General features: G+C 38.9%; 4 protein-coding genes across 6 annotated transcripts; 3 read left to right on the top strand and 1 right to left on the bottom strand.

Moving 5' to 3' along the window:
- Positions 1–50,152: 50,152 nt before the first annotated feature.
- On the top strand, positions 50,153–62,431 carry LOC114289019 (vesicle-associated membrane protein 711). Its single transcript, XM_028232659.2, has 5 exons — positions 50,153–50,676; positions 53,342–53,532; positions 53,987–54,150; positions 56,392–56,530; positions 61,851–62,431. Exons 1-4 carry the CDS (start codon positions 50,460–50,462, stop codon positions 56,480–56,482), a joined length of 663 nt encoding a protein of 220 aa, XP_028088460.2. The 5' UTR covers positions 50,153–50,459; the 3' UTR covers positions 56,483–56,530; positions 61,851–62,431.
- Positions 62,432–69,698: 7,267 nt separating this feature from the next.
- LOC114289018 (uncharacterized) lies at positions 69,699–94,265 on the top strand. 3 transcript variants are annotated; one of them, XM_082894604.1, is made up of 11 exons: positions 69,699–71,351; positions 71,903–72,370; positions 72,478–72,779; positions 84,663–85,385; positions 85,467–85,745; positions 85,951–86,112; positions 86,218–87,156; positions 87,239–87,454; positions 90,837–91,097; positions 92,261–92,658; positions 93,741–94,265. In XM_082894604.1, exons 1-10 carry the CDS (start codon positions 69,977–69,979, stop codon positions 92,621–92,623), a joined length of 5,088 nt encoding a protein of 1,695 aa, XP_082750730.1. In that variant the 5' UTR covers positions 69,699–69,976; the 3' UTR covers positions 92,624–92,658; positions 93,741–94,265. The 3 variants fall into 3 exon arrangements, with proteins under 3 accessions (XP_082750730.1, XP_082750731.1, XP_028088458.2); XM_082894605.1 differs by lacking the exon at positions 93,741–94,265 and adding an exon at positions 92,799–92,953; XM_028232657.2 differs by lacking the exon at positions 93,741–94,265 and having other exon boundaries at positions 92,261–92,829.
- A 28,625-nt stretch (positions 94,266–122,890) lies between these two features.
- LOC114289035 (ACT-like superfamily protein) lies at positions 122,891–127,235 on the top strand. Its single transcript, XM_028232668.2, has 7 exons — positions 122,891–122,961; positions 123,261–123,312; positions 123,396–123,510; positions 123,636–123,703; positions 124,443–125,096; positions 125,692–125,796; positions 126,706–127,235. The coding sequence occupies exons 1-7, from the start codon at positions 122,891–122,893 to the stop codon at positions 127,048–127,050; spliced, it is 1,410 nt and encodes a 469-aa protein (XP_028088469.1). The 3' UTR covers positions 127,051–127,235.
- Positions 127,236–129,118: 1,883 nt separating this feature from the next.
- LOC114289017 (putative glycosyltransferase At5g25310) lies at positions 129,119–137,307 on the bottom strand. Its single transcript, XM_028232656.2, has 4 exons — positions 136,988–137,307; positions 136,380–136,537; positions 131,425–131,776; positions 129,119–129,866 (listed from the first exon to the last, which is right to left on the bottom strand). Exons 1-4 carry the CDS (start codon positions 137,219–137,221, stop codon positions 129,201–129,203), a joined length of 1,410 nt encoding a protein of 469 aa, XP_028088457.2. The 5' UTR covers positions 137,222–137,307; the 3' UTR covers positions 129,119–129,200.
- Positions 137,308–144,179: the final 6,872 nt, after the last annotated feature.

Raw genomic sequence — 144,179 nt, 5'->3', positions numbered from 1 at the left:
AATTATTGCTTCCGCGCTTGTGAGCCCCATATATTTATACTCTGATTGTGTGCGAATTTTGAAAGTTGGCCTCGGCAATCTCGGATTACTGGCCATCACGGCACCATTCTACTAGGGGCGGAATGGGGTCGCGACAGACGCACACAAGCAAGTATAGACTAGTCGCAAGACTTAGAACTATTCAACTCACGTTTGTTTGCGAAAATGGTTTGAATTTGCCACCTCAAGTGGGCTTAAAAATGTGGATTTGCCACCAAACATAATGGGCTTAAAACATGATTTGCCACAACAAAGTGGGCTTAAAACACACATTTGTTGAATTGTTCCAATTCAAACAACAAGCCTTTATCCACAGGCATTCAAGCAGTTTAGCATTTAAGCATATAGCCTCATGACAAGCATGTGAAACATGGCAACATGGCAATCACACTCATGCAAGTATGCTAAAGCACAAAAACTCACCGAGTACTCCAAGCCAAAACAGAAACTAGTTAGAAAGATGCATGATCCTAACTATACAAGATGCCTAATGCAACACGTGCAATAATGCAATTAATAGGCTCAGCTACTAATATGGCATATGGATCAATTTGAACAACATGCGATTTAAACACGTATTCAAAGATGTATTGAAATGACAATGCAGTTTGAATGATGCGCCGAGCCTCGGTGCATGCAAGACAAATGAATGGATGCAAACATGCAAGCATAAGGTATGCTAATTGAAAAATGTTCCTAATCTAACCATCAAAAGCGATTAAATAAAAGGGAGAAAGACGTGGAGTTCGAAGACATGCACATACGCACGCACACTTATTACAACATTATGCCTTCGCGAAGGAGGGTCTGAATGAATAAGCTACCAACTAGCTATGCTAATTATGCTAAGCTAATTATTACAACACAATATGAATTAACTAACTATTATAAGCTAATTAAATATTACAAACCAAATTAATTAACTAAACACTTAACTAACTAATTACAAAGCAATTAATCTAATTAATTACAACATGAATTAACTAGCTAATCTACTTGAATAATTACAACATTTGCATGAATTAGCTAGCACTAGCTAACTAAGCAAAGCAACTAAAAGGCCTCGGGAAGTGAGGGATGAATACATGTTCGATATTCCACCCGAATGGCCACTGTTTTGCTGCTGCAAGCCTCTGTTGCACAGAAGCACTTACACTTTCCTCTTCTCCAGATCACATATGTTTTGCCTCAGGAACAATCTATGAATTTCATTGGTGGCCGATAGGCCACTGCTGATGGTCGGTCGGCCAACAAAGATGGCCAGTAGGCTACTGATGGTGGCTGGTCGGCCACTGGTAGTGACTGTCGGCCACCACTGGTTTGGACTTCCCTGCTGTAATAGAGAGCACAATAGAGCAAAATAGTGTACTTTTGCAGGTTTGTTTGTACTATTTACACTCCTTATCATCACACGAGCTCAAATGAGAGAAACTCTTAGCTCTCAAACCATCAACCAAGCAATTTCCATGCATGATGGTCAAAGAACCAAGTTTGTACAAGTTCAATGAGTGCAAAACATGACTCAAAAAGACCACCACTTTATCATGTATGATCAAAGGTGATGGTGACTAAGGAAAGTGGCACATTTCATCACTTTTGAGTATGAAATGTCCCATTTTCCTTAGTGTTCGAATTAACGTTCGATTCGAACACATGCAATGCAACACAAAAGATGCTTATCTTGCTTCTTTTACTTGTTCATTTTGTTTACTCATTTTACATTACCGATTCATTCTTTAATCGATTAAGTCCAAAAGTAAGTGTCCTCTAATGGAAAGATGACTCAAACCACAAGTTACTTTGGGCATGAAAGAGGCATTATACTATTGGTAATGAACCCCCTAAGGGATTAAACCATTAGGTGCAACACCTCAATTTCACATTTAGGCAAACAAGTGGTTTGAAACCACTTTCAAAGCAAACAAAAGAGTAAAGAATTAAGGGAGATTGCAGAGATTAGAGTGATGAAATGGAGTGCAAAATAACACTGAAACATGCTTTCAACTCAAACCAATGGGGGCAAATGCCTTAAAACACTAAGCTAGTGAAGGTATTTACACTACAACTATGCAATACAATGCTCAAATGACCTAGATAGCCAAAAACAGAACTGAAACAGGTCAAAATAGAAGCAAAAACATGCTGGACTAAAGTTAAATTAAGTTAGAAAAACATGCTAACACATGAAGCTAACTAGGCATGCAAACAAGACACAAGGAGGGAAGGCTAACCCCTCTAATTTTGGACTTCAAAAGTTGATTTTTACCAATGAAAAACCTCTGAGATTTAGTGGTTAAAAAGCCCAAAAAAAGTTGGTTTGAAAGTGATGAAAAATGATACAAGAACTTAGCAAACAAAGGAGCAAGAAGGGTGGACCACCCCCTAACTCAAAAAGACCTCAAACCAACACTTTTAAGTCACAAAAACAGAGTTTTTGACAGTTCAAAATTAGCCCAAAAATAGTTTGAAAAGAGGACAAAACAAGTATTGAAAACAAGCTTGAATAATAAGTGTTACACCTCTTGAAGCTAAGGCAAAAAATAGGCAACAAACCAATTTCAAACCTCCTTCTAGAGCTCAAACAAGGCTCCAAGTAATCTCAGCTCAACGGTGAGAGTGTTTGGTTAAGGGTTGATATGCAAAAGCTAAGATAAACTAAACAAATGTGTGCAAAATAACAAGAGAGAAGGAGAATTCTAGAGAGAGATTTTTTGTTCAAAAATGCTAACCCTGAAAAATGGGGGAGGACACCCCCTATATATAGAAAAACAAGTCTTGAGCTTGTGAACATCTCACCATACACGTGTATGAAGATGCATCTCAGTGAGTAACAGTTGGCACAACTGTCAACAAATATTTGGAAAAAGAGACCAAAGGCCGCCGACCACCACTGGTAGCCGACAAGAACAAGCCCTCGCCGGCAGCCTAGGGGGTTGGCCGACAAGTCACCCACTCCTCCAAACTAGAGGCAACAAGCTCTTGGTCCAAAAACATGCACAAAACAGATAAGGTTTAGAGGTTCAAAGACAAGACGTTCCGCCGAGGACCTCGGGCGCTCAAAACGAACACAAACAAGGACAATTATTGAGTGCACAAATGATAACGTTCAAGTCTTGAGAACGGTCAAAAATGGTACGTCTACAGGGAGGATGTCTTGTCCTGGTGTGTGTGGACGCGCCTTGAACGCCCCGAGAGAATCCCGTTTCGTTCATGTGGGCTTACCACAGTTCGGACTCAAATGTCACGGTTCTGAATCTAATCTCACAATGTGCGATGTGAGACTGATAAATCACCAAAGAGTCTAAATCCGGCAAATTATTTTGGAAAATTGATTTTTATAAAGAAGTGCCAATCATGGACTACTTTGCCAGATACAGAGTCGCCACCTAAATATTTTATTTTGGGGAAATTTTGAAAACCCTGACTCGTGCCTAAGGCCACGTGTCCGTCATCACCAAAGTTACCTCGGCTCGGGAACTTAGGTAGGATTGGGGAAGGTCATTTAATGAGCACCCCCACTCGCCCGATCAAAGATCGGCCTGTACTAAGCATGATATCTTGTTTTTAAAAACACATGCGCTCTTATTCCGATTAATTAGCTAGTCTTACTACGTGATGCGCACAGCAAACAAGTATAGACTAGATCACCTAATTTGGAATGAAGCATCGCATATCCGTTTGTTTGGAAAATGGTCTGAAGTTTGCTACACGTAAGTAGGCTAAAATGCAGATTTCAATGAACTGCTCCAATTCAAATAATCAAACCTTCACCTACAGGCATTCAGGCAGTTAATCACATAAGCAATTAGCCTCATGGTAAGCATGCTTTCATGGCAACATTAGCACACATGCAGTATGCTAAAGCGTAAACACTCACAGTGTACTCTAAGCCAAAACAAAGAACTAGTTAGAAATCATGCATGATCCTAGTTCATGTTAAGATGGCTAATGCAACACATGCGAGAATGCAATTAAAATAGGCTCGGCTATTCTAATCATGTCATGTGAAATGCAACTCGGTACATGTATTCAAATTGGAATTGAAATACAATGCAGTTAGCATGATGCGCCGAGCCCGGTGCATGCAATACAGATGAATGGATGCAAACATGCAAGCATAAGGTATGCTAAATAAAACGTGCCCTAAAACTAACCATCGTAAGTGGTTAAGTAAAAGGGAGAAAGAAATGGGGATTGGAAGACATGCATCACACGCACGCACGCTTATTACAACAATTGGCTCTCTCGAGGGAGAGACCTAATAAAGAGCTAACTAGCTAACCTAAGCTAATTAAACTAATTATTATACAACAAATTAATTAACTAATCCTAGTTAACTAATTATTACAAAACGAGTTGAATAGCTAACGCATTAACTAATTAAAGTACAAACCAAAGCATAAACTAGCTATCTAAGCATGGCAGCTAAGGAAAGCAGTAAATCAGGAGGTTCTCGGAGGGAGAAGACTGGATGCATGCTCGATCGCCTCGTTCGGAAATCCAATGCGAAGCCCCGATTTGTCTCTGTTTTCATTTGTTCTCAGAAACTTGCACCAAGCTCCAGAAAGCTGAAACTTCACCTTGGGAGTCTTGTGAGAGGGTGGCCGACCACTTTTGGTCTCTCTAGACACCTACCGACCACTTTTGGTTGTTAAAAAACCAGAAAAGTGGTCGGCCTGCTAGTTTTTCTGGCTGGCCGGCCAGTTTTTGCTGCTGAACTGCAATTTGCTGTAACAGAGAGCAAGAAAGGGCATGGCAATGTATTTGCAAAATATGTGTGCACAACCACCCTCCCTATCATGTCATGAGCTCAAGGAGGTGTGGTTCTCAACCCTCGGGCCACCAATCGTGCATTTTTATGCATGATGGCCGAGGGGCGAAGTTGCACAATTCAATATGAAAATGAATGCACAAGTAAACACAAAAAGCCTAAAATTCTATCATGGAAGATCAAGAGCGTCGGCGACCGGGAATTAAGGTACGTTTCATCACTTTAAGTATGAAACGTCCCTCGTTTCCCGTGTTTGGACTACACCTATTCCAAACACAATGCTAGCAAGCATGGCATACACAATGCGAATGAACTGCATGGCATACTCAATGCAACTAGCAACCTAGCATACACAATGCAAGGTATAACATGGCATATACAATGCTAAATGCTAAGAACTAGATGGCATACTCAATGCAAGACAATCATGAGGGTTCTTAACACAATGTAATGCGTGCATGCACAATGCAATGCAACAAGGGCAACAATGTGTAATGCACCAAACATGCAACAACATGCAAACCACATACTCAATGGACTTAAACTGAAATGGACAGACCTCAATCATGCCAAGATAGTGGCCATAATGCTAAAATGAAGGCACCGAAGACACATACAAACATGCATGCCAATTGGCTCACCAACTAAGGCACTAAGGTGAAACTCTCAAGAACACTTAAAGTGTGAAAAGCATGGAAGTGTAGCAACACTAAGTGTACTGAAATTAGACAAGGAATGATGCCAAATCATTCAAACAACACAAGTATGGCATGCAATGGTCCCTAAAGCTTAAGACAAGCAAAGAGGACTACAAAGGGAGCATGCAATACATGGCAAATATGCATGAACCAACCATGGACAGAGCTCAAGGAGGTCAAAACAAAGACCTAAACATGCTGAGATGGGGACTCAAAGACCTAGGCATGCAAGCAAACAAGCTAAGCCATAAACTAGGCAACAATGCACAACACTCAAAGACACTTAAAGAGTGAATGAAGTGGGAACATAAGCATGCTATAAGCTCTGAAATGTCATGTTAGATGATGCCAAATCATGTACACAATACAAATGAAGCATGCAATGGTGCTCAAAGCTTGAAGCAAGCAAGAGCACTTGTACTACAAGTATACAAAACATGAAGCATATGACCAAGGCAACCCAAAATAGTCCTAGTACATGTTAGAATGAGTCTAAAACATGCATGGAAGGAAGCCAAAACATGCTAGTATGAAGGGCATAAGGCACGATTCATACAAGGCAAATAAGGCGGATTACACTACGCCTATTAGGACCAAGCATGAGATGACTTAAGCAATAAAAATCAGAGTTATATCATGGCAAAATAACCCCAAATGAACACCAAAATGGTAGCTCGCAATCAAAGGCATGAAGGCATACGCAATGGTTCATGTTAAGACAAAAATAGGGAAACCCTCCAATGCATTGAATGAGTGATAAATGCAAGTGCATGGCCATGAAACATGGACTGAAATCACATAACAAGTGATGCCAAATCATCCAAATAAGCCAAGTAGAGCATGCTAGTGGACTTGGTGTACAAAGCTAACAAGCTAGATTGAACTATAGCTATACAAAGCAAGTCATGCATGGCCAAAACAACCAAAATCAGAGCTAAAGCATGTTAAAACATGGACAAAAGCTTCATGAAGTTAAGCCAAAAGCATGCTAGAATGACATGTCACAACATGATGCATGTTAGGCCATTTCACGGAAATGCACTACAAGTGCATGGAGCATGCAAAGGCTAACCAAACCAAACCTGAGCAGAGGTATGACATGATAAAACAAGCCCAAAAACATGCTGAAATGGAAAGAAAGCAAGCTAGAATGACATGCTATTTCATGAAGCACAAAAAGCTAGTTTGTGTGATTTACACTACAAGTGTATTGACCATGCATGGAGTGACCAAAGCAAGTAAAAATAGTGTTATGCCTCCGCAAAATAACCACAAATACAAGCTAAGACATGGTCAACATACACTTAACAAAGATGCTCAAACATGAGGCATATTAAGGCATGTAAAGAAGACACAAGGAGAGGGGATGGCCCTCCCCTTTTTAGGACCTTAAAACACCATCCCCACCACTATTTCAGTGGTGAGAAGGCCAATATAAGGTGGTCCCGAAGCTCACAAAAGAGACTCAAAAATAAGGCCAAACAAGGCCTGAGAGGGGGTAAACAACCCCAAACACAAAAGTGGTCTTAAACAAAGATCAAAAGCATGCAAAAACAGAACTTTTATCAGTTATAAGTTAAGCTTAAAACAGCATGCAAGATAGGCTAAAAGCTTAAGCAAGAAAGGGGGATTTAAAGGTCAAAAGCTCACCCTTGTAGACCTTCTTTATAACTGCAACTCCAGCAGGTTTTTCAAGCTCAAGGCAACCCAAGAACACCAAAATCAACCCCTAAGCACCTCAATAGCAAAAGGATGGTGTTTGAGTGTGTGTTTTTGTGTTAAAGTAAGACAAATCTACACTTGAAGGCACAAAAATGAAGCAAACAAGGCAATATAGATACAACACTATTTCATGAAGCACAAAAAGCTAGTTTGTGTGATTTACACTACAAGTGTATTGACCATGCATGGAGTGACCAAAGCAAGTAAAAATAGTGTTATGCCTCCGCAAAATAACCACAAATACAAGCTAAGACATGGTCAACATACACTTAACAAAGATGCTCAAACATGAGGCATATTAAGGCATGTAAAGAAGACACAAGGAGAGGGGATGGCCCTCCCCTTTTTAGGACCTTAAAACACCATCCCCACCACTATTTCAGTGGTGAGAAGGCCAATATAAGGTGGTCCTGAAGCTCACAAAAGAGACTCAAAAATAAGGCCAAACAAGGCCTGAGAGGGGGTAAACAACCCCAAACACAAAAGTGGTCTTAAACAAAGATCAAAAGCATGCAAAAACAGAACTTTTATCAGTTATAAGTTAAGCTTAAAACAGCATGCAAGATAGGCTAAAAGCTTAAGCAAGAAAGGGGGATTTAAAGGTCAAAAGCTCACCCTTGTAGACCTTCTTTATAACTGCAACTCCAGCAGGTTTTTCAAGCTCAAGGCAACCCAAGAACACCAAAATCAACCCCTAAGCACCTCAATAGCAAAAGGATAGTGTTTGAGTGTGTGTTTTTGTGTTAAAGTAAGACAAATCTACACTTGAAGGCACAAAAATGAAGCAAACAAGGCAATATAGATACAACACTATTTCATGAAGCACAAAAAGCTAGTTTGTGTGATTTACACTACAAGTGTATTGACCATGCATGGAGTGACCAAAGCAAGTAAAAATAGTGTTATGCCTCCGCAAAATAACCACAAATACAAGCTAAGACATGGTCAACATACACTTAACAAAGATGCTCAAACATGAGGCATATTAAGGCATGTAAAGAAGACACAAGGAGAGGGGATGGCCCTCCCCTTTTTAGGACCTTAAAACACCATCCCCACCACTATTTCAGTGGTGAGAAGGCCAATATAAGGTGGTCCCGAAGCTCACAAAAGAGACTCAAAAATAAGGCCAAACAAGGCCTGAGAGGGGGTAAACAACCCCAAACACAAAAGTGGTCTTAAACAAAGATCAAAAGCATGCAAAAACAGAACTTTTATCAGTTATAAGTTAAGCTTAAAACAGCATGCAAGATAGGCTAAAAGCTTAAGCAAGAAAGGGGGATTTAAAGGTCAAAAGCTCACCCTTGTAGACCTTCTTTATAACTGCAACTCCAGCAGGTTTTTCAAGCTCAAGGCAACCCAAGAACACCAAAATCAACCCCTAAGCACCTCAATAGCAAAAGGATGGTGTTTGAGTGTGTGTTTTTGTGTTAAAGTAAGACAAATCTACACTTGAAGGCACAAAAATGAAGCAAACAAGGCAATATAGATACAACACTATTTCATGAAGCACAAAAAGCTAGTTTGTGTGATTTACACTACAAGTGTATTGACCATGCATGGAGTGACCAAAGCAAGTAAAAATAGTGTTATGCCTCCGCAAAATAACCACAAATACAAGCTAAGACATGGTCAACATACACTTAACAAAGATGCTCAAACATGAGGCATATTAAGGCATGTAAAGAAGACACAAGGAGAGGGGATGGCCCTCCCCTTTTTAGGACCTTAAAACACCATCCCCACCACTATTTCAGTGGTGAGAAGGCCAATATAAGGTGGTCCCGAAGCTCACAAAAGAGACTCAAAAATAAGGCCAAACAAGGCCTGAGAGGGGGTAAACAACCCCAAACACAAAAGTGGTCTTAAACAAAGATCAAAAGCATGCAAAAACAGAACTTTTATCAGTTATAAGTTAAGCTTAAAACAGCATGCAAGATAGGCTAAAAGCTTAAGCAAGAAAGGGGGATTTAAAGGTCAAAAGCTCACCCTTGTAGACCTTCTTTATAACTGCAACTCCAGCAGGTTTTTCAAGCTCAAGGCAACCCAAGAACACCAAAATCAACCCCTAAGCACCTCAATAGCAAAAGGATGGTGTTTGAGTGTGTGTTTTTGTGTTAAAGTAAGACAAATCTACACTTGAAGGCACAAAAATGAAGCAAACAAGGCAATATAGATACAACACTATTTCATGAAGCACAAAAAGCTAGTTTGTGTGATTTACACTACAAGTGTATTGACCATGCATGGAGTGACCAAAGCAAGTAAAAATAGTGTTATGCCTCCGCAAAATAACCACAAATACAAGCTAAGACATGGTCAACATACACTTAACAAAGATGCTCAAACATGAGGCATATTAAGGCATGTAAAGAAGACACAAGGAGAGGGGATGGCCCTCCCCTTTTTAGGACCTTAAAACACCATCCCCACCACTATTTCAGTGGTGAGAAGGCCAATATAAGGTGGTCCCGAAGCTCACAAAAGAGACTCAAAAATAAGGCCAAACAAGGCCTGAGAGGGGGTAAACAACCCCAAACACAAAAGTGGTCTTAAACAAAGATCAAAAGCATGCAAAAACAGAACTTTTATCAGTTATAAGTTAAGCTTAAAACAGCATGCAAGATAGGCTAAAAGCTTAAGCAAGAAAGGGGGATTTAAAGGTCAAAAGCTCACCCTTGTAGACCTTCTTTATAACTGCAACTCCAGCAGGTTTTTCAAGCTCAAGGCAACCCAAGAACACCAAAATCAACCCCTAAGCACCTCAATAGCAAAAGGATGGTGTTTGAGTGTGTGTTTTTGTGTTAAAGTAAGACAAATCTACACTTGAAGGCACAAAAATGAAGCAAACAAGGCAATATAGATACAACACTATATTTATCCTCTTCCCTCAGATTTTCTGAACCTAGAGGAGGGAAGAGGAGCTTCCCTCTTATAGAAGAGGAAAGGCAAAGCTTCTAGGAGAAGCTAAGCACCAAAGCAATCCCTCCATACACGTGTATGGAGGATGGCCCTAATGTCCTCCAACTATATCAGCTAGAGGAAAATATCTCCAAAAAAGTGCCAAAAAGCAGCCAACCACTCGAAGTGGTCGGCCTTCTAGTTTAAGTGGTCAGCCGACTGCTTTAGGTGGTCAACCAGGGCAGAAACTGGTCGGCCATAGGTGAGAGAGGTAAACACACTAAATGCAAGGTGGTGGTGTGGTGACCGACCAGAAAAGATGGTCCAAAGACCAAGAAAGCCAGTTATCTAACAAGAAAACTAGCTAGAAAAAGGAAAAGTGGTCTCTAAGGAGAAATATTGGTCTCCCACCCTTGTACCACCTTCCAAACAAGGAAAACATGGTTTGTACCAAAAACAAACCAAAGCAGATACAAGACGAGAAATCGGGAGGCAAAACACGCGGCCAAAAGCCCCGAAAACTAGCTGACGAGCATCAAAAGTGGCATGCAACCACAAAAGTGGTCTCCCAAACCACAGTGTTCCTCTAGGCAAAGGCAACAAGGTGTGGTTCGAAAACGACGCCAAACGGAGAATGTTAAGCGATCCCGAGACAAGGCACGCGACCAAAGGCTCCAAAAACCAGAAACTAGTCTCCAAACGGGAAAAGTGGCCTACGACCACAAAAAGTAGTCTACGACCACAGAGAGATGGTCTACAAGACCACTCCCTCCCTCCGGAGAAGAGAAACAAAGTTCGGTCCACAAACCGAGCTGAAACACAAAAAAGTTCAGAGGCCCGGAGGCAAGGCTCTCAGCCAAAACTCCGAAACCTCTAAATGAGCACAACATGGACCATCACCAAGAACTCAATCGATGACGTCTAAGTCTTAAGGTCGGTCAAAAATGGAGTGTCTACAGTTGCCCCTCTTTGACAGAACTCAAAAGTCATAAGTGACGGGAGTGAGTGTCAAAGCCCAGAGACGACCCATTTTTGACAAGGCCGAAGTTTTAGACAAACAGGCAAGATAACAAAGAAATGTGCCCGCAGGCAGGGGCAAAACGCAAGTGACATGCACAAAGCCGAACATAACTTATGATCATGCAAAGGGAGCAGTAACGAAGCATATTATGCAAAATAAATGCAACAATTTTAAGCAGGGGAATACAAAACAAACTATATTACATGCAGAAAGGATGTAAGAGAATTATATAATTCTCATTATGTCTCACGCGAAGTACATACAATGCCTGTCTGGTTCGTCTAGTCGCGCCAGCTTCAAATGAACCGTACATACAATATCGTGCCTACAAAAGAGAGAAACTCAACAGGAACAATATTGTTAGAAACATACATAGCAATACAAGTAAAAAGTGCGTAATAACGCAAGTCGAGGGATGCATGACAATGCAACCTAAGTGTGACGCATAACGCAATGCACTAACAAGTGCAGATAAGGTGTGCGCAAGATAGCACGAATGATGCTATGTAATGCACAAAACAGTGCGATGCGCAAGACAGCGCGATACGCAAAATAGCGCGAATGATATGCAATGCACAAGACAGTGCGATGCGCAAAATAGCACGAATGATATGTAATGCACAAGACAGTGCGATGCGCAAAATAGCGCGAATGATATGTAATGCAGAAGACAGCGCGATGCGCAAGATAGCGCGAATGATATGTAATGCACAAGACAGTGCGATTGAAGTGAGCAAGATAGCGCGAAAGATGCAATGCACAATGCAAGTAACAGACACGGCACAAAATAGCGCGATGCGCAAAATAGCGCGATAAAATGCATGCACAATGCAAGTAATGGACACAGCGCAAAATAGCGCGATGTGCAAAATAGTGCGATAAAATGCATGCACAATGCAAGTATAGGTGCACAAAATAGTGCGATGTAAAGGATGACATATTCCAACCATGCTGGAATGATGAGAGAAGAAAAGCAAAACAACCACCCAGGTGTGTTCAAAACACAACCTGAGATAAAACACGCCCAGGCCCGCTGTAGACACCCCATTTTTGACTGTCCTCAAGACTTGGACGTCATCGTTTGAACACTCGGTGATCATCCATGTTCGTGTTCGTCTTGAGTTCTCGGAGGTCTCGGCCACGCGCCTTGCCTCAAGACCTCTCGACTTGCCTGTTTTGTGTTTGCGTTTGCACCAAACACTTGTGTTTTGCTTTTGAGGAGCAGGGAATGGCTTGTTGGCCATCCCCACATCTCACCGGCCATGGCTTGATGCCACCGACCATTATTTTGTTTCCATCGACCAAATGTTTGGTCGGTCGGCACTCTGTTTGGTCGGTCGACCATTTATTTGGTCAATTTGGCATTTTTGGCTGGCCGACCACTGTGCATCTGCTTTTGGAAGATATTTTGTGCCAGCTGTGCTAGCTGGCACCCACTTTGCACCCCCTCCATACACGTGTATGGAGGGATTTTACTCTTGCTTAGTTTGTTTTGTAAGCTTTGTAAGAGTGATCCTCTATAAAGGGAGGCCTTCTCCTCCCTCCTTGGGGGTTACAAAAAAGAGTTCCAGAGGTCTGAATTAGGGTTAGGTCTTGTGTATCTATCTATCTCTATATCTCCCTCTCTTTTGCTCTTTGTATGTATTAAGGTGTTTTGTTCATAGTTTTGCACACAAACACCTAGAGTTACACTTTCCTTTAGCTACTGAGGTATTAAGGAGTGATTTTCAGAGTTCTTGAGTTGATCTAAGCTTGGAGAAGGGGCTGGAGTGGTCCTTGTGAAGAAGGTCTTCAAGGGTAAGAACTTTACCCCTTTATTCCCCATTTTTGCATAGGCTTTTAGCCATCCTTGCATCTGTTTTTAAGCTTAACTTATAACATATAAAAGTTCTGATTTTAAGTGCTTAAAATAGTTGTTTAAGGTTGTTTTGGTATTTAGGGTTTTTTGACCCCTCTTAGGCCTTCTTTGGCCCCCATTTTGTGCTATTTTGGTGAGCTCCGGGACCACCTTGTTTGGGCCTCCTCACCACTAAAATCCAGAGGGATTTCAGTGGTGGGAATGGTTCTTTGAGGTCCTAAGAAGGGGAGGGCCATCCCCTCTCCTTGTTGCCTTCAAAAGTTATCATTTTAGCCTCATGTGTGAGCACCATTGTTGAGTCCATGTTGGCCATGTCTTAGCTAGTATTTGTGCTTATTTTACCATGATATAGCACTGCTTTAAGTTAGTTTAGACACACCATGCTTGCTTTGCATACTTGTCTTGTAATGCCATGAATTGCCTTAACATGCTTTGTGCTTTGAGCCTTGTTTCTAGCATGTTTTTGGCCTAGTTTTGTGAAGCTTTTATGCACGTCTTAGTATGCTTAAGGTCTGTTTGGAGTTGTTTTGGCCATCCATGACATGCTTTGCATAGCCACCTTGCATTTTGGCTTGTTAGCCTTGGGTGTGTGAGCGTTGAGCATGCATTACTTGGCTTGTTTCAGTGGTTTGGCACCATTTATATCATCATTTCAGTCCTTGTGGTATGCTTGTATGCTTGTATTTGATGCTCCTTTAATGCTTCAAGAGGTTGGTATCTTATGCTTCATGCCTGAACCCTTTTGCATGCCTTTAGACTTAGGCCATTTAGATGCCATCTAGGTGTGCCTTTGACCTTGTTTTGATCTGCCTTGGGGTGGTTTTGAGTCCCCATAGCCCTTTGGGACTTACTTCATATAGCTATGGTTTAAGCCCCTTGGCTTACCTTGAGTTTTGGACATAGTTGCATGCCTTGCTTGCATTGATAGGTTGATTTGGCATCATTCCTCGTGTATTTTCAGAGCCTGCTATGCTTGCCATTAGTCCATGTTTATCCTCTTTTAAGTACGCTTAAAAGTTACTTCTTTATGCTTAAGAGTTGGGGCATGTGTGCATGCATGTTTGTATGTGTTTTGGCCTTCATTTCCTTAGCATTCGGCCACTGTTTTAGGCCTAGTAGATAGCTGTCCATCTTGGTGTAAGTCCATCATTCGCATGTTGTTGCATGCTCGCCTTGTGTGTTGTTGCATACTTGGCCTATCGCATGTGTTGCATGCTTGAATCACATTGCATTTAGTATGTTTTCTTCATTTTGTCTTGGTTGCTTAACATGTTACATGTTTGCATGTTCGCATTGCATATTGCATGCTTGTTAGCTTGCACATGTTGTTACATGCCTTGCATGTTTGTTTGTTTAGGTTGTGTGCTTAGTACACATTACTTGCTTTCATGCTCATAATTGCATACTTAGCTCACATGTCTAGGTTGTATTGCATTGAGCATGCATGCCTTGTCTCTTGATAAAGTGATAGAGGTTAGGCCTTATGTGTTTATTTGGTTTGCATTTCATTTGACATCAAAATGCATAACTTGGCCTCTTTGGCCATCACGCATTGAAATGCGCGATTGGTGGCCCGAGGGTCGAGGACCATCCTCATTTGAGTCATGAACATGATAAGGAGGGTGTTTGTGCAAACATTTGCTTAAAATGCATTGCCATGCCATGTTTGCCCTCTGTTACTGTCAAAACAGGATTCTGCAGATAAATATGGCTGGTCGACTGCATAAAGTGCCGATCGACCAATGATGGATGGCCGAGAGCTGAATATTTGGTCGATGACCCTTCTACCATGGTCGGTGATGTTTTCCCTTGGTCGGTGATGCTCCACAGTGTTCAGGGAGTGTTCCTTGGGACTTGTGCAATTTTCAGAAGAGCAGATCAGGGTAAACAGGAGCAGCCTGTGTATGGTGACGGATTTCCGAGCAAACCCGAGCACGCATGCATTGGACCCTCTTCCCGAGGCTGTTTTATTGCTTTCTTAGCTTAGTTAATTTGCTTAACTAGTTAAGTGGTCTGTAATAATTAATTTGCTTGTAGGTTAATTAATTATATTATTCTTTTAGTCCCTCCGAGCGAGGGCGAATGTGTAATAAGTGTGGGTGTGTGTGTGCATGTCTTCCAACCCCCATTTCTTTCTCCCTTTTACTTACCTGCTTTTGATGGTTAGTACTAGGGCATATTTAACTTAGCATATCTTATGCTATGCATGCGTGCATTCATTCATCAGTATTGCATGCACCGGGCTTGGCGTATCATGCTAACTGCATAATATTTCAAATCTAACTTGAATACATGTTACTTGTTACATTTCACATGCCATCCTAGGATTAGCCGAGCCTATTCTAGATTGCATTTTGCCTATGATGCATTAGCCCTTTAACATGGACTTGGATCATACGTTTGATTGCCAACATGTTCTTTGTTTTGGCTCAGAGTACGCTGTAAGTATTTATGCTTTAGCATCTCGCATGAGTGTGAATGTTAACATGGCAGCATGCTTATCATATGGCTATGTGCTTATGTGATATTACTGCCTGAATGCCTGTTGGTGAAGGTTGGATTGCTTGAGTTGGAACAACTCGTTGAAATCCGTATTTTACCCTACTTGCGAGTAGCAAATTTCAAACCATTTTCCGAACAAACGGATATGCAATGCTTTGTTCCAAATTAGGCGATCTAGTCTATACTTTTGTGTTGTGCGCATCACATAGTAAGATTAGCTAATTAATCGAAATAAGAACACATGACGTTTTCAAAACTAGATATCATGGTTGGTAGAGGCCGATCTTCGGATCGGGTGAGCGGGGGTGCTCATAGCTGACCTTCCCCAATTGTACCCAAGTTCCCGAGCCGAGGCAACTTTGGTGATGACGGACACATGGCCTTAGGCAAACGAGTCAGGGTTTCCTAAATTCCCCCATAAAAAATATTTAGGTAGCGACTCTATATCTAGCAAAGCAGCCCATGTTTGGCACTACTTTCTAAAAATCTGTTTTCTCAAAATGATTTGCTGGATTTGGACTCTTTGGTGATTTATCAATCTCACATTGCACATTGTGAGATCAGATTAAGAACCGTGACAATTTGAGTCCGAACTGTAGTAAACCTACAAACGAACAGAAACGGGATTCATTCCTCCCGGGACATTCGGGGACATCTACACCCAGGCATCACGCGTCCTAAGATAAATTCCAAGCACGCTGAAATTGTGTGAGGAACGGGACACTCAACCCACGCTAAAATCGTGAAAGGAGGTCCGAAAACAACCCGCCCAGGTGTGTTCAAAACACAACCTGAGATAAAACATGCCCAGGCCCGCGCACACGCGTCCTGAGACAAATTCCAAACATGATGAAATCGTGTGAGGAACGGGACACTCAAACCACGCTGAAATCATGAGAGGAGGTCCGAAAACAACCCGCCCAGGTGTGTTCAAAACACAACCTGAGGTAAAACACGCCTAGGCCCGCTCACACGCGTCCTAAGACAAATTCCAAACACGCTGAAATCGCGTAAGGAATGGGACACTTAAACCACGCTAAAATCGTGAGAGAAGATCCAGAACAACCCGCCCAGGTGTTTTCAAAACACAACCTGAGATAAAACACGCCCAGGCCCGCGCACACGCGTCCTTAGATAAATTCCAAACACGCTGAAATCGCGTAAGGAACGGGACACTCAAACCATGCTGAAATCGTGAGAGGAGGTCCAGAACAACCCGCCCAGGTGTGTTCAAAACATAACCTGAGATAAAACACACCCAGGCCCGCGCACACGCGTCCTTAGATAAATTCCAAACACGCTGAAATCGTGTGAGGAACGGGACACTCAAACCACGCTGAAATCATGAGAGGAGGTCGAGAACAACCCGCCCAAGTGTGTTCAAAACACAACCTGAGATAAAACACGCCCAGGCCTGTGCACACGCGTCCTGAGATAAATTTCAAACACGCTGAAATCGTGTAAGGAAAGGGGACAGGGAGAAACATAGGGAGACATATCCTCGTTGTTTCGGAAAAAGAAGGAAAGATAGGGACATCCCCGTGTTTAGAAAATGGTACGAGCATTGGAACGTATTCCAAATGCTCTAAACCAAAGAGGGAGAAACATAGGGACGTATCCCCGTGTTTCAAAATGGCACGAGCATTGGAACGTATTCCAAATGCTCTAAACCAAAGAAGGAGAAACATAGGGACGTATCCCCGTGTTTCGAAATGGTACGAGCATTGGAACGTATTCCAAATGCTCTAAACCAAAGAGGGAGAAACATAGGGACGTATCCTCGTGTTTCAAAATGGTACGAGCATTGGAACGTATTCCAAATAATCTAAACCAAAGAAGGAGAAACATAGGGACGTATCCCCGTGTTTCGAAATGGTACGAGCATTGGAACGTATTCCAAATGCTCTAAACCAAAGAAGGAGAAACACAAGGATATATCCCCGTGTTTCGAAATGGTACGAGCATTGGAACATATTCCAAATGCTCTTTCCAATGCTCTAAACCAAAGAAGAAGAAATATAGGGGCGTATCCCCGTGTTTCGAAATGGTACGAGCATTGGAACGTATTCCAAATGCTTTAAACCAAAGAAGGAGAAACATAAGGACGTATCCCTGTGTTTCGAAATGGTACGAGCATTGGAACGTATTCCAAATGCTCTAAACCAAAGAAGGAGAAACATAGGGACGTATCCCCGTGTTTCGAAAGAAGGAAAGTGTGCATAATAATGCAACAAGAGGAAAGGCACACCTCTCAGCGTATCACACGCAAGAGGAGAAAGGAAAAATCTCTCAGCGTAGCACATACAAGAGAGGAAAGGGAAAACCTCTTAGCGTAGCACACGCTAGAGAGGAAAGAGAAACTTCTCAACGTATCACACGCAAGAGAGGAAAAGAAAATCTCTCAGCGTATCACATGCAAGAGAGGAAAGAATATCCAAACGCGCGCCAAACGCGAAAGGAGAAAGGTATCAGTCAAACTGAACCGGAATTCCTTTGAATGAAAAGTACATACAATACTGTGCATGATTGAGAAAGGATCTAGATAGGCAAAATGAAAAACAATGCATGATGTTTAAGGAATGCAATAAACAAACAAAGCGGCGCTTTACAAAGCACCTCATGAGGTGAGTGGCGGTGAACCGCTCTACTCCGATGGGGATCCCCTCCTGTGTTCCTCGAACACTAACCTTCAACTCGCAGTACAAGGGTTCTGAAATGCTAATAAGGAGCAACATCTGCTGGGGAAACCACGGATGCCGCTTTTCTTCCTGATCATACTCACAACTTTCTCTATTCTTCAACGGGGTGACAGACTAGGTTGGATCAGTATCCAGAATTGAAGTGCATACATGTCGCTTCAACCTATGGGGCTTCCATACAGATTTCAAGCCGGGGATACACCCCTGGGTATTCAAACCAGACTTTAGTCTCAAAAATTCCAAACCTTTGTGTTCTAGGCGACAACCATTCGAACTCTAGTTTCCACCATCGTAATTGATCTCCTAGGAGCTCATCACAAACACAACCAAGACGCTTCTGGTAGGGATTGGTACTCCGGGAGAGCACTTATGATTGCCATTCTGACACAAAAATAGTCGACATAGTATTCTATTGACCTTGAACACACAGTTCGTATTGCGCACTGCTTATTCTGAACACACAGCTCATAACACAGCACTCTGTTTCTCTAAACACACAGCCCATTCTGAACACTGCTCACTCTGAACACACAGCCCATAACACGGTACTCGATTTATTCTGCTCACAGATTATTCTGAACATACAGCCCATTCTGAACACTGCTCACTCTGAACACACAGCTCATAACACAGTATTCTGTTCATTTTGAACACACGGGATGTAAAGAGGGAACTTGCAGAAGTCGAAACACACTCAGATGCTCTGAATTTTCCTTATTTTCCTTTGCTTCGCAATCCGGAACCCATAGCTTCAGATAGGTCCTAGTTTCACTGTTCTAACATGACCTGGGTTGGACCCTGCGGTTTATGAAAGAATGAATTCTTGTTTTGCACAAATGTGGAGAATGGCACAACACTCTGAGCACAAAACGATTTATTTTTGATATTGAAATAAGAAAGGGGTTCTCAACCGGGTATGAGCCTACAATTGACCGCAATCAAAATGACTCAACAAAGAAAAACAAAAGGTAAACAACCTAAACACATCGAGTAACACTCGAAACGACTCAAAACAAGAATCGAGAAAAACAACACAACCAACACGACACTCAGACGTATTACAAAGACGAGAGACCTCTCAGATCATGAGGAGCCAGTTTCTCTAGGTATTGTTTCCCACCCTTTCTTATTTGCGATTCTCATATCACTTGACCCGCAGGCTTAGTTTTTCTCTCAAAACCCTTTTCTCACTTCTTCTCTCAACGCATATCTCTCTATTCTTCAATCTCTCTGATTTGTTTATCCCTCCTCTGGGTGGTTGATGGATAAACAGGAAGGTTGTGGGTTCATGCCCAGCATATTCAGCTCGCGACTATTTCCTTCGGTGACGTCTAGTCGATGCCTCGGACGAAGGAGTGGAGTAGCTTGATCCATTCTGGTTCGTGCTTCGCACTTGGCTTGATACCTCGTTGCTCGGAGGATGAAAGAGCTTTTAGCCCTTCGTTGTTATCCTCAGCTGTCCCTTTTTCTGGCAGGTAGAGTGCCCTTCTGGCAAGTATGTTGGCAATGGGAAAAAGATAGAACACCTAACTCAACTGTGCCCCCAGTTCATCATTTTGACCATTTTTTGTTTTTGTTGTCTACTAAAACAATTTTGACCAATATGAGAGTTAGATTAACACACTTGTTCGATTTTCTGATTTAAAATCATTCAAGTTAGGTTATGAGCACTGAAAATTTTCCTTTTTGGGTCCAAGATATGGTCCAGTTTTGGAAAAAGTAGAATAGTTTTCGGGAAAATTAGTCAACCTCAATAAAAATTCTCAAAAACTGTTTTTACAAATGGCCACTGCTCAACGAGCATGGAACCTACCCTTGAGATGCACGACCTCAAATCCATAACAATGGAAAATTGCCCCTTGTCTGAACGGCACTCTATGGCAATGGAAAATTGCCCCTTGTTTGAATAGCACCGCAGCACACTGTATGGCAACGGAAAGTTACCCCTTGTTTGGATAGCGCCACAGCAGACTGTAACCAGTCCTCAAAGTGACGATCACAACCGAATTCTCGGATACAGCGAAGACAAAGATGACCAAAACCATCACATAGACACAATCGATTTGGAAGTGTTTGTGGCTGGACTTCAGAATAAAGTTGCCTACGTATCCCAAACATGGGAATCAAGCGTTACGTAGTTCAGGTTAAGGTACACTCGGGTATTAACCTCTTCTTTTACGCTCTAACTTTTGCCAAGGCTGCCCTTCCGGGTTTTCAACCTTGCGAACTTTGTTCTTCTTTTCTTTTCATTTCTTTTGATGTCTTTTCTTCTTTTTTCATCCTTTTTTCTTTTTTTTTTTCTTTTTCATTTTCTTCATTTTTTATTTTTGTTCTTTTCTTTGCTCTAACTTTTGTCTGGGTCGCCCTTCCGGGTTTTCAGCCCAACGAGCCTCTCAAGGGTAAAAGTGTAGCTTGGTCCATGCCAAATGGTTTTAGGATCTTGAAGCCATCTGAATCTAGGAGAATGGCTGTTGTTTGCTGATGATGTAGAAGTCCATCCAATGGGGGGCTGAATTTGCCCCTAGTGGTGTAGATAGGAACTCAATTGTTCTTTAGCAATACTTTCTTCTTTCCTCCCTTCTGGGATTTGGCATTCTTGCTGATCTTCATTAGCTTTGAGAAGCATCCTAATTTTTGGCTCTTCGAGCGCATCTGGCATTTTTGGTTCCCCTAATTCGAGGGGTGCTACTGGTCTAGCTTCGCAAGCTTCCTTTGATCACATCTGATCTTCTTAATCTGACTTTCTTTGCCGCTGATTCACGGGCTACTTCAAATCTGGCCACGCAAGTCTCACATTGTGGTTGACCATTAAACATTCTGAATTAAGGTTCAAGGTTTGAGAGCAAAGGGGAGCGAGTCTCAAGGCTGAAAGCGATCCTAAGCTGCACAATCTCAAGAGCGATCCCACACAGGTCTTCGCAGGACTGCGCAAAACATTTTTTGAAAGCTTTTAAGAAAGCGACTAGTCGCTCGCGCTGAAGACAATGTAGAACCAATCTGGATCAAGGCAGGATCCTTCTCAGTACTCATATTAACAAGCATGATCTCAATCATTAAGGGCTTAGTATGCCTCTCTTTCTCTCAATTGATAAAATTTTGCAAAACCCGAGGAATTCCTTCCTCTTTGTTTTCATCACAATGTTCAAAAAGTTTTGAAAAACTTAGGTCAATGCAATGATTTCAAGGCACAGAAAAAGCAGATGGAATGTACTGTCGTTTCATTCTAAACTTGTGGGCACAACAGGCTCAAAAGCAGAAACAAACACAGAAACATGAAAACCACAGCTATTTCATTCAGATCTTCTGGTGTAACTAGCTCCACAACAGAAACAGACCCAAAAGAAAGCAAAAAGACAAACACAAAACAAAATAGTGATGCCCGAGGTAACATCCCCGGAATCACTCGACTCTTATATAACAGGACTGACTCGATACAACAAGACAGACCCCAAACAAAAGACTGACTTAAAGCAGAAAGACAGACTCAAAACAACACAACAGAACTGACTCAATTCCCAAGCCAGAACGTAAAATAAACAGCATTCACAAATGCTCAAAACAGTGCGTGCCATACGCAACATCTGGAGTAAACTGAACGCTGCCCGCAGGTGGTTCGTTCCCCGATCACATACTCGTACTATCCCCCAAGTCCACTAATCCAGTGACGATAGACTTTGCTGAGCTTGGTGGGATGATAACCTCATCATCGATCAACGAAGGCAATTGTCGGTGCTGTGACCTGTTTGTTGATGGTATGCACAGTACTGGGTACCATCATGCTTAGCTGGAAGGGGATTCGGGAGGGGGCGAGGCTCAAGAGGTTTGAGATGGCCTTTCTCAACAAGGATTTGAAGAGCCTTGGACAAAGGCATGTAGAGGGCATGGAAGACCCTGCGACCCCGGGGTTGGTACTTCAAGGTTTGCGGATTTTTGTTGGGCGCACTAGCAAAAGGGTCGGCAGGCACTGGCTTGGTCTGCTGATTTTTCCCGGATGCAGAATTAGGGTTGGAAGAAGCAGTTCTGGTACGATGGTCCTTCTCCCGATTTTTCCCTTGGCTTGAACTGCCCTCGGTCTGAGTAGGGAAGGTGTCATCCATAGTTTTTATAGCAACTGCGAGTACCTGTCGCTTATTCAGTCCCCCGGCTTTCAAAGCCTCAACAGCCTGCAGAAGTTGTTCATAGGGATCAGTGTCTACCCTCATCTTGTTCTTTCCACTAGCCTCAGCTTGGTCGAAGGTTTGGGTTGCTATATCAGTGCGAAGTCCTGTTGTTGTTGACATGTCATTGCCCAAGTTTGGGATGGCTTCGGGTTGACTGAGTTCAATTATAATTCACCCCAGTAACGGGGGCTCTTCTGGCATGAAATTCCCAACATGTGACATGGTCGACGGTAGAGCTGACATTCCGAAGGCTAGGTTAGCTACAGATCTCTGAAGATCGCCGATCATTCCCATAAGCTCGAAAGTGGTGGGCTCACGGGTTTGAAATGGTTGGGGTTCCCAGATCGGGTGTGCGGTAGTTAACCTGGGCGGATGTTCCATTTCAACATCGGTCTCACCCTGCATGGCGATTCCTTGGTTTAATGTTGCTACCATGACCACAATTTCTTCTAAATTCTGTGTCATCACGAGTCTGCTTAACTGAACAGAAGGGATATGACTGGTGACTGACGGATCAGATGAACCGGTGAGCCTTGACTGGCCTTTCTCTGCCTTGCCTCAGTGAAGGAGAACACTGGATACTCTGAACTGAATCTCCTGAACCCCCCCTTGAAAGAGAAAACATGCAGCATCTCAGCCCAATTTCATCAGAACAGATATAAGCATAACTGAATAACTGTATTCAATCACTGATCACTGTTCCCCAAATTATTGCCTCAAAACTGAATCTGATACCCGTAGATATAACGGATTCTCAAAATACTGATGCCCGCAAGCTTGATACCCAAACTTGCAAACTGATACGTGCAACCTGTAGAGACACACTCTGACAGCACATAGTAAGCAAATGAGAGCCAAAACACCCCTATGTTGGGATAAGGTTTCCCTGTCCTATTTTGTCAGGAGCTAGGGTTTCACTACGCACAGAGCGGTTTCAAACAACCTACAATCGGGTAAGTAACCTGTCCTAGTTTGGAATAGTCACTATGGATTTCGATATGCACTAGGTCGAATGGTCAAAAAGGGGTGCCTCAGTAAAAACTGAGGTTTGTGTTCCTGTCGTGGCAGAGCCCGCAACCAGTCAGCCTTTTGGCACGCTTCTCAAAGCAAGCCTCCGGCAAACCGTTCAGGAATAACATACGGCAAATACGGTGTCCTAGGCGCACCAATGCAAATGCAATGCAAAGAAACACATAAGTGTAAACAAAACAAGATATCATGAGTTCGAGTCAAGTTCTCTAAACTCCCCAACAGAGTCGCCAGAAACTGTGGACGTGCCCCGAATGCCTCGGGAGAATCCCGTTTCGTTCATGTGGGCTTACCACAGTTCGGACTCAAATGTCACGGTTCTGAATCTAATCTCACAATGTGCGATGTGAGACCGATAAATCACCAAAGAGTCCAAATTCGGCAAATCGTTTTGGAAAACTGATTTTTATAAAGAAGTGCCAATCATGGACTGCTTTGCCAGATACAGAGTCGCCACCTAAATATTTTATTTTAGGAGAATTTAGGAAACCCGGACTCGTGCCTAAGGCCACGTATCCGTCATCACCAAAGTTGCTTCGGCTCGGGAACTTGGGTAGGATTAGGGAAGGTCATTTAATGAGCACCCCCGCTCGGCCGATCAAAGATCGGCCTGTACTAAGCATGATATCTTGTTTTTTAAAATACATGCGCTTTTATTCCGATTAATTAGCTAGTCTTACTACGTGATGCGCACAGCAAACAAGTATAGACTAGATCGCCTAATTTGGAACGAAGCATCGCATATCCATTTATTTGGAAAATGGTTTGAAGTTTGCTACTCGTAAGTAGGCTAAAATGTGAATTTCAAGGAACTGCTCCAATTCAAATAATTCAACCTTCACCCACAGGCATTCAGGCAGTTAATCACATAAGCAATTAGCCTCATGGTAAGCATGCTTTCATGGCAACATTAGCACACATGCAGTATGCTAAAGCGTAAACACTCACAGTGTACTCTAAGCCAAAACAAAGAACTAGTTAGAAATCATGCATGATCCTAGTTCATGTTAAGATAGCTAATGCAACACATGCGAGAATGCAATTAAAATAGGCTCGGCTATTCTAATCATGTCATGTGAAATGCAACTTGGTACATGTATTCAAATTGGAATTGAAATACAATGCAGTTAGCATGATGCGCCGAGCCCGGTGCATGCAATACAGATGAATGGATGCAAACATGCAAGCATAAGGTATGCTAAATGAAACGTGCCAATTGTTGTAATAAGCGGTTAAGTAAAAGGGAGAAAGAAATGGGGATTGGAAGACATGCATCACACGCACGCACGCTTATTACAACAATTGGCTCTCTCGAGGGAGAGACCTAATAAAGAGCTAACTAGCTAACCTAAGCTAATTAAACTAATTATTACACAACAAATTAATTAACTAATCCTAGTTAACTAATTATTACAAAACGAATTGAATAGCTAACGCATTAACTAATTAAAGTACAAACCAAAGCATAAACTAGCTATCTAAGCATGGCAGCTAAGGAAAGCAGTAAATCAGGAGGTTCTCGGAGGGAGAAGACTGGATGCATGCTCGATCACCTCGTTTAGAAATCCAATGCGATGCCCTGATTTGTCTCTATTTTCATTTGTTCTCAGAAACTTGCACCAAGCTCCAGAAAGCTGAAACTTCACCTTGGGAGTCTTGTGAGAGGGTGGCTGACCACTTTTGGTCTCTCCAGACACCTGCCAACCACTTTTGGTTGTTAAAAAACCAGAAAAGTGGTCAGCCAGCTAGTTTTTCTAGCTGGCTGGCCAGTTGTTGCTGCTGAACTGCAATTTACTGCAATAGAGAGCAAAAAAGGGCATGGCAATGTATTTGCATGATATGTGTGCACAACCACCCTCCCTATCATGTCATGAGCTCAAGGAGGTGTGGTTCTCAACCCTCGGGCCACCAATCGTGCATTTTCATGCATGATGGCCGAGGGGCGAAGTTGCACAATTCAATATGAAAATGAATGCACAAGTAAACACATAAAGCCTAAAACTCTATCATGAATGATCAAGAGCATCGGCGACCGGGAATTAAGGTACGTTTCATCACTTTAAGTATGAAACATCCCTCGTTTCCCGTGTTTGGACTACACCTATTCCAAACACAATGCAAGTAAGCATGGCATACACAATGCGAATGAACTACATGGCATACTCAATGCAACTAGCAACCTAGCATACACAATGCAAGGCATAACATGGCATATACAATGCTAAATGCTAAGAACTAGATGGCATACTCAATGCAAGACAATCATGAGGGTTCTTAACACAATGTAATGCGTGCATGCACAATGCAATGCAACAAGGGCAACAATGTTTAATGCACCAAACATGCAACAACATGCAAACCACATACTCAATGGACTTAAACTGAAATAGACAGACCTCAATCATGCCAAGACAGTGGCCATAATGCTAAAATGAAGGCACCGAAGACACATACAAACATGCATGCCAATTGGCTCACCAACTAAGGCACTAAGGTGAAACTCTCAAGAACACTTAAAGTGTGAAAAGCATGGAAGTGTAGCAACACTAAGTGTACTGAAATTAGACAAGGAAAGATGCCAAATCATTCAAACAACACAAGTATGGCATGCAATGGTCCCTAAAGCTTAAGACAAGCAAAGAGGACTACAAAGGGAGCATGCAATACATGGCAAATATGCATGAACCAACCATGGACAGAGCTCAAGGAGGTCAAAACAAAGACCTAAACATGCTGAGATGGGGACTCAATGACCTAGGCAGGCTATAGCGATCCCGGATTTACCCTTGTTGTACAGTGATCCGGACATGTGTCCGTAGATGTTGGTAGTTGATTATTATCTTGCTTACATCCTTTTTTACTTCGTATTTTAGTTATAGGATGTGTTGGGCAGGTTTGTTACAGGTTGGTTGAGTTTAGAAACCAAAACTAGCTGCCCAGATTTTGACCTGTCCGCTCGAGCGGGAATTGCACCCATCCAGTATTTCCTGTGCAGGGTTGGACGCTTGAGCGTGGAGTTGGCCGCTCGAGCGGGGTTGTGTGAGTGCTGCTCGAGCGGGGAGTTGGAAGCTCGAGCGGAGACCTGGTTCTGTAAAAGTTCTGGGAGTGTGTATCCGCCGCTCGAGCGGGATTGTTGACGCTCGAGCGGGAGTCTGTGAGTGACGCTCGAGCGGGGTGTTTGACGCTCGAGCGGGGCGACTGGGTTTAAGTTTCGTGTTTTGACTTTTCAAATCACTTTTTCATTTTCTCTTCTCTCTCCTACTTTTCCAAAAACACCATTGTTGAGCCTCTCACTCTAGAACTCTACCTTCTCTCTAGGTTTTGATCTAGTATGAGTGATTTGCTCATCTTTGGCCTTTACAAAAAAGTTGTTAATCGTCGAGGGCTACATTTTAATCTGAAAATTTCGGGATTTGGAGCACGTTGGGTTTTGTCATCTTCTCTCTTGGGGCTCCGAATTTGAGGTAGGGATATCCTACTCCTCTCTATGGATTTTGTCTTTAAATTTTGGTATTTTGAGATGTTGGGGTTGGTTTGGTAATTTTGTGAAAGTTTGGGGCTTTTGTGTTATTTTACAAAAGTTGGGGTTTTATTTATAATAAACCTAGATGCATGTTTGGTATAGAGGAATGGAATAAATGTTGAATCATTGATGAAAATGGGACCTAAGGGTTGTAATGTTAATTATGGAAAATGACCTAATTACATTGATTGATTAATTGGGGTAATTAATTGTGAGAAATGAGGAAATGAAATGGAATTGTTGAGATTGGAAGTGCATGGGGTTAATGGGTGTAGTTGAATCGTTTATCACACACCGAATTGAAATGTTGATTGAATATCCATTTGTGCATTTATTTTCTGTTTAGAAATAACTGCTTTGGGCTATCGGTGGAGGATAGTCGTGATTGTTGTAGACAATGCATGATGATTAGGCAAACGAAAACTAATCAATAGAATGTGTCATGGAATTTGACGGTTGATAGAATACATTAACTGTATGTATTGGGTGATTGTATATAGAACCAATGTGTTTGTATACGTTATGTGTAGAGGAGGAGATGGGGGATGTACTCCGCGGTTTAGGGGAAGATGGGGGATGTACCTCTAAACTGGATAGTATTGGGAGAAGATAGGGGATGAACTCTGTAGATACAGCTCATATGCTTGTCTAGAGAAGTGAAGATAGAGCTAATATGCTTATCTTTGTGAAGTGTGGATACAGCTTATATGCTTATCTGTGAATTTGGGATATTGTTGTTATACATATTTGTTGGGAATGTGGATATAGCTTATATGCTTATCTGTGAATGTGGGATATAGTTTTTATACATATCTGTTGAGATGATGATAGAGCTAATATGCTCATCTGTTGAAAAAGGGAAAATGAAAAGTAACTTGGACTCATAAGTCGGATGACATAAAATGTGATTTATGTGGATGTATCAGTGTTGGCCATCTATTAATTGCTAATCTTTTAGTCATTGTTCATGGTTGGTTTAGTGTATTTCTACTGGGCTGTGGCTCACCCTATATGGGAATATCATTTTCAGGTACAGGTAGCATGCCACCTCCAAGGTCATAGCTTGGGAGGCTAGAGGCGAGCAGATTGTTGTGGTTTTAGTTCCTTTTTGATGTATTACATGTATATTCAAGCCGAGGGCTTAATGTGTAGATGAGTTAGCACTCTTTTGTTGTAACCAAGTGTTAACTTGGAAAGCTGTAAGCCCGTAGGGCATTTTTGCTTTTGTTGTTAACATGTAATACTTTTGTAATGAAACTCTGATGAATAGAAGAATGTGGTTATTTCATTTGTCAATGAATGTCTTATTTGATGGGTTTAATGTTATTTTTTTGAGGGCGTTACACATGCAAGCAAACAAGCTAAGCCATAAACTAGGGAACAATGCACAACACTTAAAGACACTTAAAGAGTGAATGAAGTGGGAACATAAGCATGCTATAAGCTCTGAAATGTCATGTTAAATGATGCCAAATCATGTACACAATACAAATGAAGCATGCAATGGTGCTCAAAGCTTGAAGCAAGCAAGAGCACTTGTACTACAAGTATACAAAACATGAAGCATATGACCAAGGCAACCCAAAACAGTCCTAGTACATGTTAGAATGAGTCTAAAACATGCATGGAAGGAAGCCAAAACATGCTAGCATGAAGGGCATGAGGCATGATTCATACAAGGCAAATAAGACGGATTACACTACGCCTATTAAGACCAAGCATGGGATGACTGAAGCAATAAAAATCAGAGTTATATCATGGCAAAATAACCCCAAATAAACACTAAAATGGTGGCTCGCAAGCAAAGGCATGAAGGCATACGCAATGGTTCATGTTAAGACAAAAATGGGAAAACCCTCCAACGCATTGAATGAGTGATAAATACAAGTGCATGGCCATGAAACATGGACTGAAATCACATAACAAGTTATGCCAAATCATTCAAATAAGCCAAGTAGAGCATGCTAGTGGACTTGGTGTACAAAGCTAACAAGCTAGATTGAACTATAGAAATACAAAGCAAGTCATGCATGGCCAAAACAACCAAAATCAAAGTTAAAGCATGTTAAAACATGGACAAAAGCTTCATGAAGTTAAGACAAAAGCATGCTAGAATGACATGTCACAACATGATGCATGTTAGGCCATTTCACGGAAATGCACTACAAGTGCATGGAGCATGCAAAGGCTAACCAAACCAAACCTGAGCAGAGGTATGGCATGATAAAATCAGCCCAAAAACATGCTGAAATGGAAAGAAAACAAGCTAGAATGACATGCTATTTCATGAAGCACATAAAGCTAGTTTGTGTGATTTACACTACAAGTGTATTGACCATGCATGAAGTGACCAGAGCAAGTAAAAACAGTGTTATGCCTCAGCAAAATAACCATAAATACAAGTTAAGACATGGTCAACATACACTTAACAAAGGTGCTCAAACATGAGGCATATTAAGGCATGTAAAGAAGACACAAGGAGAGATGATGGCCCTCCCCTTTTTAGAACCTTAAAACACCATCCCCACCACTATTTCAGTGGTGAGAAAGCCAATATAAGGTGGTCCCAAAGCTCACAAAAGAGACTCAAAAATAAGGCCAAACAAGGCCTGAGAGGGGGTAAACAACCCCAAACACAAAAGTGGTCTTAAACAAAGATCAAAAGCATGCAAAAACAGAACTTTTATCAGTTATAAGTTAAGCTTAAAACAGCATGCAAGATAGGCTAAAAGCTTAAGCAAGAAAGGGGGATTTAAAGGTTAAAAGCTCACCCTTGAAGACCTTCTTTATAACTGCAACTCCAGCAGGTTTTTCAAGCTCAAGGCAACCCAAGAACACCAAAATCAGCCCCTAAGCACCTCAGTAGCAAAAGGATGGTGTTTGAGTGTGTGTTTGTGTGTTAAAGTACGACAAATCTACACTTGAAGGCACAAAAATGAAGCAAACAAGGCAATATAGATACAACACTATATCTATCCTCTTCCCTCAGATTTTCTGAACCTAGAGGAAGGAAGAGGAGCTTCCCTCTTATAGAAGAGGAAAGGCAAAGCTTCTAGGAGAAGCTAAGCACCAAAGCAATCCCTCCATACACGTGTATGGAGGATGGCCCTAATGTCCTCCAACTGTGTCAGCTAGAGGAAAATATCTCCAAAAAGGTGCCAAAAAGCAGCCGACCACTTGAAGTGGTCAGCCTGCTAGTTTAAGTGGTCAGCCGACCACTTTGGGTGGTCAACCAGAGCAAAAACTGGTCGGCCATAGGTGAGAGAGGTCAACACACTAAATGCAAGGTAGTGGTGCGGTGACCGACCAGAAAAGATGGTCCAAAGACCAAGAAAGCCAGTTATCTGACAAGAAAACTAGCTGGAAAAAGGAAAAGTGGTCTCCAAGGAGAAATATTGGTCTCCCATCCTTGTACCACCTTCCAAACAAGGAAAACAAGGTTTTTACAAAAACAAACCAAAGCGGATGCAAGACGAGAAATCGGGAGGCGAAACATGTGGCCAAAAGCCCCGAAAACTAGCTGACGAGCATCAAAAGTGGTATGCAACCACAAAAGTGGTCTCCCGGACCACAGTGTTCCTCTAGGCAGAGGCAACAAGGTGTGGTTCAAAAATCATGCCAAACGGAAAATGTTAAGCGGTCCCGAGACAAGGTGCGCGGCCAAAGGCTCCAAAAATCAGAAACTAGTCTCCAAACGGGAAAAGTGGCCTACGACCACGAAAAGTAGTCTACGACCACAAAGAGATGGTCTACAAGACCACTCCCTCCCTCCGGGGAAGAGAAACAAAGTTCGGTCCACAAACCGAGCCGAAGCACAAAAGAGTTCAGAGGCCCGGAGGCAAGGCTCTCAGCCAAAACTCTGAAACCTCTAAACAAGCACAACATGGACCATTACCGAGCACTCAATCGATGACGTCTGAGTCTTAAGGTCGGTCAAAAATAGGGTGTCTACAGTGTGTTTTGTCCAAGTATAAGATTCATGCTTTGTTCCTTGCTTTGTGTGCTAAACCTAGGCCACACATCTTTGCTAGCTCACACCTATGTCACACCTTTGAACCTCTTACACCTGGGCCGTTGAGCATCAACACCTAGGATCATCTTGGAATCATCTTGATTGACCTTTACCTTCACCCTTGCACCTTGGTTGAGGTGTGCATCATCTAGACCGAGATGAGCATCTGAGATGTACATCACCTAGGCATCTGAAATCTTTGATCCTTGAACCTTACAGCTTTGTTATACACCTTAGCTAATACCTAGCAATCTTGTTCCTTGACTTGTACAACCTAGGCCGAGGTGTGTCACACATAGGCCAAGTGTTACCCCTCCTAGCCGAGATCAAGAAGACCTCACTTATTTTTCACTTGTCCGAAGCCCATATTTTGATCCAGGATCCATTCATTGTTAGAGTGTCCATGCTACCTTACTTGTTATACACGCTTTGACCTACTCTTGTCTTTTTCATTCTGGTACCTTTTTTAGCTGACTTGACTAGATGATGCCATGTGTCCTAGTCGTGGGTTTAAGTCAATTAACAGTTGGGAAACCCAAATCATTTGCTATATATTTGTCTTGAAGAGAGAGAAGCTATATGAAGAAGAAGAAGAAGAAAAATAAGTTCTAAGAGTGAGAGAACTAGATTTCCAAGCTTGATTTGAAGACCATGAACCATTTGATTTGTATTTTGAGGTTAAATTCTTGATCTACTTTTGTTGTTCTTTATATTAATCTAATCACATTGCATGATCTAGCATGATTCATGAGTCATGCATTGATTTAAAGTTTTGTTTTAGAGAGAGAAAGTGATGCTCTTGTGTTCTTGAAGGGGGAAAAAAAAAACCATGTTTGATACAAAAGTTTATACCAAGTTCTATGTTTTTGTGTTTGTTCTCATGAAATCTTCAAGTATAGGTACCCATGTCCATGTTTTCGAACTCATATTATGAAATCTCAGATTTTGAATAAGAAATTATGATTTTAGCATTCTTGTTCTTCATGTTCATGTTTTTCACGTTCTTCATGTTCTTCAAGAGGAAACCTAGATTTCTAGACTTCACTTCCCTAAGTGTGGTCACCAAGAACCACTCTTGTCCAGCTTCCAAAACCTAGGCCAAGCATTGCATCTCACCTTGGCCTACCTTGCATGATCACTTGCACTTTAGTATACCTTGCATGCATACCTAGCCCGACCACTGTACACCTTTGTCGACACCTTGTAACATCCCAGGCGGGCAGCCCACATCTCAGCCAAGGAGACCACACCTCAGCCAAGACCTCTTGAGTTCACCCAGCTAGGCCATTTCGGCTCAGCTCATCTCTGTGCATCAATTCTGAGACCTGGTTTTTTCCTAGACTTTTCCAAGAAGAAAAACATTGATTTAACTCCCAGCACATGTTTTGCTTTGTCTTGACTTGGTTTTATAAAGAAATGTCGAGATCTATTTCACTCATTTGAAGCTTGTTTTGAGAATGCATTGCATAACTATCTTTAAGCATCTCTTCTTATCTTCTTAAAGTGCATTCACTGGAATTACTATGTGCTTGTAGGTCTTGAATCCTTACCTTAATTTCCTTGATCAAAGAGCTATTGTGAGTGGTATTTTTAATAAAGCTATGTTATGATGTATTGATAAAAGCTTTGCTTTATTTTGGAAAAGTATTTGATCAAGTATGAATGATTATTCCTTAGTTTTTGTATTAAGTATTATGTTTATTTTGATGACATACACAATTTTAAACTCACAAATACATCCACAATGATGTGTTAAGGGAGTTGAGCCCTATATATTGAGTGTGTGACAAATCAAAAGTTAACACCTATCATGCCATATCATTGTTGATCAATTAAGAAAGTTGTGCTCATATAGTTATTTGCGACACATGGCATTCCTATTTTTTTGCACTTTTTTTTTTATTTATAAAATGTCAAAAAATCACTAAATAAGCAAGAAAAATTATTATTTGCCCAAGGCACCACTTGACTATGCCTTTTGACCGATCACAAACCAACATGCCCCAACACATAACACAAAATCATAAACTTAACTTCCTTCACTAGTCAGAATGCACATAAAATACTCCATGACATTATCCCCGACCAGCCAATAATTTCTCCATAAGCAAATCTCAAACCACTCATGCTATCTAATTAAGTAAGGAAGTGGACTTCTTAAATGAAAAAGAGAGATAAGAGTGGAGGATCACCACCACACCATGTGAAACACCAGGTTATTTTATTCTCTCCACTTCACCTTCCCTCTCCCTTCTGTTAAATAGATAAATTAATATTATGTTTGGATGGAAGAGTTTAGGAAAAAAAGAAAATAAATGGCAAGGATTAGAAATTCTTCACTTGTTTAGATAGTTAAGATGAAAAATAATGAGAAATGATTTTTATCAAATTTACATTTCATTTCTCACAAAAAAAAAAAATATGAGATTTGGTAAGAAAATAAAAATTAAATTTAATAAAATTTATTTATAATATCAAAACTACTCTTATAAAAAATATCATTTATTAATACAAAAAATTATTTTAATAAAATAAAATAAAATATATATATATATATATATATATATAAGATTATTTAAGATGATCTAAATAAATATATTTTTTAACTTTTTACTAAAAGATGATAAAAATAAATAAAAACATGATATAACCTAAATAAATATATTTATTTAACTAAGGGTTGGTTTGGGATGTTCTAAAAAAGTACACTTTTTGACTTATTGACTTATATGGGTTGGGTTTGATGTGATGTGTTAGAGAGGTGATATAATTTAAATAAGATGATGTGACTTAAATAGGATAGTGACTTTTTGACTTTTTGTATTTTTTAACTTATGCCAAACCAACCCTAAGTACACTTATATCCACCATATCAAACTTGATAAGTGTTGGCTTTTTGGCTTTTCGAAGGGTATTTTTGTGAATGTGAGCGTGCCAGCAAGGATCAATCAATCCTTACAGAAATTGTGATTGCCAACCAATTATCAGACGATTGTGTTTTAGTTCTTTTCAGCCTCAATGAAGAGGACTTTTACTGGTGGCTTGACTTGGGAGAAGTTAATAGAAATAACAGTAATATGAAGAACAATTGAAGTATTTCATAAAAATGAACACTTACAATGGTCCGAACTCAGCCTCAGAGAGGTTTACAACAGCAATCTACTTGAATCTACTTGAAGCTACTCCTATGAATCGAAGTGCAGTGCGGGTATTTAAAGTGCAGGTATTTAAAGAACAGGTATTTAAAGACTGGAAATGTAAAAGACTGGAAAAGAAAATATATGAAGTAAATGACTGATTTGTATGATTTGAGTCCGTCCTCTTTTTCTGGGGGCTGCCCTGCTATTTATACTCGTCAGTGATGACCTTCGAACTACACTTCGAACCGTCGAACTGCTCCTCCATGATCGCTGATCATGCTTCCTTACAAGTAGCTCCATTACGCCATTACTGGCAGTTGAGCTTCCCTCTTGTACTTGAATTTGAATATGAGTAACCGTTGAAAATATGTCATCTTGCATCCCGTTATTGATCTAGTGTTACTCAGATCATGTGAGGACCAATATTTATTGCCACGTGTACGATCAGGATTAAAGGCTTGAATAACCTTCCTTTATTACCCTTACTCTGCCACGTGTCGAGCTGTAACTGGCTTTTACAAAATATGTAGCCAACATTACCCCCCGCACTAATATACCCAATACTTGGTGATATTAGTGGATTACAGTTTTCCCGCGCCTCTAGATCGTGTATGGAGTCCAAATTCTGGAAATACAACCGTCATCCATTTGGTGATCATTTGCATTAACTCGTTGAACATCCCAATACCTTAGTATTCGAACAGGCTATGGCTGCATCAACTTCCCTTACTACTGATCAAGCATATGAAGAGCCTTTGAGTGATGTTATTCCTCCTCGAAAGAATCTCCACGCATTCATTAGCCACCTTTACCCGCCCTTCTCTATTCAGGTAATAGAGGCTTTTGCAGATTACAAACCTTTGGACTACGAACACATTGCCTTTAATCCCTTGGTTTACAAACTTACAGACACAAAGAGTTCTTCCCCTAAGCTCCCTTTGTATTTTGACCAAACTACTCTCAAGCCTTTGCTTCGACAAGTTGCAAATATGGACTTAGGAAACTCTTCTTCACAGACCTCTGCATGGGATGAAACTGTAACCTCTTCACCCTCTGAGGCTTCTGGCTGGACAAGCTGGTCAACTCCTGAGACTTATGATTTAAGGGAGCGAATCAATCACCAATTTGTTGAGTTCACTGACCCCTTGGAGTTTCCCTCCTACGCTCGAAGCTCAGTGGTCTACCCTTACGTGCCCATTGACCTTTGACGTAGCTTGGAAGAGACTCTACTTGTGGCTTGGTATGCTTCTTCCATGCCTACAAAGATAATGCACCCTGCCCGGCGTCCAGAAGAAGCACAAGGGTATACCCCTTCATTCTTAGCCAAGAAGGCGAAGATTTGTTCTTCTGATTGGCTTGATTACATTAATGCCTTTGTTCCTTCTGCTCCCGTGCCATCTCCCATAATAGAGGCATCCACACCCTCTTCTGCATCTTCTGAGATAGAAACATCTACTCCTTCCCCTTTGTCTTCTGAAGCAGAACCATCTACTCTCTTCCCATCTTCCGAAGCGGGATCATCTTCTCCTTCTCCTTCTCCCATTCTTTCTTGGACAGAGAAACTAAGACTTGCCCTTCCAATGGACAAAGTTTTTCCACCTTACCAACCTCCGTCACCCCCTTCTCCAGCCGAGCGAAAGCAAGCTCAACTTTTGCTCGCGGCTTTCTCCCACCTGCCCTTCAATGTTCTTGAGGATGACATTCCTTTTAAGAACTTTCAATGGGCTTGTGATGTTCTGACTAGGGGTCATGTCCTCAACCCTCTTGCCCAAGCAGAGCTTCATTTGTTTTTGGACCAACTCCCAGTGCTCCTCTACTGGCATCGGAATTCTAAGATCACCACCCAAAATCTGGATCAACTTTTATCTCTCCGAATTCATGCCCAGTATGAAGCAGAAAATTTCATCGAAGAGTTCGATGACTTCAAGAATAAAGATTCTGCGTACTGGGACGATTTGGTTATAGATGAATCGGAACAAAAATCAAGGGAAGAGGCTTTTGAAACCAAGGTTGAAGAACTCTATTATGAAGTGAGAGCTCATCAGCTTATGCAGCCAACTTTAGAAGAGATAGAAGAAATAATAAAGAAAGAACAGAAATTTATTGACCATTGCTGGACAAAATTTCATGACCTCGTTTATTTATTCTATTCCTTATTTTTATGAACTTGAATTTGTACCCAGATAGGGTCACTTAATGTAATCGTCTTGGCTTTAATATAAACAAAGTCTTTCTGTACTTAACACTGTTTGACTCTGTTTCCTTTTATCTTTAACAGCTAACTCGTAACTTCGAATTTGAACAATCTCATCCTTCGAATCAATTGTTTAATGAAGTACTAAAAGAACCAATCATGTCTTTTTCCAATTCATGGAGTAAAATTGACAATTCTGGCAGATATTATTTTAGTACTTCGATTTCAATGACTTTACTCTTCAACACTAACTGTAACCAATATATGGTCATGGTTGATAAAGCCAATCAATTTTAAACTGATCTCTTTTGGCTTCGAAGGGCAACCTATGGCAATTCCTTCTTGCTCATATAGAAACCAATGATTGGTCTTGGATGTTTCGAACAGTGCCCCTCTTCCTTAAAGAGTCCTAAGGTTTGTTTCGAATGTTGTCATTTTGACTGATAACCTTCAAACAGGTCTTTAGATTTTTTGAAGTAGACCAATACTTTGAGCATTCAAGCATTTTTAAGCATGTAGTATGCTCCGAACAGCGTTTCTCATACTCAGAGAATACTAGGTTTTGCTCCGAAGGTCGTTACTTTGATTTATAACCCCTAAACAGACCCATAATCAAGCAATTTAGCACCTTTAAGCATATACTAGGCTTCAAAGCCGACTTATGTATTTCGAAGCCGTTGTTATTTGATTTTTTGACGCCAAGATCTTGTTTTCGAAGCCAAATATTTCATTTCGAAGCTGGCCCCAATCCCCGGAATAAGCTTTTCCCTCCAAAACTATCAATATTGGAAGAAATTCCTCGCATTCGTACTTTTAGTACTTAACGACTTACGGGGTATAATTTCGGACACAAAGGTTTTAAAACCCTCTCGTTTCGTGTTCCGAAATCTCTTGCCTTTTACAAACCCTTCTCTCTACTGGTTCTTCTGATCTTCTTTGCTCTTCTTTTGCTTACTACCAATGGATCCCTCCTCTCTAAAAGTACTTGCTGGCGACCATATCAGTCCTACCATGGCTTTGAAATATTGTATCGATGAAGAAATCAGCAAGCTGACATCTGGTGAGTCAAGTAACATCGATGGTCGTCTTTTCGTTCCTCGCCACAGCAACAAACAGGAGTACGTCCTAGGTCCTATCTTCCGGGAGGTTCCTGCTCAACTCCCAGCTCTGTACCCTCGTTTGGAGGACCATTTCCTTCTCTACGAAGGAAGGCTTGATGGGGAACTTGGAGGGTAAACCGTCCTCATCGTTGCTGGCCGACATTGAGGACTGAATGGGAGGAATGGTATGACAGAGTGGTGCCTGCGAGAGAAGATGACCTGCAAGAGCTTTATATCCTCGATGCCCTTCGACTTTCCAGGTTCATTATTCCTGAAGACCCCTTTTTGATTCCTGCTGCCTTATGTTTTTGGAATATGGCTTTCAATTTCTTCCAGTTTCGGTGCGGTATGATGGCCCCCACCGTTCTTGATATTTGCCATCTCCTAGGGCTTTCACCCCATGGTTCTCCTTTTACTCCCAACTATCCAGACCTTCCTGTCAAATTTTCTCTCCCAGCCCTAAACTCCTCTTATAGTGACTTCGTAAAGGCTGAAAATAAGAGCGAAGGTCCTGTGCGGGACAGAGAATTCTTCTCCTTCATATTATACTGGTTATGCAAATTCCTCTTTTGCACCTCATCTCAGAGGATTATGCCTGAGTTTGCTCCACTTGCGAAGGCACTCATTTTGAAGAAACATATCGCTCTTGCTCCTTATCTTCTAGGTCATGTCTACAGAACCTGCTCCCAATTTTGCGAAAAACCCCTCGATGCTAACCAAGGAGGTCCCCTCTGGGTGCTCCAACTCTGGCTCTTTGCTTATTTCACTGACCTACATCCCAAGTGTTTAGGATTCCTTGTTCAGGATCCTAGTACTTACGGGGAAAAATATGCCAGGATTGCCCTTTATCCTGCTTCCTTTGCTTATTACTTTACCTTCTTTTATCAACTTCCTATCTCTCCATCTGCTTCCTTCTTTTGTCCTTTCGAAGCCAATAGAGGGCCAACCTGGCTACAATCTTTTCTGGCTGATAAGGAATGTTCCACTTCTCCCCACAAAGATATGTGGGCCTCTATATTATTACCAAGGGAGCTGTTCATTGGCACTCTGAGCCCTCGAGCCTATAAATGCATATCTGAGGTATACTGCCCTTCTCAATTTGCAAGGCAATTTGGGCTCTCTCAAGGGATACCTGTTCCTCTTTGCAGTCTTTCAAATGTCCATCCCACTGCCAGGGATTTGAGAATACCCAAATCCAAGCCAGAGGCAGCAGTACTCAGACTGCTGAAGGAATTGAGTGAATTCCAATTTATCCCCTTTCGCCCCTTTGGCTCAGTTTTAAAAAGGTTTAAGAACTGGTGGACAGCCAATATGGAAGTGCGCCTCTCTGCACACCCTCATGACTTGTTGGTGGGGTTGGGATTGCCTTCGAAGGATAAGTCAACAACAGCCCAGAACACTTCTCCCCCTCCTGAAGTTGTCACCACCACTCCTGCCACTTTACCCCTTCCAGCCAGGGTTACTAGAGCTGCTTCGAAGAAGGGTGAGCATCTTCAAGTTCTTCTCCTCCCCTTTTATTTCTGAATCTTTTGTTGGTTTCCTTATACTCACGCTTTTGGTGTAGGGTCTCCACAAGAAGAGTCTCCCAAGAGAGCCGAGACTTTAGCTATTCTCAAGAAGAAACAACAACAAAAAACAAAAAAGAGACTAGTCCTTCCTCCTGAAGCACCTGAATCTTTTGAAGAAGAAAGAGAGGTTGAACCAGAGAAGGAAGTGCCCTTACAAAGAACAAAGAGACAAAAGGTAGCTGTATCTTCATCTGATGCCATTGAAAATCCTGTTAGCGAGGCAACCACCATAATAGCGGAGAAAGAACTTATCTCTGGAGAGTCTGAACCCCGATCTGAAAAAGGGGAGGTTGGAAAAGAATTGGTTGTATCTCTGCCAAGGGAGAAAAGAAAGAAAATGACTGTTCCTGTCACTGACCATGTTGAGGACTCTACTCATAAAGCAGCCGCCAAGGCAGTCGAACAAGAACATTCCAAGGCAATCGTTGTATTTGAGAGGGCCAAGAAAAGATGGCAAGAGCAAAGAGAGGAAGCTACTACTGCCGATGCAACACAAGGGGAAATGGTAAGAAGGCAGCAGACTGCTGGACATTACTCTCTCCACAGTTCTCCCATCAGTACTAGCGCTTCTGGAACAAGTAATTTCTTTCATACCTCTGCTGATTTTTACTTTGTCAGCTTGTGGTATTGAAATTTAACATTGTTCTGCATTTCTTCCTTTTGCAGCGACAACTACTGCACTCACCTTTCCAATGAGACCTTCCTCAATTTCGGTTGAGGTTGACCAAATGCAGAATGTCAGGGTTGTTCGAGTCGTACTTCCACTTCCAAAGCCTAGATTTGTCGTACCTTCTTTAAATTCCAGTATTCCTGCATCTCTTTTTCTTGGATTAAAGCCATACCTCCTTTTTTTGGCTCGTGACCTACCTCAGTCTACTTTTCCTTCGAGCCCTGCTCTTTCTCCGTCCTTTATAGAAACTCCAACTGCTACTCCATTCCCAATGGCAGTTGATTCTTCCACAGAAGACACTGGTAGCCCTTCAATTCATGGTTCATCACCAATGCCCACTTCCGGCCCCTCTTCTCTTGATTTGCTGGTGGCCAAGACCATAGAGGCTGCCAAAGATGCTCCATCCGTTTCTCCCATCCCTATGCAGCCCTTTGCGTCTTCCACCACAACACTCTCTATGCCCTTCATGTCAAGGGATGAGGTAGACATTTTTGAAGGAAGACTAGCTAGTCTCTTTGACATACCTTCTACCTCTCCCACCTCTACTGCCGAAGCTGAGCCATTAGCCTTGGCTGACTCCCTATTGGAAATCTTCGAGAGTGCTCCTTCCTCCAGCAACAAGCCTTTTGTACCTTCAGTAGATTTGGACACATGCTTGCAACTGTTGACTTCCTTTTCAAGGATCCCCTTTGAGGCTCTACAAAGGCCTATCATCAGGAATGGGTTCCTTCAATGCTGTAACATTGCTGAGCAGTCTGCCATGAGTGTCTCAAGTCATCTATCTCAGGCTGCAGCTACTATTGATTTTCATCTCAACATTTGCCATGCTGCTAAGGCTGCGGATGATAAGCTGGCTAAGGACCAGAGTTTTGTTTCTCAAGTGCATACTGAAATATCAACTCTGAAAGAACAACACTCTTCTGCCTCCCACTTTCGAGTCCAACTTCTGGAGAAGAAAGCTCAACTCGAAGAGGAGTTAGCCGCAGTAAACCAAGCCTTGGTTCGAACTGATAAGAAACTGCACATCACCAATCAAGGGCTGGCTGATCGAAAAGAAGACATGGCTGTAGCTATTCAATTATTTCCTTCCCTTAGCAATAGGAAAGCTATTGTACAAAAACAATTAAAGCATTGTAATGATTTTTGGGCCAATTTGTGGCATAATGTACTTAATTCTTTATGAAAGCACAATATTTTGAATATCATTTGAATAAGCTTGTGTTTTTGCATATGGTGTTCACTCTATCCCTTGTGTTTCCCAAATGGTTGGAAAATAAGGTTTTAAATATCTTCCAATAATCTTTTTGGGATGTACATAACCATTCAAATTTCTTAAATGGTATGCCCCAAAAGGCAGAACCCTATGAATTTGATATGGTCCTTCCCAGTTAGGTGACCATTTGCCAAACTTATGGCTTTTAATCCCAATTGGGAGTATTGTCTTCCATACCAAATCACCTTCATCAAAGCCAATGTGTTTGACTTTCTTATTATAATTCTTGGCTGCTTTCTTCTTTTGGAAAAGAATACTATTTAATGCCAAAATTCTGGCTTCATCTATGCCTTCTAATTCTAAGCACATACTTTGATGGTATTGTTCAGGATTCAATTGATCTTGACATCTTACTCTCAAAGATTTAACATTAATCTCTACTGGTAAGACTGCATCATGTCCATACACCAAGGCATAGGGAGTGACTCCTGTGCTTGACCTCGGTGAGGTTCTATATGCCCACAGAACATCCAATAATAGGTTATGCCAATCCCTAGGATTGTCATCCACAACTTTTTGTATTCCTTTTTTCAAGGACTTATTGGATGACTCAGCTTGACCATTAGCTTGTGCATAATAGGGTGTGGAATTAACAAGACTAATTCCAAATTCTGCCACAAAAGACTTCACCATCTTCCCATCAAACACAGTTCCATTATCAACTGTTATGGTTTGCGGGATGCCAAATCTATGGATCAAATCTTTAATAAAACCAATAACCTCTGTTTGGTCTACAGCCTTGTATGGCTTAGCTTCGACCCATTTAGTGAAGTAGTCAGTAGCCACTAGAATGAAACAATGATGTTTCGAAGAAGGTGGGTGTATTTTTCCCATCATATCCATGGCCCACCCTCTAAATGGCCAAGGCTTCACTACTGCATGTAGGTCAGTTATGGGCACGTGCCTTATTGTGCCATGCTTTTGACATGCCTGACACCCCTTTGCATATTCTATGCAGTCTTTAAGGATGGTTGGCCAATAATAGGAATGCCTTCGAAGCAACCACCTCATTTTTACACCAGGTTGGTGAGCACCACAGATACCTTCATGGACCTCAGCCATGGCTGTTAGCGCTTCTTTCGGGCCTAGACATTCTAACAATAAGCCATCTCCCCCCCTTTTGTAGAGAGCATTACCATATATTATATATTACATAGACTGCAATTTGACTTTTCTACTGGCCTTCAAAGATGGACCAGCCAAGTACTGCATTATTGGATGCCTCCAATCTTGTTCTTGTAAGTCATTATGATTGACTTCCAAGATCACATTCCTTTTATTCAAAGGTTGTATTAATCTCTGATATGTTGTTTGGCTTATGTCCCTTTGTGTATTATCCCTTCTCTTGAAGTTCGAAGCTTCCTGAGCCACATCATTGGCTCTATTGTTCAAGAATCTTGGAACATGGGTTACATTTGCTATTTGAAACTGAGAAAGCAAATGTAATGCAACAACATAATATGGCAGGATACTTATGCTTTGATACTTGAAAATTCCTTTCACTTGGTTAACCACCAATTGAGAATCTCCAAATATGTCAACTGCATGTACTTGTAATCCAATAAGAATCTCTAGTCCCACAATTAAGGCTTCATATTCAGCCTGGTTATTGGAACAGGTAGCTTCATCCACTCTAAAACCATGGGTAGTTTCTGTCCCCTGTGGAGACTTGATTACAATACCAATTCCAATTAACCCATTTGCTTTCGACCCATCGAACCACATTTGCCATGGCTCAACACTGGCCATACCAAGTTCCATTTTCTCCTGGCTCTCTGTTTGAGATGGATGATCTGCCAAGAAATTGGCTAAAACCTGCCCTTTTACTGCCCTTTGAGGGACATATTCTAGATGAAATTTTGATAAGGCAAGCATCCATTTGCCAATTCTTCCCCTCAACATTGGTCTAGATAACATATATTTAACCAAATCTGTGGTTGCAATTACCAAGACAGTTGTAGGCAAAAGATAATATCTTAATTTTATTGCAGCAAAATACAAAGCAAGACACAGCTTTTCAACAGCTGAATATTTACATTCACAAGAATTTAAAAACCTACTAAGGTAATAAATAGCTTGCTCCTTGCCTCCTTCATTGTCTTGGGCTAAGAAAGCTCCCAATGAATCCTCTGCTGCGGCTATGTACAACTTCAAGGGCTTGTTCCCCTTTGGTGGCATCAGCACTGGAGGGTTAGCCAAGTAGGCCTTGATACCTTCGAAAGCAATTTGATGCTCTACTGTCCACACAAATTCCTCTTCATCTTTCAGCCTTAACAAGGAAGAAAATACTTTAGTTTTCCCTGCAGTGTTAGAAATGAACCTTCGAAGAAAGTTAACCTGTCCAAGGAACCTTTGTAATTCTTTCTTACTTGATGGGGGTTTGGCTTCAATGATTGCTTTAGCTTTATTCTGATCAATCTGTATTCCTTTCTTGTGAACAACATAGCCCAAGAAATTTCCAGATGATACACCAAAAGCACATTTAAGAGGATTGAGCTTTAACTTGAACTTCCTCATCCTTTCAAAAGCTGCTTCTAAGTGAAACAGGTGCTCTTCCATGGATTGGGACTTAACCACAATGTCGTCAATATAACATTCCAAATATCCTCCAATAAGATCATGAAAGATAGTGTTCATGGCTCTTTGATATGTAGCTCTAGCATTCTTTAGACCAAATGGCATTTTAACCCATTCAAAGGTGCCAATATTCCCAGGACATCTGAATGCTGTCTTGTGGATATCTTCCTTTGCAATGCAGATTTGGTTATAGCCGGAATGCCCATCCATCATTGACAAGACTTGGTGACCTGCTGAACTGTCCACCAGCAAGTCCACTATAGGCATAGGGTACTCATCTTTGGGAGTTGCCAGATTTAAATTTCTGAAATCGATACATACCCTCATTTTGCCATTCTTCTTGACTACAGGCACAATATTAGATAGCCACTCGACATACCTGGCTGTTCTAATAAAACCTGCCTTGAGGAGTCTAAGGATCTCTTCCTTAACCTTCTGAATTACTTCTGGACTCATCCTCCTTGGTTTCTGCTTGTAAGGCTTGAAATTAGGCTTCATGGGGAGCCTATGTTCCACTAATGACCTATCCAATCCTGGTAGTTCATTATAAGACCATGCAAAGCAATCTTTGTATTTCTTCAGAACAACCAATAGCTGGTTTCTGTCCAGAGCATTCAAACAAGCACTTATATAAGTGGGCTGTTGTACAGAACCTTCCCCTAGATTTACTTCTTCTAAAGGGTCTTGTGCATGAGAACTCCCTCTGGTTTCTTCTACCTTTGAAGTGATCTTCAAGCTTGATTCTGCCCCCAGGTTCTTCAATTCAATATCTCTGCCCTCCTCTTCATAGACAAAATCTGTCCACAAGGCTTCCTCTTCCTGTATCTCCTGGACTTTTGTTTCAATGTCCAAGGCACAGTACTTACCAAGAGTCAAGACTCTAGCCTGTTGCTTCTGCTGTTTGCAGCCAATTATCATGGCCTCTCTCTCTTGCTCCTGAACTTTCTGGACTATTGCTTTTATGTCCAATGCTGAAAATTTAATCAAAGCCAAGGACTTGGCTTCTTGTGGTTCCTCTCTTTGCCTATAACCAGGCATCATTGTCATCTCCAAGGACAACCTCTTCATCAGCACTTTTTTGGACTAAGTGCTTCAGGTGTGTCACCTCCTCATCAGCCGTCACTTCGGCTGAGCTGTCATCTTTCATCAGTATACTGAGAGGTGTCACTCCCTCAATATACAATTTAGCCTCCGCAAAGTCTGCACAGGCTATGAAGGGTTGAGGATCTGCATCGATTTCCTCTGTCTCTCCATTGCCTAAAGCCATCATGATTTTCTGATGTAAAGAAGAAGGCACACATTTGTTAGTGTGGATCCAATCCCTTCCAAGCAAAGCATTGTATTTAGCATTACTGTCGATTACGAAGAATGCTGTCATACAATCCCTGGTTCCCACACTTAAATTAATGGGTAGAATCCCCTGAGCCATTTGCTTATCTCCAGCAAAACCAGCAATGGTTGTGCTGGTTGGTATCAACCTGGGATTCTTTTTTCCTAGTTTCTTCAAAGAAGATTTCGGGAGTAGGTTTACTGCTGCCCCATTGTCTATCAGGACTCGGTTCAGCTGTATCCCATCAAAGAAAGCCTTGATGTACAAAGGCCTGACGTGCTGCGTCATCGAATCTGAGGGGTACTCGAATGGATACGATAGATTGATGCTTACCACTTCCTCACTTTCATATTCATCTTCCATCGGGGTAACCATTTCGAAGTTATCTTACACCATGCTTGCTTGCGAGTCTTCACTAGAGATCTGAACTGGATCAGCTTCCTGCCCTTCCTGATTTTCATCTCCAGCTTGGAATTCCTGTGGTAGTATGTGTACCATGTTCACTGATACTGGGGGAAACGAGCCAAACTGGATGGCTGGCTGTACTTGTTCCCCCTCTTGGTTACTTTGGTTGACCCCCTCAGAAACATCCTGCATGATGCATTCTGGTGTTTCATTGCTAACTGATCCCTTCGAAGGATCTTTCTCAACTGGCTCTTCAGTCAGAAACGTTTGCTCAGCCATGAAGGCTTCGAACATCTCTTCCTCCACGACCTCTTTCTTCTGGCTTATGCTAATCTCTTCTTCGGTCTCGCTATCTGTCTCCATCAGAGCTTTCTCCAACCCTACCAAACTAGCCTTCTCTCTGGTTTTCAGTTCAGAATGAACCTTGGCCATCTGTTCTCGGCTGCAGACCACTTTGCTCTGTGGAACTGGCTTTGGAGCATAGTCTGACTTTGGGTTCTTCCTTCCTTCCGTTTTGACTGGTGAAGAATTTTCTCCACTTTCCTTCAGATCTTTCTGATACTGGGTGTACCTGCGCTGAATTTTTCTTCTCTGTGATCTTGAGATGACTGGGACCATGTCTGGTTCCCTTGTCTTTGGGTGTTTAAGCAGCACCCAGTTATTTGGAGCCACCATAGGAGGCCTGATCATCCTGCCTTGGTTTACAACATCTCCTCGAACAGGCAATTCTCTAGGTTTGTTTTGCATTACAAACCAGTCTGGGACTCCAGGTACCCATGAACTTGCTGATTCAGACGCTGAACTGCCCTTTTCCACCTTCGAAGCCATCTTCAAAACTGGCCGTGAAGGTAAGTGCTTGGTTTTGTCCTCATGTTTTGAATCTGATTCAGACCTTCGATAAGGGTGACCATTTTCTGTCCTGCGTGAAACTGGTCTAGAGGGCCAATCTCTGGCTTTGATTCCATGAACTGAACCCCTCTCCAGTTTTCTTTCAGAATGGCTACTCTCCATTCTATAATAGTTATGTGGCCTGGATTCATGCAAGAGCTTCTTGCCTTTGTCATGCATTCTGTTCACCACAGGCTCAACCACTGGTGGTCTCTGCCTATCACTAGCCGGATACGGCCTTTTGTTGTAAGCATTGGTTGACTTAGGACGTCTCTGAACATCCCTGTAGTATTGCTTCCCATCAGTTGGAAGCCCCTTCAACCACTTGTAACTGAGTCTGCACCTGGGGCACATTCTCTGCATCACCGCTGCTTCCAAGGAGTTGTCATCTAGTGTTTCTTCGTCAGATTGCTCCTCCTGATGTGAGAAACCTTGTCCAATAGCTGGTAGGTTTCTAGTCTCCTTCTTAGCAGTTATCTGGTTGGCAGTATGCATTTGCACGTTGACCTCTTCCAACTCTTGCAGAGATAGATTCTGGAAGTTTGGTACAACCACATTAGCTGTGCCTTCTCCAACTTCTGGAAACGGATCACTGTCAATTCCCATGGCTTTTTCTGTTTTAGCTGGGAACTTCAAACTTCCTTTCCGAATCTGTTCTTGGATCCTGTCTCGAAAAACAATGCAGTTTTTAGTCGAGTGAGATCAAGAATTATGCCATTTACAGTATACTTTTCCTTTCAGTTCATCTGGAGATGGTAGTTTTACTCATTTTGGTAACTTAAGGAAATTAGCCGCGAGCAAATAATCAAAGATGTCATCTGCTTTTGTTAAATCGAAAGAGTATTTTCTGTGAAAGTCTTTCTTTTTAAACTGCTGGTCTATAGTTGTATCCTTATGAATTAATGCTTCACAAATTACAGGTTCTTTGCCTACAATCTCTGCTGCATCTATTTCATAATTAGGATCTCTATAATATGTCTTATATGATGCATTATTTCGATCTTGTTCCTCTTCTAATAATGCTTCATATCGAGACACCTTATAGGTCAATTCGACCAAATCTCTGAATTCAGTTGAATCAAACTTCTTTCGAAGCCTGAATTCTAAACCATTTTGAGCCAATCTGACGAATTCTGGCTCTGGCAGGATGACTCTACATTTATTTCGAGCCCTTTTAAATCTGGCAATAAACTGAGTAGCCTTTTCTTCAGGCCTTTGACTCAATCTAGCCAAATCTGCCATAGATACTTCTGGCTCTGATTGGAAGAATTGGGCATGAAATGCCTCTTCCATTTGTTGCCAATTTTGAATGGAGCCAGGTGTAAGGTTGATGTACCATACAAATGCTCCCCCCGTTAGGGAATTTGGAAATAATCTCAGTTTCATATAGTCATGGTTAGTAAATTCACCGCATTGAGCAGCAAACCTAGCAATATGTTCTATCGTTGATTGATTTCCAGTCCCATAAAAAAGGGTAAAATCTGGTATCCTGAATCCCCTTGGGTATTCATGCACCCTATCCACCCATTCTGGGTATGGTTTTCTGTATATAGGAGTCTGGACCCCCCGAGCCATTGGTCCACATATCTCCCTAACAATATCAGCAATCTGGTCTCTAGGGACCATATTTTGTGCCTGCTGAACCACTACTGGAGGGGCAAACACAGGATTTGGTGGACAAACTTGTGCTTGTGGTCCTCTTGGTCCATAAGGTGGTAAATTTGGGGCTGGTTGTCCTTGCGGTGCAGGTTGCTGTTGGGGGTGTGGGTAACCCCTTTGAGCCTGACCTGCGAAAGGACCTGCAAAAGGTGCTGGAACAGGTGTTGTGTCTCTGCCATTTGTAGGAAAACCCTCCAACCCCCCGGGTGTAAATTCGAATAAGGGATTAGTGTACCCCCTTGTGCCAGGCATGGCTTCGAACATGGGATTTGTAACCATTCTTATGCCAGTTTCTTGTACTTGGCCAGATCCACCAACCTGTGTGGCTTCATTATTAAGTACTGAGGCATTTTGGCCTGCTATAGGCCTTGAAATGGGTTCATACCAAGACTGAGGTGATGGTCTTTTAAAGTTTTGGGTACTAGTTTGACCATTAGAATGTCCATTAACTTGCATAGGCTGTTTTTCTCTAGCCAATCTTTGTTGGGGGACATTTACAACTTCCTCCGTGTGTCTTGTGTTTGTTGGTTGGTGGTTATTCATTCGATCCAAAAAGGATGTTGCCCACCTTTCCATTGTGTTCATTAATTGTTGTCCCATGGCATTTACTAAACCATCCCATGGATTTGTTGGTTGAATAAATGGCACAGTGGACGGTCCAATTCCTTGGTTTTGTCCAATAATATGAACATATGGTTCTTGTCCAGAAGTACTGGTCTGTTCGACCATAGGTTCTGACAATATAGGAGTTTCCACAGGATGTGTTACCACATTATCCTCTGGATTTGGTATTTCTACCTCTCCTTCCACGCCTTCTTCCAAGCGTTCATTTTCTCCTTGTCGTCTTCTTCTAGCCATTTTTAATTAAGTCCCACCAGGCGTGCCAAAAATATATGTTGGCTTTTTTGGCTTTTCGAAGGGTATTTTTGTGAATGTGAGCGTGCCAGCAAGGATCAATCAGTCCTTACAGAAATTGTGATTGCCAACCAATTATCAGACGATTGTGTTTTAGTTCTTTTCAGCCTCAATGAAGAGGACTTTTACTGGTGGCTTGACTTGGGAGAAATTAATAGAAATAACAGTAATATGAAGAACAATTGAAGTATTTCATAAAAATGAACACTTACAATGGTCCGAACTCAGCCTCAGAGAGGTTTACAACAGCAATCTACTTGAATCTACTTGAAGCTACTCCTATGAATCGAAGTGCAGTGCGGGTATTTAAAGTGCAGGTATTTAAAGAACATGTATTTAAAGACTGGAAATGTAAAAGACTGGAAAAGAAAATATATGAAGTAAATGACTGATTTGTATGATTTGAGTCCGTCCTCTTTTTCTGGGGGCTGCCCTGCTATTTATACTCGTCAGTGATGACCTTCGAACTGCACTTCGAACCGTCGAACTGCTCCTCCATGATCGCTGATCATGCTTCCTTACAAGTAGCTCCATTACGCCATTACTGGCAGTTGAGCTTCCCTCTTCTACTTGAATTTGAATATGAGTAACCGTTGAAAATATGTCATCTTGCATCCCGTTATTGATCTAGTGTTACTCAGATCATGTGAGGACCAATATTTATTGCCACGTGTACGATCAGGATTAAAGGCTTGAATAACCTTCCTTTATTACCCTTACTCTGCCACGTGTCGAGCTGTAACTGGCTTTTACAAAATATGTAGCCAACAATAAGATAACTTATTCTATATATATATATATATATATATATTCTCTTTCATTTATTTAAATATATTTATTATATATTAAGAAATTGTTTAAAAAGTGTTAAATTGATATATTTTTTGATTTTTTTACAAAAAAAAATATATAAAATACAAATTGTATTTAGAATGATCTAATAAAAAAATAATATAATCCAAATAAAATAATTATGACTTAAATAAAATAGCATGTTAAGCACGTACCAAATAATGACTAATGTTGTATTTGGTTAAGGGATTTGAAAAGATATTTGAAAAAGAAAAATAAAAAAGATAGGTGAAATATGAATAAAGCATACCTATATTTCACTTATTTTCACACATATTTTTCATTTTCCTTTCTAAGGATTGGTTTGACATGTTTGAAAAAAGTCAAAAAGTCACTATCTTATTTAAGTCATATCATCCCATTTAAAGGGTTGTTTGGAATGACCTAAATAAATACACTTTTGTCTTTTTACGAAAACATGTGCAGAAAAGTAGAGAGATAATGAGATGAAAAAAAGATAAAAAGATGAATTATTTAGAACTTTCCAAACTTGACCTAAGTCACATCATCTCTCCAACATATCACTTCAAACCTAACTCTAACTCAACTCATATTTTATAAAAAAATCAAAAAATATACTTATTTAAATCATCCTAAACAAGTCCTAAATTCCTCCTCAAATTCTTGACCAAACCAAACACGACGTACGTGTCAAATCACAAGCATTTCTTTTTATCTTTCCAGCGTGAAATTCCCCAAACAAGTTCGAAAAGGCTAGGGTCCTCCCCTGTCACCACGGCTGCTCCGCCACCGCCTCTCTCTCTCTCCTCTCCTCTCCTCTCCTCTCCTCCCCGCGTCCTTCCTCTTCTTCCTCTCTCAAAATTTCAGACAGTACCCTAGGTTTCAATTCCATCTGGATACCAAAAAACTTGGAATTTCACCTATATAATTCTCTTTCATTCCTATATTGAGAGACAGAGAGAGAGAGAGAAGGAAGAGAGGAGGGAGGAGAGATGGCGATTCTGTATGCATTGGTGGCAAGGGGATCGGTGGTGTTGGCAGAGTTCAGCGCAACGTCAACGAACGCAAGCACGATCGCGAGGCAGATCTTGGAGAAGATTCCGGGGAACAACGACTCGAATTTGTCGTATTCTCAAGATCGCTACATCTTTCACGTCAAGCGCACCGATGGCCTTACCGTTCTCTGCATGGCCGACGATACCGCCGGAAGTAAGCCTCATTATTGCTTTTCTTAATTTATTTATTTATTTGGCTTTTTGTATTAGTTTTACTGTTGGTTTGGATGTTCTTAAAAAAAGTGTATTTTTGATTTATTGGCTTATATGGCTTGGGTTTGGGTTTGATATGATTTGTTAGAGAGGTGATGTGATTTAAATAAGATGATGTGATTTAAATAGGATACTGACTTTTTGACTTTTTGTATTATTTAGTAGATGCCAAACTTGACTCTTCGAATCCCTAAGCTTGATTTATGATCAATTGAATTTTTTGCTCAATTGGAGTCCAGAATGAAATGCTGCTCACATTTTTGACTAACGTGTTTGGATCACTTTAGCCTGTCTTCATAAAAAGTCTGATTGGATTCAAAGGTATATGTATAAGCAAAAGGAAATTAATAGTGCTATACAATCTAAAAAATATATACAGAATTTTGATTTGAATGATGTGGCAATGGGAAATTCTATTAAGTTGTGTTTGATTTGGGGATTTGGAAGGGAAAATGGAAAATGTGTATGAAATCATATAAAATATAGGTATATTTTATTTATATTTTACTATCTGTTTCTTTTTCCTTTTCAAATCACTTCTCAAATTCTCCAACCAAATACAACATTAAATTCGTGCACTTGAGAAAATCTTAGTACACAATTTATCTTGTTTGGATATAAACTTTCGAAAGAAAGTCAAATGTTTAGATATGAACTTATGAACAAAAATATATTGTACATATATACATTTTGTTCAACTTTTTATGTTGAACAACGGTCTTTTGTTCAAAAGTTTATATTTGAGCATTTGACTTTTCTTTTCTCCCGAGGTGATCGCCGAAGGCCAGAGGTGGTTGTTGGCAAGGGAGGAGGGAATCACAATAGTGTTGATAATGAAAGATGTGAAGGAAGGATATTTTAGAGATATAGGACTTATAAGTAAATAAGTCTGGGCAATTCGACTGGCCCGTATGTGGCCCCCCAAACAAAGGTTTCAAAAATTTCAAATACGTGTAAGATTTATCTCTCTCAATGATAAATACAAAAGATACAGCCACCATTTTACAAGAATGTTAGACAATAAATCCAACAATAACTCTCTTCAAGAGTGGATGAATCAATGATGTACAAAGACAAATGTTTTTGAAAGTTGGGACTTAAACTTGAATCATTAGATGAATTTTCCCATTTAATGCTCAATCTTTTGTTTGCTAGTGAGTTAAGAACTCCTTTTGTACCCCTCCATTCAAATCTAACCATTGGAGGGAGGTGGGGATCATTTAATGTAAAAAGTAGCCATTTGAAAAAGTGATTTTGTGTTGTTAGTTTCAAAACAACCCCGCTAGGTAGCTCGAAAAATTAGAGGCTCTAGTGGCCCTAAATCCCAAAACGACGTCATTTTGGTTTTTTTTTTTTTCTTTTCTTTTTTTTCCCTCTTCTTCCTTTCCATAACACTTCCAAAAGAAGAAGAAGAAGAAGAAAAAGAAGAAGAGAAGAGGAGAGGAGAGGAGAGGAGAGGAAAGAGATGAAGCATCAACAAAACAGTTAACAACAATGAAGAATCATTGTGAGATTCTAAGTTTCAACAACAATGAACAATCAACCCAAAAAAAAAAAAAAAAGAAAAGAAAATACAAAGCAACATCATCAACAACAATGAATCAACAGAGCAACAGCATCAACAACAATGAATCAACCCAAAAAGAAGAAAAGAAAAGAAAATAAAAAAAGAAAAGAAAAAACAAAGCATCAATACAGATATGTGTATACACACAGAGGATGGCGGGCGCCGGTGATTCTTCCCTCTTCCTCTCTGTTCCCCCTTCCTTCTCTCTTCCGTCTCTCTCACTGTCTTCCTCCCTCCCTCTATTTCCACAATAAAAGAGCCACGGAAATTTCGAGCTCTGAAGCATTTTTCATTTCAAAATATCTTTGGTGTCGACACCGACTCAAATTGAGTTGACAACACCAAACTCCTTCGAGGCGACACCTTCTGGGAGAAAAGGCCGGCACTAAGTCAACACCAATTGATTCTGGTGTCGACACATTCCAGCAGATGGTGTACCAAAGTGGACACCACCAAATTTTGGTGTCGACACCTTCCGGGTAGAAGCAATAAATCCTTCTGTATCTTTCATAGTATCGACACCATTCAATATGGGTAGCTGTAGCAACCACCTCAATAAAAGCTTGACAGAAGGCATTCCAAGATGTTCGAAACTTGATCCAACACAAGTTCAACAATAATAGAATATCTTTAAACATAGGATAATTAGTTTCATAGGATCAAATACTTGGATATTTTTAAATGGCAACATAAGATATCAAAGATTTAAGTACCATAACAAACATTATGAATTAAGAAGCTTGAGATCTATGAAAAAATAATTTATGTACCCCATTTAACTCATTTTGTTATCATCAAAATCATTTTATGAAACCTTGGGGCTAACAGTTCTGATTCTTTCACACTCTACAAGCTATTGTGAAATGTGTTTAATTATTATCATGATTATGACAAGGATCAAAAACATCTTTTCTATGTGTCTTGATTGAGACTATTCTTTTTCTTTTTTCTTTTTTCTTTTTTCTTTTTTCTTTTTTTAACTGCTTCTAGCTAAGGATATCTGTTTTGTATTTTGCTAAATTCTGAATTCTTTCTGAAGGGAGAATTCCTTTTACATTTCTCGAAGACATCCATCAGAGATTTGTGAGGACTTATGGTCGGGTAGTTCTTTCAGCCCATGCTTATGCCATGAATGATGAATTTTCAAGGGTTTTGAGCCAACAAATGGAATATTACTCAAATGATCCAAATGCAGATAGGATAAACCGGTTAAAAGGTGAAATGAGTCAGGTACGTTTTGAATTCTAATTTATTTTAATTTTTTTTTTGGGTGTGTGTATTGCACATATATAAAAACTGTTAATATCAGTCTTATCTATCCAAACATCCATTGTTTATCCCTTTTTTTCTCTTCCATGGTTTGTGGCTTTTGAGCACTGTCCTCTGTGGTTGTTTAGTGGTTTCAATTTGACCAGCCCATTTATAATTGCTTGTGTTTGACCAAAGAGGATGAGATTTCTTGCTTGAATGGAAAAACGATGCATTAGGCCATTTTGTAAATATAATCTGTAGTCTTGACTTTTGTCAACAACGTTAACAAATTTGTAGTATGTCAAAACTCATTTTCCCTTCAACTATGTTCCTCTGTACAAAATATACAAAAATTTACAGCACATCTGATTCTGCTTGGATCATTACTTTTTTGTGACAATTAACTTTCAAATGTGATTGTTTCATCTGACAGGTGCGCAATGTCATGATAGAGAACATTGATAAAGTTTTAGAGAGAGGTGACCGCTTGGAGTTGTTGGTTGATAAAACATCCAATATGCAAGGAAATACCTTCCGTTTTAGAAAGCAGGCTCGCCGTTTCAGAAACACCGTATGGTGGAGAAATGTCAAGCTCACGTACGTTTTCTGAGCTAAGACCTCTTTCAGTATATAAGCATTCATGATGAATATGTTTTGATGCATCTTTATCTTCTTGAAGTTTTATTTGGAAGGTGGTAGTTCTAATCCACTACTAGATGAATATTACTTATCAGTGGAGACTATTGTTGTTTTGTTGGAATATATGTTAATCAGAACAAGGAAAATCCATCTATTGCCATGGCAAATAAAATAAGGATTTCTTGTTTGGGGGGATGGTGAGGACAATTTGAAGTTGAGCCTAAGAAAATAAGTGGATAAATAAAGAAAATTAAGAACATGATTAGCAACACAAATACAAATGCAGTTGGATTTAAAACAGCTAGCGAATCATAGGGTTGCCTAAGCAACTTGAATAACAACCTAATGATTTATGTTCCTTTGTCTTAATAGTTAATAGAGACAGGTGACCTTTTTAATTATCCTGATATTTGAAGTGATGGCAGGTTGATGCTTGGGCATCTGTATACATAATGAGCTTTTAAATCAAAATTTGTAATTAGTTCTAGGCTTGGTTCCTACATTCAATCAATCTAGGTTAATCTAATTGTTAGTTAAATTATTCTATTCTGTTATCTTCAAGAATCATAAACTTTCATATTTTGGGTAAGTTTTTTGTTCTTTATTCTTCTGAATGGTAAAAAAGTTCCTTCAATTTAAATGAGGTTGATCCCATATTTACCTAAAACCACCTCACTAGCCTTTTATCTACTTCAATAACTGTATTTTTTTTAATGGAAAAAAAGAAAAAGAAATAGGAGAAATGTTATTCTGGTTCAGTTGATGGCTTGGTTTACATTGGCATCCACAACTAATGAGTTCCTTATTGTTAACAAATGACATAATTAATTTGCTTGGCTGCCATTATGGTCTCCCATCATGTATGGAAAACAATCTTTGTGGCACAGATAGGGGATCTCAGAAGAAATTTATTTTTCAGAGCTTCAAACTTTTTCAGTAAAATGGACATATGGTGAATCTCAGGTTTTGTGTATGGTTGTTCTATTTGAAATCCTCCAGCATAAGACACAATCATAATCGAGAATTTAGCCTACTAGTTGTGTCTGGTTCTCTGTTTTTTCAATTACAAAATATTCTAGTCATTATTACTATTGTTTTGGGTTGATCTTTGTCTGGGTTTCTTTGTTCTGAAGCATTGCTATATAGATGTGCTAATGTAACACAGAGGCAGTGAGAATTGCTTTGAGCTATCTTTCAGCCTGATGCCGCCATTACTTGGTGCTTCTTCGCATGCCATTCCTGTCAACCATCCTGCACCCTTTTCTACTCAGCTTCTTTGAGTCATGACCTAGGATCGTGTTTTGCAAACTAATTTTTACTTATTCTCAATGGTGTTATCCATCTGTACATTACACAGAGTTTCTGAATTTTGTGTACAAGTAAAATTTGGTCATTATAAAAGTGGAATCAGGTCAATATTTTCAATGTAGACTGTTTAGTGCATAATTATAGATTATGTTGTTGACGTTGAGTAAACTTGAGTTGCAAAGTGTAATTAACTAGTTGAAACAATTTTTTATATGTATTAGCTATACAATTTTACTGTCATTGATTACAATAATGGATGCAAGAATGTGGTTGACTATGCTTTATGCTGCTGAACATGTTATCAATATACATTCCGCAGCACAACTGTTTTGTGGATTAGATGTCAATCCAGTCGGGGATTATATTACCAACCCAACTCAACATTAAAACCATTGGTTCTGAAAGACTCTGGTGGACGATCTTTACAAAGTATATGTATCAGTGATGCGCCGATAAGCATTAATTGGTATACAGTGGGATAAAAGGCACTGATTTATATGTGTCAGTGATGCACCGATAAGCGTTAATTGGTATACAGTGGATTAAAAGGCACTGATTCATTCATTATTGAGCTAATAGGTTAGATGTGAATGCGAACCTTACTCCAAGGTAAAAATGGTGTGCATAGCTTCATGTAATTATATTTCAATGCAGCCATTATAGATTGAGCTTGAAATAAATCATAATATAAGGTTATATACCATTTATTTTTGCATGCTTTTATGTTTGTGAGTAGTTCTCCAGGAACATCAAATTAACATATTTGCCTTTTTTGTTCAGTAAGATTGGCTCTTTCAACTCATAAATTTATTCTTGAATCTTTTATGAAATCATTTTCTAGATACGCCTTGTTTAGAATAGTCGCTGATATAATGTGCTGCGTCTTTGCAGGATCGCACTGATAATCCTTCTGTTAGTGATTGCTTATGTTGTTGTGGCTTTTGTTTGCCATGGGCCATTGCTTCCTTCTTGTCTGAAGTGAGAGAATTGGTGTTGAGCAATGTCCGATTGTTTGCCTCCCTCTCCCAATGTATGTGATTTTTTTTTTCTATATTATCTGTCTCATATTCTTGTGCCAAAACAACTTGTGTGCCTACTTGTAGCATCTGTTGCGCAAACTTGAAGCTGTTCCTTGACTCGAACATGTGGTATTTATGGAATAATTGAATTTTGGGGAAATATCTAGCCCTGCCTAATGTATTTTCGGCCAATGCATGGGCTGCAAGAACAATCTGTCTGTAGTTTTTAAGAACTGTTTGGTTTGGTCATTATTGAGGGAAAGTTTAGCACCGAACCAAACTTTTCGATTTTGATGGTTAAGGAACTGACATAGACCATATGTTACTGACAAATTTGGTGTAAAAAAGAGTGATTTACCTGAAGTTTTAAAGGTTATTGTAAAAAATTATAGAATTTCACATTGAGAAAAGATGAAAAAAGTATGAAAGTTGCTTTAAAAATGTCTCTCCCTTGTTTTTGTCACAAAAGGTGTATTATATTGATCACTTGTCTTCCAATGTTCTAAGAATTAAAATATAAAATATTTAAATATTATATTTTGGTTGGCTCAATTTGTCTTGGTGTAAATATTTTTAAAATCGAAACAGACTGTACGACATAAAAATCAGCTGGAAATTGATGTTTTAGTCAATTTTGAATGGCAGGTTTGTTCCATTGGTTTTTCTTACCTGTAATTTTAAAAATAACAAATTCAGCAAATATTTCACAAGCCAGCCTAATGTACTCTTCCATAGACAAGAAACATTACGATCCGTTGAGCCTTTTGAACTGATATAAAAATGATGACCAAACAAACTTTTATAAAAACAAATATTCATACAACAATTTATATAACTTGTCTAAAAAAATATAAATATGAATGAACTCGGTTCGATTTTGAAAACCCAAACCAACTGGGTCCCATGGGCAGTAGGGTCCATGCCTGCTTGTATATGGCTGGAGCCCATTTTGTTAGGTCCACCCTTTTCCATTAGGATTCAAACCCGTGTCCAAGGAAGGAGTTTATAAACACCACAGTGGTTTCACAAATAATCAATGTGGAACAAAACTTAGATTTAATTTTTCAACCAATATACAATAGATGATGTTTAGAGTCAATTTCTTATTTACTTGTTAATGGTTATGGTTTTAAGCAAACAAACATAGGTTATTTATCTATATATAAAGGTAAAAAACGTTATAAGGAGGATTCACTTCAAAGGACGTATAAAATCCACTTTAATTTTAGCTCAAAGATTATTTAAACCCGTGTAATCAAAATCATTTTTTTAAACAAAAATTACTTTTTGTACTTGTATCTAAATTACTTGTTTTACTTGCATTTATATTTTGGTTCAAAATTTATGGGTTAGACAACTGGGTAATCCTCTCCTTAATAATTAAGATTACCCAATTGGAATGAAGGCTAGTTTTCTCCTTACTCTTGCCCTCTTCCAATTCAGATGAAGGTGGATTATGACTGTTGAGTCTTTGATAGACTTGTTTTTTTTTTTGAATATTACTTTTGGTATAAGTCAAGTCTTTTGGTAGGATTGCTAGTGATTTTTAATTACACCCAATTCGAATGAAGGTGGGATTCGACTAGTTTTCTACCTAGGCATGCCCTTTCCAAAGTCAGATCAAGGAAGACTGACTTTTTATGATTTTTTTTTAAGTATTTGGTGAAGTCGTTGGTTGGATTGCAAAGTGACTTTAATCACCTCACCCAATTAGAATGATGGTAAAAATAGTTTTTGGTTCGGTTTAGAAATTGTAGGAGAGGGTTCAAGAAAGGAGTTGAAAAATTAAAAATGTAGGAGAGGGTTCAAGAAAGGAGTTGGAAAATTCGAAGATCTTCAAAGGTCCTTGAAGAACAACTTCGAATTCTCTAGAATATGATGAGAGGCTTAGATTCTTCAATAATCTCAACTTAGGAACACAACAACAAAGGAGATGATGGAGATAAGAGATTGGGTGAAGAAGAAGGCAAAATGGCTAGAGAATAGAATAATGGCAAGGCTCTCCCATTGATCTCCCACTTTCACTCTCAAGGTTGATAATGGAGAAGGGAAATTAGTTCTTTCCCAAGAGTTAAAATCTCCAAAATCCATCCCTTGTAAAGCTATGGGTGGGTGCTATTTATAGGCACCTCATGATGTAGGATGGAGCCCATGTGCAAGGCACATGGGGGATATTTTCTCTAACCACCTTGTCCGAGGGGGTGACCTCTCCGAGGAGGTGACTTCTCCGAGGAGGTGACTTCTCCGAGGAGGTGACCTCTCCGAGGAGGTGACTTCTCCGAGGAGGTGACCTCTCCGAGGAGGTGACTTCTCCGAGGATGAGAAAACCCCGAAGAGGAGATCAATCCCTCGGCGAACCCTTCTTCTTAGCCACACCTAACCAATGATCCCCAATCATCCCAAAGGGTCAGGGGTAGTCCCAGAGGACGTCCTGCCGCAAAATATTGCCGAGTCTCATGGACCCCCCGGGGTCGTGCCACCTCGACCCGGGTATAGGCTAGTTTAACCGAAGAGTGAATTTGTCTCCACTCACCGTCCTCGGGATCGGGTCCTTTGTTCGAACTCCATTACGCCCATGGTTCTGGTGCGTAGATCCCGGAAAGCTCCGAGCCCGCAAGTGTTCTGGGACTCATTAACGGAGCGACTTCTAGATTGCGTCTGAATCCGTTCGAAGCCAAGTATTTCGGACCTCTAGGCTCGTGGATTCGAACCCTTTCGAGTCCGAGTGCCTCGGATCTCTAGGCTTGCCTAATACCCTTTCGAGTCCGGGCCTGAGTAAGTCTCTAGGTTCGTGGATCCGAACCCTTTCGAGGCTTAGAGCCATTTAGCCCGTTTGATGGTGATAAATCTGGTCCCGCCAGTCTTGGACTTGCGATAAATTTGGGCCCACTAATCTTGAGCTATTGGGCCTAAATAATTTAGTGGGCTCAAATTAGCCCCTCTTACAGAAATAAACTAGGTATGAAATTGTTCCCCTAAATTTTTACCAAAGAGTAGCTTCTCTACTTTGATCCTTAGGATCCCTACAATTTTACCAAAATCTCAGTTTAGTTCTTTCGTAAGTTTTTGAAACGTCATTATAAGATTGGGCCTAATTATTACTTGACTTAAAGTTTAGTAGATTGATTACGATAATGAAAAGATCAAGAACAAAGTAAAATTAGATGTAAATTATAGGGTTATAAAGTGTAATTTACCTATTTTTAAATACTAACTATTTTAATCAAACATTAATTTTTTAAAGGTAAATTATAAATATATCCCTTGACATTTATTTAAAATATGAATTTCCTTCTATTGTTTTGAAAATCACGAATACCTTCATTTTCAAAAAAATTTATTTAACATAATTAATAGAAAAATATGAAATTCTTAACTGTTCTCCAATACAATAATAAAATTATCTAAATTATTAATTAAAAAGTATTTATGATAATATTAAAAATTATTAATTGATTTGATAATTTTTTAATAAAAATAATCTTTTATTATGTAATTAAAAACTTAAAAGAGTATAATGTAATTTTTAAAATTATAAAAGACAATTCATATTTTAAATAAATTTTAAGAATGTATTTATGATTTATTATTTTTTTAAATATAAATACAGATGACATCAAGGCCAGGGTGGACGGTGCAATTACAGTAATGAAAGTGTCCTTCGTGGGTCCAAGCACGTGTACTCATTTCATAGAAAATAAATAATTAAAGAAATAATAAAAATAAAAAGCATACGTCACCAACATTATCAGTCAACCAAACCAACGGCCAGATTTACGTACACGCATACCTGCGTCGAGTACTTGTATTCACACATCAGTATGTGCTATTTATGTTGTTTAAATATAAATTTTTAAATAAAAATTAAATATTTAAACATAAATTTCTGAATAAAAAATGATTGTTCAAACTCAGATATAACTTTTGAATAATTCATTCTTGTTTAAAAATTTACATCTAAATATTTAATTTTTGTTTGAAAATTTATGTCTAAATAATACGAATGATGTATACTAAGATTGACACTTTAACCCTTTAGTATCAATAATATCACACTTTGCCCCTTGTAAAATTAAAATTGTAATTTGCACGATATGCTTTTGTAAAAGCTGCACTTTGAAGTTTATTATCTAAAATGTTATACTTTGCATATTATAATTTTGTTAAAATAACACTTTATACCCTTAGTTTTCATTACATTCCTTCTTAATTTTTAAAAGGGTAAATTACAATAAATCCCCTTAAATTATTATTCATCTACACTTTGCCACTTAAGCTTCAAAATTCAATAGTTAACCATCTCAAAATATTATATTATTACACTTAATCCTTTCTGTTAGTATTATGTTAGGGATTTATATAAAATCAAATCATGTGTGAAACACATAATACTTGATGAATTTTTAGAACAATAATGTTATCTGATGATCTTATTTGTATTTTGCCACTAAAATATGGTGTTATTATTCTAAAAAGTCAATAAGTGTGTATTATTGTCATAAAAAGTCAACAAGTGTGTTATGTGATCTACACATAACCTAATTCCGTTTCCCTAATAGAATTCTAACCAAATGTGTTAAGTATAATCAGATAATACTTTCAGGTGATTTAATTGTTGAGTTTTAAAGTTTAAAGGGATAAAATCTAAATGAGTCATAATTTCAAGGGATTTACTATAGTTAACCCTTTGTAAAAAATTAAGGATGAAACATAACAAAACGATAGAGTGCATAGTGCAACCTTTTATTTTAGGGCAAATTACCGATATGTCTTATTTTTTAAATTTATTACCCATTAAGTTCTATTGATAAATTTATCAATCTTTCTTATTTTTATGAATAAAGTTACAGTGATAAATTTATCAGTCAGGACCAATAGGTGAATAAATCTAATTAATAGGACTAATTGATAAAGTGCCCCTTTATTTTACAAGTGTCAAAGTGCAATTTTCAGAAAACTATAAGGTACAAAGTGCCATTTTTAATTTTACAAGAAGCAAAGTGCGACTCTAAGAAAATTAATATACCATTAATCCTAGAATGAAAATTATCTTATCGGATCAATTTCACCAATCACCACCCTTAAAAGCAATATTATTTATGAGTTAATAATAGTTTAGTTACTTAATTATGGGATAAGCTCCCCTCCATGTCTCATCTCTCTATACATTTCCACACTCTTCTTGTAAGTTGCAATCTGGATCCGCATCGATGATCCAAACCGTCTATCTCGTAAGCCTTACAATAAAGGTCATTGACAAGTGCTTGAATACTTGTTAATCTTTGAATTCTAATTACTTAATATGTTCTAATGCATTTTTATTATTTGTAGGTATTTAAGCTCATGATGGTAAATGACTAGCAATTTGGAGCTTTTGAGAGTTTGAAGAAATATGCATTGAAGTCCAAATCAAGTTAAAGAAATGAAGTGTTGAAAGTTGAAAAAGAGCAAATAAGTTTTTCTTTTTGTTCTTGAGCACAAAGTCTAAGTGCTTGAGCACTTAAGTTGCTAAAGAGAAGAATATTGTGTACTTGTGTGCTCAAGCACCAACACGATATGCTCGAGCATAGAACATTTTGAAATTTACCTATTCTTAGGGTAATGTTCAAGACAAAAGAGGGGATGGTTTCTTTTGAATGAGGACTTTTGGAAGCTTGGTTTTGAGAGAAAGACAATAAGAGAGAAAAGGATTCAAGAGTGAAATCAAAAGCGGAGCAAAGATTGGAAGATGAAATCATCACTCAATATGAAGATTTCTTCTACAATCATAATCGGCTAAACTCTCTATCTTTGGGTTTGATAAAACCCCAATCAAGTAACTAGGGTTTTATATTTCTTCTTGAGATTGATGTAATATGATGATGATTGTATAATTTTTTCAAAGTTTATAGGTAAACATATTCTTTATTCAACTTTATATGTATTTAATTGGGAAAATTACGTTGATAGTCCTTATATTTTATTGTCATTTTAGTCCCTATAATTTAAATTACCTCAATTTTACCCTTGAATTTTTTATGTTGTACAATTTGGTCCAATAAATAACAAAAGTTATTTTTTTTTATAGAAAATAACCATGTGCCTTTCATATGTCATACATCAAGGGGCAAAATAATAAATTCAATACAACCACCCATCTTCCCATTTACAATGACAAGTTGCCTATCACCACTACCAAAACATCCCATCTGCAACCAATTTGCATGAATGCCACCACATTTCCCCAATCTCCAACTGGAATGGACAAACGTTAGGCCGAACTAGGTTAACACTACATAATAAGGGATTTTGTGTCTGTCCAAGCCCGGCCCTGCCTTAACATCAGGCCTCTATCCCTGCCCAAGCCCGGTCCAAAAAATAATTATGAAATCCCAACCCTACCCATCGGGCTATATGTTAATTTTTTTTTTAAATCATTCAATAATTAAATTAAATCACACAATATATTTTTTAAATAAATATATTAACATCATTATAAATTGAAAGATTTTGTATATAAATTGAAGAATTTATTAAATAAATTCAATCATACATCAACACAAAAGTGAGTATTAATAAAATTAACAAATATAAGGTTTAGATCCGAAAAAAAAAATATATTTTAATATATTATAAATAAATAAATAATTTAATAGCAAGCCCGGCCAAACTAAGCTGGATTGAAAGTACAAATTCCAAACTCAGTTCATTAATATTTTCGGGCTGAAAATGTTGGTCCAGCCCAACTCTATGGACTAAAACAACATTCCCAAGTAGGGCTGTAAATGAATCAAGCTGTTTATGAACAAACTCGGCTTAGCTCGGTTCGTTTGGTAAACGAGCCGACCTCGAGCTCACATAAGTTCGGCTCGTTTATTTTATTTAAATTATATTATTTATATATTAAATAATATATAAATATATGTAAAGAATATTTTTATTTAAATAATATAAATAATATTAAAAAAAATTATCGAGCCGAGCCATACCGAACTCGAGTTTTATTAATATTAATAAACCGAGCAGAGCTTGAGCCTAGTTTTTTATTGAACTGAGCTCGAGCTCAATAAACAAACTCGAAGCTGAGCTTAAGCTTAGCAAAGCTCGGTTCGGCTCGGTTCATTTGTCGCCTTATTCCCAAGTCTTAAAAAAATAGGATTGAACCGAGCAAACTGGGTAAGCCAACAGACTGATGGTCACCCCTATGTAGACACCCCATTTTTGATCGTTCTCAAGACTTGGACGTCATCGTTTGAACACTCGATGATCATCCATGTTCGTGTTCGTCTTGAGTTCTCGGAGGTTTCGGTCGCGCGCCTTGCCTCAAGACCTCTCAACTTGTTTGTTTTGTGCTTGGTTGTGCACCAAACACTTGTGTTTTGCTTCTGAGGGCAGGGAATGGCTTGTTAGTCATCCCCACACCTCACCGGCCTTGGCTTGAGGCCACCGGCCCTATTTTCTTGCTACCGGCCAAAGATTTTGGTCTGTCGGCAATGTTTTTGGTCGGCTGGCCATTTTTGTTAGTCAATCGGCCATATTTTCCAGCCGACCCCTTTTCATCTGCGTTTGGCAGATATTACACTCCCTCCATACACGTGTATGGAGGGATTTGCCTTTTGTTTAGCTCCTCTTGGAAGCTTGAGGATTTGAGCCTCTATAAAGAGGGAGCTCCTCCTCTCTCCTCCAAGGTTCAAAAAAATTAGGGTTAGAGAGGATAGATATAGTGTTGTATCTATTTTTCTTGGTTTGGTCTTATTTTGTGCCCTAAGGGGGTTTTTATTCTTAGTTTTGCACTAAGACACTTAGTGTTACACTATACTTTGGTTGCTGAGGTTTTAAGGGGTTGATTTCAAAGTTTTGAGTTGGTTTTTGATCAAAAAGAGGTGCTGGAGTTGGTGTTCTTTAAGTGTTCTTCAAGGGTAAGAACTTACCTTTTTATTCCTCATTTTTGCTTAAGGTTTTAGACCTATTTTCATATTGTTTTGAGCTTAGTGTATAACTGATAAAAGTTCTGTATTTTCATACTTGTTATAGTTGCTTAAGGTCATTTTGGTGTTGGGGGTTGTTTACCCCCTCTTAAGCCTTGTTTGACCCCTTTTGTGCCTTCCTCTTTGGGCTTTAGAACCCTTCATGTATTGACCTTCTCACCACTAAAATCCAAAGGATTTTCAATGGTGGAGAAGTGGTTTTGAGGTCTTGTACGGGGGAGGGACACCCCTCTCCCCTTGTGACTCATTTGCTTGCATTTAGGGCTCATAAAGGTAGCATGTTTGCATAGCTTTATTTGACTCTATTTCAGAGGGTATTTGGTGTTAGTCTATCATGTTAGACCTTGTTTCATGTTGGTTCAATGGCCTATTGTTTGCATCATGCACTTGCTTTGTAATCCCCTCTATTGTCATAACATGTATCATGCATTTAGACTATCATACTTGCATGTTTTAGCTTGACTTCATGAAGCTCTTATCCATGTTTTGACATGTTTAAGCTCTGTTTTGTGTTGATTTGGTCATGTTTGCCATGTTTCGTATAGCCACCATGTATCCTAACTTGTTAGCTTTGAGTGTATGAGTCATGAGCATGCTTTATTTGGGTTATTTTAGTGATTTGGAATCATTTATCATGCTATTTCAGTCCATGCTCCATGCTTGTATACTTGCATTTACCATCCTTTCAAAGCTTTGAAGGGTTGTTCTTTTGTGCCTTAAAATAGGTCATTGTGCATGCCTCTTTGTTTAAGTCCTTGGGCCACCATATCAATGGGTTTTGGGACTCATTTTGGCATATTATAGCTCTGTTTTTCTTTGAATAATCCATGCCATGTGTGGTTAAGGTAGTTGTAGTGGAGTGCTCTCTTTGTGGCTTTGAATGCCCCTCATTTTTGCGCCCATTTCCTAGCATGTTTTGGCCTCATCCCATGCATGTTCTAGCATTATTTTGACCTGCCATGGGACTGTTTTGGGTCACCTTGGTCCTTTGGGGCTTAGTTGATATGGCCATGGTTCAAGTCCTTTGGCTAGCTTTGAGCTTTAAGTCCATTAGCATGCCATGCTTGTCTTGTTTAGTTGATTTGACATCACTCTTAACATGATTTCAGAGCCTATTGTATTGTCATATTCTCATGTTTATCACATCTCACTCATATTTGAGGATTGTGCATTGTTGCATAGTTTATGGATCAATGTGTGAACATGCGTGTTTTGCCCTTTCGGCGCTTTAATTCATCACTTTGGCTATTGTTTTAGACGTGGCTGAGGTCTTCCCACTATGGTCTAAGTCCATCTTTGTATATAGCCACATGCTTAACATGGTACATCTTGTTGCATACTTGCTAGTTTACCTTTTGTCATATACTCGTGTAGATTGCTTTGCATTTGGCATGCTCGCTACTTTAGCCTTTGTGCGCATGCTTGAGCCATGTTGCACTTGGCATATTCATGTTACATTGCATTACTTTGAGTCGGCATGTTCATGTTGTATTGTTTGCATGCATTGCACTATATTTGGCATACTTGCATGCATTGCATTGTTGTTTGGTTTGAGGTGTCAAACCAAACATAAGGATCAAGGAACGTTTCGTACTTAAAGTGACGAAGCGTGCCTCAATCCTCGGTCGCCGACACTCTTGACCCAACATGATAGAGTGTGTAGCATTCATCTGTTTGTTGCATTCATTCCATATTGATATGCACCTTTGACACCTTTGGCCATCATGCATCGATGCGTGATTGGTGGCCCGAGGGTCGAGAGCCATATTCCCTTGAGTTCATAGCATGACAGGGAGGGTTGTTGTGCATACATTTGGCTTGCAAATTCCATGCCATGCACTGTCTGTCCTCTGTTGCAGCAAAAATAGTGTTCTACAGGAAGAAATGGCCGGTCGGCAATTTTCAGTGCCGGCCGACTACCAATATCCAGCCGATGGTCCCATCTTTGGTCGATGACTATCCTTTCATTACCGGTAGTCCTGTCTCTTGGCCAGTGACCTCCCACAGTGTTCAGGGAGTGGTTTAGAAGCAGCCTTGGGACTTGTACAGCTTTTAGAGGCATGAAACAGTGCAAACAGAGGCAACAGTTGGCATGGCAACGGGTTTCCAAGCGAGGCGAATCGAGCATACATCATCCAATCATTTCGAGGCGGAGCTGCGGCGGCCTCTTTTATTTCATACTTAGATTGTTTTGTAATTAATTTGTTAATTAATTAAGGGTTTTGTAATATTTAATTAGTTAGGGTAGTTGATTACTTATTCGGTCTGTATTATTTATTCAGACCCTCCGCAAGAGGGCGAACTTTGTAATAAGTGTGCGTGTGTGTGATGCATGTCTTTCAACCCCACGTCTTTCTCCCTTTTATTTACCAGCTTATGATGGTTAGTTTTAGGGCATGTTTCAATTAGTATCTATATATTCGCATGTTTGCATTCATCCGTATTGCACGCACCGGGCTCGGCGCATCATACTAATTGCATAGCATTTCAATTCCAACTTGAACACGTGTATCGAGTTGCCGCATTTCACATGCCATTCTTACAATAGCCGAGCCTATTTTAGTTGCATTTTGCATGTGTTGCATTAGCCATCTTAACGTGAACTAGGATCATGCATGATTCCTAACTAATTTCTTGTTTTGGCTCGGAATACTAGGTAAGCTTTTATGCTTTAGCATCTTACATGAGTGTGAGTGTTGCCATGATAGCATGCTTACCATGAGGCTATGTGCTTATGTGATGTAACTGCATGAATGCCTGTGGGTGAAGGTTGGGTTGCTTGAATTGGAATAATTCGTTGAAATTCGTGTTTTAGCCTACTTGCAAGCAGCAAAACTCAAACCATTTTCCAAACAAATGGATATGTGGTGCTTTGTTCCAAATTAGGCAATCTAGTCTATACTTGTGTGTTGTGCGCATCACATAGTAATTCTAGGTTAATAACCGAAATAAGAGCACTTGTGTTTTCAAAAAACTCGATATCATGTTTAGTAGTGGCCGATCTTTGATCGGGTGAGCGGGGGTGCTCATTGCATGACCTTCCCCCAATCGTACCCAAGTTCTCGAGCCGAGACAACTTTGGTGATGACAGACACGTGGCCTTAGGCAACGAGTCAGGGTTTCCTGAATTCTCCCAAAAATAAATATTTAGGTGGTGACTCTGTATCTGGCAAAGCAGTCCATGTTTGACACTTCTTTCTAAAAATCAGTTTTTTTAAAACGATTTGCCGGATTTGGACTCTTTGATGATTCATCAGTTTTGCATTGTACTCTGCGAGATTAGATACAGGACCGTGACATTGAGTCCTAAACTGTAGTAAGCCCAAATGAACAAAACGAGATTCCATCCCTTGACGTTCGAGGACGTCTACACCCTATCTCCAACCCTCAACCCCACTAACAATCAATAACATGAAAAACCTTCACTATCTCTCTTTGTTCAACCCTTAAATCCCACTACCATTACACAAGCAACATTTTGTTGCAAAATAATAATAATAATAATAATAATAATTCACCATCAAATTTGTAAGAAAGAAAGAGATCTCCCATTGTCACTTTAAAACAAACCCATCATCGCCAAAACCTAGTATAGGGTCTGTTTGGGAAGATCACTTGGGCTAAAATAGCTCTATAAAACAAAATATGTTATTTTAGTCAAATAAGACAAAATGTCACATCTAACCCATAATCATTTTATTTTTCTCTTACAAAAGTCAAAAAGGTCAAAAAGTCTATCCCAAATGATATTTTTTAGCCTTAGGATAAAATAGCCAAAAAATCAAAAAGTTAACTAATATCCCAAACGAAGGCTTAATGAGAGAGAGAGACATTCCACTCCTGTTGATTTCGCTCTTTTCCTAGATCCACTCCAGTCAGCTTCCTCATCTTTTCTAGTCTCATTCCCGTTGGCTCCTAAAGATTCATGTGTTCAAGTTGATAATCTCCTAGCTTAAACACCACTGTTATCCTCATCGCATCGCCCATGTCAATTAAATCCACCACAAGACCAACATTTCCCTTCAAAACCCACCTCAATCCCTTTAATCATACATCCAAAGAGACCAATCACTAGTTATCGTCGCCTCTTGGCCTTTTCCAACCCTACGACCGTTAGTTCCTTCCCTTCCCTAGCCTACTATTGTCGATTCATTCGCTCATCACCGTCGTAACTCCTTCCTCCAGTTCTGCTTTTGATTCCCCTTTTGCTCAACCCCACGGGTCAACTTGCTTTGATCCCTATTTCTTATCTATATTTTATATACAGAAATCGGTGGAGTTAGCTCAATATGAGTTTAACTGATGGAGTTTTTTTGTTTTATTTTTTGTTTATTTAGGTTGAATTGGCATTTTTACCCCAAAAATCTATCATATGAAATGCACATGTTTAATTTCTATTAAAAAAATTAACTTTTATTATTCATTGAACTAGAGTGACACAAAAGTAAAGTACATAGATTATCAGTGTAATTTGTTCAAAAAAATTAAAATCTATGTGTAATTTGAACAACTTGAGTTTAACTTAGATTGGATTTAGACAAAAAAAATCTCAAGTTACAATTCACGCTTAAATAAGTCTCAATACAACTTAAATTATACTTAAACAACCTTTCAATCCATTCAAATCGGTCTGAGTTGCATCTCCATAAATCATCAATTCCTAATTTTTCCTTAGAAAAATATGAAATTTAGGAGTTGTTTGGGATGTTCTAAATAAGTGTATTTTTTGACTTTTTATGAAATATGAATTGGGTATAGGTTGAGTTTAAAGTGATGTGGTAGAGAGGTGATACGACTTAAATAAGATGATGTGACTTAAATAAAATTGTGATTTTTTGACTTTTTTAAAGGATGACAAACAAGGCCTTAATTTTAAAAATAATATTAGATATCATGAAAAAATATCATATAATACTTCATAAAATTTTTTTATCTCTTAATTAATACGTGATATTTTATTATATATATAATCTCAGAATGAAGAATTTTTAGGATATTTTCACAATACGTAACATTAATTTAATTTTAAGGAGAAAGAGGAAAACACAACATACGGAAATGCTACAGACCCCCACCATTTTGGCACCCCCAGTGCCACATGAGGGGCTGCCAATGGCCAAACACAAAGAAAAAAAAAAAAAAAAAAAAAAAAAGTTTTTTCAACCAATCACAATGGACCCCCAGCACCCCACTGGGGTCCCAAGCTTTATTCACACAACATATATAAGCTTGAGAAAGGAGGTGCGCAGCTTAACTATCGTACGCCGGACTTTTGTCCAAATCCATCGTGTTGCGCTCTCAGGCTCTCACCACATAATTTTCCCCTTCCCTTCCCCTTCCCATCTCTCTCTCTCTCTCTCTCTCTCTCTGCGTGTTCATCAAAATTAAAACCAGACCAACATATACATACACCTACACATACATAGATTATATAGATATATAGAGAGAGAGAGAGAGAGATAGAGAGAGAGATTACGTAAAAACGGAACAATGAAGCATCCGAACTTACCCTCACCATCATCATCTGAGGCCGTCTCATCGTCATCGGACCAATCACAGCCGTCCGTACACATGACGTCATCGCCGTCCTCGTCGTCGTCGTCGACGACTCAATCGGAGAAACCCTCGGCGGTGGTGTCAGCGCCGGCGGCGGAGGATCCGGCGGTGTCTCGAGATGCAACCGGAGGCCAAGAGTCGGTGACGGTAGAGCGGCACGGCGAGTTTGCGGCGGTGTGTAAATGGAGCATCTTCAATTTCCCCAAAGTTAAAGCTAGGGCACTGTGGAGCAAGTACTTCGAAGTCGGAGGCTACGATTGTCGCCTCTTGGTTTACCCTAAAGGCGACTCTCAAGCTCTTCCTGGTTACATCTCAATCTACCTCCAAATCATGGACCCTAGAGGCACCTCTTCTTCCAAATGGGACTGCTTCGCTAGCTATCGTCTCGCCGTTGTCAATCCCCTCGACAAATCCAAATCGATTCATAGGGATTCTTGGCACCGCTTCTCTAGCAAGAAGAAGTCTCATGGTTGGTGTGATTTCACTCCCTCTGCCTCGATTCTTGACCCTAAATCTGGTTTTTTGTTGAATAATGATTCAATTCTTATTACTGCTGATATACTCGTATTGAATGAATCGGTAAACTTTTCCCGTGATAACATTGAAATACAATCCAATTCGATGACCTCGTCGTCGGTTGTGAGTGGACCGGTTGGTGATGTTTTGAGTGGAAAATTCACTTGGAAGGTTCATAATTTTAGTTTATTTAAGGAGATGATTAAGACCCAGAAGATAATGAGCCCGGCATTCCCGGCTGGAGAGTGTAATTTACGGATTAGTGTTTACCAGAGTTCAGTTAATGGGGTTGATTACTTGTCTATGTGTTTGGAGAGTAAGGATACTGAGAAGACTCTGGTTTCGGATCGCAGTTGTTGGTGTTTGTTTCGAATGTCAGCATTGAATCAAAAGCCAGGGTTGAATCACATGCACAGGGACTCTTACGGGCGGTTTGCAGCGGATAATAAAAGTGGTGACAATACGAGTTTGGGGTGGAATGATTACATGAAGATGTCAGATTTTATTGGGCCAGAGTCGGGGTTTTTGGTGGACGATATGGCAGTGTTCAGTACGTCATTCCATGTGATTAAGGAGCTTAGTAGCTTTTCAAAAAATGGGGGGTTGATTGGGTTTAGGAGTGGAAGTGGCCTGAAGAAGTCTGATGGGCACATGGGAAAATTCACTTGGAGAATTGAGAATTTCACACGGTTGAAGGACCTTCTGAAGAAGAGGAAGATTACTGGTCTTTGCATCAAGAGCAGGAGGTTTCAAATAGGGAATCGAGATTGTCGCCTTATTGTTTACCCCAGAGGTATGCAAGATTGTTGCACTAGGTTCTTTGTTCTTCAAATTTTTATAGTTGATAGTTCTAAATTTCCAATTATTGATTATGCAATTAGACAATGTTGTTATGTTATTCTTCTCTTCTATGGATTACTGAGGAAGTCAGTTACCACATCTTTCAAATTGAGGATGGATACGGCTCATTATTTTCACACTGATACTTGCACTAGGAATTATTTGAGCTAGATATGAGTTGCTTAGCCTGTGCATGTATGGATTGTTGAGCTATTATTCCTACCATGTTAGAAATAATTAGGGATTGACTTATCAATTGTATACTGATCTTTTGCACATGGTTTTATATGAACTAAACTTACTGTCGCTTGGGTTGTGCATATGAAATTGAACTGATGAATTACATGGATTAGTAAGGACCATTGGCTCCTATATAATTTTAATGGAGAAAGGGACATAACGTGTAATTTTATTCTGAACCATGCAATTGAACTTTATTAGCTAGGTAGATAGTTGCTTAGGTCATGCTTAGGAAACTGAACTGACTTTGCTTGGTGGTATCAGGGCAGTCTCAACCACCATGCCACCTTTCGGTATTTCTTGAAGTCACGGATTCACGAAATACTTCCAGTGATTGGAGTTGTTTTGTGAGCCATCGACTGTCGGTAGTGAACCAAAGGATGGAGGAAAAGTCTGTTACAAAGGAGTCTCAGAACCGTTACTCTAAAGCTGCAAAAGATTGGGGTTGGCGTGAATTTGTGACACTGACTAGCCTCTTCGATCAAGATTCTGGATTTCTCGTTCAGGATACAGTTATATTCTCTGCGGAAGTTCTCATTTTGAAAGAGACATCCATAATGCAGGATTTCACTGATCAGGATACTGAGTCGTGCAGTGCTGGTTCCCAGGTTGCTGGGAAAAGGAGTTCATTTACATGGAAAGTGGAGAACTTCCTCTCCTTTAAAGAAATAATGGAGACCCGAAAAATCTTTAGCAAATTCTTCCAAGCTGGTGGATGTGAGCTTCGGATTGGTGGGTGAATTTTTCTTTTTCATCAACCCCTTTCTCCACTGAAAATGTGATTGCAGTCGTTCACCTCCTTAATTATTTTGTTTTTTGTTTTTGTTTTTGTGATGCAGGTGTGTATGAGTCCTTTGACACTATATGTATATATCTAGAGAGTGATCAATCAGTTGGCACTGATCCGGATAAAAACTTTTGGGTCAGATACCGGATGGCTGTAATGAATCAAAAAAATCCTGCCAAGACTGTATGGAAAGAGTCTTCTATTTGTACAAAAACATGGAATAATTCTGTGCTTCAATTCATGAAGGTGTCGGATATGCTTGAAGCAGACGCAGGTTTCCTTTTACGTGACTCAGTTGTCTTTGTTTGTGAAATCTTGGACTGCTGCCCATGGTTTGAGTTTTCAGATCTAGAGGTTAGTTTATACTTAGCCTATTCACTACCTATGCATTCCTGTCGTTAATGATGATTTGGAACCCATTTCTCTTCCAAATTTGTTCACCAGAGTCCTGACCATTCCAAAAGTGTCACTGATGGAGGTTTTCTATATCTTGATTTTTGAGATTAAACTAGCGGCTTTACGTTCAAGGCACTTTCGTGTGGCTTTTAATTTTCCTTCTAATTAAATTAGCTGCCTAACTTGGCTGGCTTTAGATGCTTTTTAAAAGGTCTAGATGACAATGCTGGGATGAAACTAAAGGTATTTTGCATAATCTTATGGTTTCAACTGGGTTTCTGCAACCATGAAACCATTATGCAATCCTGAAAGAAGGAAGTGACTGTTAGATGCTACTTTGACCAATGGCTTCCTCAAATGCTTCTGCGCCTTTTTTTTTTTTTTGAAAATGTTACCGTATTTGTTTGGATAATTAAGTAAATCAAGTGAGTAGAGTGTGGGAAGCCCATGTACACAGTTAGTATACAAGAACTAATAAAACAATGCACCCCACCACCAAAGTTTCAGTTCATATGAAATTAAAAAATAGAACTAGATCAACATTACTTTCTTCAAAGAATGAACTTGAATCTCGATGTCATAAATGTTATGCTTATTTTTCTTCTGCCAAATGCTCCACATATATCGATGAGCAACCAACTAACATTGCTTGATCTACTGGCACAACCATGGTAGCAATGCACTATTAACTCACCTAGGAAGGCATGACCCCACTGGACTTTGGGGTGAGAAGCATATTCCACAACCCACTAGCCACCTCACGACACAAAAGAAGATAATTCATTGTTACCTTTTTGTTTGGCAAATGCATCATCAATTACGAATTCAATGCAAAATAGCTTCCAGAGCTACCTTTAAACAATAAGGAGACATTTGAAGACACCTATTGGCGGTTCTTGATGAGTGGATTGATTATGGGCTCACTACTAGTAATTATGGTAGGAACCGAAATGGCGCAGGATGACCTGAGGTAGAGAGGGAGAGAGTTGAGGCATCCATTGAGGGGAGAGAGAGTGACAGTGAGGGAAAAACATCGAGCTAACTAGAGATGGAGATATTGAATGATGGTGATAGTTTGGTTCACTATGAGGGATGAATTTCCTTTTTATAGTAAGCCCAGAAATAGGATAATATGGGGTCATATGCATGTTTACGATAAATGGAATTTGGAATATTGATAAAGATGTTGAGCATGTTAGGCGTGCTTGTTAAGCACGAGAAACTACACACCATCATGAAGTTGATCCCATGTGGAGGTCTCTCTTTCGTCTTAAAAAAAAAAAAATTTGGTTAAAGTGGAGCCTACCCTACGCTTACCCTGAGGGAGAGTGAGGTGAGCCACTTTAATGAGCTCTCAGCTTTAGTCAGTCAGCAATTGACTAGTCCTTGTTGATCTCATGAGTGGGTCATGGGCTCTCGAGCAACCCCATGGTATGCACCAACCCTTGAGGCGAGGGTTCACTAGGACAATGCTCTTGGCTTAGCCAGATACTTCAGGATCAGGGTGTGATTTGGAGAGTCAAAGTATTAGGTGATGATTGGCTTAGGAGTGGAGAATTTCACTCGTCCAAATTGAGGGAGGAGGTCATGCCAAGTGTGACAGGAAGATGGTGTGCTTGGCTAGACAATGAGGGGTCCCTTGGCAATAAGCTAAAATAGCAAAAAAGGCAAAAAGTCACTAAAAAAACCAAAACTCCATACAAAAAAGTCACAGATTTATTTCCTTTCTCTCTACTTTTTGCACGTTTTTTCATAAAAAGTCAAAAATTCGTTCCCAAATACCTCAGTTTTTTTCACTTCATATTTTAGCTAAAAGGCACTAAAAATCTAATTTCCAAACAAACCTTGAGCATGCTTGATACTTTGGAGAGGGATTGAGGCATAAGGGGGACACACCCTAATAGATAATCATTCAATTGAGCTAATAGGGTATTAAGCAAATTGCCACAATTGGGAGTGGAGAATTATTGAGTAAGCTAAGGGCTACTGCTAGCTCTATGACTTAATCATCAGCCCAATTGTGGTTTCGTCCTTGGTGCCATGGTTCAGGAAAGGCACCGTGTGCATTAGTTGGCTAGGTTTCAAGTGTGGTTGGTCTAAGTGTCGTTGGCTCAAACACATGACCCTAATTCATGTTGTAGAGATGATATATATATTTGGATAGGCAAATGTGTATATTAATCTTGGTTATCAGAATCTCGATTTGGATCATACGATCCTACGATCCATTTGGGCGCAATCGATCCGGATCGTACAAAATATTTCCTTCAATTAGGGTCTATCTATCCTGGTAATTGGATCTTATAAAATCTTGGAATCTTGATTTGGTTCTGATCCTTCCGATTCAATTTGTAAGCATTGTTGTATTATATGAGCTAATTTATTGTAAATTTAATGTTACCTAAATGCCAATTTTTATGTGGTCCAAGTAAATACAAAAATAAGCCATATTGATTCAAATGGACTAAAATAACAAACTAGGAAACACATTCAAATATTTGAGTAATTTAAGAAAACTATAGTTGAAAAAAACAAACTTAGTTATAGTGGGGTTTGTTTTGAGGAGGCTATTTTCGTGACTTAAACCTGCACCACCGAGTATTTTAATGACAAGCCTTATCATTCGGCCATGTCGTTCCTTTTGAGTTTTTAATCTATTTTCAAATCCAACTTTATTAAACATTTTTGCTTTACTTTTTATGCATTATTGTAGAATGCAAAGTGTTCTGTTATTATACTCTTCTTCTTTACCTTAAATTTTTTCTATCAAGTTTTCTATTGTATTATATTATATTTATATATATTTTTCCACAATATTTTACTTTTTTTTGAAGTATAATTTAGACTTAATTTTTCTGTATACTTTTTAAGAATTGTTTATTTAAATTAAATTATTATGTAAATTTTTTTTGGTAGGATCTTATGATCCGTGATCCAATCTTGTAAACTCCTCTAATGATCCCATGTAGGATCCCGATTTTAATAACCTTGATATTAATAAAAAAAAAAAGGGCATCAAAATGTGTTCCTATGTACAAAGTAAAAAAGGGTCAATGCAAAAATTGGGCTCGATTGAAAAATCTATAAAAGAAAGGAGGATTCTTAGAAAATCATTTCCTTCAAAAATGATTTTTGGCGAGCATCTTTTTACTATTGAATGATCTTGTGAACCTGAGTTTATCTTGGGCATTTATGTGGCTATCATCGATGAAGGTTGAGAGTGGTCTCATCTTTTTGGCCATTGTTTTAAAAACCAGACTAGACCTGCTAGTTGAACTGGTTAACCCGACAATTGGTCATAGTTTCGGTTTGGACATAAAACCAAAACCGCTTCAACTTAAAAACCGGCGTATTTGGCAAGAATCGGATAATACCGTGGTTTAACTGGCAAATTGTGAAATCTAGTTCCGGTTCATTAGAACCACTTGGACAAGTGCAACATGTGCGTTAAGCTATGACAGCTTTATAGAACCAAAATGGGTTCGTCACTTCCACATACAAGCGATGTGGGAATTCGGCATTTGGAGCCAAAAGGTTTAAAAGCGGTTGGATGCCTCATAGAATGTGCTTCTTCGATGTGGGACTAATGAACTTTGTAAAGAGCCTATTTAATGAAGCCTTTTCTTTGAGAATCTATTTCAAGAAAATATTAAACAATTTAAGAAATATTATTTAAGAAAATTTTAGTTTGGTATTTTTTTTTTTGTAATTTTAATACCTATAATTTTTTTATATTTAATTTTAAATATGTATAAGGTTATTATGACATCACGGTTCGACCTCGGTTCACCCAACGATTGAACTAGTGACCCGTGGCTCGGTCTCTTTTCTGGTTTGCTCATCGGTCCAGGTTTTAAAACATTACTTTTGGCAAGCTTTTTCCTTTCTCTTATGCTCAACTATACACGTGAGTGTTGTACCGCACACATGCAATTTCAATCAATGTTGTCAATCTTGTACTGGTCAATGCACCATTTTTTCATTGATATGGTATGTCCTGGTATCGTTGCGTTTTGGAGTATTGTTTCTGATTTATTGCCATAATATAATACATTAATAAAAAATATTTATATGTATGTACATATATCATTTTGGTAATATGTTTGAATATATTGAGGTCTTCAAACAAAATAACCCACAATCAAAACCAAATCTATAAAGTTCCCAAATAAAGAGCCATGCCCATTCTCTAATTTGAAGGGCCTCTGCCCTCTCTCTTTGGTTCAAAGCTCTAGCCACATTGTCTCTATCCTGATCTATATTTTTTTTTATTATTTTTTTATCGACAACGAAATAAATTTTATTGATAAAGAAACAAAAACAAACTACAAAGAGAAGGCAAGGAGCCCACTCCAAAAACCAACAACTATTACGTCAAAAAAAATAAATAAAAAAGGGTAAATTATGCAAATTGTCCTTGTAATTTACACGATGTGTCAATTTAGTTCTTGTAATTTGCTCGATTTTGCTCCTTAATTTAACAGATTGTATCATATTGGTCTAATAAATAACGGTTGTTAGGTTTGGTAAACGGAAACTCAAACAATGTGTTAATTTGGTCCATGTAGTTTACGTGATGTGCCAATTTGGTCCCTGTCAAAATCGATCAAATTAAAACAGTAAGGACCAAATTGACATATCGTGTAAACTAAAAGGACCTAATTGACATATCATTTGCGCACAAGACAACTTTCCGTCCACCAAACCTAACGATCGTTATTTATTGAACTAATATGATACAATTCATTAAATTAAGTGGGCAAAATTGAGTAAATTAAAATAATAGGAATCAAATTGACACATCGTGTAAACTATAGGAATCATTTGCATAATTTACCCAATAAAAAATAACCACACAAAACCTTATACATGACATACAACTTTTCAATCTCTAGAAATGTAAAAGAAAGGGATCCTCTTAAAATGAGGCGAAGAAGATGCCTAAATCAACGCCCAATGACATATTTTGTCCCATCACACCTCAACCTCCTCAATTTTGTCCTAAAAAAAATTGCATTTCTATCGAACTAAATACCCAAAAGATAACCTTGGAACTCAATTAAGAACAAATTAGCACATTCCCCTTGGGCCACCCAATGAGAATCTGTCAACCCAACGAGCCAATTCCAAAGATTTGATGCAACTAGATGATTCACTGAATCCCCACTCTTTCTACACATAATTCACCACTGAGGACAAAGATAACGATAAGGCCTTCTTGATTGAAAATGGTAATTCATCAATACACATCCATGAATCAAGGATCATATAAAGATATTCACCTTCAGAGGCACACATGCTTTCCAAATTATTTTGTGAAACAAGAAAGAAAGAACATTAGGCTCATTAATAATAGTATCAAAGAATGATTTACTTGAAAAAATGCTTGTGGCATGACCCTGCCAAACTTGCTTATCACATGAATTCGGAGATGGGGAAATTCCATCAATTTCAAGAAATCGAAGCGACACTAGAAGAAACTGAAGAAGCAACGGACACAAAATGTAACCGATCAACCATATAAAGATGTGGAAATGACATGTTAAAGGAAGAATCCGCCGCACAAGTGTCCTCCCAAAACCGTGAATTCTCTCCATCACCCACTTACAAAGTAAAAAAATCTGGATATTCGTAGGAGGATCTTAGAAATGGATTTCCATGGAGCACAATTGGTACCCCTGCTAACCACATGTGAGTCTCTCCCATTAGATTGAAGCCCATACTTTTAATGATGGCAAACCATAATGAATTTATTTCCAAATGGAATATTTATAACCACTTACCAAGTAGGTTGTGTTCCTAGCCACGACATTTCCTATCTAGCTAGTCCTGCTTTCTCCTTAGGAAGAGAAATAATGCTCCAATTCACTATATGATCTCTTTTTTTCTTCCCAAAGAAAATCCCTCATCGAATTTTCAATCTTCCTTGCAGTCCTACGGGATCTTGAAAATAGTACTTAACACAGAGTGCATGAGAGTGTACCTACCCCCCCTAGACAACACCTCTAATCTTTTGCCAATCTTTTCTAACACCGGAGACCAAAAAGATTCAAATATAGGATTATCTCCTAGTGACTCCTCTCTCTCTAGAGTACACATTCTCTCTCTCCATGGGTTAGATCTTTCCTTTCTATACATATGTTCTCTCTCTCTCTCTCTATATATATATATATATGCTCCAGATGTTAGATCTGTGTTTTGTATACGTAAATCCATTTTCTTTATATACATATACGCCATATATGTTCTTTAAAATGTGACGTTTGACAAAAGAGAAGGCCGAGTGCAAATACTGGACGGAACACCGGTATGCTCAAAACCCAACCAAATTTCATGAAACAACCGAAATGGACTGGATCAGAGCAAAAAGAAAGACAAAACGGTATTGGCCCTCTTTAGTTCTGTTTTGTTTGAAAGAGTATGAACCGGCTGGAACGGAATGGGAATGATAACAATAATTTCAATATTTCTTTCCCTGTGGTTTGTTGGCTTCTTCAAAGAAAGCTGCTTTGAGTAGGAAACATGTTGCTTCATTTGCATTGTTGGGCCACATGCTTTTTTTTTTGATGGGTTGTGCTTTTGTGAACTATTTGAATGTACTCACCTTGCCCTCTGTGTTTTGCCTAGCCTTTTGCTGTTCGTGTGCCCTGGTGGTTACCCATATTGAGTTTCAATGTACTATTATATTTTTGGTAATAAAATAGCTTACGCTTAACCAAAAACAAATATCAATAAAAAAGTATGTGACAGGATCATCTTAAGCTTTTAAAGTCCCACCTCTGAGTTTGGTTCATCAGAAGTTTCTGTTCCTCTCCCTCCATAAGCACCACATGATACATGGCGGTGCCACCATCCAAGTTTTCTGCTTACTCTTTCTCCTGTAACCATGACCCCAACTCTTCAAGACCTCCTTAACTGAACCTGACATCACCCAATGAATCCTAAAGATGAAAAGAATTAAATCCCCAACTGAACCTGACATCACCCAATGAATACCAAAGGTGAAAATAATTAAATCTCACAAAATTGTAGCCACATGACAATGCAGTAGAAGATGGTCCACTGTCTCTTCTGCTTCACAGCACATGCAGCATCTACTTGCCATCCTATAGCCTCTTTTCATCAAATTGTCAACACTAAGGATGGATCCCAAAACTGCCATGGAGCTTTTGTACCCTAGATGCTCTTACGAGGCAAAGCTATGTCATTTTCCTCATACATGTAATAAGAACTCACCCTAAATTTTCCAATCCTATCTCCCTTACAAGCCATGGTATTTTCTCTATCTCCACAAAAGGATGCACTGAACATTCTCTTAGAGAACTCATTGCCTCTTTTAGCTCATAAATTGAAATCCAATAACCTACAAAATTTCCCAATGATAACACCATACAAAGCCTGGAAGTACTCTTGTAGGAAGTATCTCCACATCACACTCTGTTCAAAAGCTGAATCATCTTGCTGTGAATAAGAGGAATGAACAACATGAAGACCATGAAAGTATAGTCTAGAAAAAGTTAGAAGCTTGCCCTGATACCATGTTAAAACTTATGTAATATTGATTGATTGATTACAAGATTGTTATATATTCTGTATATTACAATTCCTATATATAGAGGAGAAGATGGTAGTGGAGTGTGTGATAGTGGAGGTGGTAGGTGTGGAGAAAGATAGTGGAGGTAGTAGGTGAGTGGTTATATATTCTGTATATTACAATTCCTATATATAGAGGAGAAGATGGTAGTGGAGTGTGTGATAGTGGAGGTGGATGGTAGTGGAGTGTGTGATAGTGGAGGTGGTAGGTGTGGAGAAAGATAGTGGAGGTAGTAGGTGAGTGGTAAATTCTAACAGCCCCCCGCAAACTCAAGGAGGAGAGAAACTAACCAACTTGAGTTTGGAGAGAGTAACAAAACAAGAAAATACATAAAAATAAAAAAGGATAGGAGACACTGTATGGTCGTGTCAGACCGTTGGTGAAGACACTGTATGGGGTGTCATAACGTTGTAGAGGACACTGTATGGTGGTGTCGGACCGTTGTAGAAGACAGTTTATGGGGTCATGTCGGACCGTTGTAGAAGACAGTTTATGGGGTCATGTCGGACCGTTGTAGTAGACAGTTTACGGAGTCTTGTCGGACCCTTGTAGAAACTAACCGGAATCTATGTCGGGACAGTTTACAGAGTCTTGTCGGACCCATAAAGGAGCTAACCGGAATCAATGTCGGGACAGTTTATAGAGTCTTGTCGGACCCTTGTAGAAACTAACCGGAATCTATGTCGGGACAGTTTACAGAGTCTTGTCGGACCCATAAAGGAGCTAACCGTTGTAGAAGGTGCACCCTCAAAAGGTGTGCCCAATTTTATCAAAAGGCGTGCCATCAAAAGACGTGCCATCAAAAGGCGTGCCCACTTTATCAAAAGATGTGCCATGAAAAGGCGTGCCAGTTTGTCGGGCGGCAAGAGGCGCGCGATGCGCGTGGCTGGCCCTGGCTATTTAAAACAAGGTTGAGGCGAAGGCTGTGCATACGAGTCTGAAACCTCTGAACGCTCGGAGAGCTTGTCTCTGCAAATCTTGAAACACCCGGAAACCAACCCTTCTCTGAAACACTTAGCAACTCAAAAACATGGCCTCTTCTTCCCGTCCAGTTACCCAGAACCTGCTCACGCTCTTTCCAAAACTGAACGAGCCCACAAGAGAAATAACTGGGGCGGTGGCCAGTGAACCGCAACCAAACACCGCTGGTTTTGCTCCATTGAACTTTCCGATGCGGTCGGTGGAGCAAAAAATGGCGATGCAAACTGATATTGAGGCTAATCAGTATACTCTGAAGTCATGCGTGGAAACCATGACGGCGGTCACAAATTTGTCGAACCGGCTGCAGAGTAGGACAAATGAGGTGCAGCATTTAAACTCCCAGCTGGCTCTGCTCCAACGCATGTATAAGGATGCGCGAGCAGAGATAAGCGTGCTAAGGGCAGAAAACAAGGAGCTGAAGCGGAAGGCCACCGTGATGTTCCGATTTGGAGGGCCGCCATATGCGGCAGTGGAGGAGTATGGGGGAGTGAACGTACGTGGTGGACAAGGAAGTTCCGAGGCAGCACCGTCAAGGACCGCCCAGGACGGAAGCAAAAAAAAGAGACCTGCAGCAGAGTAAAGAAGAAAAAGCCCACTGTGGGTGTGGGTGTTTTGTTTTGGTTTGTGTTTTTTTGTTTTTGTTTTGTTTTTTTTTTTTTTTTTGTGTTGTTGTAAAATGGTGATCGGGGTGAGCCCCAACAGGAATAAAATGAGTGTGGTAGCAGTTCTTCTTCTGCTGTTTCTGTTTATGGTTTTTTTATTTTTGATTTTTTTTTTTTTTTTTTTTTTTTTTTTTTATGTGTTTGTTTTTTTATGTTTTTTTAATAATAAAAAAAAAATAATAATACAATAAAATAGAGAAAGAAAACAGAGAAAAAGATGATGATGGGTGTGCACCTCGTGTATGGGTGCCCAGCTGCCCCCCCTGCAAAATGCAACCTGAGAGAGAGAGCTTTTTTTTTTTTTTTTTTTTTTTTTTTAATAAAAGAAATAAATAAAGAAATAAAATAAAAGAAAAGAAAAAAAGTGGAGCAACGTGGGGAGGTGCAAAAGTGAGGAAAAATGTTTGGTGAGTGGAGAATAAAGAAAAGAAAAGAAAAGAAAAGAAAGGGGTTGTGTGGTGTGGGTGGTGGAAAAAGTAAAGTGGGAGAAACATGATGGCCTGAACCAACTCCTGGCTCAGGATTGAACTCTGAGACCTTAGATACATGATCATCAGAGGAACGTGAATCGTGATGTGACACATTGGATCGAGGTGCCTGAACATGGTGGTGATTGACACCATACTGCGATGAGTTTGTTGTGCTGGAAGTCTTGCCATGCATTCTACCCATCTTAACAATGTCAGCCATTGATACTTGACCAGGGACTCCCGACCATAGAGGTTGGTATCCTTATTCTCTTTTTTCTTTTCTCGCTTGCTCTTCACCTCGTGAAAAGGATCTTGAGAGAGAAAGAGAGGGTTTTCGGAGCACACAGAGAAAGAGGGAGGGAGAGGAGCTTAGATACTACTATCTATCTTCTTCGCGGCGGATTTCGAAGCAGAGCCGAGCAAGCGAGAGAGAGAGAGAGAGAGAAGCCAGTGAATCGCGATAGATCTGAGATAGTAGGGATCGATCTCGGTACTACGAACTCGGCTGTGGCGGCGATGGAGGGAGGCAAGCCTGTAATCGTCACAAACTCCGAGGGGCAGCGAACGACGCCGTCTGTGGTGGCGTATACAAAGGTTGGGGATTTGCTTGTAGGTCAGATTGCTAAGAGGCAAGCTGTGGTCAACTCTGAGAACACTTTCTTCTCTGTCTTTCTACACACACATAAAAGGAAATGATGCAGCCACTAGAGCCACAATAAGAGATCCAATCGAAACGGCAAGTGCAGCAGAACCAGAAACCCCTGCAACCGGTGCCGGAGCAAGCTCATTTGTGCCTGCAGATGGGCTCAGACTTTGTTACAGCTAGTGATGGCAGGTATATGTAAAAAATAAGCGGAATAAGTTGAGGTCCGGCGGGCGGCCAAGGCGAGGTTGCCGCCCGCCGGTGAAGCGAAAAAAGACTAAGTGCTTAACCTTGCCCTGATACCATGTTAAAACTTATGTAATATTGATTGATTGATTACAAGATTGTTATATATTCTGTATATTACAATTCCTATATATAGAGGAGAAGATGGTAGTGGAGTGTGTGATAGTGGAGGTGGTAGGTGTGGAGAAAGATAGTGGAGGTAGTAGGTGAGTGGTTATATATTCTGTATATTACAATTCCTATATATAGAGGAGAAGATGGTAGTGGAGTGTGTGATAGTGGAGGTGGATGGTAGTGGAGTGTGTGATAGTGGAGGTGGTAGGTGTGGAGAAAGATAGTGGAGGTAGTAGGTGAGTGGTTATATATTCTGTATATTACAATTCCTATATATAGAGGAGAAGATGGTAGTGGAGTGTGTGATAGTGGAGGTGGATGGTAGTGGAGTGTGTGATAGTGGAGGTGGTAGGTGTGGAGAAAGATAGTGGAGGTAGTAGGTGAGTGGTAAATTCTAACAGCCTGGAAGTACTCTTGTAGGAAGTATCTCCACATCACACTCTGTTCAAAAGCTGAATCATCTTGCTGTGAATAAGAGGAATGAACAACATGAAGACCATGAAAGTATAGTCTAGAAAAAGTTAGAAGCTAAGTAGGCTGCAGCATAATGACTTGTGAACTCTCTTTAACCTCTTAAACTGAAATAGAAATTTCCTTTTACTTCACTCATTGCAGTGTCATACAATGTAGACCAGTTAGGTAGTAGATGATTATTCTAAAGTGATTTGAAGTTTGAAAACAACATTATTGATTCTAGAACATGCTCATGATGGAGGTTTTACCATAATGTCTACTAGAAAGTCAAAGTGAGTTTCCTGAATAAGGGCAAGTAGTTTTTCAACTTTCTCTCTAACATTTTGGTGCTTTCCTAGGCCCACATGCAGGCTGGCACTGGGGAGCTCCATTGTGGTTTGAGCTTTGCCTCCCCTGTATCAATTTCTTTTGGAGTCCAATTCCAAGAAGAAAAAAAACTAAAGTTTAAATGCCTGTTCATATCTCAAACATGAGCACATATAATGCTGACTTAATTTCGTTGATTTTTACTAAATGAATTTACTCTATATCTTTTAATCTTGTACATGATTGAGGCATAATTTTATTCATGCAGCGACTTATTTTAGATTCTTTTTATTTTATTTTATTTGTGTTGAATAGATATGCCTTATTCAAACTTGGTCTTCATTTTGTCAGGTTTTGGCTTCTGAGGATGATCAGGATGCACTGACAACTGACCCTGATGAACTCATTGATTCTGAGGATAGTGAAGGGATAAGCGGAGATGAAGAAGACATCTTTAGAAATCTTCTTTCTAGAGCAGGGTTTCACCTCACATATGGAGACAATCCTTCACAGCCACAGGTCACTTTAAGAGAAAAGCTTCTCATGGATGCTGGTGCAATAGCTGGTTTTCTGACTGGACTTCGTGTTTATCTTGATGACCCTGCTAAAGTAAAGCGCTTGCTTCTTCCAACCAAACTTTCTGGTGGTAATGATGGCAAGAAGGTCACCAAGAACGATGAATCTTCCCCCAGCCTGATGAATTTGTTGATGGGAGTCAAAGTGCTGCAGCAGGCAATCATTGATCTACTCTTAGACATAATGGTTGAATGTTGCCAACCTTCAGAAGAAAGTTCTAATGATGATTCCTCAGATGCAAACTTCAAGCCTTCTCCAGATGGCAGTGGAACTATCAGTCCACTGGAATCTGACAGGGAAAATGGAGCAATAGAATCTTCATCTCTCCACATACATGATAGATTGGATTCTGGGATAGATAAAGGCACAAATACATCTGCTGTACAAAGTTCTGACATGAATGGGATGGTTATGCCTGATAAAACTGTTCCTGGACTACCTATTTGTCCACCCGAGACATCTGCTGGTTCTTCAGAAAATGCTTCCTTCCGGTCTAAGGTACAGTGAATTGTCTCAAGTGTTAAAACTTACTCTCTTGAATTTTATGGCGTTGACTAATTGATGGAAATGTTATCTCAGACCAAATGGCCAGAGCAGTCTGAGGAGCTCCTGGGGTTGATTGTGAACTCACTAAGGGCACTAGATGGAGCTGTTCCACAAGGTTGTCCTGAGCCAAGAAGGCGGCCCCAATCTGCACAAAAGATTTCTCTTGTATTGGATAAAGCTCCTAAGCATCTGCAGCCGGACTTGGTTGCGTTGGTACCCAAATTAGTTGACCATTCAGAGCATCCACTTGCTGCTCGTGCACTTCTAGATCGAGTTCAAAGGCCTGATGCAGAACCTGCACTACGAGTACCTGTAAGACAATTTGAAAGGGGTTTCTTTATTTCCTTCCTGTTGTCTTATTGGGATGTGCTTTAATATTGTGAGCACATTTGCTGTGTTAAATTTTCCACGGAACACTTGTATCAATTCTGAATGTAGTTTATTCTGAATTTTGCAGAAAATTTGTTGAGTTAATTTGTTGCTATTTGTTTTGTAATCATCAATCTTTGTTCCTCAGGTTTTTGGTGCTCTTAGCCAGTTGGAATGTAGCGCTGACGTGTGGGTACGCGTTCTTTTTCAATCTTTTGAACTTTTGGCTGATTCAAACGATGAACCTCTAGCAGCAACTGTGGATTTTATTTTTAAGGCCGCATTACAATGCCAACATCTTCCACAAGCGGTATGCTTCAAATTTTTTTGGTACTTAAATGGGACCCTTTTATGTTCAATTATTAGTCATGCTTTCTTTTGATGGTATCTAACTTCTTTTTCTTACCCCCTGTAGGTTAGATCTGTTCGTGTTAGGCTAAAAGATTTGGGTGCTCAGGTGTCCCCCTGTGTTCTTGATTATTTAAGTAGAATGGTAAATAGTTGTGCAGATGTTGCTGAAGCTATTTTAAGAGACATTGATTGTGACGATGACTTAGGTGACAATGGTCCTGCAATTCCCAGCGGGCTCTTCATATTTGGTGAAAATGGGCCTACTTCTGAAAGATTGCATGCAGTGGATGAGCATGCTTATTGTGCTAGTAGTTATTTTTCTGATATATATATTTTGATTGAAATGTTATCTATTCCCTGCGTTGCTGTTGAAGCTTCCCAAACTTTTGAGAGGGCTGTAGCTCGAGGGGCAATAATGGCACAATCAGTAGCCATGGTCTTAGAAAGACGCCTTGCTCGGAGATTAAATTTTACTTCGCAATTTGTTGCTGACAATTTTCAGCATGCAGATGTTGTTATAGAGGGAGAAACCATCGAGCAGTTGAGAGCTCAGAGAGATGACTTCACTTCTGTTCTTGGTCTTGCTGAGACATTGGTCCTTTCTAGAGACCCCCATGTGAGAAGCTTTGTGAAGATGCTTTATACAATATTGTTTAAATGGTATGCTGACGAGTCTTATCGACTGAGGATGCTGAAGAGACTTGTTGACCGCGCCACCAGCACGACAGATAGTAGCCATGAGGTAGATTTAGATTTAGAAATTCTGGTAATTTTGATATGCGAGGAGCAAGACATTGTTAGACCAGTTCTGACCATGATGAGGGAGGTTGCTGAACTTGCCAATGTTGATCGGGCAGCTCTTTGGCATCAGTTATGTGCCAGTGAAGACGAGATTATCCGTTTTCGTGAAGAAAGAAAAGCTGAGATCTCCAGTATGGCTAAAGAAAAGGCTACCATATCACAGAGGCTGAGTGAATCTGAGGCTACTACCAACCGTCTTAAGGTACCTGTCTGTTCTAATTGATGATGCAGTTCCAGTTAATCTTTATGGGATTCTTAGAATTGACACCTTCATGTAATGACAGTCTGAAATGAAGGCTGAGATGGATCGTTCTAGTCGGGAAAGAAGGGAGCTTTCTGAGCAGATAGAAGAAATTGAGAGTCAACTTGAATGGCTTCGCTCAGAACGGGATGATGAAATTGGAAAGCTCACTGCTGAGAAGAAAGTTCTTCAGGATCGTCTACATGATGCAGAGACACAACTTTCTCAACTGAAGTCCCGAAAACGCGATGAATTGAAGGTAGCAAATTTGTACCGCTATGCATTTTTGTATTTTTTTTCTTCCCTCCCTTAGTTAATGGAAATGGTCACTAGTTTACTTACCCAAAAAATAAAGGAAATGGTCACTAGTCACTTTTGGTGTTTCCAACAAGCTTGCCTGGGCATTTATTTTCTTTGTTTTATTGTTTTTTAGTTTTTTTTTTTCATGTCAACAATTGAAAGTCAATCTCATACTTTAGGGGGCTTTCCCAGCATGTTGTGGACACTTGCAAAATCTGACCATGTAGCATGGATGCTTCATAATAGGGTCCATGCACAAATTTGAATAAAATACCAAAAAGTGTTTTCATTTTTTATCCTCCTAGAAAATTTGACACTTTATGCATGGACGTCATGCATCCTTGGTACTCTTTTCAGCATGGGATATAATTATAATAATATTATTGTAGTGTACATAATAGGATTATGCATTTGATAGATCGGATAATCATTGTTGTATTTCATTTTCTACATTATGCATTTCTTAGTATAGTAGTTTTGATTATTCATCAAATATACACGTGTCTTACGCATCATATGATGTAAATGTACAACCCAGTGCAATGCATGGGAGTCAACAGCATTTTTTATTTCATGCATGTAAATTTTAAAGAAAGAGATGCTTTTGTTGTCAAAGGGGTAAGGCACTTACAACACGTTTGTTTGGAGGGATAGAGGCATGGAATAGGACTCCATGTCCGGTGGATGGAATAGTCCATTGTTTGGTTCATAAATTTTGTACCGGACTGTTAGTCCCAAATACGTTGAACTGTTCTGTCCCAGGGGTGTGTGTGGGGGACAGAAAACCCAGGATAGCTCGTCCATGGGACATAAGACCATTCAAACATTATACATATTATTTGTCAAAAAGTGCATGATAATGTAAGCAACACGAATAGAAAAAGGTAGCAGATGAAGCAAGAAATCTTGCAATAATCATATCCAGCAGTCAGGCCCCATTTGGTATCACTTGTAAGTTAGGTTTTTATATTATTAGTTTAAAAAAATTAAAATAAGTTGTAAATCTATTTGGTGCAGCTTTTGATATTCTGTGAAAAAAGTTGAACTTGTTTGGTTAAATAAGCTATCACATTGCTCTTTATTATGCAAATATCCTGAATATTCTCAAAAGTTACAATTAAGATAAAAGAGATGGGGCTTTTTGTTTAATTTTATTAAAGGATTTCAAATAAGCTAAAAAAGGCTACAAATTATTATAGCTTAAAAAAATCTCACTTTATGTTGGCCAAATAAGCTAAAAAATAATTTAAAATTTCAACAAAAAATCATTAGTTAACTATTTTTAAGCAAATAAGCTGAATAAATTGACTTATAAGTGTTACCAAATGGGGCCTTCATCCAGCTACAAAGAAACTGGCCCTTCACAGATTTTACAAACACAAGTTATTTTTTGTTATTCTGAATATATCTACTTTAATGAAAAGTTGGCATTAATTTTAACAATCATTATGTACCGGTGAAAAATTACCGGAAAATTGCTTTATATGATATGAAGAAGCTATATGGTGTAGGATGAAGCCCAACGAAACATACCATACAATCGTATTAGGTGGGCTAGAGTTTTAATGTTAGGAAATTTTGGTTCATTAGGTAAGATTGAAGTTTAAGATGAGCTTAGTCTTGATTTTGGTATGGTATTGAACGATAATGCTTGCTAAAAATTCTGGACATGAGGAAAACTTGAACGGTTTTAGACTAGAACCTAGAAGAAATCGATGAAGTCCTACTGCTGAAAAGAGCCAAATCTGTAGGTCACCATGCTTGGTTATCATTTTTCAAAAACACTTTTCAGAAAATTTTACTTTTTTATTTTCCGTGTTTTTTTGTTTTTACTGATTTTTTTTAATATTTTGAGCAATTTTTTTAATTTTTAGACATACCTAACATAAATATACCTAAAAAGTAAAAAAAAATTTGAAAAAAACCGTTTAAAAATTCACTAAATACCAAAAATACAAAAAAAATAATAGAATTTAGTACATTTTTTTTGTATTTTTATGTATTTATTAATTTTTAAAAAATTTTTTTCAAATTTTTTTTACTTTTTAGATACATCTAAGTAAGGTGCATTTAAAACGTAAAAAAAATGTTTAAAATTTTAAAAATATTCACTAAAAACAAAAAAAGACGAAAACCAAAAAACTCAATTTTCAAAAAACTTAATTCAGAAAACTCAAACCAAACACACTATCCTTGTGAGTTATAACCAGTAGCTTCCCTACTAGGAAAAATATTTCCTAATTCCAACTAAACCAAGATTTTCTAAACTACTTAAGACTCATCCAAACCTAGAGTTTGGGGAAGGGGGCTATGGGGGAGGCGGTGGGGCGTTGCAGAGGGCTGATGGGGAGGGGACGGGATGGTGGGGAAAAGTGGCTGTGTAAGGGAGGAGAGAGGTGGGCATTGGCAGTGTGATGGGGACAGGGTGGCACCAGCAAAGATGGGCGGCAGTGGCTGTCTAGAAATGGGGTGAGAAGAGAAACAAGGGTTTCAAAACTTTAGGATTTGTGGACTTTAATGTAATTTTACGTAACGATAAAAAAAATTGAAAATGAAGGGTGTGATGAGATAAAATGGTGGTGTAAATAGAATCACCCCTATAATTCTAAACCCTAAATCCTAATCCCTAAATTACCATGATATATTAATACGTAGGCTAAAAGTTATTAAGTACATTTCTGCTAAGCCAAAGCTTAGTTATATACACGGTTCCAATATTTGGTGTTTATTTAGTTTTGTTTCTTTTTTTTTTTTTTTTTTTGGCTTGATCTTCTTATGATTTGTATAATCTTTACTCTTCTATGTAAAGACATCAGTTTTCTCTATTGGAGAATTCTAGTAAATATTATTATTACTACATCAAGTCCTGAAGAATGCTTTTGAGATTTCGTTTACATTGTATTTGTTAAATTTCTTGAGCAACTCTTTTGATACAATGATGTCTGTGTCTAATCTTAATAGAGTTTTCCCTTATTTTGTTTATGAGGACACTTTTTTCATTTGAATTGGTGAAACTGTTCTACCAACAATATCTTGTTTCCTTAGGTCCAAAATTCTAGAAGTCCATTTCTGTAGCGTTGCTTTATTGGAAGAACAATATAATTGCTAAATATTGGAAGTTTTATTTATTCTAAAATCAACACAAAAATTGGAAGTGCCTGATGATGATTTGCATTCTTGGCACATGCAGAAGCAAATTTTTGAGTCCCAAATTTATTTGATGAGCGTGTTTTTGTTTTGAATGCTCGATCTATCTTGCCTTCCTCACAGAGGTTGAGACATTGAGTATTCAGTTGTTTTCCTTGTACCTTTCCTGACAATATTTTCTTTTAATGTCACAGAAAATAGTGAAGGAGAAGAATGCTCTTGCTGAACGGTTGAAGAGTGCTGAGGCTGCACGGAAAAGGTTTGATGAAGAACTGAAGCGCTATGCAACAGAAAATGTGACCCGAGAGGAAATTAGGCAGTCCCTTGAGGATGAAGTTCGACGGTTGACACATACAGTTGGCCAAACTGAAGGGGAAAAACGTGAGAAGGAAGAACAGGTTGCTCGCTGCGAAGCATACATTGATGGGATGGAAGCCAAGTTGCAGGCTTGCCAGGTTTTACCTCTTAACATAGCATCATATTTTTGGTGTTTTCATGATCTAATTCTGGTTTTCTTTGTGTGGATAACATTTGAGTGTACCTTGATTTGATCAATTACTCTCTCTCTCTCTCTCCTATTTCTCTTGGGCCCATTGATTTATACTAAAAATGTACCGTGTAAGTTGTACTTTTTTTGGTGATCTCCTGAATGGACCTAATTTTGAACTCGGACCTGTTTTTAGCCTGCTGTATAGAATCTGTGGCTGATATCACCCATCCAGTGTATTGCCTTAATGTTTAATTGGTTGGAACCTATGAAGCATGGACACTCCAAAATTGGTGCTGTGGGGGTATCCGACACGCGGACACACCGGGGACATGCTAGATGGCGTGTCCCTTTAATTTAATGATTTTTTTTGCAGTGGATATGGTAGGGACATGAGTGTCCATATCGGGACACAGCATGGGACACAGCGGGGCTCACTTTATATATATATATATATATATTTTCTTTTGCCTCTCTTATTTAATGCTTTTGTGAAGAATATTGTTGGATGTTGAATGTTTTTCCCTTCTCGTCTTAGTTCTTGTTATTATTTATTATGATTTTTTTGTAAATAGATGATCTATTAATTTGTTTAAATGTAATTGTTATATTTATTGAATTAATGTTACTATGTTAGTGTTTGTTAATTTTGATTTAAGATGAATGTAATATGAATGTACATAACACATAAAAATATATAAAAATAAAAAATAAAAAATCGCCGTGTCCGTGTTCGTGTCCATGTACGTGCTTCATTGGTTGGAACCCTTGGGTGACCTTGAATAGAACTGTTTGGTGCAGCTTATAGCTTATTTTATTTTGGGAATCTATGCCAAGGTGTTTGGTACAACTTATGCTTATAGATTATGGGACAAAAATAACTAAAATTGGCTAAAAAAAAGGTTTATTATCTGGAAGTTGGGGAAGGGATGCTTTTAACTTTTGCTTTTTGGTTATCAACTTTCAGCTTGAAAAAAAGTTGCACCAAACAGGCTTAATGGGCAGTAGTTGATAGGAGCCACTAGACTTAATTACTTGTCCAGTAAATAGACTTAGACTGGCGGGGCACTAACGTTTCTATCATGGAGAATCCTTAAGTGAAAATGGCTAATTTACCTCGTCTCCTTGCAGCAATACATTCATAGCCTGGAGGCTTCACTACAGGAAGAAATGTCACGACATGCCCCTCTATATGGTGCCGGCTTGGAAGCTCTATCCATGAAGGAGTTGGAGACGTTGTCACGTATCCACGAAGAAGGGCTGAGGCAGATCCATGCCCTCCAACAGCGTAAAGGGAGTCCAGCTGGAAGTCCTCTTATGAGCCCCCACACCACCCTCCCACATTCTCATGGGTTGTATGCTGCTGTTACGCCACCACCTCCAATGGCCGTTGGATTGCCCCCTTCTCTCATCCCAAATGGAGGTGGGGTCCACAGCAATGGGCACGTGAATGGTGGTGCTGCAGTTGGCCCCTGGTTCAACAACCATACTTGAAACCCCCACAAGGCTGGATGTTCACTTTTGTCGAGGTAGGTGACATCGCTCTCATTTTCTCACTGGTCTCCTCCTTTCGCCTATTGGGGAGCTCTCGGTGTTGTCTCAATATAAAAGGTTTTTTTTTTAAATATTATTTTTGAGTTTTTTTTTTTGGTGGCATTTTGGCTGGTAGGGCTGTTGGAACAAATGGTGGGAAAAAGAAATAATGTAGAGTTTGATAGATGGAATGAATGGGAATGAGTAAGTGAGTCCAATAGAATTAACAGTTGTAAATGCCATACTTATATCAATTTTTCCCCTTAATATTAATTCAAGGCATTGAGAAAATTGTCTACTTTTGTGTGCCTTTTTTTTTTTGTTTTGTAGGTAACATGGAAATTGACACACCCACACCCACACCCACACCCACACCCACACCCACACCCACAACCCTGTTAAACAAGGATAGAACAGTAATTTTATTATTTATTTAAGCGGTAATTATAAACACTTCCCTTGAGATTTTTGACAATTATAGAAATCTTTTTTGTAGTTTTTAAAATTATATTACTCTCTTGCTTTTATTGTTAATCTCAGTTAATTGACGTTTCTGGTGGAGAAGGCATTGTAATTTCAAAAACTACAAAAGAGGTTTGTATGTGTCAAAAATCACAAAGGAGGTTTGTGTAGTCGGCCCTTTATTTAATAAATTGACATGAGAGGTCAGTGATATTTCAAAAAATAGGAAGAGCGACGCCATGATTTTTAAAAAAAATTAAGTGATATTAGTGTATCTACACCTAAATTTCAAAGAAAAACAAAAAATGTACAAAATAAAAAGATAAACCTCTTATATGTTCGGAGTAAATATAAGTACTTATGGGTGTAAATTTGGCTCGGCTTGACCTAACCCACTCAGGTCTAGGCTTGGGCATGCTCATGTGAGGCCTCGCAGGTGTTTGCCAAAATTCAGGCTAGGGCACCGGCCATAAAATTAGGCCTAGGCCCATGGGTTATTCAGGCCTTGGGCGAACTGGTGGGCCTGGGCTTGGGTTCGGGCATGGGTAAGGTTTGAATATTTTTTAAAATTTTTTTTCTATTTTTTTCACCAAAAATGACATTGGGCCTCGGGCAGGGCATTGAGCGGGCTGATGGGTCGAGCTATATGCTGGCTAGGGGTGTGCATAATACCGTCGAAATTGCCGAAACTACCAAAATCGTACCGAACCGCACCGCAAGGCAAATTCGTTATTATTTGCCAATCGAACCGCCGATTTTTGGTAAGAAAAATGGCAAATTCTAGTGATACTTTTATCAATCCGCTGGTTTCTATTTTTTTTCTAAATCGCACCGACCCGCACCGTTATTAAATCATGTTTAATAAGATTCTAAAAATTATTTTTTACTTAAGTTTGCTTGTTGTTCTATACCTTAGAATATAGTATTACATTACTGCTCGAGGGGAATTCAAGATGTCAGTAATCCAAAATAAAGTTGGATTCCAATTCACTTTTCAATCTTTTTTTTTTCTGGCCATGTTGCAAATTTGCATCAGCTCACTTTTCAATCTAAATATTTTTCAACAGTAAACATTTTCAATATATTGTAAATCCTGAATGATATTAATTTTATGTATTGTATTTGATCATTGTAACTTCCACAGATGTTTGTAATGAATTGATGGCATAGTCGTTGATATTATCATGTTGTTGCTACACTTGCTGCATCAGAAGAAAGCTTCGCAAGATGCTTAATATCACGGTATCTCTCGTCTTTTTTTTACTCTTTGATTTAAGTTTTGTAATTTGAATAATATTTTTTATAAACTGCCAATTCACCCGAACCGCCAAGGCAAATTCGCCATTATTTGCCAATCAAACCGCCGATTTTTGATAAGGAAAATGACAATTCTAGTGACACTTTTATCAATCCGCCACCCGCCATACAGTTTCTATTTTTCTCTCAAACCGTATCGACCCGCACTGCACACACCCCTAATGCTGGCCCAGATGGGTCCAACTTCAAAATGATGGCTCAAGCCTAAGGTTCTGGACTAAGCTCGGGCCCGGGCTGCAAGCTGGTTTTGGGCCATTCACGGGCTGCAGGCCATTTTTACACTCCTAACAAGTAGTCTTACAGTTTTAACATAATTATACTGATATAATATATACATTCTAAAAGAGATGATAACACAAGAATAAATAAGAAAAAAAATATATTGTAAAAGAAATGATAATATTATTTTTCATCCATACTATTAATGAATTATTAATTAAAAATGGACGAAGGCATATTTGGTTTTTTTTTTGGAAAAAAAATCCAAAAACTTTTTTAAAAAATGGAAACTAATTTGATAAAAATAAAAATTAATTTTTTTTTTCATATTTTTAAAAATTATTTTTGACCTCTCAAAAAATAAAATTTATAAAAATCACAAGTGTTTTATTTTATTTTTCCAATTTCTTTCACTAAATTAATTTTTTGTTTTTTAGAATTTTTTTAAACAAATTACTAAAAAACAAATCAAACATGGTCTAAATTTTTGTGAATTAAAACTTTAAAAGAATAAAAAATAATTATGTCAAAATAATTGAATATTTACCAGTATATTTTTTCAAATTTTAGAGAAAATCAATATAATTGAAAAAAAAAAAAAAAACAAACAAACAATCCTCAAAACGTTGTGATTTAAGTTAGCTTTCTCGTCCTGCATGCATGAGAGACAGAGAGAGTGAGCTGGTGAGTCAACAGGTTGATTAGGATAAGGACAAAGGATAAATAACTGCACGATGGGACAGTAAAAAAAACAGTAATGCTGACGTTTGATAGCACTTAAGTTTTTTATTTTTTATTTATATTTATAAAAATTTTAAAAATTTAAATAAAAATTTGTTTGATAAAATTTTTGATTTATAACGGTCTCAATTTATAAATTTAGCCAAAAAATGAAAATATAAAAAATGTGTTTTTATTTTGAGTTTTCGGTTTTTTTTTTTTTACCACCCAACACTAGCCACCACCCGCCACCATTTTCCACCACCGTCTTCCGCCACTACCACCCACCACCTACCCCCACCACTACTCACCACCCACCCACCTGCCACCACCACCCGCCACCACCCACCTGCCACCCACTCGCCACCACCACCCACTCCTCGCCACCACCGCCACCACCACCGCCATCACCCACCACCCACCCGCCATCCACCTGCCACCCGCCACTACCATCCATCGCCCACTACTACCACCCGCCACCTTCTTGCCACCACCACTCACCACACACTGCCGCCACCAGCCACTCACCACCACCACCAGCCACCTACTACTTACCCGTCGCCACCACCACCAGCCACCACCAACCCGCCACCCACTTGTCACAACCACCCACCACCTACTCGCTACTACCTACCAGCCGCCACCGTCACCCACCCACTCACCACCACCACCCGCCACCCGCCACCTACCTACCACCACCCGCCACCCACCTGCCACCACCACCCACCACCCACTCGCTACCACCTACCACCCGCCACCGTCACCCACCCACCCACCACTACTACCACCACCCACTCGCTACCACTTGTCACCGTCACCCACCCACTCACCACTACTACTACCACCACCCACCACCATCCGCCATCCGCCGCCACCACCACCACCACCACCCACTCGCTACCACCCACCACTCGCCACCGTCACCCACCCACCCATTATCACCACCTACCTAGCACCACCCAGCACCACGTGCCACCACCACCCACCGCCCGCCACCGTCACCCACCACCACCCACCTACCACCACCACCCACCACCGTCACCGTCACCGTCACCGTCACCGTCACCCACCCACCCACCACCACCACCACTCGCCATCCGCCACCCACCTACTACCACCACCACCACCACCCACCACTCGCTACCACTTTCCACTACCGTCTTCCGCCGCCACTTGCTACCACTTGTCATTTCTCATTCTTTTTTATATTTTTAAATTTTTTTAAACATTTTGTCAATTACCAAACACGTTTGTAGCTTATGTTTTTCTAAAACTAAACAAAAATCAGTTTATAAATTTTTTGTAAATATAAACTGAAAACGTAAACGTTACCAAACACACGCAAGTATCATGAAAAACTTTTCATGAAAACAATCATGAAAGTTTTGTGACCCTTGGATTATATTTAGAATAAAGCACCACACACTAATTAAGGTAATTCAAGTATCATAAATCTTTCATGATCATTTTCATGAAAAAATTTTCATGATCCCTAACTTTTCTAAAAAAAAAATCACTACTGATTCAGTGCTCTAAATTTGTACTATTAATGTCCATTCTAATGAGCTGACAGAGTAAGAAAAAAAAAAAAAAAAGTCAAACTATCACATCAGTGATGGATCCACGTTAGCGCCACGTCATTAGTGGTCTGAAACATTTTTTTAAAAAAATTAACTATAATGAAGTATAATATTTTAATTATTCAAATGTATAATTTTTTTTATTAATTTATAATTTTTTTTTTCCTGCTCAACTGCTCTATTATTTTCCCTATGGACAATCACTTGATCAGGATCATCAAAACCAAATCCATATATATTCTTAGTTTGAGATCATGTTATTGTAATAATTTTTTTATAAAAAGATATATAAAATAATAAAAAGGGTGATATGATAATTTATACTGATATTTTAACCAAAAAAAAAAAAAAAAAAAATTCGTTACAAACGAGGATTAGATGGGCACGAAATTTTGAAGACGTGTTATAGTAATAATTTTCAAACCAAAAAACGAGATCAAACCAATCACTAAACACTATCCGTTAAAAGAGATGAGATATGTATTTGGTTTGATTTGGCGTTGTCTACACCACATCATCATATGATCTTTGTTTGTAGAGTCTATGATGGAAACTTCGATGTTATCTACTGCCAGTCATGTTACTCACGAAAATTGTTTTGTTCACACACAAAACACTTTATAATTGGTTTAAATTAAATAGTGTAAGGAAAACGATAGATTTATATATATATATATATATATATATAATTTGGAATAAGAAAATAATATATCAACAATGCTAGGTAGCTCAAAATTTTGTGGCTCAAATGGCTCGAATCACTTAAAATGACGTAATTTTGACAGATTTTAAGTGTAAAACGATATCGTTTTGACAGATTTGAGCCATTTGAGTCACAAAATTTTGAGCTACCAAACATTTTTCATAATATGTAAGTCTATTTTATAAATTTATTTTCTAAATTTAGTAATGTGCTAATAAGATGATTAGTTGATCATTAAATAATAAATGAGAAAGAGAGTTGATTTACATATTTTAATAGGCTGCCATATCATTAAGCCTAAAAAGTGAGTCTAATTTTTAAATTTAAATAATAATTACTGTGTTTTGTTTTAATTTTTTGGAAATTAAATTTTTTATTTTTAGTGAATATTTTTAAAATTTTAAGCAATTTTTTTTTTTACTTTTTTAAATGCACCTTACTTAGATGTATCTAACAAGTAAAATATTTTAAAAAATCAATAAATGCACAAGAATACGAAAAATGTACCGAATTTTTTATATTATTATTATTTTTTTTTTGTATTTTTGATACTTAGTGAATTTTTTAAAGATTTTTTTCACAAGTATTATACTCTTTAAGTGTATTTATGTTAGGTATAGGTAAAAATTTAAAAAAAAAAATTATTAAAATATTAAAAAAATTCAGTGAAAATAAAAAAAAAAATACAAAAAACAAAAATTTTAATTTTTTGAAAATTAAATTTAAAAAACTCAAACCAAATAAGCTGAATGTTCTTTAAAATAATAAGCGACTTGTGATTTGTATTTAATTCTGTTATCGAATTATGAGTTGGCTGAATCTAGCCGTTCACTTAGGTCATTTATATGGGGGAGTAGTGGTCCATGTATGTCTTATTGATGGTGGCAACATTTGGTGGGTAGGAATGGATCTCATATCTGTCTCTCAATTCAAAGGGAGGAGGAAGATCAAGCATTCAACAATGGTTGCTTTCATTAGATTGTAACATAGTTCAAGTGTGGGGATACTATTGTCACATCACATGTTGCTAACTTTTGCTCTCTTTTGTTGTTTTCCCCTCGTTGGCTTTTGCACATTTTGTTTCTCCTACACGTTCTTTGAAAATTATTCAGTAATTTGAGAGTAATATTTTATTTTATTTATTAATTCATATTTTCCACTTTGTTCATAAAATTCCAATACAAGAATAGTAGGTTTAATAATTTTAACTTATAATTATTAATTTAGAACATTCCTGAAACTTGTTTAAAAAGTATTTGAATAATTTTTTAATTCACAACAGAACTAGGATCAAAGCATCTTTAATGGTTGATGTCCAAATGGCAAGTTGAAAATTAACATTTTACAATGTGAAAAAAAAAATGCTTTGATCCCATCGTCTATTACTCAATTAAAATTTCGTATGAATTGGCTTTAAGAAATTATTTACGCTTAGGAAGTTTTGAATTTGAGACCTTAGAGGGAACACACCCCATGAACACCCTTGATATTTGAAGAGACGTATAAAGGTGATACTTGATAAAGTTGAAAACTGAAAATTGAAGACCGAAAATTAAGTATTAAAAACTGAATACTAAATTTTTAAAGCTGAAAATATGTTTGATAAAAATTTAAGTGCTGAACTAAAAATAAACTGTTTGATATGTATAAAAATAAATTTAAAATTTATTATTTTCAAATTATATATTTTAATTTTTATATTGTGATGGTCGTAGTGATGGTGTGATGGTGATGGTGACGATGGCTCTGGTGGTGGTGTGGTGGCGGTGGTAATGGTGAAGGTGGCATGGTAGTAGCAGCGGTGGCGGGGGCAGCGACAGTAGCGATAGCAGTGGTAGTAAAATGATAGTAGTACTTATGACAATAATGACAATAATGATGAAGATAATGGTAGTAGCGGCGTATGTGGTGGTGATGGTCGTGTTGGCGGTGACATGGTGGTGGTGGTGGTGGTGATGGTTGTGGTGGTGGTGGCATGATGGCGGGGGTTGTGGTGATGGTGGTAGCGGTAGCGGTGGTGGTAGTGAATTTATAAGTGTTATCAATACTTATATTTAATTTTTATAAATTCAGTCAGAATTAAGTAAGTTTCATATGATTTATTTATTTATTTTTTTAAGTTTTGGCTTCCATTTTAAAAGGTATTTAAATTTTTAAGTGATATTAGTTGTTATTATTAAATAAACTTAATTGATTATTACTTAATACATTTAGTTTTAAGTGCTGAATCATATTATTAAATACCCTCTAAAAAACACAAGAATAAAAGAAATTCATTACAACGATAATACTATATCATCATTGACATGTGTTATCATTGAATTGTGATATCTCATATCAATAATGATATGTTATCATCGTTACACTGAAATTTTACTCTCAAAAAGAAAAGAGCTAAATGGGGATAAAAGTTATGTGAGTGTTGTCATTGTAGAGGGAGAGAAAGAGAGGTGGTTGTGATATGTTGCTTACCACTGTCTCAAATAAGAGAGGGAGGTTAGTTGGTTAGGATTAGAGGTGTAAAAATGACCTGAGGCTTGTGGGTGGCCCGAAACTTGCTTGCGGCTCAAAGTGGGCTCGGCTTCGAGCCCAGCCTAGAACACTGGACTCGAGCCGTCATTTTGAAACCCAGCCCAAATTTTTTTTGCACCTTGCGGGCGGCCTGGCCAGGCCTAATTGCCCACCTGCCTCCCTCTCTCTCTCTACTAGATTACCAACTGTCAAAATTCAAAATAATAATAAAAAAAAATATGCTGCAACTTGCAACGGTAAAAATAAATAGTCATTTCATTGCGCAGACTGATGCGTTATGCTGCCCCATGCCAACGGAAAAAAAAATAAAAATAAATATCTGTTACTGTAGACTAACAGTAAAAGTAAAATAAAACAAATTCAAACAGTCACATGACTGTTTAACACAACGGTCCAATTTATTTATTTATTCATTTACAAATTCATCACATCCTCCCAAACTCTTATAAATATCCCCCCTCTTCCAAAATAAATCTCACAAATTCTCTCTTTCATACTCTCAACTCACAACTCACTCAATTAATTTTAAAATTTTATTCCTAAGTGGCAATATCAATTGTGTAAGAAGAAACTTTTATCATAAGAAGTTAATTTTTATATCGCATTTGTCAGTCGGTAGTATTAATTAGTTTAATTAAATTTATTAGTTACTCATTTTTTTACATTAATTATTTCTTAACATATATTAGTTGTTATTGTTTACTCATTATTGTTACTTATTATTTAAATTAATTGTTAGTTTTTATATATTATTTTACTTGCATTACTATGAATTTTAATATCCTTAATATTTATGTTGATATTAACGCATATACTACACAACATGAATCTGTTGATTCTCCTTTTATTGTACCAAATATTTTTCTTCTAATAGCTGGATCATTATCTAGGGGCATAACTAGTGTGTTTGGGACATTTCAAAAAAATATCTATAAATAATTCCGATGGTACAATTACGTTTAAAGCAAAATATAAATTTTGTGTACATTACTCAGTACTGCATCTGCAAGGGGTACTAGTCATTTAAAAATGCATGTTAACTAACATTTACAAAGTCAATAACCTGATATAAGAAGTCAAATAAAATTAGGGGATTCATCAACTGGTTATTTGCAAATATTTTCCTATGATCCTATACATGCACAAAATTTTTTAGTTGATTATATTATTAAAAAAAAAAAAAAAAACCTTTTACTTCTAGTGAATGTCTCGATTTTGCCCAAATGTTTCACGAAAGTTTTGCACAGTATTATCAAAATTTTTCAAGAAATATTACTAGAAACAGGATTTTAAAAAAATTGAGGATATTAAAAATAAATTATTCGACTTCTTTAAAAAATTGAATGAAAGTGTTTGTTTAACAGCTGATTTGTGATCAAATAATGATTTAGAATATCAATGTATCACTGCACATTTTATTGATAACGATCAGAAATTAAATAAAAAAATTATTTCATTTAGATTAGTTAAACTTCCATACATTGGTCATTCGCTTGGTGTAGAAATAAGAAATGTATTATATGAGTGGACTTTGCAAAATAAAATATTTACCATTAGTTTAGATAATGCAACATATTACAATCAGACTATAACTCATTTGAAATCAACTTTAGAATTATTTGTTGGTAGTGATTTATTTTATGTTCATTGTTGTACCCATATTTTAAACTTGATTGTTAAACAAACTCTGCATGTATACGAGACTTCTGTACTGGTAATAAAAAATACAATTGTTACTATTATGTCTTTTGCTAATCGAATTTCTGAATACAAAAAAATTTGTCAACGAGAAGGTATGACATTTAAAAAATTAATTTTAGATATAGACAGTAGGTGAAATTTAAGGTATAATATGTTAAAAAGAGTTTATAAACAAAGAAAAGTAATAGATTTATTTTTTGCAACAACATCAATAGGAGGAGTACTGACTCCCACAGAACTTAATTGACGCCAAGTAGCTTTGTATAAAAATTTATTAAAAGTTTTTGATACTGCAACAATATTATTTTCTTATATATATTCTTACTTCACCATTTGTTTTACATATATTAGCAGAAATAACTAAAGTTTTTGTAAGATATATGGGTAATGAATATTATGTAACTATTATTACTTCAATGATAGAAAATTTTGATAAATATTTTGATTCATTGCCTAATCATTCAGGTTTAACCATAATAATTGATCCTAAGTGTAAAGAAATTAGTTTACAAAAATTTTTAGAACGTATTTTCGTCGATCAAAAATAATTTGCCCTTATGCAAACATGCAAAACATTATTTGAAGAATATAGGACAATTGCTGCTGTAGCTGCAAATACACCTACAAACACTATACCAGTAGCCTCATCTAGAGGCGAGAAATTAAGTATTTTTTTAACAATAAAAAGTCGAATAAAATATCCTAACATACAAGTGTAAGTAGTTCTAAACTACAACGTTATTTGGAAAACCCATTAGTGGATGATTTCGATGATTTTGACATTTTGGATTGGTGAAAATAAAATGAGACTGTGGCCTGTGGTTTCACAGATGGCCCATGATATACTAACCGTTACTATTTCTACAGTTGCTTCGGAAACAACATTTAATATAGGTGGACGGGTGCTGAGCAATTACCGCAGCAGGCTTTCGCGCCAAAGGATTGAGTCATTAATGATATCTAGAAATCATATGCATACGGTTACGAGAAGATAAAATTATAGTGAAAATGAAATAATTGAAAATGATTTGGATGACATATCCTCAGGAACGCGAGTGAATTGTCTGCTTCCTCCAATGATTAATCAACAATTTGTTTTTTAATATTTCATTTCGTTATTTTTTTTATTAGATTATTAAGATAGAGGATAATGCAAATGATTGATAGGCTAGTAAGTGTCAACCTAGTTAGGATGTACTAGACCTATAGTAATGTAATTGTTCTACCATCATCAATAATCTATATCTATTTTATTTAATGATACAACTTTTTGTAATATTTTTTTTCTTTTTAAAATAAAAATTATCCATTCAATAAATGTTATATATTTAATTTAATAATTGTTATATTGAAAGTTTCATTTTGATATATATAAAATTATTCATTTTAAAAGAAGAAAATTATATAATTTCATACTTTTTTAATCATAAGTTCATAACCTAATGATTTTTCACTTTTTTGAATAAAAAAAAAGGTTTATAACCAAAAAAACATAAGTCATACATGATAAAATTTAAATACCACCGTACATAAAACATAACCAAACATCTCATTAATTTTAACTAAAATACTTTAATACAATTTTTCTTTTATTGTTTTTATCCCTCATAAGTAATTTATAGACATAATATATTTGTCATTTATTTTTCAAAACCAAAAGGCCCTCCAAGCTCGGCTCGCGGCTCGGGTTCGAGCTCAGGCCCTATTCTGAGAGCCTGGACTTGGACCCCACTTTTTGCTCCCTAACCTGGCTCGCCAAAGAGGTGGGAGCCCGCGAGACCCACCACAGGCCGACTCGATCCCAAGTCGGACCATAATTACACCCCTAGTTAGGGTCTTGAAGGAGAAATGCATTGATTTCTTGATTAAGACACTTTAAGAGTGGCCACGTGAGCATCACATAATTTATTGTCAAAACTTTTCACAACCGTTTTCAGTCAGCGATATTGTCAATTTAAATCTAATTATTTAAAATTATCATTTTATAATTTAAATTTATTTTTTGTATGAATCTCACACTATACAAATTTAATTCCAATCACACATCATCATTCCGAATAGATAAGGTGGGTTCATAAACTTATTCATTTTCAATTAGACTAATTAAATATAAATTATAAAATTTAGGGAATAAATTTTTTCTAATTGAAATTACAGGGAGTTAATTGACAGAAAGGTAAACTAAATTTGGTCATTTTTTCTATTTTGTCCATGCAGAATAGGCAAGGAGCCCATGCTACTTTCCGTCAAATATTTAACGACGCTATCAATTAATCCAATTGGACACAAATTCAAAATTAAAGAGTAAAGTTTTATAATTAAAATTATAAAAATTAAATTGATACAATAGATAAACTACAATAGTAGTCGATGAAAGCACCTCGTAAATATAGAATTATAACATGGGCTGAATTTCTGCCAACTTTGCATGGTTAATGGAAAATTGTGCTGAATCTCATAATTTTAATATAATTATACTAATTTTCTTTTCAGTAGCAGTGTTATAATATCTAAGAGAGAGAGAAACAAAAATTTGTATAATAATGTATACAAGACTCCTTTATATTGAAAGTCAAAAGCAGGTTAGCCGGGTGGAAGAGAATATGGCTATCATTTGCAGGCAGGCTTGCTCTAATTAAAGCTGTAACTTCCTCTTTGCCTGAGTATTATTTATCTCTCTTTAAGATGTCAGTAAGGGTAGTTACAGAGTTTGAGAAACTTTAAGCTAGATTTCTTTGTGGTGGGTCTAAACTGAAGAGAAAACTCCATATGGTGAAGTGAGAGGATATTACAAAAAGTGTGGAGCAAGGTGGGCTTGGCATCTAGAGAATGAAAGTGGTTAATGACTGCTTATTAGTTAAGTGATGGTGGAGATTTGGGCTTAAAAAAGACGCTTTGTGAAGGAAAGTCATTTATAGCAAATACAACTTGGATTTGGGAAGCTAAATTCCATCATTTAGTCCAATCAATAGACATTCTTGGGTGTGGAAAGGAATCTTATCAACTGTAGAACTTAGAAGCAGTCTATTGGAATTTTTTTGGATCAATCTCAATATAAAGGTTGGGGATGGATCTAGAGTCAACTTTTAGAAAGACAAATGGTGTTCAAATGTGTGTTTGAAAGATGATTTTTGTAGTCTCTTTAGATTGTTAGTTGACAAAGATGAATCATTGAGATCAATGTATGAGAAAAAAAAAAAAGGATCAGACAATTAGATCGTCAACTTTAGAAGAAGGTTGTATGATTAGGAGTTTAGGGAGGTTTCTAGGCTCAGTAATTTTCTTGTGGTTGCTTCTACCATCAATGCTGATCAATTTGATAGACTATCTTAGGTAGCTTCAAACTCAGGTGTGTTTTCAGTATCTTTTGCTTACAAATGTATTGAAGACTCTTTTAGTCCAACTCTTTTAACCAGTAAGCTAGTGTGGATTAATTATTTTCCTCCCAAAGTCCAATTCTCCTGCTGGTTATCTTGGAAAAATAAAGTCAAGACTTCTGTCTTTCTCCAAAGGATTGGTGTCCTACCTGGTAATTTATCAACTATTTGTATTTTCTGTAAGTATGAGAATGAATCAGTGAACCATTTATTGTGGTTTTTCCCTTTTGCTTGGAGATTGTGGTTTGCTATGTTGAGTTGGTGGGACTTTCAGGGGGCTTTTCCAAGTTCAATTAATAGTGTGAGTGTTGATTTCCGACCTCATAACTAAATAGGGAATTTAGCTGGAGAGCATGCAGCATAATAGATTCAATCAAGCACCTGCCAATAAGAAGACAAGAATACCATGGTGGCTCGTCTACCCGGGAACACTCTGACGATTAAGTCAGTTAATCTTATCTCTCAAAGATATCAAACAAGTACTCAATGCACAAGTAAAAGCATACCTTAGACCAACATGGGTGCCTCACTTTTATAGCCAGCAGTGTTTTAGTCCACTAGAAATCTCACTTCATAGGACTCAAACACAATACTTATCTCTAACTCTTAGCTAGATAGGGATAAATTTCTCGAGAGCCTTATCCTTATCCTTATCCTTATCCAAACTAAGTAGGTGTTTGGCATGCACTAAAAAAATGTATTTTTTTTTGTGTGCATACATTCACTTATTTGGATCACATCAATCAACATCTCCTTTCTATTTTTCTACCTACTTTCTCTACTTTTCTACATATTTTTTTTTATAAAAGCCAAAAAGTGTACTTATTTAGAACATCCCAAACCACCCTTAATTGTCCTCTTTTATCTAGTACTCCTGTCTCCTATCCAAATATCTTGAATTTCGACTTTACCGCATTGAACCTTGGCAACACCACAATCACCTCGGCAAACATGACCCGCGCCCACGCGGTACCTCGGCCGACATCTCGAAGTCACCTTGGCCACGTGGTGTCATTCTCAAAATACTTCCCCACAGATAGCTTACTTCTTTGGTGAGATGGCGCTAGGCTCAACATTAGGGAGAAGAAGATTTGGAGAGCTATTTCACTCGTTGTTCTGTGGTCCTTATGGAAACATAGAAATGATTGTGTGTTCAATGTTTATTCACCTAATTTGCCTAAGTTGTGCGAGCTAGTCAAGATTAGAGTTGCACTTTGGATGTTACCAGTCCTTAAGGAGTATCATCTAACTGTTCAGGACTTCTTATTTAATTTAAGAAATATCAGATTCTGTTTAGGGAATCAAAGTCTTGGTGGTTTTCAGATTTCTGGGCATTAATCTGTTGTTTTTGTGTGTGTGTGTGTGTGTGTGTGTGTGTGTGTGTTGGTTTCTCACTAACTTTGTTTGGTCCTTGCTGTTTGTGCAAGCTCACCATTGCCTTTTGTCCTTTATTGTTTGATGTCGTTGTATTTGTTACTTGATTATCATCAATAAATCTATTTTTGCTATTCCCAAAAAAAAAAAAAAAAGAAAGAAAGAAAGAAAGAAGACTCCTTTATATGGAAAGAGAAAAAGTATGGCAATAAATATAATATGGTATATATAATAGACAGAATATATAGTTACTATATTTAACACCTCCCTCAAACTCAAGTAGGGATACCAACTTGAGTTTAGAGAGAAAAACTAAAATATGAAATAAAACTAAAACTAAAATAAAATATGAATAGATCTGAAGCAAATAGATTGCAAAGTCCAAATAGGAGCATATGGGCGCTTGAGATAAATTAGAGATCGAAGCTAATATCGGGACAGTTTAAGGTCGTGCCAGACCATTGTAGAAACTGGCCGGAACTCATATCAGGGACAGTTTAAGGTTGTACCGGACTGTTGAAGAAGAACTAGAGATGTTGAACCAGTAAATGTGGCACACACGTAACTTATGATGTAGTGCTAAATGATGATGGTAACAGATGACATTGTGCGTGAGAGGGTAATTTATGATCTGGGGTTGGGCCGAGATATTGACCAATCAGGTTGAGAGCCCAGCAGTGCATTGGGCCGAGATGATCCACTGTTCGCCCAAAGAAGGGGAGCCAAAACTTGGGCCGGGCAGAGTTTGGACCGAGTGTGTGCCACCCCGGACTGTACAGAAATTGCTCGGCCGGGAAGCGACCGGTCAGACCAGGATGTTCGGTCCGAGGATGGTCGAAGCCAGGCATGCTGAGAGACCGGCGCCCGGAAAGGCGCGGTCAGCCGAGGTAGTTGATTGACCGGCAGGAAGGCCAACCAAAGGAGGTGCCCGGGCTAGGCTTTGCCGAGACGCCGCCTAGCCCGGTCATCCACGTGTTTGTCCGGCTGGGCGCATGAGTATGAAGCATGACATGGCCGAGGAAGAGCAGCTCGGCTGCCGAGCTCCAGCTGCGAAGTCAGGCAGTTGAGGTTAGGTGGTGAATGGCATGGTTTATACTGACAGATGGGATAGTAGAGCCACGTGTCAGGAGATGACTGGGAGTGGATATGGGGCTCAGAAGGTATATAAGCATGTCTGCGCCCCCCATACGCGACACACGAACATCTCTGTAAGAAAATCCTTACACTCAAACACTCTCTCCCTTCTCTCTATTCCCTCTAAGGTGTGTGCTAATTTGACCGTCGGAGGGTGTTTCCGGCCTCACACCGCCGGGTAGCTCACCGTTATTTGCTCGCAGGTGATCGGATATCGACGGAACTCGGAAGAAAGGAATACGGGTACGCCGGAATATTTGCTCCCCGTACAATTGGCGCCGTCTGTGGGAAAATTGACAGACAAAACCTTGTCTTCCAGGTTCATCTGATCGCCGTCCATGGCGAACAACGACGAGTTCCCGTTGTCCGCCATCGACGGAGCCACCCCGGAGTATACCCGAAGGAGAGAGGGACCACCTGCCGTCCATCCAATGGCTGACTTGGGGACGCCCACTGGAGGACAGTCAGGAGACGCGCGGGATAAGCGCGGAAGGAGTCATGGGCATTCACGGAGTCCAGACGGTCACCGGCGGAGAGACTCACACGCCAGGCGACTGGTAAGCAAGTTAAGGGACCAAGACGCCGTCATCAGGCGGATGGCGGCGGAGATGGAGGATCTTAAGCGACATGTCAAAGGGAAAGGTGTAGCTGGAGTGGGAGACCACAGTGAGCGCACCCCATCCCGCCGGTCAGGCGATCAGAGTCAGCGACGTACTCAGTCCATTTCCATCACCAGGAGTTACCAGGTTGGTGATTCCGACATGCGTGCAGAAAAGTCTAGCGCGCAAGACAGCACTTACAAACCCTCACGTCCGGCGACGACGTCGAGGTACTCTTTTTCTGCTCGGTCAGAGGACCTACGGGCAGTGTTAAGGGAGCGGGCTCGCCGGCGCGAAGCTCAGAGAATACCAGCTCTCCAGCGACTCTCCTACGGGGTTCACGGCAGCGAGGAGGTTGGAATGCCTCCACCCCGCCAAGCAATGCCAATATATGAAGATACAGACTTGGCAAGGCTGAGTGCCACTCCTTTTTCCCTAGAAATAGAAACAACACCGCTTCCGGCAGGCTTCCACCAGCCTAAGTTCACACTTTACGACGGAAAAACCGATCCGTACATGCATGTGAGCCACTTCCGACAGGTTATGGCCGGACATCGCCGCAATGACGGACTTATGTGCCTAATCTTCCCGTCAAGTTTAGGCGAGCTGGGCCTAAAGTGGTTCGAGAGGTTACCGGAAGGGAGCATACAGAGGTGGCATCAGTTGGCCGAGGCGTTTGTTACGCGCTTCAAAACCAACACAAAAACACCAAAGGAAGTCGATCACTTGCTAAGTGTCAAGATGGAACCGTGCGACACACTGAAGGCATACAATTCAAGGTATTGGGAAACCTTCAACGAGATCTTAGACTGCCCGGTCAACCTTGCTATCTCGCAATATAAGCGCGGTCTCCCGGTCGGACATAGACTGCGGGACTCGCTTACCATGCACCAACCGACCTCCATGGGCCAGCTCATGCAGCGCATCAATGAGCATATCCGAGTAGAGGATGATGCGTCGGCTTCCACCGTGAAGGCCACTCCGGTCGGAACAAACAAGAAGACAGCAGGCAAGGTGCACGCAGTTGGGCAAGAGTCCAACCGCTCAAATGACCGAGCAGAGGAATCAGACCGAGGTTCAAATCGTAAAAATCGGGGTAGAGGACGTCGGAATGACCGGGATGACTACCCCCGAGATGACGTTGAGGACGCAAATAGGAGAATGAAGGCAAGGACTGGCATAACCACGGTCTTCAAGATTCCAATCTATCGCATACTTAGTGAAATCCGAGACGAGGAGTATGTCCGGTTTCCTGCTAAGTTGGGCGATGGACAAAAGGGCTACAATCCGCGGTATCGTTGTACGTTTCACCGGGAGAGGGGCCACCGGACTGAGGATTGTTTGCCTCTGCGACAACACTTGGAAGAACTGGTTGCGGCCGGGCATCTGGACCTTTACATTGATGGCGGAGTGAAACCGAATCAGGCTCCGGTCGATCCCAGGGGACAGGACGACCGAGATGCACCACCGCAGGGAGTTATTAATGTCATCCACGGAATAGTGGAACCGGAACGTGTTTGCGAACTCCGGGGCATGATCAAGAAGGCAGAGCATATAAGGGAAGTTTTGTCAGTACAGCCTGCCATCAAAAGGGGGAAGACAGAAGAGAAAGACGTGATTAGCTTCACCTCAAGGGATTTAGAGCGTATCCAGACGCCGCACAACGATGCTCTTGTAGTAACACTACGCGTCAAAGAATTTGATGTTAGACGGATCTTGATCGACCAGGGAAGCTCGGTCGAGATCATGTATTATGATGCGTTCAAACAGCTCAAACTCCGTGAGACGGACTTGGCTCCGGCCACTTCGCCACTGGTTGGATTTAACTCGCAGCCGGAGTGGCCATTGGGAAAGATTATCTTGCCGGTCAAAGCAGGATCTGTGGTCAAGCAAGTGGAGTTTTGGGTGCTACAAGTGCCTTCAACGTACAACCTTATCCTAGGAAGAGGATGGCTTCACGCCATGCAAGCCGTAGCGTCGACTTACCACCAGGTGATGAGATTCCCCTCGGCTATGGGGGCAATCGAGGAGATTTGGGGTGATCAGGTCATGTCCAAGCAATGTTTCGTGGCGGTCAACGGGAGCCGGGCTGCCAAGGGATTCGTTCAAATGATCGAGGGACCGGAGGACCGGAGTGTCTTGGATGATGTTGGCACCAAAGCTGAAGACAAGGCTGTTGAAGAATTGGTTGAGGTGCGGATTGATGCCGAGCAGCCGGACAGATTCTTCTTGCTCGGTTCCAGTCTCTCGGCCATGGAGAGAACCGAGATGATTGAGTTTTTGATGGCGAATATTGAAGTCTTTGCATGGTCGCCCTACGACATGCCTGGCCTTGACCCAAGCTTTATCTGCCATCACCTCAATGTCTTCCCTGGAGCAAAGCCAGTCATCCAGCGAACAAGGAGATCGGCGCTGCATCACGCCGAGGTAGTAGCAGAGGAGGTAAAGAACTTGCTTGAGGCACGAGCAATACAGGAAGTGCACTACCCTCGGTGGATTTCCAACACGGTAGTGGTGCCTAAGAAGAATGGAAAGTGGAGAGTCTGTGTCGACTACAAGACGGTCAACCGAGCTTGTCCAAAAGACAGCTTCCCTTTGCCGCGCATTGACCAGCTAGTGGATTTGACGGCTGGACACAATCGGCTCAGTTTCTTGGATGCGTACCGCGGCTATCACCAGATTGCCATGCATGGGCCTGACCAAGAGATCACCTCTTTCACGACTCCAAGGGGACTCTTCTGCTATCGAGTTATGCCCTTTGGTTTGAAAAACGCCGGGGCAACCTTCCAGAGGATGGTGACAAAAATGTTTGCTCCTTTGCTCGGCCGGACGATGGAGGCTTACATCGATGATATGGTGGTAAAGAGCCGACATGAGGCAAACCATTTGTCCGACCTAACCGAGATGTTCGCCATTCTAAAGAAGCACAAGCTGCGCTTGAACGCCTCGAAGTGTGCCTTTGGCGTGGGGTCCGGGAAATTTTTGGGATTCTTAGTCACAAACCGAGGCATCGAAGCAGACCCTACTCAGATCAGAGCCGTGCAAGAATTGAAGCAGCCCAGCTCGGCTAAGGACGTGCAGCATCTGGCCGGGATGGCCGCCGCGCTTAATCGATTTATAAGCCGGTCATCAGATCGCTGCCGCCCTTTCTTTCAAGCATTGAAGTCAAAGTTCTCATGGGATGACGAGTGTGACAGAGCTTTGGCCGAGCTCAAGAATTATTTGTCTTCTCCGCCGCTGTTGGTTACACCAGAGCCCGGTGAGGAACTCTACCTTTACCTTGCCGTCTCCCAACACGCAGTAAGTGCGGTGTTAGTCCGGGCTGAAGGAATCAAGCACCTCCCAATTTTTTACGTAAGTAAGACCTTGCTGCCAGCTGAGACGAGGTACTTGCCGCTGGAAAAGCTTGCGTTGGCACTAATGATGGCTTCGAGGAAATTGGCACATTACTTTCACGCCCATACCATCGTCGTACTGACCGAGTTTCCCCTCAAGGCCTTGGTTGAGCGCGCAGACTTTTCAGGCCAAATTTTAAAATGGGCGGTCGAGTTGGGACAGTTCGATGTGAAGTTCCAGCCGCGCACCGCAATCAAAGCCCAAACCTTGGCCGATTTTGTTGGCGAGTTCTCACCTGGCACTCATCCGGTATGCCCGGTCGACATTGCCGAGGCAGATGATGAGACGCACACAATGCCAACCGAGGAACAACCAGCCGCAGAAGGTCGCGCCGCGGAGATTGCGCGCACCATCGAAGTTCCCTCTGTTTGCACGGTAATACCTCTCGGTGCTGCGACGACGGAGTTGTGTATCACCAACCCATCCACTCTGTCCGGTACCGCATCACCACGGGGGGAAGGAATGGTTCCACACAGCTCAGAACTTGATGATTCGCCTACGGACTTGGGCATTCTGAACCAACTTACTGAGTCCGGTGCCGAATCATCAAGGGGGGGAGGCATGGTTCCAGACAGCTCAGAACCTGCGGCCGGCTTCACACCGCAACCTGGTGATTCGCCTACGGACTTGAGTATTACGGACCAACTTGCTGAGTCCGGTGTCGAATCACCAAGGGGCACTGAATTTGAACCGGTCAACAAGAAACTTGACACCGCACAGCCGAGCAGTTGTGACCCCATTGCCCTTCGCAACTCTCAGGACCCATCTGACTGCTGGAAGCTTTTTGTGGGGGACATGTGGAAGCTTTTTGTTGATGGAGCGTCCAACCGTCATGGTGCCGGCCTAGGTATTGTTCTTATATCCCCGGACGGCCTAACTATTGAGCATTCTATCACACTCGGCTTCCCGGCGTCTAACAACGAGGCTGAGTACGAGGCGCTTCTAGCTGGGCTCAAGAGCGCAATTCAAATGAAGGCTGCCGAGCTTCTGGTATATAGTGATTCCCAGCTTGTGGTTAACCAAGTTTCAGGGATTTATGAAGCGAAGAACGACAGGATGGCGAAGTACCAAGCTCTGGTCAGGGACCATATCAAGCAGTTTGAGGCAATCAGAGTCCAACGGATTGGCCGGGAAGAAAACAGCCGGGCTGATGAACTCGCCGGCCTCGCTTCCATGGTAGATAGTACGTCTCCAAACCCCCTGTTGATTGACTTTCTTCCGCGGCCGAGCATTGAAAACGCCGGGCAGACGGATGTACTCTGCGCCGAGCTAGGTCCTTCATGGATGGACCCCTTGATCTTGTTCCTTAGAGACCGGACTCTTCCAGCAGACAAGAAAGAAGCACACAAAATCCGGGTGAAGTTAGAGCGGTTTTGGCTCTCTCCATCAGGCGCGTTGTATAAGAAGTCCTTCACCGGTCCTTATCTCAAGTGCGTGCACCCGAACAGTGTGGAGGCCTTCTTGTTTGAAATTCATGAAGGCATTTGTGGCAGCCACATCGGGGGCCGGTCCTTGGCCTACCGAGCTATTTCGCAGGGATACTGGTGGCCGTGCATGCAGGCCGACGCGCAAAAATATGTCCGCAAGTGCGAGAAATGCCAGAAATTCGCCCATCAGATCCACCAGCCTGCCAGGGAACTTCTTCCCCTCACCAGTCCTTGGCCTTTCGCCATGTGAGGGCTAGATATAGTGGGACCGTTGCCAACAGCACCGGGCAACCGGAAATTCTTCATCGCGGCCACAGATTACTTCACAAAGTGGGTTGAAGCTGAGCCCTTGGCAACCATCAAAGAGAAAGACGTGAAGCGATTTGTCTGGCAGAACGTTGTCACGCGGTTTGGTGTCCCCAAGATTTTGATCTCTGACAACGGCACCCAGTTTGACGGTCGCCTTTTCAGAGGATTTTGTAAAGATCTGAAGATAGAATTCTACAACTCCACCCCGGCCTACCCGCAGTCCAATGGTCAAGCCGAAGCATCAAACAAGACTATACTGGATGGGTTGAAGAAACGGTTGGAAAAGGCTAAGGGCAAGTGGGCTGAAGAATTACCGAGCGTCCTTTGGGCATACCGAACAACCCCGCGACGTTCGACCGGGGAAACTCCATTTGCTTTGGCTTATGGCATGGAGGCGGTCATACCATTGGAAGTTGAAATGCCCACCCTCAGAACTGAGAGTTTTGAGCCCGAGCTAAATGCCGAGGCTATTGCCTTAGAGTTGGACCTAGCGGAAGAGCGCCGGGAGAAAGCCCTCATCCATGTGGCCGCCTACCAACAAGAGCTCTCCAAGAAGTATAACAAGACAGTGCACCCCAGACCGTTCAAAGTTGGGGATTGGGTTTTGAGGAAGATTATGGGCAACACCCTGGTGCCAGGAGAAGGCAAACTAGGGGCAAATTGGGAAGGACCCTACAAGATCACTGGTCTGGCTGGCAAGGGGGCTTACCACTTGGAGGATCTAGAGGGAAGAGCCATACGCCGGCCATGGAATGCGGCCAACTTGAAATTGTATTATTTTTAAGCTTTTTACTTTCCTCTTTTTGTAAAGCAATTTTTTGGCTTGCAAAGCAGAATGTAATTCTTTTTGTCAAATTATAGAAGTCATTTTGCATTAGCACTTGGATTATTGTTTTAATGTTACGGACCGAGATGATGTACTCCGGTTGGAAGAGTTGGTGTTTTGTCCAACTTTGGATTCCCAACCGAGATGATGTACTCCGGTTGGAAGAGTTGGTGTCTTGTCCAACTTAGAATTCCCAACCGAGATGATGTACTCCGGTTGGAAGAGTTGGTGTTTTGTCCAACTTTGGATTCCCAACCGAGGTGATGTACTCCGGTTGGAAGAGTTGGTGTCTTGTCCAACTTAGAATTCCCAACCGAGATGATGTACTCCGGTTGGAAGAGTTGGTGTTTTGTCCAACTTTGGATTCCCAACTGAGATGATGTACTCCGGTTGGAAGAGTTGGTGTTTTGTCCAACTTTGGATCCCCAACCGAGATGTTGTACTCCGGTTGGAAGAGTTGGTGTCTTGTCCAACTTAGGATTCCCAACCGAGATGGTGTATTCCGGTTGGAAGTGTTGATTTGTTCAACTTTGTTACAGCCGAGATGGCTATTTCGGTTCATGAATTGGTCTTGTTCTGCTGAAGTACTTAGACCATGTTATGTATTCCGGTTCGATGAGTTATACCGAGATGTTTTGCTGAAGACAGAACTGATTACAACCGTGCATACACTTGCAAAAATTTGAATTTTCATTGATAAGAAATTCATTACAAAAAGTGGGGACCAAGCCCGGTTACATCAGCAGTGTTGAAAGCAAAAATACAAAAGAGAAGAAAATTAAACTAGAGGGGATAGATGAGTGAATTCGTCCTCGCCGGCTTCAAGGTCAACGGTTGGACCGGTATCTTGTTCACCGGGCTCCTCATTGCCGGGCTGCTCTTGCACTTCGGCCTCTTCTTCCTCAGAATCTGTCTCCCCGTTCCCATCTTCAAGTCCCTCCTCGGCCTCAGTCTGTAAAGCGTTGAAAACATCGTTGGCATATGGCACGAGGTAGACCGGTAGTGAAGCTTTGGGAGGATTGGCAAAAACGTCGGTGTCAGAGCCCTGGCCGAGCTGTTCGCAAGCGGATTTCCAGCCAGCCTTGAAATATATGTCTTGTGTTGCAAAGACTTGCTTCTGGTAATTCTTCTCGGCCTCGTTGAAACCCGCGTTGTTGGCAGCCCGGCAAGCCTTCCTCTTCTCCTTCTTCAGAGTGTCAACCTCGGCCTGGAGCTCGCTTTGTTTTTTCTCGGCTGCATTCAGTTGACCGAGCAGCCTGTTATTATCATTGTTGGCCATCTCGAGAGAAGCTTTAGCCCGGCCGAGCTCGGCTTGAAGGCTCTCTACCTGGCTGGCTGTATCGTTTGCCTTTTGCCTAAGCCGGTGGATGCGCTCCAAGACAAGATGTTGTTTTTGAATGGCCTGCACAAAAGCGAAGTAGATTAGAAAGGAGACCGAGAAGAAAAATTACCGGGCAAACACTTTGTGAAATTTTCAAAAGAACGCCGACTTACCCTGGCCATGGACTTCACGGATGATTTGACCAACCGAGTGTCAGGGACGTGGTCACTGCCGACCACGTCGCTCGGTAGTAGGAATGCTTTGGACAGATCAAAGGCGAGCAGATGCTCTTTGTCAGCCTTGATCGAAGCAGTTGCCGGGATGTCCTGACCCCGGTGTTTCAACTGTGGACGCCAGGCCGGTACTGGGGCGGGGGCGTCAGTCGGATGCTCGGTAGTTAGCTCGGCGACTAACTCGGCAGATGGGTCTGCCCGAGCCCTTTTCCCGGCCCGCCGTGCAGAAGGTTCTCGGCTGGATTGGCCGGTCGGTTGAGAGGCAAGGGCGACCACAGCGCCACTGGATTGACCGGCGATGGGTGAGCGAGTTGAAACGCTCGGCAGCTCGGCGGACGTGGCGGTGAGCAAGTTCTTGATTCTGCTGCGCTTGGCCATCTCTTGTTCTTCGGTCAGGCGAACGAGGGGCACGTCTGGCAGAGTAGGATCCGGTGGAGGAGTTGGAGCTCGGAGGAAGTCGGTGACCTTACTCCGGCGGGGAGCAGAGTATCTATATGTGGGACTGTAGCCGAGGAGTTGGTTACAATCTCGGTCGCGGTAGCGAAGCGCGGCCCTGATCGCCTCGACGTTGGGGAAGTTGTAGTTGGCTTGCAAGGCTTGGATGGCTGCAAAAGAAACAAGAGAATCATTAGTCTACAGAAACGTCAAGTGTAAAAACCGAGATAATTTGCACGGCTTACATGTGCTCCCAAAATTTTTGCTAATCATCCAGCCCGGTACCTCGGCTGTCTCGTAGTTACCAGACACCCAGAAGAAGTCATCGTCATGGAGATCCTTGTCTGGTGTGCCGGTCACGATTTTCTCTCTGCCCGGTCTAATCTTGAGGTAATAGGCAAGACCATCGCCGGTGTGGCCCATCGTGTATTGCCTCAGTATCTCGGCTAGACCTAAGTTGATGCCTAGCCGATTGTTTAATTCGTGAACGCCGTTGATTATTCTATAAGTGTTGGTGGACACCTGTGTGGGTGCCAGCCCGGTGCGACGGAGGAACTCGGTTATAAGAGGGTTGAGCGGGAAACGAAGACCCCCTTCAACGATGGATAGCACGGTGAAGGGGCACCCATCCCTACCCCAAGGTGTGGTCTCCTCTTCTGCGAGCTGCAGGTGGACATCGGCCGGGACGCCGTACTCCTCCCTGAATGTAGCCAGCGCAGCCGGAGTATCCACTAGGAAGCGGAATTTCCCCATTTTTGGTCGGCCTAGTGTATCCCGCCTGAGGGGTTTGGCTCTGGGTATTGGATGCTGCCCGGTCCTGCGAGCCTCAGGAATGACAGTGGTCCCTTTGGACTCTGCAGGAAAAGGATGGCAAGTGTTAAGTGTTAGCGCGGTCGCGCGAAAGGAGCTGGATTTTAGCTCGGTCATTAAGGGTGCCAAACTACCTCGGTTGTCTATCCTATCTAAGGAGCCCGGTCGCCCAAGCGGACCAGATGTTAGCCCGGTTGAACGGCCAAGCCCTTTTGTTATCTCGGTTTTCGCTGGGGCTGAAACAAACATGCTGTTTGCCCGGTTTGGTTAGTTTTTTGGATCAAAAGAAGGCCCATAGCCCGGTTCGCCCCAGTTCTCCAATGTTCTTCAGGAAGACGAAGAACACCAAGAACAGTGGGAGGTTTGGGACGGATTCTATGGCCTTTACCCTAAATGCTACGTTTTTTGTACCCTAATGTGTGCAAAATAGGAGAAAATAGCAACGTAAGAGGGATTGAGTATCTTACCTGTGAAGGGCTGAAGGTGTTCTTCCTAAACACGAAGAATGGCAGAATGGCAGTCGAGCTTGAGCTTCAGAATCGTCAGAGATGGAGGCAGCAGTAGGAAAAAATGGAACGATGGAGGGCGAGTTTGTATAGGCGAAAGAGACCGCCCAAATTCAAAATCTGACAAGAACGGCGGGTTGGCTTCTCGATGACCAATGGGAGCTCGCCACGTGTCCCCATTTATGGCTACGTCAGGATTGAAGCGACGGGATGAAGAGACGAAGAGCCAGCCGAGCTACTTTCGACGAAAAGGCTGTAAGCCGAGGAACATGACCGGGGAAGGATAGCAGATTAGCTCGGTGAAGGCTTGGCGTCTTGACGACCGGAGAGATGTTATCTCGGTCGAAGTGAATAATCCCAATCACGCTTCCACGGACGGAATTAAGGGGCAATTGAGAGGGTAATTTATGATCTGGGGTTGGGCCGAGATATTGACCGATCAGGTTGAGAGCCCAGCAGTGCATTGGGCCGAGATGATCCACTGTTCGCCCAGATAAGGGGAACCAAAACTTGGGCCGGGCAGAGTTTGGACCGAGTGTGTGCCACCCCGGACCGTACAGAAATTGCTCGGCCGGGAAGCGACCGGTCAGACCAGGATGTTCGGTCCGAGGATGGTCGAAGCCAGGCATGCTGAGAGACCGGCGCCCGGAAAGGCGCGGTCAGCCGAGGTAGTTGATTGACCGGCAGGAAGGCCAACCAAAGGAGGTGCCCGGGCTAGGCTTTGCCAAGACGCCGCCTAGCCCGGTCATCCACGTGTTTGTCCGGCTGGGCGCATGAGTATGAAGCATGACATGGCCGAGGAAGAGCAGCTCGGCTGCCGAGCTCCAGCTGCGAAGTCAGGCAGTTGAGGTTAGGTGGTGAATGGCATGGTTTATGCTGACAGATGGGATAGTAGAGCCACGTGTCAAGAGATGACTGGGAGTGGATATGGGGCTCAGAAGGTATATAAGCATGTCTGCGCCCCCCATACGCGACACACGAACATCTCTGTAAGAAAATCCTTACACTCAAACACTCTCTCCCTTCTCTCTATTCCCTCTAAGATGTGTGCTAATTTGACCGTCGGAGGGTGTTTCCGGCCTCACACCGCCGGGTAGCTCACCGTTATTTGCTCGCAGGTGATCGGATATCGACGGAACTCGGAAGAAAGGAATACGGGTACGCCGGAATATTTGCTCCCCGTACAGTGCGCTAAAGGGCAACTTATGAGAAAATGCGTTAGGAGATGGCTTGGGTTATGAGCCAAAGGGAGCGGCTTGGATTATGAGCCATAGGGGGCGGCTTGGGTTGTGCGCTAGGGGATGACTTGGGTGGTGCACGAAAGAGAGACTTTGGTCGTGCACCAGAGGGGATAGCTTAGGTGGTTTACATTGTATATCACCATGATCACCATGATATAGGTATAATACCCTCCTCAAACTCAAATAGGGTTGAAGATAGAAACCTATTTGAAGTTGAAATAGAGGAAAAGACAGAGTGGAGCAGAAGCACACAAAAAAAAAAGAAGAAGAAAAAGGATTGTGAGTAAAAAAAAATATGATAAAGATATTTGGGGTAGGAATAAATCAGCGGATAGAGGAAGAGATCGCCACGAAGCGATACTGAAAGGAAAATATGGCAACGGAATTGGTTGAGGTCTGGTAGGCAACCAAGGCAAGGCTGCCGCCCGCCGGTGAAGCGAAATTACTTAGTAGTTAACCTAACTCTGATACTATACTAGAATATCTAAGAGAGAGAGAAAGAGAAATTTGTATTATATTAAATGTTGTAATAATGTATACAAGATTGCTTTATATAAAAGGAGATAAATCTAAGTATGATAATGAATATAATATTGTATGTATAATAGATAAAATATATAGTTACTATATTTAACAAGTAGAAATATTGACAATGTTAACTTTGATAAGTAAATTACTCTATTGCCCTTCATGATGTAAAATGAATTACTTAAATACCCTTGCCCTGTCTTTTCCTTGACAGCAATACAGCCACCATAGGCTCCTTAGGGTAATTGATCTCAGAGCACTACAAGAAAAAGCACCTTTTGCGACTAAAAAAGTCTGTTTTTAGTCGCCTGTTTTGTCGCGTATATATGGTCGCCGAAGGTATTGGCGACTAAAATTTTTTTTAGTCGGCAAAAAATAGCTCTTTAGCGACCAACGATTTAGTCGCCAATAGTGATTTACACTTTTTAAAATCACACATTTAGCGACTAATCTTTTAGTCGCCAATAGTCTATGAATCGCCGACTAAACCGTTTAGTCGCCTAAAATAAACACTTTTGGCGACTAAAATTTTAGTCGCCAAAGGTGCTTCCGTGAAAAAAAAAAAACCAACCTTTTTTCTTTTTCTGATATTTGAACCGTTAACCTCTCCCACATTCTAAACCTTTAGCAACACACTCTCTCCACTATGCCACTACAACACCACATGAATATATATGCAGCATATATTATTTATATACTATATTGACCCGTATTAATATCTAGCTATATATATAAAAATAATTATTTTTATTCAATATAATTTATGTAAAAAATAAATTATTTACTAAAAAAAATTAGATCACTTTTGGCGACTAAATCTATTTTTTAGTCGCCAATTGTATAGTTTTGGCTACTAATTATATTTTATTCGCTAAAAAAATTCATTCCCACCGAAAAATCTCCACTTTTGGCGACTAAACTGAAATTTAGTCGCCAAAACCTCTACTTTGGGCGACTAAACTGCATTTTAATAGGCAATTCTTGACTTTTAGCTACTAAATTTTTTTTAGTAGCCAAAAAGCTTCACTTTTGGCTACAAAATTGATTTTTGTCGGTAAAACACGTATAATCGGCGACCAAACTATTTTTTAGTCACTAAAACCTATACTTTTGGCTACTAAATGTTTTTAGTCACCAAAAACCTTCTCTTTTGGCTACTAAAATTTTTTTAGTCGGTAAAACCCCTATATTCGGCGACTAAACTGAGTTTTAGTCGCTAAAACCCCTACATTTGGCTACTAAATTGTTTAGTCACCAAAAGTGCGACTAATTCCCTTTTAGTCGCCAATTCTGCTACTTTCAGCGACGAAAAATTCATTTTTAGTCACGAAATCTGCTTTTTCTTGTTGTGGAGGTATTGATGCAGGGAAGGTAATGAGATGAACATTTGAACACAAACAACAACTACAAATTTGATAAAAAGATATTCTCTTTGGTAATAATACTAATTCTCCAAAATAAATTGATTTTTTTTTTCTAAAGTTTACAACAGTTATTTATAATAGAACGAGATTCTAATTAAACTAAAAGATAAATTGAAAAAAACAATATGTGCTGATCAATCTTAAATCAAAAGAATTATCAAAATTATCAAAAATGAAAAAAAATTGAGTTAAGCTCAAATCTAAAAATTACAATGAAAGATACATATTATGAAAAAAAAAAAAATCTAGTCTCAATTGGATTCGTCTAAATTGAGTTATATGCGAATCAATTATTTTCAAAACTAGCAAGACATAAACATTAAAAATTGTTTCAAATTCATCGTATGCCATGACGAAGCAATGAATATTGGTGGCCACGTCATTTTTCATATTTTGATCAAATTTCACATGATTCTAAAGATATGCCGTCTTACGTCTATTAATGTTTTAACATTTATCTTATTTTTCCGAAATTGCAAAAATTCTATAGCAAGCATGTATCTCGATATACATCAAATTCTCAAGTTAATAATTGTATTTGCCGCGTATATCAAGTGATGAGAGAGAGAGACGTGTGATATATGTAAGTTCTAGAGAGAGAGCAAGAGATTGGAAACATATTTGCATGGGAGTGTTTCTTACCATATCCGGGAAGTTGGGCAGAAACATAGGAGAAATTTTTGTGTAATGATAGGGTAGGGATGCATGTGTGACTAGCTAAGAAACAAAAAAAGAGTTGAATGAATCAATATAAAACGTGGCCAATAATACTCTTTTGACTATTTTGTATCTATCTACATCTTTATAGGTTTGCATGTGCACTTGTCCCTCTTCAACACCCCTACCTCTTTTCTATAAAAACCAATCTCTACCATCCATTTCTTTCCCTTCTTCTATCATCCTAATCTACCTCACTTTCCTTTCACATGGATTCTCTCTCTCTCTCTCTAATTATATGTTTGTATGTGCACTTGTCCCTCTTTGACACCCTAACCTGACTTTTCAACTAGAACAAATCATTACCAATCATTCCTTTCCATTCTATTTAAGCTAATCCACCACACTCTCATTGACAATCCCCAACTTAGCAATTCTCTCTCTCTCTCTCTCTCTCTCTCTCTCTCATATTAATTAGAAAAACTGTCATTTGTTGTTGATTACCTTGAGCTTTGTTCTAAAAGAGAGAGAGAACTGAAGAATCATCTTTGCACTTCTCTCTCCTCGGTTGGTTATGAGCTTATCTTTGCTTGGCTTCTCACACCAATTTGTATCTGTGAGAGAGCTTTCTCTTTCTTTTGGTTTCTCTTTTGCAGCTCTTCTTCTTGATACATTTATATAACTACATTTGCACATGTAAGCTCTCTCTCTTTCTTTTCCTTGCATCTCTATTTCAATCACATTCTCTATGATAAATCTCAAGACATACTTCATTTTGAAGGTGGTTGTTAGGTCTTCAATATGATATTGGTTTGTTATCAAGAAGAAATGGTTGGAATCATCATGCTATTCATCTAAATATAGGCATTTGATTGATTTATTCATCATTACAGCTCCTAATATTAACTAAGTTTTCCTCAATCTTAGAAAATTCTTTAAAATATTATGGAAACTATTTTCATATATATGATCACATGTATATTAACCTATCAAATCAATTTGAAAAATGATTCACAAACATCATTTTTATAACACCCACCCACCCCGCGCAAAAAAAAATAAAAATAAATAAGAAAGAGAACGTGCATCTCTATACAAAATCTTTTATATATTGGATTTTCTATGTAAATTTATTTAATTATTTTGCACGTAATATTATTGATTTCTGCAATGTAAAGAACTTATGGCTTCAACAGCTGGCTAAAGAATAGAACTTTTCTAAGCAATTGACGTGTTGATTAGAAACCAACTTCCAATATTTATTGACTTTTATATGAAGAACTTATGGCTTCAACAGCTGGTTAAAGAATATAGAACTTTTCTAAGCAATTGATGCGTTGATTAGAAACAAACTTCCAATGTTTATTGACTTTTATATGTCTTGTTGCCTATGCAGCATGAAGAAAGTTTGTTGGCCTTACTTTGATCCCGAGTTTGATAGTCTCTCAGAAAGGATATACGGTCCAACGTAAGTGACGTTTCAAACCCTCAATCCTTCTCACCATCCTTTGGTTTCTAATGCTACGTACCCCCAGAAAAAATATTTAGAAATAATCCAAAATTTGAAATGTATTGATGAGATTCATTCTCTATGTGTCCCACGCACGTCTCATCAAGTTTGAATTTGCTCCATACATTCAAATTCTTAACAGTTTTATAGGTTTTTTTTTTTTTTTTCGGTAGATAGCATTTGTGGGCTTCTATAGCTCATAGAAGTTTCTTAACTTGGTGGTTAAGTCATCCTCTTCCTTTTGTTTTTCCTTTCAGTTGCAGAGTTTGCATCGATAACGAAAGCTTAGAAGACTGCACCGTAGTGAAGGTAAGTGTGTGAATGAGATATCGATCGATCTAGAGAGAGAGCTAAGAAGATATATAATGAATATGTTGGCTGATTGATTGCAGGTTGATAGTTTAAATAAGCAAGGTCTCCTTCTGGAAGTGGTGCAAGTGCTAACAGATATGAATCTCATCATCTCAAAAGGCTACATATCCTCTGACGCCGGATGGTTCATGGATGGTATAGTCTTTATCTTACTTAGTATTATCAAATGTTAGATGACTGTTTACATTTTTAATATGAAATGATGAGGCACCATAAACAAGAGTCAAGCTTCTTGACAAGCTAAACTGTGCATATGGCAGTTTTTCACGTCAAAGATGCAGATGGGAACAAGCTTGCCGACCAAAGAGTGATAAACTATATACAGCAGGTAATGCAATTGAGTTATATTAGGAATACCAAAAATTTTATATTTGACCAAATGTCTCACATGGGTGTGTCACATGTGCGTGAGATCCATACCAATGGGAGATATTTGGTCAAATATTTGATAAAATTTTTAGCACCTTTAACATTTTTTAATGCAATTTGATTCCTCATAGACTCAAACAGAGAAAAAGATATGCATACTTTTAAATATTTTATACAAAATTTTCTTACAGGATGAAGAGGGTCCTAAAACACTAGAACGCACACCATTGTATCTAATTAAGAAATACCACAAGCACATTATTATTGATTTGATATATAGTGATATAAAAATTATCACCATTTTCTATTAGGAATTTGACCAGAAATCTGATAAGAAATTTGTGTGTGAGTAATATTACTATTGATATTATTCTTTGTATACATTAATTTTTTAAGGATAATTGTACTAATCTCTTTTGAAATTTAGAAAAAATCCAAACAGTCTCACAATTGTAGAATAATTACACTATTCTCCTTTTTTAATAAGGCTAAAGAGTCCATAACTAACACAAATGATTTGACATATAATGATAAATAATAATAAAATATATGTATTATTAGAATATTATTGAAGTCTACTATAATTATATCAAAATTATAGCACTCTTCTATTGTTTCTAAACTTTAAAGAAATCAGTGTAATTTATCTATGTTTTAACTATGGTATAAATGTACCTCTAACGTGAAACGCCATGCAGGCTATAGGAACAACAAGAGACCCTCCAAAACCAAAGGCCTACACCACCGGCAAGCCCCTCGAACCCGAACCACATAGCGAACGCACCACCATAGAAATGACAGGAACAGACCGACCGGGTCTCTTCTCAGAGATCTCAGCAGCCCTAGCCGACCTCCACTGCAACGTGGTCGAAGCCCACGCCTGGAGCCACAACGCCCGCCTAGCTTGCGTGGCCTACATCTCCGACCAATCCACAGACACCCCAATCGAAGACCACCACCGCCTGGCTGCCATCGAAGACCGCCTCACCACAGTCCTCCGAGCCACCACCAGCAGCGCCACCGCAGGAGGCAACTGCACGAACCAACAACAACGAGAAGCGAAGAGTGGAGGAGGAGGAGGGACGATGACGAATGTGGAGAGGAGGTTGCATCAGCTGATGCTATCGGTTCGGGACTTTGATAGGCCGTTGGCGATGATGGAGGTGGCATCAGAGGAGGGGGGAAAGGCGAGTGTGTTGATAGAGAGTTGTAGGGAGAAAGGGTACTCCATTGTGACGGTGCAGTGTAGGGATAGGCCCAGACTCATGTTTGATACAGTTTGTACGCTTACGGATATGCAGTATGTCATTTTTCATGCTTCTGTGGATTCTCATGATGGTTATGCCTTTCAGGTACGTCTAAGCTATTATTATTAGATCAATTTATTTCTTTTTTGTGAATGATTTTCACATTATAATTTAAAAAATGAAGAGATCGGATTATCAATAATAAATTTGATGAGTCCAGTTCTTTCCTCAATTAGAGAGGCTGAACCCTTCAATTGAATATAGCCAATATAGATGATAAATGTTTTGAAAATAGCTTGTGCGTTTCCCATTTATAATACGTATCAATTCACAACCACTTCATAAGTTCAAATTTTCTTTTTTGGATCGGTAAGGAAAATTTTATTGATGAAACACGTATAAAGTATAATGGAAAAAACCAGTAAAAAGGAGTTTCATAAGTTCAATTTGACATTTTAGATCCTGTGAAACTCTTTTTTTGACGGCTAATTATTTTTAAAAATTCACCACTTTATGGACATTTATTGCTCAGTTCTCCACATACTACCACCACTATACTACAATAAAATAAAAATTCATAACCCAACACCGTTATTTAATTCATTCATGGGATTCAAGAATTTTGCATAAAGAAACTGTTTTGTATCTCTAAGATATTAGTAGATTAATGTGTTTTTATGGAATGAATATTGTGTTACAGGAGTACTTCATAAGGCACGTAGATGGGTGCGCATTGAACACAGAAGGTGAGAAGGAAAGAGTTGTTAAATGCTTAGAGGCCGCCATTGAACGCCGGGTTTGTGAGGTAACCCCCTATCCCTAAGTCTAACGCTGTTATTTATTTATTTTTTAATCAATAGCAATTAGGATAAAATATACTGATAGTCCTTATACTTTGACTTTTACATCATTTTGGTTCTTATAATTTTAATTGACTTAATTTTTATCATGAATATATGATTTTTTTTTAATCAATAGCAATTAGGATAAAATATATTGATAGTCCTTGTACTTTGACTTTTGCGTCATTTTAGTTCTTTTAATTTTAATTGACTTAATTTTTATCATGAATTTATGATTTTTTTTAATTTAATCTAATTGATTACAATCATTTGTGTCTTTGATAGAAAACGCGAACAACACATTCATAAACTTGCACAGCTTTAGTACCCTTTCTTTTTTTTAATCAAAATTCTTAATTGACATTATCAGTTAGATCGAATAGAATATAATTTAAATTAAATGTCAAAATCAAATTAATTGAAAGGGTTTGAACCAAAATAACACAATAGGCAAACTGGATGAACTATTAGTGTTATTTTCACTAGTAATTAGAACCAATGTTCTAAAACACCAGTCATTATGCATTGTACGGTATGAATTTTGAAATAACCAAGTTGAATACACTGATATTGCGGTGCGAAAATACACTGATATTGCGGTGTGATCGAATTTCGCAGCTGTAACCGTCTATTCCTGTTATGTATCAATCTATAATCACAACATTAGACCATGACAGGCCGGGCTGCACTGGCATAGAAAGGCCTATTATAAAATAGTGTAGGAAAATTGGTTTAAAATTTTATGACCTCAACAATCAATTTTTGACACGAACCGGCCAATATTATTGATATCGTTATGATTTAAAACCACTATTAGGACTTGAACAAAATACTAAACAAGTTTTCACTTTTATTTTTTTTTTTATTCACAGGGGGTTCGATTAGAGTTATCTGCAAAACAAAGGGTAGGGTTGCTCTCCGATATAACTAGGGTTCTTCGTGAGAATGGCCTTGCAGTCGTCCGAGCAGACGTAGCAACCCATGGAGGGAAAGCAGTGAATGCATTCTACGTCAGAGACATCTCAGGCAACGATGTAGACATGGAGTTTGTCGAGTCGATGAGGAGAGAGATGGGACCGATCGATCTAGCGGTCAGGAATGAGAAGTCTCTGATGCCGCCGAACACAGCTGATCATCAAAGGCCTCGTTTCTCCATCAGTGATATATTGAAATCCAAGATTGAACGATTCTCTCACAACTTTGTTGCAATCAAGTGATGTGATTATCGTCATGTAAATATGTCAGGTAGTTAAGAGAATGGAGTTTTTGTAAATGAATAATAATCACACACACACACATGTTGTACTTGTACATTAGTTTTGTTGTGTTCCATTAATTAATTGTTTTGTAAATAAAGAAGTTCAATGTCCATATGAATTTGAATTCTTCAATGTTTCTAAAATATTGTAAACTAGGCTAAATTTATGATCGGAGTATTTAATGATCCATATTGTACTCGAAAAAGACCATTAGAAAAAATAGCTCAAAAAATATTGGAAAATAAAATGTGTGGTGCATATTAAATTAGACAAATTATGATCGTTGTCTTTATATTTTTGTACTTGTATCATTTTAGTTTTTATAATTTCAATTGACTCAATTTCAATTTAATTTATTATTTTATTTTAATTTGGTCAAATTGATTTTAATTTAACTATTATCTTTTTTTTAGGACGAATTACACTAACAGTCCCTATAATTTAGAATTCGTATAACTTTGATCTCTGACTTTTCAATTATAATATATTTGATTATGAATTTTGAATCTTATTCTAAATAAGGACAATTAAAGATATAATTGCTCAATTTCAAGGATAAAGTCGTCAATTTCATAAAATATAAACTAATTTGACAAAAATAAATGTCAAAATTTTTTTTGTGAATTTTAAAAAATAATTTCCACCCACCAAGGATAAAACTATGTAAAATTGATAAATCTTTTAGACATTATTTATTTATTTATTTTACCAAATTAATTTTTATTATGTGTTTGGATGATAATCATGTAATGGGTGATTGTTAGGCTTTTAATCTATAATCGATATATTTAAATATGAAATGTTTTTAGTTTTGGATTTTTTGATTTAATGGATTGGTTTAATAATAATATCAGAGTTGTCGCCATATTTAACTTTTGAAAAAATAGAAACCGATTTAATGAAAATAAAAATAATCACCCATTACATGATCATCATCCAAACACAGAATAAAAATTAATTTGGTAATATATATATATATATATATATATAAGACTTATCAATTTTATATAATTTTATCTTTAGTGGGTAGAAATAATTTTTAAAAATTTTAAAATATTTTTTTGACATTTATTTTTATCAAATTAGTTTATATTTTATCAAATTGACGACTTTGTCCTTGAAATTAAATAATAATATCTTCAATTATCCTTATTTGGAACAAGATTTAAAATTTATGGTCAAATGTGTCACAATTGAAAAGTCAAAGACCAAAGTGGCACAAGTCCTAAACTATAGAGATCGTTAGTGTAATTCGTCATTTTTTAATGATAAATATGCACATAAACTGTATGAGTTATGCTTTTAGAAATAAATTGTAATTTCAGGCAATGATGATTTTTGGTCAAAAGTGTAATCAATTGAACCAAAAAAATCTAAAATTAATAATCAAAATTAAGTTAATTGAAAGTGCAATAATCAAAATGAGCAAAATACAATAAGTACCTATGTAATTTACACATTAAAATTTAGAATAATGTTATTTTTGGCCAAAAGTTAGATGTATTTTTCAAATTTAATGTTGTAACAATCTATTAAAATAATTATCCAAGACAACTCTCACATCTTTTCTATTCATCTATCAATTATCTCTTTTATACATCAATCTTAAAAATGAATCTCAAAAATTAACTTCCATATATAATTTTTCTAAAATTTAAGATGATGTCAGGTCATAGCTACCACGGATATGGTTTAATCAAGAATAATGCTATATATATTAACTAATGTATTAATTAACATATTAATTGATGATGTGACATAATTTAAGATATGTTTAGTATTTGTAATATTATTAATGAGTGGGGTCAATAATAATATCATAACAAAAATGAGTGAGACTACTAGAAAGAAAAACACTAATAGCTCTAAAGTGGTGTGGGTCCCACATGATGAGATGCTTTGCTCTTGTGTTTTTTTTTTTTTTTTTGAATTTTCACCTCATTTGTGGGTCATTAGTGCTCCCAAATTAATGGGATGAATCATTATTGATATCATAACTACTATTAGTATACTAATTGGTATATGTACCACCACCATTAAATCAAACCCTTCAAAAAAAAAAAATTTAAGCTATGTAATCACTGTTTTTACAGTGCATATCTATCTATCTATACAAGTCTTAAATTGATTCTCCTAAGCCATACAGAATGCAATATCATATGAAACACATCAAACCTCTCAGCTGGCTGGTTCCACACAAAATGCCTCCTCACAGCTCTCACACCTTCTTTCAACCTCATGTACTTTTCTTCCGAAATACCCATCAAAACCTCCTTCAACTGCGGAATTTTCTCGGTCTCAACCTGCACCGAAAACCCCTCCCATCGCAACACATCGCTGAAAGGCAACACATAGTGATCTGACAAGATCACAGGGACGCATTCAGCGTAAATGGCCTCCACAATTCTAGGGCTAGCCACTTCATGACCACTTGGACATAGACAGTATTTGGATTGAAGCATGAAAGAGTAGTAATCTAGGCCTTTGGGGAGGTACTCGTAGATTGGGAGGTCGGTGTCGCGGTTTTTCCAGTGGTTGAGGAGGATGGGGCGGATGGGGCCGTGGAGGCCGCCTGCGAAGAAGGCAAGGTAGGGCCGGGGAGTGTTTGGTGGCCGAGGCGAGAGGAGTTTGGGGGAGATGTCGCCGGTGTAGAGATGGATTTCAGGGAGGCTGACATCTTTTTGTGGGTTGAAACCTTCGGAGGAGTTGGCATTGCATAAGATCCGGATTGATGTGTTGTAGAGGACTGGGTCACCTTGTGAGGCATGAGGCCCCTGCAATGGTTGGTAATAACAAAGTGTTTATGAGAGGATATAAAGAAAAGAAAAATCATATTTGTCACATTTTTTTTTTCATGTTTTAAAATGTTAGTTGTACGTATAAAACTTATCACATCCAGAAATTAGTGGCATCAACTGTGAATAAATTTAATAAAATTCTTTCAAGTTAATCTAGAAAGTACAGATACGGATACGAGGTACAGATACGATACGATACGATACGGATACGGCGATACAACAAAACTTAAAAAAATAAGATACGGATACCGCTAAGTTTGGAAAAAATAAAAAATAAATAAATTATTAGTAGTGAGTTACACATAAGCTCAAAAAAGTTGAAAAACCACAGTAACTTTATGATGCAAAATACTAATCTTTAAGAATTAAGTATTAATTTAAGGCTGTAGGTAGTTTAGTTTTTAAATTTTCAATAGGTCTTGCAAATATTTCATCTCAATATCAAGTCTACTATGTTGATATTATAATATCAAAACAATCCACAACTTGACCCTATGCTTTTTCTTTTTGCACTAGTCAAAAATATTCTATGCAAGTTTATTTGCTTATTTATTTATTAATATTTAATTTTACGATTGTTATATTATCTTATTAATCCTTACTTCTATGTAGTTATAGGGGACATGCATGATACACTGAAGATATGTCAATTTAATGAATTCAATTACTTTAGCTTACTATGTTATTTTTATGAAAAGAACTAAGTAAAGTATTGTAAAAATATTTTATTTATCCTCACAATTATATTATATTATGATGTCATAGAAGAAATGATACAATTCTAATTTCGTAAAAAGAGTAATATGTGACTTGAAGCATTTGATATTTCAAAATTAATTAAGATGTGTCCGATAATATGTGACTTAGAGCATTCGATACTTCAAAACTAAGTACCCGATACTTTAAAATTAATAAAAAATTAATTAAGAAATATCCGATACTTTTAATAAGTATCTGATACGTATCCGTAAATATTCAAGAAGTATCGATATCAAATACGGATACGTCTTCCTATTTGAATATGTGCTTCATAGAAGCTAATGTGTTGCAAACTGTTCTAATTACACAAATTACAGAGCATGCGCAATATCACAATTTTGGTTATTTCAAGAACCAAAATGGTATACAAAAACACAACATAACTTGTAAAGTCACTTGATGATTTTTCTTTTCATTTCCTTCACAGAAAATAATATACAAACTCATTTTTTAGACCCAATAATATTTAAGTGAAATGATTAATTGATAATTAAAGAAAATATGGGTGAGAGAATTGTTTTTTTGCCATGTTATTGAATTAAAAATTGAGTTTAGTTTTTAAATTAGAATAGCACTGTCCTTCTTTCATTATTTTTTAAAATTTTCTTTCTTTCTTTCCGATGTACAAATGCACATTTTAACATTTCCCTCCTTATATTGATGTATTCTTAATGAAATTACCACAAAATCAACAATTCACCATTCAAATCAATTGCAACTAACTCTGAATTTCATAAAATTTCAAAATTAAAAAAGTGAAAAGTGAAAGACTTACCCAATCATGACAAGAAAGCATGAAGTGGTCAGCCCCATGAGTCCTGTTCCAAAAAGGGTGCTTGGTGGAGATGACCCTCACATAATCAGAGACAAAGTTTTTGAGTGGAGTGAGGTTGTAAGAGAGAGGCTTGTAGAGGTACTTCACCATCCAGGTGACACTGAAGGGCATGAAATAAACGTGAGCACGGTTTGCATCCCTCGTCCTGAACCTCCCTCCTCCGTGCTCCATCTCGTGTATGAATCTCCCTTCCGTCGTGTATATGTTCTTGCACGGCCCATCATGGACTAAGGGTAGCTCGCCTTCTTCGTACACGTACACCTTGAATCTTTTCTCCATTTCGGTGTAACTCCTATAAATTTGTACATAAGCTGAGGATAAATAAGGTTTTTTGGCAGTTTAAATGATCTACATTGCAGCATATTGTCTTCGTTAATATAAGATGACGCTCCAAATTAATAACTATTGGTCTAAACTGACACTCCAAATTAATAACAATTGGTCTAAACTATAAGCTGATTATATCACTTTACGTTTGTGTTAATTTAGAGTTTTACATTGACTTACTTTGGGAGCAATGACTATCCTTATTATATTGAGTCTTATCCAATCTAAGAGGAAACCGTATTGGATTGGGTTTTTTTCTCAAGTAAAAAACTATGTTACAGTTACACATTATTTTTTTTGATCGGCAAAGAAAATCTTTATTGAAAAAACATTCAAGGAATGAAGTTTACATCAATAAAGAGGAGCTTGGGCCTGAAAAGCCCCAAGCGCCAGTTGGTGAGAAACCAACAACGAGAAAAGGAGAGGAAAAAACAACAAGCATAACCAAAAACTCCCAGAGGTTGTAACACTGCAGCAAAAATCAGCCAAAACAGAGGCATTCTCACACAGTGGAGGGAGCATTTTATAGCAGAATTCTCACACAGCAACAGATAGAACCTAATTCAATCCTTCAGAGTGTTAAAAAAAAAATTTGTAGCAACAATTAGATTTTTTTTTAGACAACAAATAATTGTCCATTTCGAGCAAGTTTGAATAGTTAACTAACCATGTAGCATAGCAATTTCAGAACCAAAGAAAAAAAAATAGCCTAACCCAACCCAATTAATAACTAACCGAAAGAATTTGCCCTTCACATTATAATTGGAGATCCCACTTATTATATTCATACAATGTGCAACTATTAGTAACGGAGTTAACTTTTCTGTGAGCCACAATCTATGTACAATCTTATACTTGATTAAAAACAGAAAACGAAAAATGCAATATAAAAAAAACTAATTAACAAAATGTGAGACTAAATGAGACTAGGTTCGTTGTCGTCATATCTCTAACCACATTTCTATAACATGATGAGATTCAGAGAAGCTCATGTGTGGACATAGATAGTTTGAGACAGGAGAATGTGTTTGAGAATCTTATGTGGTACTAAATGATGAGCATATTTACAATGGAGAAACAATTTATTCTACTCTCATATCATAACTCCTATAAATTTGCAGGGTGTGAAAATCAAGTTTCAATAGTTAATCAGGGTGTTTTTGTCTTTCTACATAAAAGGTTCCCAACACATTAAAGGGAGGGTTATCTATGTTGCCTGAGAAATCGATGCCTTCTATTATTATGAGCAACATGGCGGATTTCATACCGAAGCTATTTAGTGCTCATAGAAGGAATGGAATTGAGTAGCCGTGAGTGTGGCGCACTTAGCACGCCTTATACGTCAACTACAAGAATAGCCTTTTGAACGACACAAAAGGGTGAAAAAGAAAAATAGTGGTGTGGTCCGTGTGGAATGGGTAAAAAAATGGTCCAATGTGTTGATGTGTTGATTTAAGGGTGAGAATTTTTTACACAATAATATAATTTGAATTGTATATTTAGTTATTGTGTTAGGATTGATTATTTTTCAACACAAATATAAATGATACAAGTTAATAACATAACTATTAAATAATTTAAATTAGTATTAAACCTGCATAATACAAAATTTAAATGGTAATTCATTTAATAAATAATTAATTACGCTGTTTAATTTTTTTTAAATAAGCAGTGCCATCATATTTTAAATTTCTTATATAATTCCACCCAACAAATAAATAAATAAAAAGTATGAAAACAATACATAATAATAGGGTATAACTTTTAAAAATTAGAAAAATAAAATTGAGTTGAAATCAAATATTTTTATCAATAATTTCATTCTAGTTAAGATTAGTTTTATGCAATTTAATTTGTGAAAAAAAATCACTGTATACATGGTATTTTTAAGTGAAAATGATTTTTTTTTTCCCATGACACTAAAATAATATAATACGAATTAGACATGGACACAAAATTACACGGCATGATAACACCCAAAAAAAAAAGAAAAAAAGAATTAATATTAAAGTAATTCTAATAAGAATTCAAAATCAAATATTATATGGCACGACACCCACCCGACCCCCATAAGTGAAGTTTTGGTTCTATTAAAAAGAGTTTGCAGTGCTATTTTATTTTGGTCAAAAAAATTTGTAATTAAGGTTTAACTAGATAGATTAGAGAAATTTGATTGGTAGAAATTTCGCCTTTTGATTTCTCCACTATTTTTTTGGGAACACTTTTAAAAATAATCTCATCATCAAATCTTTATAAACGAAGTTAGATTGTTAAAATTGTCACATAATATTAATTGAATTCAGATAGTTTTTTTATTAAATTATAAAGTTAGGGATTGTTTGGCATCAAGTTTAACAAGTCATTTTTTTCCCCATTTTTTGTTTTTGTTTTAGTGATTTTTTATTAATTTGTGTCAAATTTTTTTACTTTTCAAATCCTTCTAGAGTAGAAGAATCTAAAATGGAAAAAAACAAAATAAAAAATCTCAAAAAATAATTTAAAAAAAAAGTCAAAACAATTAACTATTTTTATCTTCTTTTTTTTTTTTCTTTAGTAAGCTTTGTATTTGTTCTTTTACTTTTTTTGTTCGTCTAATCGAGTAGAATCTAAAAACTTAAAATCTAAATTTTTTATTTTTTAATGTTCACTAAAAATAAAAAAATCAACAAAAAAAAAAAATCACTAAAAAAATCAATCCCAAGCATTAATTGTGTAAACCCATATGTATTTTAACTAATTTTAAAACAAAAATAAGATAACAATAATGCATTTCACTACAAGAATCTTATGTAAATAAAACAATTTCCTGTAAAAATTTACCACATTAATTGTATGAGATAAACAATGGAATATCTCACATGACATATGGAAACAAAATAACTTCACAATTCACAGTCCAGATTCGTATTTTGAGTCCAACTTAAATCCAATTGTGAGCCAAACCGTTACTTACACAGCATAGTGGGTCCCACGGGCCACAGCTGGATGTCCACCCTGTGCATTAATTTTTTTAGAATAATATTACGTCATATGCACCTATTGTCCTATTGGTGTACCGATCATAATTTTAGAAGTTTTAAATTTTTATAATTTATATAATAGATAGCGTCATAATTTTAAAATAATAATACCATAACATATGTTAGAATATTAATGAGCATATCAATTGATATATATAGCACTAATATTTTATTTTAAGAGCAAAGATATGATCGGTATCTTCACACTCCTCAAATAAATGATTTACTATTTACAAAAATATTAAACTACATGGTTAGAAATACTGATGACATAAATAAATCAAGGGTTAAAATAGATACAATTCTCCAAGTATATATTCCGTGCCATTTTTATATTTTAAATTTATTAATTTAATTCTCGATTTATTAATTTTGTCACTAAATAATCTTTATTTCAGTTTTTATTTACAATTGATAATTGAGGTAGTCATTTTTGTTGAACGACCCATCACATTAAAGACTTTGAAGATTAAGAACTTGTTTGGAACTTGACTAAAAAAATTGGATATATTTCAAGCATTACTTATTTTTTATTTTATTTTTTTTTTTTTGACAACCAAGCCATTACAGAATGATTCAATATGCAGGAAAGTTTTTCGTGGGGACCAAAGTCTTTGTCCGTGTAATACGATTCTATTCTACGTAGGAGATGCATGACACTCTGATTTTGACTTAGGGATTGTTTGGGATGACTTAAATAAGTGTATTTTTTGTTTTTTTACGAAAAAATGTGCAGAAAAATAGAGAGGTGATGTAATAAAAAAAAGATAAAAAGATGAATTATTTGGGACTTCCCAAACTTGGCCTTAGAAGGAAAGTAGTGAAGGACTTATTTGTTATAATTTAAAAAATTAAAAAGTTAAACACATTACTTCAAATTCAATTCATATCCAACTCATATTTCATAAAAAATAAAAAAGTGCACTTATTTAGATCATTTCAAATCAACCCTAAATTCAAAGCTAAGAGGTTGTTTGAGATGTTCTAAATAAGTGCACTTTTTGACTTTTTATGAAATATGGGTTGGGTTTGAAGTGATGTGGTAGAGAGGTGATGTGATCTAAATAAGAAGATGTGACTTAAATAAAATAGTGATTTTTTTGACTTTTTAACTTTTATTAAAGATGCCAAACTTGGCCTAAACTAAAGTTTTTCCAATTCTATATATACATATATAATTGGCTTGGTTGGTTTGTATCAAGATATAATTTTTGAAAAAAAAAATTTAATTTTGTTTGGTTCAATTTTTTTGAAATTTTTTTTTCAAAATTAACTTCTCTCTTATACATCAATCAATCACTTCTTCTCTCTCCCCTCTATCCTCTCTCCTCTCTCATTCTCAAATACATTTACTCAACTACAATAAAATATCAAATCATTCCAAAATTTCAAACTCTAAAACTATTTTCAAAATATACCATCAAACAAATCAAAAAAATTTCTAAACTTTTCAAAAAAAATTTAAAAATTTATCTCAAAATATAAACCAAACACAGCCAATATATTCTTATTAATTTCTAAAATTAATATTGATCGAAGAAAGCTTACTGGTAAAATTCGCCGTAATTTCGATAAATGTCACCGGTGTGTACGTCACCATCACCGTCGGGGAGGGTCAATGACATGTTTGGACTCAGAGCGGCCGCCGTCCGAATCAAAGCTCTTGCTCGTGCTAGTCCGCGCTCCAGTCCTCCGTTTTTCTCTCTCTGCAATTTCACATCAATTCATCAAAAATTGCTGTAACACACACACAGAACCGTATATATATTATAATTATATATGCATGTACTTTTAAATTTCAATGAAAAATCATGAATACAAATCGGCGCATATAAAGGTGCACATGAATGTATTTCTATATATGTATGTATTTGATTCTGAGAGCGAGAATTTGACTACTACAATGACATGCCGCTTTATGTAGGTCTCTGCGTAACCTCAAACTGATCGGAAACTGATAGACAGAGAGAGAGAGAGAGAGATTGTAAAAAAAAAAGCTTTCAGTTTCTCAATTGAGCCATTAATTACTCACTCCGCAATCGCACATCAGATTAACAAAAATAGATTTACATTAATTGAGTACCTCCATAAACGTACGTAATATCAGATGAATCCGGAGAGAGAAAGAGAGACAGAGAGAGAGAATGAATGCTTACAATAACAGTCCGATTTCTGAATGAATTAGTGGTGGTGGATCGAACTTGGAACTCATCGGAAGTGCTGGTAAGCTTGGTCTGCAACTCCACAATCGGAACTTTGAATTCGGATTTCGAACCAGTGAAGAACTTGAAAGAACTAAAATTACCTGAAACAAAAAATACCAAAGCGATTGAGAGAACAAAAAACGATGCAATCACGCAAGCAGAGACTCCATAGGTCGCCTCCTTCATCTCAAAAAATCCTCTCTCTCTCTAAATGTGAATTAGAATGTGGAGATGAAAAAAAGGTTTGAAAATAGTTGATAGAGAGATGGAAAGACGGGGTATAGATTGAGAGAGTGCGTCTCTCTAATTTATGGCGGAGAAAAGGTTGCATGCCTAAACTATGAAACAAGGGTAAATTACGAAATTGGCCCTATGAATAGATTTATTAAATGAAAACCACGTGTAACAATTTGCCAGATGACCCCTTTTTTTTTGTTTTTGTTTTTTAGGTTGAAAATCAAAACAAACAAAAAAAAAAATAAAACTTCAAATGACCAACTGTCAATAAAAAGTTAAAAACTCAAAATAATCAAAACAAAAAATATTTATTATCAACTAAAAAAATTAAAAAAACAATTATCTACTTGCACAAAAAAAAAAAAATACTAACTTTTCAAGCATATTATTGTTTTTTCAACTTTTAGAAAAATCAAAAAGTTACTAAAAATTTAATACCAAACAAATCTTTCCCATATAGAACTTCACAAATAAAAACACCTATAAATAATAAAAAAGGAAAAAAAAAAACTCAATATGTTAAAATAATTGATAAAGGAAAATACATTAACTAATTATCTTTATTGGAATTTTATATACAAAATGGATTTTGTACTTAATTTTTTGTTATCACATATTAATAAATAAACTTTTTATTTGATTCTGTTATTACTCGACACAAAGAGGATATGACTCACAATAATAAATATATCGTGAAAAAAAATAAAAATTGTGTAATATGAACCCATTAATGACTATATGAAAAATCTATTATTTTGTATAAAAAAGGGCAACAAAATTATATTTAGAGGAGTGATGGAGACCCCCTCCAATCACCACCCCAGCACCCCCCCACACACATGTGGCAGGTGGTGATTGGAGGACAAAGGAAACCAAAAAAAAAAAAGAAAAAGAAAATCCAACCAATGAGAGAGAGAGGGGGTCAAAAGGGGTGGGGAAAAAAGGGAGTCTTAGACATTTTTGTTATATTTATTCATACCATTTTTTCCATCTCTTGATGACAAGATGATATTTTGAAAATATAAGATTATGGGTATGGTATTAAAAGAGAGAATGTCTATAACATCTAGCTGGAAATATGTGTCAATGATGAATCATCTCCCCATCCATCTCTTATCATTTTATTTTGAAACATTGTATGGTAACATCTATTGATTAATTCGCATAAAAAATACAAAAATAAAAGAGTTAATTATATTTTTAGTCTTTAAAGTATGAATTTTGTATTATTTTAGTTTTCAATGTTTAAATTGTGTCGAATTGGTCTCTAATGTATACAAGTGGTTTAATTTGGTCTCCAATATTTCAATTGTCTCAATCTGATCTCCAAAATATAAAAAAGTGTTTCAATTTAGTCTTCCAATCTAACTCTATTAATTTGCTCTTCAGGAACTAAATTAAAATACATTAGAGACTAGATTGACATAATTTAAACATTAGAAATTAAATTAAACACTGTTATATATTGTGAATCAAATTAACATAATTTAAATATTGAAAATCAAAATGATAAAAACTTATACTATAGTGACCAAAAATTTAGTTAATCCAAAATAAAAATAATGAATACGGTGCATTATAATAGAAGAGCCAAATCTTAAATAATTTGATCTCTCTTTAAATCTTAAATAAATAAATATTGCTTTTAGAAAGGAAAAATATTTGAAATTCAAATTAGATCTTTTTCTTTTTTTCCTTTTTTTGGTTGATAACGAAAATGTTTTATATATGTTAACTTTTTTTATTGAACAAAACATTAGAAAGTGAAAATTCACGTTTGTTTAAAAAAAAAATGTTTGTTGTGGAGACATTAGTTCAAATTAATAATCTGTAGAGTTAATGACAGTTATTGTTAACACAACTAGACAAATAGAAAAGTATATTGAATAATATTATGCATATGTCATACAATACAATGAAGGCCCATATATATAGGCAAAGAAGGAGAAAGAGAATCCTAATCCTACTATATAATGTAATCATAATCCTATTATATAATGTAATCCTAATCCAATATATATTACTAACAGTCTCCCTCAAACTCAAAATGGTTTCAACGAGACCAATTGGAGTTTGGAAAGTAACTCATGAAAACGACCAGGAAGATGAGTTTTAGTAAACAGATCAGCAACTTGAGCAGCGGAAGAAACAGACTGGAGTTGGATAATGCCACTATTGACATGCTGACAAATAAAATGACAATCAATCTCGATGTGTTTGGTGCGATCATGAAAAACATCATTATAAGCAATCTGAATAGCACTACGATTATCACAATGAAGAGTAGTAGCAGTGGGATGAAGTACACCCATGTCCTTAAGTAACCAACGAGGCCATAAAAGTTCCTGAGTGATGTCAGCAAGAGCACGATATTCCGCCTCAATACTGGACCTAGAGACAACAGTTTGCTTCTTACTCTGCCAAGAAATCAACGAACTTCCAAGAAAGAAACAATAACTGGTAGTACAGCGACGATCAATGGGATCACCGGCCCAGTCAGCATCAAAATATGCACATAACTCTAGCGGAGTGTGAGCAGAGTAATGAAGTCCATGAAACAAAGTTCCCTTCACATAGCGGAGAATACGAAGAACAACAGCATAATGAGTAGATCGTGGAGCAGACAAAAACTGACTGACAATGTGAACTGCATGAGAGATATCAGGTCGAATAAAAGACAAATAGACCAGACTACAGACTAATTGTCGATATACAGTGGCATCAGAAAGGAGAGTGCCCTCTAAAGAGGTAAGACGAGCATTGTACTCAAGTGGGGTAGGCGCAGTCTTACTATCCGTGAGACCAGCATGAGATAAAAGATCAGATGTATATTTGACTTGAGTGAGATACAAGCCGCTTGGAGCAGAAGAAATCTCAAGACCAAGAAAATAACTAAGAGAACCCAGATCTTTCATCTCAAAATGAGAGCTGAGAAAATGTTTCAGCTCATGAATGTCATCAAGATCATCACCAGTAATAATCATATCATCAACATAAAGCAATAGAAGAGTAATGCCACGAGGCGTCTTGCGAATAAAAAGAGCAGAATCATAGGAACTTGAAAAGAACCCAAACTGAGTAATGGTAGTACTGAACTTGGAAAACCAAGCACAAGGAGCCTGCTTGAGGCCATAGAGAGCACGACGAAGGCAACAAACAGTATCTAGGGGATGCTCATAGCCTGGAGCGTCACTGTCCTCAGAAACAATCTCGAAATAACCTCTCTTCTGGGAACTCAAGAGGGGGTCACTATAAACAAGGGTCTCGGTATAAGCCTACCTCTCGATCTACTACTACTGCTGCTGCTGTTGCTGAGGATTCCACTCCTCCTATAGATCCATCTGCTCCATATTATTCTCAGAATGATATGGAGGCCATGTTTCAACAAGCACATCCTGGTACCTCTCATAACACTGCCTTATCCGTCACCCCAGGTAGCTCTTCTTGGTTCTTTGATTCTACATGTTGTAATCATATGACATCAGATTCCACTGTTTTTTCCTCTTTTACTTCTTCTAGTACCTTACCTATTATTCATACTGCTGATGGCACTCACATGTCTGTTAGTCATATTGGTAGTGTCTCTACCTCCACTGTGTCTCTCTCTGATGCTTATCATATTCCTGCCCTCACCCTAAATCTTATTTTTGTTGGTCAACTTTGTGAACTTGGTTTAATTGTTCGCTTTTCCTCCTCTGGTTGTCACGTTCAGGATCTGCGGAAAGGACAGACTATTGGGATAGGGCGTAAAACTGGACGTCTGTTTGAGCTCATCAATCTTCATCTACCATTTTCTACACCTACTCCTTAGCATGTTGCATCCACTCCCTCTCTTGATCTTTGGCATTCTAGATTAGGGCATGTTTCTTTTGGTCGGCTATATACTTTAGTATCTAGTGGCAATTTAGGTTCTGTTTCTTCTAATTATCATAATGATTGTCAATCTTGTCAACTTGCTAAACAGCCAGCTGTAGACACCCCATTTTTGACCAACCTTAAGACTCAGACGTCACCGATTAAGCGCTCGGTGATGTTGCATATTGTGCTCGTTCAGAAGTTTCAGAGTCTCGGCTGCGAGCCTTGCCTCCAGACTTCCGGATTCTTTTGTACCTTGCCTCGGTTGGCGAACCAGACTCGGTTTTCTCTGTTTCTTTTCCTGAGGGGAGGGAGAGGTCCCGTAGACCATCTCTCAGTGGCCGTGGGCTACATTTCGTGGTCGTAGGCCATTTTGCCCGTTTCGGAGCCCGGTTTCTGGTTTTCGGAGCCGTCAGGCCGTGTGCCTCGGTTCGGGACCGCCTAACCACTTCCATTTGCTCTGATTTTTGGCATGCATATTATTTGCTCCCTTTTGAGAGACACTGTGGTCCGAGAGACCAACTTCGTGGTCGGACACCACTTCCGGTGCCTAACAGCCCACTTTCGGGGCCCCGAACTGCGTGTTTTGGCTCCCGAACCTTCATTTTGCATTTTTGGGCTTTGATCCGAACTTGAGATAGTCATATTTTGAGCTCCTTTTCATGTTTGATTAAGGACCTCTTGATGTTTGACATCTCCATCTATCACTTGCTTCTTTAACGCTCTTTTAGGCCTATTTTTGCGCGGTATTTTAAGCTTAATTGTGAGCTATTTCGGACTTGGTCATAAACTACAAAGTGTCTTTTTTTGAGCCCCTCTTCAACTTTGTTGAAGGGCTCTCGGTCATTTGAGTCCAGCAGCTACCACTTGCTTTTATATCTCACTTTTTGGCCTTTTTGGAGGGAAACTTGGATTGTTTTCCCTCCATTTTTTCCCTCCATTTCCCCCCCCCCTCCCCTTTTTCCACCCCTTTTGCCTATATATACAGCACCCCAGGTCTGTATTAAGGGTTAGAAATTTTTGTTTAGAGCTCCTATATTATATATATCTCTCTCTCTATATTCCAACCATCAAAACTCCAAGTCCCCTACACCATTTCTTCACCATTCCTTCACCACCACCTAGCACCACCACCACCACTCTATACCAGCAGTTTGGAGGTCATTTTCAGAGGCAAGGAGCATCTTTTTCTCAAGCCAAGAGGTTGCTAAAGACTAGTCTTCAAGGGTGAGTCTCGTTTTTCCCTTTTTTGCTCTTTTCTTGGTCTATATCTTAGCCCTTCTTGCTTATACATTTTAGCTCCGACCAAAACTGAAAGTGGCCATATTTTGAGCTTATTTTCATCTTTCATTAAGGGTCTTACCCTATTTGGGACCTCCATGTATCACTTACCATTATACCCCTCTTTGGTCCTCATTTTTGCATGTTTTTTTAGCTTATCTTGCTTCTGTTTTTCGGCCATGATCAGAACTGAAAGTGGCCATATTTTGACCCTCTTGTCATGTTTCATTAAGGGTCCTTGGCTGTTTGATGAATATTTTGCATACTTCATGTTATACCCCTTTGTTGGCCTATATCTTGCGTTGCATTTTGAGCATGTTTGTATATTGATTTGGGGCTTGCCATCTACTGTAAATGTTCATATTTTTAGCCCCTTTTTAGTGTTGTAGAAGAGTTTTTTTTTGTTTGGGCTTTGCATCTACCACTTGCTTCTTTGTCCATTTTTCGGTCCAATTCTTGCATAAGAGCTTAGCCATAGCTATGTTTGTTTTGGGGGTTTTTACAGTTCTGTAAAACATCATATTTTTTGCCCCTCTTCAATATTGTAGAAGGCCCCTAATCTGTTTGGGGTCAGCAGCTGTGAGTTTCTTCTTTGTCTCATATTTAGGGCCATTTTTGCATGCTAGTTTTGCCCTATTTATGTTTGCTGTTTGGCCATGCTTTGAACTGTAAAAATGCTTATCTTGGGGCTGCCTTGCTTTTTTCTTTTCATTCCATGTACCAATTATGCATGCTTTGTATAGCTGTAGTTCATTCTATGTGCCTAATTTTGCATTTCGGGAGAGATTCCATGCATCGGGTGTACTTTCGCCTCATTTCGGGGCTGTTTTCCCCCACATTTCAGTGCTGAAATTCCATTAGCATGTTTGCATATCATTTTCCATGCTATTGCATTGCATATGCCATTGCCTCGATTTGCGTGCCCGTGTGCACGCATTTCGAGGCACTTCATTTTCATTCATCGGCCTCTTATGTGAGTTTGGCTGAGGCTCTCTCATGTTAGTGTAAGTCCATGTTGCATTCTATATGCCATTTTAGCCATATTGCATTGCGTATGCCATTGCCTCGGTTTGCGTGCTCGTGTGCACGCATTTCGAGGCACTTCATTTTCATCCATCGGCCTCTCATGTGAGTGTGGCTGAGGCTCTCTCATGTTGGTATAAGTCCATGTTGCATTCTATATGCCATTTTAGCCATATTGCATTGCGTATGCCATTGCCTCGGTTTACGTGCCCGTGTGCACGCATTTCGAGGCACTTCATTTTCATCCATCGGCCTCTTATGTGAGTGTGGCTGAGGCTCTCTCATGTTAGTGTAAGTCCATGTTGCATTCTATATGCCATTTTAGCCATATTGCATTGCGTATGCCATTGCCTCGGTTTGCGTGCCCGTGTGCACATATTTCGAAGCACTTCATTTTTATCCATCGGCCTCTTATGTGAGTGTGGCTGAGGCTCTCTCATGTTAGTGTAAGTCCATGTTGCATTCTATATGCCATTTTTGCCATATTGCATTGCGTATGCCATTACCTCGGTTTACATGCCCGTGTGCACGCATTTCGAGGCACTTCATTTTCATCTATCGGCCTCTTATGTGAGTGTGGCTGAGGCTCTCTCATGTTGGTATAAGCCCATGTCATATTTCCATGTCATATTGTATTGCATATGCCATTGCCTCGGTTTGCGTGCCCGTGTGCACGTATTTCGAGGCGTCTCATTTTCATAGCATTGTGCATGCTAGGTTGTATCTTAGTTGCATTCATGCACGTCAT

The sequence above is a fragment of the Camellia sinensis genome, chromosome 11, assembly GCF_055761805.1.
Source record: "Camellia sinensis isolate YWXY chromosome 11, ASM5576180v1, whole genome shotgun sequence".
Taxonomy (NCBI): Eukaryota; Viridiplantae; Streptophyta; class Magnoliopsida; order Ericales; family Theaceae; genus Camellia; species Camellia sinensis.
The sequence above is the reverse complement of the archived record's forward strand: the minus strand, read 5'-3'. Positions and strand labels throughout refer to the sequence as shown.

Bases quoted from the DNA above. Each gene is read 5' to 3' on its own strand.
- LOC114289017 (XM_028232656.2), bottom strand. From the start codon at position 137,221: ATGAAGGAGGCGACCTATGGAGTCTCTGCTTGCGTGATTGCATCGTTT. The intron at 131,777-136,379 runs GTAAGCTTTCTT...ACAAATTTATAG, and splicing joins AATTACGGCGAATTTTACCA to GAGTTACACCGAAATGGAGA. The intron at 129,867-131,424 runs GTAAGTCTTTCA...CAACCATTGCAG, and splicing joins TGCTTTCTTGTCATGATTGG to GGGCCTCATGCCTCACAAGG.
- LOC114289018 (XM_082894604.1), top strand. From the start codon at position 69,977: ATGAAGCATCCGAACTTACCCTCACCATCATCATCTGAGGCCGTCTCA. The intron at 85,386-85,466 runs GTACAGTGAATT...ATGTTATCTCAG, and splicing joins ATGCTTCCTTCCGGTCTAAG to ACCAAATGGCCAGAGCAGTC. The intron at 85,746-85,950 runs GTAAGACAATTT...TTTGTTCCTCAG, and splicing joins AACCTGCACTACGAGTACCT to GTTTTTGGTGCTCTTAGCCA.
- LOC114289035 (XM_028232668.2), top strand. From the start codon at position 122,891: ATGAAGAAAGTTTGTTGGCCTTACTTTGATCCCGAGTTTGATAGTCTC. The intron at 123,511-123,635 runs GTATAGTCTTTA...TGCATATGGCAG, and splicing joins CGCCGGATGGTTCATGGATG to TTTTTCACGTCAAAGATGCA. The intron at 125,797-126,705 runs GTAACCCCCTAT...TTTTATTCACAG, and splicing joins TTGAACGCCGGGTTTGTGAG to GGGGTTCGATTAGAGTTATC.
- LOC114289019 (XM_028232659.2), top strand. From the start codon at position 50,460: ATGGCGATTCTGTATGCATTGGTGGCAAGGGGATCGGTGGTGTTGGCA. The intron at 50,677-53,341 runs GTAAGCCTCATT...TTCTTTCTGAAG, and splicing joins GGCCGACGATACCGCCGGAA to GGAGAATTCCTTTTACATTT. The intron at 54,151-56,391 runs GTACGTTTTCTG...GCGTCTTTGCAG, and splicing joins TGGAGAAATGTCAAGCTCAC to GATCGCACTGATAATCCTTC.